The sequence below is a fragment of the Scardinius erythrophthalmus genome (genome assembly GCF_964197995.2).
Source record: "Scardinius erythrophthalmus genome assembly, chromosome: 11".
In the NCBI taxonomy this organism is placed as follows: domain Eukaryota; kingdom Metazoa; phylum Chordata; class Actinopteri; order Cypriniformes; family Leuciscidae; genus Scardinius; species Scardinius erythrophthalmus.
Genome location: NC_138231.1, coordinates 17,634,980 through 17,756,875, shown reverse-complemented (window position 1 = coordinate 17,756,875; position 121,896 = coordinate 17,634,980). Strand labels below are relative to the sequence as shown.

General features: G+C 37.7%; 2 protein-coding genes across 3 annotated transcripts in view; both read left to right on the top strand.

Moving 5' to 3' along the window:
* Positions 1-2,878: 2,878 nt before the first annotated feature.
* LOC308698907 (RAC-alpha serine/threonine-protein kinase) lies at positions 2,879-82,493 on the top strand. 2 transcript variants are annotated; one of them, XM_081379377.1, is made up of 14 exons: positions 2,879-2,970; positions 4,497-4,645; positions 18,030-18,158; positions 18,467-18,578; positions 18,761-18,887; positions 19,205-19,336; positions 19,505-19,570; positions 22,399-22,467; positions 22,653-22,778; positions 22,948-23,076; positions 39,832-40,046; positions 80,389-80,476; positions 82,046-82,148; positions 82,297-82,493. In XM_081379377.1, the coding sequence occupies exons 2-14, from the start codon at positions 4,600-4,602 to the stop codon at positions 82,374-82,376; spliced, it is 1,422 nt and encodes a 473-aa protein (XP_081235503.1). In that variant the 5' UTR covers positions 2,879-2,970; positions 4,497-4,599; the 3' UTR covers positions 82,377-82,493. The 2 variants fall into 2 exon arrangements, with proteins under 2 accessions (XP_081235503.1, XP_081235504.1); XM_081379378.1 differs by lacking the exons at positions 80,389-80,476; positions 82,046-82,148; positions 82,297-82,493 and adding an exon at positions 47,507-47,623.
* A 28,945-nt stretch (positions 82,494-111,438) lies between these two features.
* Positions 111,439-121,896, top strand: part of cep170bb (centrosomal protein 170Bb) — a gene marked incomplete at its 3' end in the record, with an annotated part of 135,152 nt that continues 124,694 nt past the window's right edge. The window contains exon 1 of the mRNA XM_081377885.1: positions 111,439-111,571. Coding sequence (XP_081234011.1) covers positions 111,467-111,571 — 105 coding nt within the window. The 5' untranslated portion in view covers positions 111,439-111,466. The remainder of the gene's footprint in view (positions 111,572-121,896) is intronic.

Sequence of the window (121,896 nt, the reverse complement as noted above, 5' to 3'; positions counted from 1 at the left end):
CGAGTCTCGGAGCCGTTGCGTAACAGATACAACCACGATCGGATGATAAGAGCAAATCATTTGTGACTCTAACGAGAGCCGTCTCGGTACTATGGTACGGTCTAAATCCGGACTGTAAATCCTCGCAGATATAATTTCTTTCAAGAAAAGAACACAGTTGTGAAGATACTGCCTTTTCTAATATCTTTGACAGAAAAGGTAGATTTGAGATCGGCCTGTAATTGACTAATTCTGTAGGATCAAGTTGCGTTTTTTTAACAAGCGGTTTAATCATAGCCAGCTTAAATTTTTTTGGTATGTATCCTAGAGACAAAGACGAATTAATGATATTAAGAAGAGGATCTATGACCTCTGGAAGCATCTCTTTCAGTAGCTTAGTCGGTATAGGGTCTAACATACATGTTGTCAATTTAGATGATTTAATGAGTTTATTAAATTCTTCCTCTCCTATAGCAACGAATGAATCAAATTTTTCCTCAGGGAGACTACAATGCACTGCCTGATGTGATACTGTAGTAGACGGTTGCATAGTTATAATTTTGTCCCTGATATTATCAATCTTATAAGTGAAGTTCATAAAATCATTACTGCTGTGTTGCTTGGAAACTTCGGTGCTTGAAGCTTTCTTTTTCATTAGTTTAGCCACTGTTTCAAATAAATACCTAGGATTATGTTTATTTTCTTCTAATAGGGTTGAAAAATAAGCAGATCTAGCAGCTTTTAAAGCCTCTCTGTAAGTAATCGAGCTCTCCTTCCATGAAATGCGAAATACCTCTAGTTTTGTTTTCTTCCAGTTGCGCTCCATTTTTCTGGCTGCTCTCTTAAGAGCCAGAGTGTGCTCGTTGTACCACGGCGTTGGACTATTTTCTTTAATCTTCTTTAAGCGCAACAGAGCAACTGTGTCTAAAGTGCTGGAAAAGAGAGAGTTAAAAATTTCTGTTGCAATATCAAGTTCTTCTACGCTATCCGGGATGCTGGGATGAAACTGATCAGGAAGATTATTAATAAAGCAATCTTTAGTGGCAGAAGTGATAGTTCTAACATATTTGAAACACGGAGTCGGCTTTGCAGCCTTAGCTAAATGTAATTTACACGAGACTAGATAATGATCTGAGATGTCATCGCTCTGCTGCAGAATTTCAACGGCATCAACATCTATTCCGTGTGATAATATTAAATCTAGAGTATGATTACAACGATGAGTAGGTCCTGACACGTGTTGTCTAACTCCAATTGAGTTTACAATGTCTTTAAATGCCAGTCCCAATGCATCTTTTTCATTATCGATGTGTATATTAAAATTACCAACAATTAGGAGTTTATCTGCAGTCAATATTAATTCTGATAGAAAGTCCGCAAATCTTTGATAAAGTCTGTATGGTACCCTGGTGGCCTGTATACAGTAGCCAGCATAAATCTCAAGTGTGATTTATCGTTTATACTATATATATTTACATTAAGCACCCATGCTTTAAAAGAATAATATTTAAAACTTGATTTCTTAGTGGTTTTGACAATATTACTATAAATTACAGCAACACCACCCCTTTGCATTTCAGACGAGGCTCATGTTTATAACAGTAATCTTGCGGGGTGGACTCATTTAAAGTAATGTAATCGTTTGGTTTTAGCCAGGTTTCTGTCAAACACAGCACATCTAGGTTATTATCTGAAATCATATCATTAACAACGATTGCTTTTGAAGTAAGCGATCGAATATTCAGCAACCCAAGCTTTAGCATTTGCTCATCTGTATTATAGCTGTTTTTTATTTGTTGAACATCAATAAAATGTTTAACCTTAGATGGGTTTAAACGTTTTTTGGATTTCCAAGTTCGGGGAACAGACACAGTCTCTATATGATGATAGCTAGGTGAAAGAGGCTCTATGTGATGGGATTTATCTGACTTTGGTGACGCGAGGCCGCTAGCAGACAGTCGGTTAAGCCAGTCTGTCTGCTTCCTGACCTGAGCCCCAGATTGTCATGTTTGAGCTTTAAGACTATGAGCCATATTACTAGAGAGAAGAGCAGCACCATCCCAGGAGGGACGAATACCATCTCTTTTCAACAGTTGTCTCTGTCTCAGTTGTGTCTACTTTTGTGTCTAAGGAATTATAGGAGAAACATCTGAGACACTGTTAATACTAAAATGAGAGATATATGAGATATATCACGTGTGGGGTTGTGTGAGACAGACAGACAGACATTAGAGAAGGTAGTTGTGCCCGAGGGTTGTAGGTCTATGTGCACCTTTGCATTTGCTTGGCATAAAAAAACAACATCTGAGCAATAAAATGTTCCTATAATGGAGTCTAGAAAGAGATTGCAGCAAGACAATAAAGATATGTTTTATGTTTATTCTAATACATTCTCAGTTTTGGCTCTTTTTCTTATAAAATATTTCTCATGTCTCTCTATTTTTATTTGTCCTAAGGAACTTTGTTTCTTAGTAGAAACATCTGAAATGCTGTTGATACTAAAATAAGAGATATATAAGAATCACAATTCTTCATTCTTCACAATCACAGAACAAACAAGTTTCCTGAGCTTAAGAAAAGCAACCACTGAGCAATAATTTTTTTCTTTGACTGTGCCAAATATGCCATTGAACGCTCCTAAAAACTGGGGTCACTGATGCCTTTTCCTCCCTTTCTCTTTCTCACTGAGCCATGAGTAAGAGCAGAAAAGTTGAATGAAGTGGATGGCCTCAGTGGCCTCTGTCTCTCACTCTTTCGTTTTATTTGTGCCACGTGACCATTTGTGAGGCCATTGAGTTCATATGGAGTGCTGCATTGAGCACAGGCTTGGTCGCCCGCCCACTTTTTTTACCCTCTCTTTTTCTCCCACAGCGTGGCTGCTTTGGGAGGGGCCGTTCTCAGAGACAAGCTGCAGTGGCAGCACCAGACACACATGAGACTTCCCTGGTGCGTGTGGGGTTGTGTGAGACAGACAGAAAGACATTAGAGAAGGTAGTTGTGCCCGAGTGTTGTAGGTCTATGTGCATCTTTGCATTTGCTTGGCATCATTGTGAGTAAATGGTTCTACAGTGTGTATTTTTACCGTATGCTTGTATTCTCTCATAGATTATGTGATTGCATGTCATCTAACTTTTTTTTTGCTTCTCACATGTGTTGCCATCCCAGGGTTAGTGATGGTATGTTTTGTGCATGCGTGTGTGTTTTGTGTCAGAGGAGTACCTGCATCTCGGAGTAGCTGATCTCTGAGGCAGGGGGAGGGGAAGTTCACATAGGGTTGTTGTTTCAGACGGCTCTGAGGCAGGAGAACGCTGTTCTTTCTCACTGCATTCCAAGCAGCAGGCTGCATAGCTGTGGGGTGCATCAAGGGCAGCAGGTTTTAATAGACAGACCTCAGAAACTACAGTCAAAGCTATTCCCCAGTTGACTCAGCTCGTTCTAATACTATACTGTAATAAACTATTGTGTCTTTTAAAGAGTTAATTTGCAAAACTTAGTCGAAGAATTTGTGTACCCTGAGTCTGATGTAGGAACGTTGTGTATGCAACTATGCATACAGTTGTGTATGCGATTGACTCTGACTCTTTCTGGACCATGTTTACACGCTCTTTTACTGGTTTGAATGTAGTAATGACAGAAACAGAATGATTTTAAACACATTTTGATTAAATATGCCATACTCATTTTAAACACTAAAATTACATAAAATCATTATTCAAAAGTTTAAATATCACATGAATTTAGGCTAAAAATAGCAGTAATAGTAGTGGATGCAGTGTTACAACAGTAATGATTCTATGGCTCATGAGAATTCCGCTTTGAATTGTGATCAGAATAAAAAAAATAAAAAAAATGTGCAAAGGGAAAAATATAAATTATGCACACTTGACTCTGATGGCTTAATAAAAAAGATGGTATACAGACACTGCTGGCTCTCATTCAGAGGTCTAAAAGTCCACTGATCAGTTTGTGCTTTCACATGCAAGTGTGCTGTTGGTTTCATCTGGACCTTCATCGCAATGCATCTTCATCGCAATGACCATTAAACAGAGAAGTATCCCATGTCTGAATGGAAATGATGCATATGTAAATTATACACAATGTGTAACTGAATAATAAATTATAAGAGAATGCCAAAAGTGTGCAGAGCTGTAAAGTAGGCGAAGGCCTGGTGTAAACACTGTGGAGATTAATTTCTATCAGCTGTTTTTTGTTTGTTTGTTTGTCTTTACAGTGTGGTTTTATTTCCTTTTTTTTTAAACAGACACAATATAAATATATTCAGTAAGAGACACATTTATGAAAAGTGCAAGCACACTTTCAGCTGAAACCGAGGGATAAAGCTACATTAATATTAGCTTATGTGGCTTTAACTAATTCAGAAATAGCTAGTCTATATATATATATATATATATATATATATATATATATATATATATATATATATATAATTGGATCAATAACTATTATGTCCCTATAGCTTTAAAAAAAAAAAAAAAATTGTCTTCTGTTTCCTACAGACCACCTGTCCTGCTGAATGTCTAGACTGAAGACACCCACCACTTCCCACCTTCTGCCCCTGGTCCAAGTCAAAGGGACACAAGGGTTTTCTCTCCAGCCACAATGAGTGATGTTGCCATTGTGAAGGAAGGATGGCTACATAAGCGAGGTAAAGATTCTGTGAAGCTTTCCTCCAGTTTCAGAAATGATTCTTGTGAGAAACCAGAACAATTATTGTAAATTATTTCCATTGTTTCCATTATTACCATTAAGTCAATCAAGTCACATTTATTTATGTAGCACTTTATTCATTACAGATTATTTTAAAGCAGATCCACAGTAATAATCAGGAAAAGGACAGATTTAAAGGGATAGTTCACCCAAAAAATAAAAAAAGAATGAATTTCTTTCATCTGCTGAACACAAAAGAATATATTTTGCAGAATGTTTGTAACCAAACAGTTTATGTGCCCCATTGACTTACATAGTATTTTTTTCTCATTCTATGGAAGTCAATAGCCGCTGTTCCACTGTCGGGCCAGTGCGAGCCAGGGCTAACAGCGTGCCGGGTGGGGCCAGTAGTCTCGGACCTCAAGCACAGAGCCCAAAATCAAGTTGCGTTTCCACTGTCGACCCAGTAGCCCCGCAGCGATGTCACACAACCACGTCATAAAACAACGTCACACAACCCACAGTTTCACCAGCTGACTGAAAACTAGCTAGAAAATGAGCATGACAGAAGTGAACGTTTGGTCTTTACTTAAAGACTTAAGATTCCAGTATCAATATTTGATCAACGTTTTACAATAAAAAAGGTTACAATGATAGTAATTTATTCATTTGTGTCAAGAGTGCACATCAGTCATGCTGAATCAAACTGGTATTTACTATTTCAAATAAAAGTAGAACACATTAATCATATACGTTATGTCTACGTTCTTCAAGCAGTCTCCGGTATTTTCCATAAACGTGTATTTATTATCGCAGTGGTTAGCATAAGTAGCCTTTAGCTATCAGAATCCCCATCAGATCGCAAGGAAGTTATTTCAAACACTCGCTGTCTGAAAGTGAGTTTTGAGCTGAAAATGGTTGAAAATGTCTTAAATATTGGTAGCCTGATATAATATCATGGGAGACGAGCAGCGGTGTTGACCGTCTCCTGACTCAGGTAAACTCCGCCTCTGTTCATGACCACCCCTCAAGCCCCAGTTGGCCCGCTTTGGACCAGGGTATTCAGTGGGACAAAACCCCCTGGCCATTGGCCCAGAGGAAGTCCCGATGCGACCCGATCAAGCCCTGGAAGTGACAGTGGAAACATGCTCTAGTACGTTTGCTTTTGGCCCGACAGTGGAAACACGGCTAATGAGGTCGTTTGGTTACCCATTCTTCAAAATATCTTCTTTTGTGTTCAGCAGAAGAAAGAAATTGATGACAAAATGTTCATTTTTGATGAACAATACCTTTAATGTTTTACAGGTCTTAAATTTTGAAACAAATACAATTTGAGCTGTAAAGCAGCTCTACAAAAGTGCCATTATTTAGCACGTTCATTTAATTTATTTCAATATCAATGTTGCAAAGTTCATCAATGATGAAACAAGCTCAACTCAACTGTAAGGTAGCTCTACAGTGTCATTATTCAGTACCAGTCTGTTCAATATTGTTTCAATTCAGTTCAATAAAACAGTGTCAATGTTGCGAAGTTCATCAATTTTGAAACAAATTCGATTCAGCTATAGCAGCTCTGCGGAAGACAATTGTGACTTTATCCAGCTCAATTAAGTTCAAGTGTTGTTCTCATCCAATACTGTCAGTGCAGTCAATAATAGGTTATGTTAGTTATCCAGAGGTGGTTATTGACTGTCAAACAATTATTTTCTGTATTTTTACTGTTTATTTTATATGAATTACAGTCTAAATTTCTACATTAAAATTTCAACAAAGATGCACTTCAGTTATTGTTTCTGTAATTGGTACTTTTGTAGTGATTACTTAAGGTAATGTAGAATTTGTCAAAATGCAGCAACTTGATCAGACATTAATACAACATGCAAAAATATTATGCTATTGTTTTGGTGTTCGAACTGTGTAAATATCAAGCGAAACATGAATTTACAAATGAATAAAAAGCAAACATAAAGATGGGACTTTGTCTCATCATTTTAGAAGTCCACCACACACCACTGCATGGTAGCACTCGCAGTGTGTGTGTGTCAAAACTCAGCTCAGTGCCGCTCAAAACTGCTTCCACTTTGGGGTGTCTGTAGGCTATAGCGGGCATATTAAATTTATGTTTTATTCAGCACATGGCTAATATAATGATCTTTTATGCACATTATTTCAGTTGGAAATATGCAAGCTTTGTTTTGGAATGTCCAAAGTAACAATAGTGGCACATTTCATAAACCAGCCAAGTACAAAGCATCCAGTATGTAAACAATAGGATTTATGCACTAAATCCAGCAGAAACTCCTGCACAATCTGCATATTTTTAAACACTCAAGACAGACGTCACTACTTGAACTTTACAGCTGTTTGCAAAGGATTTCTCATCTTTTGGATGCTCTCGACTACTCTCAACGCTTTCTACAATCCGCTGTCAGTCCTACAATTCACTGTGCAAGTATGAAGCTTGACTCCTATAGGAATCAACTGAATGGACACTTTGCTCCTGTGTGCAAGTGTAAACGCACTGTCAATGAAAATGTAAAAGGCTGCGTGTGCCTATAGCCATTACAAAAGGTGCCATTCTGCTACATTTTAGCAGTGTTTATATTTTCCTACTTTTCTCATTTATTCAGTATTTTCAACATTAGCCAACATCATCATATCACGTTTTTCTCAAGTAAATTTTTCAACGGTACGTGTCAGTGAGAGGATATTACTGTTTTGCACTTTTCAAAGCATGGAAATTTTGAGCGCATGTCTGTCCTTGCAAACCACAGAGCATCAGAATCATTGGGCCAAAGAGGCAGACATAACAGTGTGCAGGAAAAAAAGCCTGAGGGTGTGGCAAGCAGAAAACAGAAAAAAAAGGGCTGAATATCAAGCCCTGAGGCACTCCGAGTGTTTGCTAGCCTCAGTTTGCCAGGGCCCATGAGGCATGGACTGCCGGACAGTGTAGGGCTGTGTGCTTCTGTAGGCAAGGTCATTCCAGTTCAGCTATGCAGACAGACACCACCGTAATGGCACTCTAGGCCCAGATGAAAGCAGCTCTGCCTTTGCCTGGATTTATGCTGCTTAGTGTGGCGGCATGCTTGTTTTGCCCACAAGGGATTTGGGGAGTTATTTTTTCTCCTATGTGCAGGACGCTGTATTGTTGATGTTTCACAGATTTTTTTCTCTCGATTTTTTTTTTTTTAACATATGTGATTTGTTTGTTTTCAAATATGCCTGTCCTAAAGATTTATTAATAATCCCCTTTACTAACTAACTTCTAACTAACTAACTTCCTCTGCTCGTCCGTCTATAAACTTACTTGATGTCCTTAAGCAGAAGGAAGTCATTGAGTGCAAACTGTGGCCATGCTTAATCTGGAACAGAACAATTTTCACACAAACTTGTTTACTATGTATACACGTATAGATGCTTAGATCAAATGTTGCTAGTGAAGACTGATCTTTCTCAGAGGGGAACTTCTTGACTTTTACCTGTTGAAAGAATGTATTGCTGATACATAAATCACATCTAATATCTTTATATTGGATTTTATTTTCGATTTTGAATCGCAGGGTTTCGCTTACTAAATAGGGTCTAAATATTCCACTGTGTGTTATCTAGGGCTGTCACTTTTGTGAAAAAATCCTGTTCGATTTTTGAGACATAAGTGTTCATTGAATCGATTGTAAAATCGAAAATTGAAAAATAAAACGCCAAATATGGGCAAATCCACAGACAACTAACAGGCATTAGGACGAACGTAAAGAGGGCGCGCCGCGCCTGACGCGCACAAGTCAGCAATATTTCTGATGATTTATTGGCGTGAAGTTTCGCGCACAATGACTAGTGCAACATTCTCGAAAAGCAATAAGCAGAGTGGACTGCCATAGCAGCATATATGAAAAACATTACCTCATTCTTCAACATGGCTGTGTTTACGATTAGAAATGTCAAACAAATTTCGCCTACGTAGGCGATTGTAGACCATAGCCCGAATCTGTATCTGAATGCATGAGACTGTCTGAATACCGGGAAAATTCACAGTTTTGTAGTAAAAAGAGACACATTATGCAGAAGGATCATTTGCTGTTATGCGTGTTTGTCAGAGCCTGCAGTTGCAAATGACGCGCGTTCGCTGAGGGCATAACATGACGAGCTGGACGCGCTCCAAGAAAAGACCGTTAAAATCGATTCCCTATTTTCGTTTTCGAAACTTGCGTTGGTTGGTCCGATCGATTGTGCAATCGATTTTCGAACGTAAAGTGACAGCCCTAGTGTTATCACCTTTATTTATATAGCGCTCTTTACAATGCAGATTGTATCAAAGCAGCTTCACAGCGATAACATGAAAATAATACAACAAAGTTTTTTTCTAGAAGAAAATTGCATCATCGTCCACCTTAAGTAAGGCAGATCAATAATATTGTTGAATATTAAATGTCCCCAACTAAGCAAGCCAAAAGCCAAGGCAACAGTGGCAAGGAACCAAAACTCCATCAGGTGACAGAATGGAGAAAAAAAACCTTTGGAGAACCCAGGCTCAGTAAGGGCCCAGTTCTCCTCTGGCCAACGAGCAAACAGTGTATGATTATGATCCAGGCAGCATTACAGGTCAGAAGTTAGATTGGATCAGAACATTCAGAAAATGTATCCAGTTCCATCTGGTTGGAGGTCGGAGTCATCACGCCGGTATGGAGACGAGTTTGTTGAGGATCAGTGCTGATGGCTGTCGTGTCGATGAGGCCTTCACAGGGCTGATGAGGCTGGCACTTCAGGGATGCGTCATGGATGGGTCCAGGTGCAGGTCCACCATCTTATCTGGATACGGCCGGTATCCAGCTGACTTCAGTAAACAAGGAGGGACTGGTTGTCACTTCAGGACTGGTTGATACTTCAGGACTGCGTTGTCATCGTGTCCAGGCACAGGTCCTTCATCTGATCTGGATATGACCTGGATCCGGCGGACTGTGGTAAACCTCGGATAAACAGAGAGGCTAATTTTAGCGTAGACGCCATCCTTATGAAGTAACAAGTACATCAGGATTTATGGGGAGTGTTCCTGACCTAAACTATGCAGCCTAACATTGAATTATAGAAGTCTATAATGTGTTATGTGTATGCTAGGCCAAAGAGATGTGTTTTTAGTCTAGATTTGAACTGACAGTGTGTCTGCTTCCCGGACAATGTTATCTACCGGATGTTATCTAAGGATCTACCGCCAGCAGTCTATTTTGATATTCTAGGTATTGTCAACTGGCCGGAATTTTGAGATCGCAATAGACGTGAAGGACTATAATGCGTTAAGAGCTTGCTCAAGTACTGGGGAGCTAAACCATTTAGTGCTTTGTAAGTGATAAGCATTACTTTAAAATTTATACGATGTTTAATAGGGAGCCAATGCAGTGTTGACAGAACCGGGCTAATATTGTCATACTTCCTGGTTCTGATAAGAACTCTAGCTGCTGCATTTTGGACCAGCTGTACTTTGTTTATTAGGCGTGCAGTGCAACCAACCATAATAGCATTACAATAATCTAGCCTGCATTTTTCATTGAGAGCATATGACGTAATTTAGATATATTTTTAAGATGAAAAAATGCACTTTTACAGATGCTAAATACCTGACTTTCAAATGAAAGATTGATATCAAAGAGCACATCCAGGTTTTTATATCAGCTATGCATTCCGTTAATTTTGTGAATTGATAAGTTTCGTCAGGCTGTGAAGAAATATAGAGCTGCGTATCATCAGCATAACAGTGAAAACTAATGCCATGCTTCCTAATGATATCTCCCAAGGGTAGCATGTACAGAGTGAACAGCAACGGTCCTAGCACTGAGCCTTGTGGTACACCATACTGAACTTGTGATCAATAAGACATCTCTTAATTTACTGATACAAACTGATAACGGTCAGATAAGTATGAGTCTATTTAAAGGAATGTTGTGGTCGATAGTGTCAAATGCAGCACTAAGATCGAGTAACACTAATAGAGAGATACAACCACAATCGGATGATAAAAGCAAATCATTTGTGATGAGAGCTGTCTCAGTACTATGATACGGTCTAAATCCTGATTGAAAATCCTCGCAGATATAATTTCTTTCTAATAAGGAACATAGTTGTGAAGATAGTATCTTTGACAGAAAAGGTAGATTTGAGATCAGCCTGTAATTGACTAATTCTGTAGGATCAAGTTGTGGTTTTTTAACAAGTGGTTTAATCATAGCCAGCTTAAAAGTTTTTGGTACGTATCGACAAAGATGAATTAATGATATTAAGAAGAGGATCTATGACCTCTGGAATCATCTCTTTCAGTAGCTTAGTCGTATAGAGTCTAACATACATGTTGTCGATTTAGATGATTTAACGAGTTTAGAAAATTCTTCCTCTCCTATAGTAATGAATGAATAGAATTTCTCCTTAGGGAGACTACAATGCACTGCCTGATGCGATACTGTAGTAGACGGTTGCTTAGTTATAATTTTCTCCCTGATATGATCAATCTTATAAGTGAAGAAGTTCATAAAGTCGTTACTGCTGTGCTGCTTGGAAACGTCTGGGGTTGAAGCTTTATTTTTCGTTAGTTTAGCCACAGTTTCAAATAAATATCTAAAAAATACCTCGCAATATCGAGTTCTTCTAAGCTACCTTGGATGCTGAGATGATGAAACTGATCCGGAAGATTATTAATAAAGCAATCTTTAGTGGCAGAAGTGATAGGTCTAACATATTTGTAACACGGAGTCGGCTTTGCAGCCTTGGCTAAATTAAGTTTACACAAGACTAGATAATGATCTGAGATGTCATAGCTTTTCTGCAGAATTTCAACAGCATTAACATTGATTCCGTGTGATAATATTAGATCTAGAGTATGATTATGACAATGAGTAGTTTCTGACATGTGTTGTCTAACTCCAATAGAGTTCAGAATGTCTTTAAATGCCAATCCCAATGCATCTTTTTCGTTGTCTACATGTATATTAAAATCACCAACAATTAGGACTTTATCTGCAGCCAGTACTAACTCTGATAGAAAGTCAGCAAATTCTTTGATAAAGTATGTATGGTGCCCTGGTGGCCTGTATACAGTAGCCAGTACAAATCTCAAACGCGGTTTATCATTTACGATATATATTGTTACATTAAGCACCAACACTTCAAAAGAATTATATTTGAAACTAGACTTCTTAGTAATTTTGAAAATATTACTATAAACGAGGTTCATGTTTATAACCGTAATCTTGGGGGGTGGACTCATTTAAAGTCATGAAATTGTTTGGTTTTAGCCAGGTTTCTGTCAAACACAGCACATCTAGGTTATAGTCTGTAATCATATCATTAACAATAAGTGCTTTTGAAGTAAGGGATCAAATATTCAGCAACCCAAGCTTTATCATTTGCTCATTTGTATTATATCTGTTTTTTATTTGTTTGGAAGTTTTTTTGTATGTCCTAATTCGAGGAACAGACACAGTTTCTATATGATGATATCTAGGTGAAAGAGTCTTTATGTGATGGGATTTATCTGACCTTTGTGACGTGAGACTTCTGGCAGATGGTCGTTTTAGCCAGTCTGTCTGCTTCCTGACCTGAGCCCCAATTCATGTTTGAGCTCTAAGACTATGTAAGACTATATTACTAGAGAGAAGAGCAGAACCATCCCAGGAGGGATGAATACCATCTCCTTTCAACAGGTCAGGTCTGCCCCAAAAACTTTTCCAATTGTCTATGAATTCTATATTATTTTACGGACACCACTTAGACAGCCAGCCATTGAGTGAGGACAATCTCATCACTCCTGCGAACAGGCTGTGTTATATCCATAGCCTGTTTCTTTTAATGTTTGGATAGATCAACTTACAGCCTATTATATATATATAATATTATATATTATATATAAATATATATTTTTGTATTTGTATTTTTTTTACTTTATTATTATTATTATTATTATTTTATTTATTTTTATTAACCAATCAAATTTGAAACTGAGAATTTTGCTGAGAACTGAACAGCCAGCGATTACAGTGCATTTTTTGTTATGGGTTTAGTGCATATACTATAGTGATCTCAAATATCTGTTTCAGAGGTGAATGTTGTAAAATGTATATGAAGAGATTAGAGTTGTGCAATCTTACATAAAGACTGGACAATTATTTACAATATATTCCAGCAAAGCATTTATTGTGTTGTGATACTGAAAATCATTTAGGTCCAGTGTCTCTCAGAAAAAAATAAAAAATAAATAAATAAATAAATATATATATATATATATATATATATTATTATTATTATTAAAAAAATAATAATTACAGGGGGCAAGTATTTCCTCTAACTGACACACTCCATGGACGATCATGTGATATGATCTTACTGTGCATGTGTTTGTGTGTGTCTATCAGTGCAGAAATGAGTCAGCAATAGCAGTAGCTCATTTTTAAACTGCTTGTGTGGCCATGCTATCTTTCGTGTTGTTTCCTGTTTTCAAGAATCCGACACTTAGTTAACAGAAGTCCCACTAGTGTGGTGACATTAAAATAAAAAAAGACATAAGAAATTATAATACAACCATGACAATCAGTCATGACTTCTTACTGTTGTTTTTGTTTTTTGAGTAATCTTGTGCAGGTTTGTGTAGGTGACAACTACTCTCGACTGATTAATAATGTGAACTCTTGCCTTTGACAGAGACTGTCTTGCTCTTATTTGATCTTAGGTTTTTTTTTTCTAGTTGAGTTTGTGTGAACCTTATCTTGAGTGAGTTATTCAGAACTAAACAGCAGTTTCCTGTTTGTTTTGGTGGCTCTAGATAAGCTGATCAAATAAAGAAAAATCTCATCTTTCTCTTTTATAAGGGTTCAGGGATGCCCCTTCACTTTACCTGAAAGTAGTGCTGGGTACTTCCCCAACAAGAAGAAATGGGCTAGCCGTAGGTGTGGACTTGCAATCTATGTGGTTAAAAGGAGAACAGCCAGTGACAGTTGTGCTGTAATTTGTTTAGTTTACAAGAATGTGTATATCGATCATAGATAATGGCTGCCTGAGTGTCTGCATAAGAATAGAAATAGTACCACTTGACTTATTTGCTAATTGCTAACATCTAATACTGTACATATAACATTTATCATATCATCCTTTTTTTGATTAAGCTGACATGTATTGTGCAATAACTTTAATAGCCTCTAAAATTGGTAACAGAATAAGAGTTATTCTTAAGTTGGTAATGGTACCAACTTAATGGTACCAAAAGTAATGGTAGTTAGAATAAGAGTTAAGAGGCCCAGACAAAATTTTACAGGTACCATGCCCGTTTAAGATATTTTAGCTTTCTAGACCCTTCAAATCTCAGTTCATTTCACATTTTGTAGAAGAAGTAAATAATTTTAGGGCTGTACAATATTGGAAAAAACTGACATTGCAATATTTATTTATTATTTATTGCAGTATGAAAAATAATTCACCAGATGACTTGAATAGCTCTATTTGGAAAGAATGAATCATCCTAGAATGATTAGGGTTATTTTGTGGGGGAGTGAATCTGCATAGAAAATAATAAACAAATTACAAACATAGATAAATACAATAGAACAAAGATACAAATTAAATAAACAGTACCTTTTGGTTTCAGGTTAGTCGATCAGTGTTCACTGTTCAGGTACATAAATTCAATAAATGTAAAATAACACTACATAGTCTTCACTGTATAAGTTAAATAATAATAATATTCTTAATTATAATATAAATTATTCTTTATTACAACTACAAAAGTGATAATTAACTGACAATTCAATTTTCAAAGTCAAAAACTGTTTGCATGCATTTTTGCCAGCTATGATCACTTCACCTTGATCCAGAGATATTCATGGATGGAGAACATATCAGTGTTACACGTATTCAGTTCTTTTTGTTCTTAATTTCTTTTAGGACTTTTCTTTTAGACTTTAGTCCATAGAAATATGAACTTTTAGTTTGCATTTGTCACAGGTGTTTCTTTGTCTTTGTTTCCCGCCACTCATTAGTTTCTATGGACACTGACTGTTCTCAAAGCTGCTTGTCATTTAGTTCGAATCCTCTATATATTTAAGTAGGTAGGACAGGTAGGAACCTGTTCACTCTCAGTTGTCGGTTGCTATTTGTGTTTTACACACACACTGTTACACCTCTGAGTTTATTTTATTACCTGTAGACTCTCATCTTCATCTTCTTAATCTTTGAGACATAACGACCAACCAAAGTAATGCAGCGAAACCACTGTGATTGCCCCGAAGGGACTTGATTTTTTATTTACACGGAACAGTTCGGTCTTCACGCTGTCAGTGCGCCCATGGATGACGAAATCCTGAAATCGTTGTTTTGGATCAGGGCCAACTACCACCAGCCAGTAGACCTCCCAGACACCCAGGAACTGGAATGGAGGGAGGCCATCATCCGGTGTCTGGAGAGCGTCTACCCCCGATCCAGACTACAGCCAGACCCAGAGCCCAGCCCACCACCACTCTTGACCGCGGAGACTTCGCGACTGCCCTCCACGATGAGTGAGCCAGAGCCTGAAGAGGAAGAGACAGTGCCGACCATCGCCCTAGAGCCGGTGCTCCAGAGTGAGCCTGACCAGGGGTGTTAGTCCACGACACCATGCAGCGGCTGAGGGGATACTGGTAGAAGTGGACACACAGGACAGGCTGATTATCTGGATACGGAGGTACTGCTTCTTCATCTTCACTGTTTCAAGATGGCAATGAGACTGTATCATTGAACTGGAATTGCCGTTACTGATCACGTCAAGTTTACCTCTGTCACCTTCACCGCAAAGCTCAGCCTGTCCTTCAGCCCTGTCTCTGCTGGATTCCTACAGCCCTTCGTCTTCCCTGGGAACGCCTTGCTGCGACGTGAAGCCTCAGGTCATGCAACCACAAGCCTCGTCCGAGCGAGAGGATCCTGTGGCTCTGGCTCCGGCTTCTGATCCCTTTGCTCCACCTCAGCCCATTCGACCTGTCGGCTCCTCATTGGCTCCTCCCACCATCGGCTCCCCCAGAGACCCTCGACCTTGAGGCTCCACCGGGTTCCCTCATCCCACTGGCTTCCCCTTGGTAAGTCCTCCACCCCTATGGCTCCAGCGGGTTCCTCCTTCCCTCCGGCACCGCTTCAGTCCTTTATCACACTGGCTCCGCCTCAGTCCTCGGGCACTCTGGCTCTGCCTCAGACGCTTGTCGCCATGAGTCTAGTCTCCAGTGCCAGCAATGTTGCTTTGTACCATCGGCTCTCCGTCTGCGCCCTGGGATCCTTGTCATCCTACCATCCCTTCGCCATCCCTTCACCATCTCCTGTCACCATCCCTTCACCATCTCCTGTCACCATCCCTTCACCATCTACTGTCACCATCCCTCTGTCACCATCCCTTCGCTATCTCCTGTCACCATCCCTTCACCATCTACTGTCACCATCCCTTCGCCATATCCTGTCACCATCCCTACACCATCTCCTGTCACCCCATCCCTTCACCATCCATTCACCATCTCCTGTCACCATCCCTTCACCATCTCCTGTCACCATCCCTTCCCCATCTCCTGTCACCATCCCTTCACCATCTACTGTCACCATCCCTTTCGCCATCTCCTGTCACCATCCCTTCACCATCTACTGTCACCATCCCTTTGCCATCTCCTGTCACCATCCTTTCACCATCTACTGTCACCATCCCTTCACCATCTCTTGTCACCCCATCCCTTTACCATCACTTCACCATTTCCTGTCACCATCTCTTCACCATCTACTGTCACCATACCTTCACCATCTACTGTCACCATACCTTCACCATCTACTGTCACCATCCCTTCACCATCTACTGTCACCATTCCTTCACCATCTACTGTCACCATCCCTTCGCCAACTCCTGTCACCATCCCTTCGCCATCTCCTGTCACCATCCTTTCACCATCTACTGTCTGTCACCATCCGTTCGCCATCTCCTGTCACCATCCTTTCACCATCTACTGTCACCATCTCTTCGCCATCTCCTGTCACCATCCTTTCACCATCTACTGTCACCATCCCTTCACCATCTACTGTCACCATCTCTTCGCCATCTTCTGTCACCATCTACTGTCACCATCCCTTTGCCATCTCCTGTCACCATCCTTTCACCATCTACTGTCACCATCCCTTTGCCATCTTCTGTCACCATCCCTTCGCCATCTCCTCGTCCTCCTCCTAAGCCTCCTCCTTCTCCTCTCCATGCTGCGAGGTCACGCCTTCCAGGAGGGAGCGTTCTGTGACACGTATTCAGATGTGTTTGTTCTTAGTTTCGTTTTCATGGACCTTCTGTGACACGTATTCAGATGTGTTTGTTCTTAGTTTCGTTTTCATGGACTTTTAGTTTGTATTAATTACTCACCCTCATGTTGTTCCAACCCCGTAAGACCTTCGTTCATCTACAGAACACAGATTAAGATATGTTTTGTGAAATCCGAGAGGTTTCTGAACCAGCCGTAGGCAGCAACGTCATTGCAACTTTCAAGGCCCAGAAAGGTAGTAAATATATTGTTTAAACAGTCCACAGTTACAGTTAAGTAACTGTCCAAGAATAGTTAAATGGTTCAACCTTAATGTTATAGTAACGAGAATACTTTTTGTGTGCAAAAGAATAAACTAAAATAATGACTTTATTCAGCAATCTCTTCACGTCATACTCCTACGCTGTTTACGTTGTAAACACAGTGCAGCGCTTCTGGGTTCTACATCAGAACGCCTGCTCATTATTGGCCAGCTCCTGTGTCATCAGTACATGCATGCTCCGTGGTGCTCATGTGACCAGCGTTGGCCAATAATGAGCCGCCGTTCTGGTGTAGAATCCAGTGCACTGCACTGTATTTACAACTAAATAAGAAATGTAGAGAATTTAGATGGAGTATAAAATGTGACACCACTGAAAATGTAAACTTCCTAAAGTATTTCATGTAAACTGCACAGATATTTATCATATACACGACCGTTCGGAAGTTTGGGGTCAGTAAGAATTGAACAATTATTAAACAAGGATGCGTTTAATTGATCAAAATGAACAGAAAAGACATTTAAAATTTTACAAAAGATTTGTATTGCAAATGATGCTAAAAAGTACATTACATATACAATTTTTTATTATAATCATATTTCACCATATTGCTGTTTTTCCTGCATTTTCGATCAAATAAATGCAGCCCTGGTGAGCATAAGAGGCTTTTGAACAGTAATGTATTTTTTTTATCATATATATGATCACAGAGATTTTTCATTACTGTTTATGCCTCTTTTATACATGGCTTCATAATATCATATTATTGTTTATGTATTATGTTTGGAAGCTTTTTGTTAAAGATGTTCAACTGATCTAAATTTACTGTCTCTATTTTTAGGAGAATATATAAAGACATGGAGACCAAGATACTTTTTACTCAAGAGTGACGGAACTTTTATTGGGTACAAAGAGCGACCGCAAGATATTGACCAGTTGGAAACTCCACTCAATAACTTCTCTGTGGCACGTAGGTATCCATTTTGTTTTAACAGTTTACCGGGGAGAATTTACAGGTGAACAAGAATCTCTCTCTTTCTCTTCTCTCTCTCTCTCTCTCTCTCTCTCTCTCTCTCTCTCTCTCTCTCTCTCTCTCTCTCTCTCTCTCTCTCTCTCTCTCTCTCTCTCTCTCTCTCTCTCTCTCTCTCTCTCTCTCTTTCTCTCACACACACTTTGCCTTTTTTTTTGTATCTGGTCCCTTTTGCATCCTTCCCTAACCCCACTTAAGAACCCCAAAATGACCAAAATTCACATACTCTTTTTCTCTCTCTCTCTCAGAATGTCAGCTGATGAAGACGGAGCGACCAAAGACAAACACTTTTATTATTCGGTGCCTGCAGTGGACTACTGTTATTGAACGCACTTTTCATGTTGAGACTCCAGAAGAAAGGTTGGTTTGTCATATTCATGAGCAAACAGTATGTAGTATAGTTCATTTACCGTATAAACTGTTTTGCTTAAATTCATGATAGCACTCCTCAAGTTCCCTAAAGTAAGTTTTTTAATCTCTCATGGCACAAAAGAAAGCAGTAAAAGAAAAGTTACCCTGTGTGATTTTCTTGTTTTCTGCAGGGAGGAGTGGACGAAGGCCATCCAGGCTGTAGCAGATAGTCTACAGAAGCAGGAGGAAGAGAGAATGGACTCTTCACCTGATCCCATGGACATGGAGATGTACCTGTCCAAACCTCGCCTTAAAGTGGTAGGATAACAGCTGAAATGTTAGGCCTAACCCCCCCCACCCCCCATCATTATAGGTCCTCTCAACTATTTCTATAAAAATGTTAAGATGAAGCAAGTATTTTTCAGATTAAAATACTTTCCCCTATTCTTTTCTTAAGGAAAATAATTAATCTTATAAGTAAACACTATAAGATAATGAAAAAGGAATAAAATATTGAAAAAAATCTGTGTAAAATAAATGTTTCTTTTCTTAATCTAAGATTTTATTTTTAAAATTATTCATTGGATATTCATTTAAAACTGTATTTCTCAAAGACTTTTCTTTATGTTGTGCAGACAATGCATGACTTTGAATACCTTAAACTCTTGGGGAAAGGCACTTTTGGGAAGGTAATACTGGTGAAGGAGAAAGCCACAGGCAAATACTACGCTATGAAAATTCTCAAGAAGGATGTGATAGTAGCAAAAGTATGTCCTTCACTTTTATTTTTACTTTTTCTTTCAGTAAATTTAAACATTGCATTGTGTGTTCACCTGTACAATTTTTTTTGTTTCCTTTTGACAAGTTCTAATAAATTGTAATTACTGTATATAAGAAGTTCTAACAAGTTATTTTCTTTACTTATTTATTTGTAGGATGAGGTTGCACACACACTTACTGAAAACCGGGTCCTCCAGAACTCCAAACACCCTTTCTTAACGGTAAGCTGATATTATCAAAGTAAAAACATTTTAGAATTAGTGGTTTATACACTAGTAAATGTAATTTACGGTACATTCCATACAATCAATAAAAGCTCTATCGACAGGACACTTTGGCATTAGGGTTTTTGTTTGTTTGTTTTTTACCTCAGAACGTAATTTTTTAACTCTTAAAAATTTGTGGTTGCAATACCACACTTATAAAAGAAATAAACTGAGCCAGAGTTCCAGGTTTTAAAATCAGAAAACGCTCAAATCTTTTGGCTATACTTTTAAAACTTAGACTGCCTGGCATCTGAACGCAAGATACCATGACAGCATTTGAGTTTGTCATCATTTATGATGGAGGGAGAAAGAGCCACAGATTCTTCTCCAATTGCAGCAACTTCCAGTTGCTTTATCGCAAATGTTTTATGCAATATTCAAATTTTAAGCAACTTTAAATGGAAACATAGCTACTGAAAATGAATATAATATTGCTTTGAACATTCCTTCAAGTCCTGCAGATTATAAAAACCGAAACAATTATAGACCTTTAAAATAATACACTATATTTACTCAATAAAATTGTGGCAACAGATTACAAGCAATATTATTAATTAAATTCAACAAATAAGAATTGAGTTAGAATTAATCAAATTAATTCCTTAAAGGGGGGGTGAAATGCTCATTTTCACTCAATCTCCTGTTAATCTTGAGTACCTATCGAGTAGTATTGCATCCTTCATATCTCCAAAAAGTCTTTAGTTTTATTATATTTCTAAAAGAAAGATAGGCTGTACCGAGTCTTTCCGGAAAAAAACGAACGGCTGGAGGCGGGCCGTGTGGGCGGTGTGCTAAAGCAGTGCTAACCGAGCTAACAACACACAGAGACATTTGAAGCAGTTTCTTACTCACAGCCTGCGACCGCGAACCTTTATCATTGTGACTGCTCGATCCTTAAGCATTAGACGATCTGCAAATCCGCCGATCTGGGCTTTGTTTATAAAACAATCATCGTCGAAATGCAGGGAACAAACAGTCTTGCACAAAAACAAACAGTCTCTGAAAAAACAAACTCCATCCACTGATCCCTTAGCGCTGGGTTCTTTGGGAATCTGTGCAGGGTTGTCTTGCCCTGGCAACAAAAAACACACTTCTTTGGTGAGCCGAGCAGAGCGCTTTGATGAGGTACTGCTTTCGCTCTCTTCTCTCTCTGTCTGGTCTACGAGTGCGCGCGCACCCGCGGAGAAGTGCCCTTAGGACCCATATAAGGAAATTCCGCTCCAGCTGACGTCACGAAGACCCATACTCGGAAAAAACTTTCCGAAACTTGTGACAAACCGGAAGGACAATTTTTGGCACAGAAATACTCCTTCAAACGTACAATTTAATTTTTGAAACTTTGTCCATGTTTAGCATGGGAATCCAACTCTTTAACAGTGTAAAAATCTCAGTATGCATGAAATAGCATTTCACCCCCCCCTTTAAAAGTCAACCATTTAAAATGAATAATTGCAAATTGCACACAAAACATTAAGAAAAATTTAAACAACAGACGTCAAAGATGAATTGAGAACTCTTTATTTTTTATTGCCAACATTGAAGACACCAGATGATAATGAGCAGAATCAATGAAGGAAAGAGAAACACAAGAACTACAACTGACTGAAATTAAATCAACTGAAAAGACATTAAGGGCCCTATTTTAACGGTCTGAAACGCAACTATCAAATGCGAAACGCAAGTAACTTTGTGGGCAGATCTTGGGCGCTGTTGCTATTGGCGGGATAAATGACTCTTGCACCCGACGTAAATCTAAAATGGGTTGGTCTGAAGTAGCTACATTACACATAGGTGTGGTTTGGGCGTAATGTGCAATAAACCAATCAGAGCGTCATCTCACATTTCCTTTAAAAGCAGGCGTGCTTGTTCCATGGCGGATTGCTATTATTATAATGGCGGAATGTCTTGCCACTATTGGTAAAACAGGTATATAGGGCCCTACATCTCTCTTAGTACAAAGCAGACAAACCACTTTATTTCTGCCAATCATCTAAATAAGTTCTTATTGAGAATTAACAGAGGTTTAGATGTTGATGTTTTATTGAAAATGTTTGGTCACCATTATGGTGATCAGTATTTCCTTTAGTTGGGCAGTTTGACTCTTGACTTTATATTTGCGTTTCTGGTCTTTGTAATAGTGTTTACCAAAACACATAATTTGTTACAAAGGACACCATGAAATAAGATGATCAGGTGATATAGTTTTCAGTATCATAAAGTAGAATAATTCACAAATCTTTTCACTGACCAAAAGTAACAATTTGATATCGATAGATTTTCACCAATATTATTTTGTTGGCACAAATCAGACATTCTGAATATATATATATATATATAATTTTTTATTTATTTTTATTTTTAGACACAGACATACAGAATCAGCATATGAATCTCAACAATTCTTCATGCCGCAATTCATTCTGGGATCATGAGTTTTATATTATAATGGATTCCAGGATGCATTGCGGCATGAAGCATGTCACCACTGTTGAGAATCATATGCTGATTCTGTATGTCTGTGTATTTAAAAAAAAAAAAACTATACAGTATAGTGTATTTAAAAATAAAAAATTCTAAATGTCTGATCTGTGCCAACAAAATATTGTTACTATTATTAAAAACTATTATTATCAAATAACTACTTTTGATCATTTATGAGATCAACCATTTTTCTTTAAGAAGATTAAACCTTTGTCATCTGACCATCTTTGTTTATGGCTTCCTTTGTAACAAATTATGTGCTTTAGCAAAATTATGCTCCTAATGTCACCTCTGTGTTGCAGGGTCTGAAGTATTCTTTCCAGACTCATGACCGATTATGTTTTGTTATGGAGTATGCAAATGGAGGAGAGGTGAGCTCTTGTAAAGGTGAAGTTTAGCAATGACTGTTCATTAAAATTAACCAAATAAATATTTTCTTTTAATTTCATTTAACAATCAAATGTTTATTCAAATAATGTGTGTATTAATTATAATAAATTTTACCCCAGAAGATTCACAATTCAAATGCATCTTTATATTTGTTCTTATATCACAGCTTTTCTTTCATTTATCGCGAGATCGTGTTTTTTCGGAAGAGAGAGCGAAGTTTTATGGGGCAGAGATCGTCTCAGCCCTGGATTACCTTCATTCCGAGAGAAACGTGGTTTATAGAGACCTAAAGGTGAGATAGAAATATAGTAGAAAATTTTAACAAATTACAAATTCCATACAATATGAATGATAAATGTTTGAAATGACAGAAAGTGTATTTAGTGTGATGCTACATGTTGCATCACTATCAAACATACAGTATATGTCACATTATAAGGAATACAATTATTCTGTGGTAGTTGGAGAACCTGTTGCTGGATAAAGATGGCCATATAAAGATCACAGATTTTGGCCTGTGTAAGGAAGGAATTACAGACGGAGCAACAATGAAGACATTCTGTGGTACACCAGAGTATCTCGCTCCAGAGGTAATAAAACATTCAAGTCAAGTCAAGTCATCTTCATTTATATAGCGCTTTTAACAATGTAGATTGTCTCAAAGCAGCTTTACAGAGATAAGCGTATAATTTAAGGTAACAGAGATTGTTTCGGCTTTACAGCAGAGTTAAGTTATTTCCATCTAAAGTTAGTTTTAATTGATTTGGTTCCGTCGCAATGATCATTTGTTATTAAATTAGGGGCCGCTAAGACGACACCATTCTCTCTACACAGACTTTAAACGCGAACCTGTGAGAAACGCTGATGGCGGTCACATGCGCATTTAGAATGGGTTCTATAGTTATGTGCGTTAGAATATACGCAGGTTTGGAATTCCCTACAAGCCAAGCCTAAACAAAATACTTGTCTTTCCTTATAAATTTTGATAAGGAATTTTATTTTATTTGTTGCTTTGGGGTAGGACCGCAAGACGAATTTTCCCGACAACGCCTTATCTGTAGAGTGGTAGTGGGATCCTCCATAGGGAGAGACTAGTTGGCACTTCAGCACTGCGTTGTCATCGGTCCAGGTGAAGGTCCTTCGTCAGATCTGGATACGGCCTGGATCCGGCAGGCCTCAGGAAAAACCTTGGGATAAACACAGACACTAAAATTAGCGTAGATGCCATTCTTCTCATGATGTAACGAGTACATCAGGATTTTTGGGAAGTGTTCCCGGTTCCGGCTGACCTAATCTATGCAGCATAACATTAAATTATAGAAGTCTATAATGTATTATGTGAAAGCTAGGTCAAAGAGATGTGTCTTTAATCTGGCTTTGAACTGACAGAGTGTGTCTGCTTCCCGGACAATGGTAGGAAGACTGTTCCAGAGTTTTGGTGCTAAATAGGAAAAGGATCTACCGCCAGCAGAGGATTTTGATATTCTAGGTATAATCAACTGGCCGGAATTTTGAGATCGTAATAGACGTGACGGACTATAATGCGTTAAGAGCTCGCTCAAGTACTGCGGAGCTAAACCATTCAGTGCTTTGTAAGTAATCAGCAATATTTTAAAATTTATGCGATGTTTAATAGGGAGCCAGTGCAGTTTTGACAGAACTGGGCTAATATGGTCATACTTCCTGGTTCTGGTAAGAACTCGAGCTGCTGCGTTTTGGACCAGCTGTAGTTTGTTTATTAAGCGTGCAGGGCAGCCACCCAGTAGAGCATTACAATAATCTAGCCTTGAGGTCATAAACGCATGAACTAATTGTTCCGCATTTGTCAATGAGAGCATATGACGTTATTTAGATATATTTTTAAGATGGAAAAATGCAGTTTTACAGATACTAGACACGTGACTTTCAAATGAAAGATTGGTATCAAAGAGCACACCCAGGTTCCTAACCAACGACGAAGACTTAACAGAGCAGCCATCAAGTGTTAGACAGTATTCTAGATTATTACGTGAGGAAGTTTTTTGTCCAATAATTAGAAACTCTGTTTTTTCAGAATTTAGAAGTAGGAAATTACAAGTCATCCAATTTTTTATATCCGCTATGCATTCCGTTAATTTTGTGAATTGATAAGTTTCGTTAGGTTTTGAAGAAATATAGAGCTGAGTATCGTCAGCATAACAGTGAAAGCTAATTCCATGTTTCCTAATGATATCTCCTAACGGTAGCATGTACAGAGTGAACAGCAGCGGTCCTAATACTGAGCCTTGTGGTACGCCATACTTAACCTGTGATCGATGAGACATCTCATCATTTACTGCTACAAACTGATAACGGTCAGATAAGTATGATTTAAACCATGCTAGTGCATTTCCTGTAATGCCAACATAATGTTCTAATCTATTTAAAAGAACGTTGTGGTCGATGGTGTCAAATGCAGCGCTAAGATCGAGTAACACTAATAGAGAGATACAACCACGATCGGATGATAAGAGCAAATCATTTGTGACTCTAACGAGAGCTGTTTCGGTACTATGGTACGGTCTAAATCCGGACTGGAAATCCTCGCAGATATCATTTCTTTCAAGAAAGGAACACAGTTGTGAGGATACTGCCTTTTCTAATATCTTTGACAGAAAGGGTAGATTCGAGATCGGCCTGTAATTGACTAATTCTGAAGGATCAAGTTGCGTTTTTTTAACAAGCGGTTTAATCAAAGCCAGCTTAAAGTTTTTTGGTACGTATCCTAGAGACAAAGACGAATTAATGATATTAAGAAGAGGATCTATGACCTCTGGAAGTATTTCTTTCAGTAGCTTAGTCGGTATAGGGTCTAACATACATGTTGTAGATTTAGATGATTTAATGAGTTTAGTAAATTCTTCCTCTCCTATAGCAACGAATGAATCAAATTTTTCCTCAGGGAGACTACAATGCACTGCCTGATGCGATACTGTAGTAGACGGTTGCATAGTTATAATTTTGTCCCTGATATTATCAATCTTATAAGTGAAGAAGTTCATAAAGTCATTACTGCTGTGTTGCTTGGAAACTTCGGTGCTTGAAGCTTTATTTTTTGTTAGTTTAGCCACCGTTTCAAATAAATACCTAGGATTATGTTTATTTTCTTCTAATAGGGTTGAAAAATAAGCAGATCTAGCAGCTTTTAAAGCCTCTCTGTAAGTAATTGAGCTCTCTTTCCATGAAATGCGAAATACCTCTAGTTTTGTTTTCTTCCAGTTGCGCTCCATTTTTCTGGCTGCTCTCTTAAGGGCCCGAGTGTGCTCGTTGTACCACGGCGTTGGACTATTTTCTTTAATCTTCTTTAAGCGCAACGGAGCAACTGTGTCTAAAGTGCTGGAAAAGAGAGAGTTAAACGTTTCTGTTGTAATATCTAGTTCTTCTAAGCTATCTGAGATGCCGAGATGATGAAACTGATTAGGAAGATTATTAATAAAGCAATCTTTAGTAGCAGAAGTGATAGGTCTCACATATTTGAAACACGGAGTCGGCTTTGCAGCCTTGGCTAAATGCAAATTACACGAGACTAGATAATGATCTGAGATGTCATCGCTCTGCTGCAGAATTTCAACGGCATCCACATCTATTCCGTGTGATAATATTAGATCTAGAGTATGATTACGACGATGAGTAGGTCCTGACACGTGTTGTCTAACTCCAATTGAATTTACAATGTCTTTAAATGCCAATCCCAATGCATCTTTTTCATTATCGATGTGTATATTAAAATCACCAACAATTAGTACTTTATCTGCAGTCAATATTAATTCTGATAGAAAGTCCGCAAATTCTTTGATAAAGTCTGTATGGTGCCCTGGTGGCCTGTATACAGTAGCCAGCACAAATCTCAAACGTGATTTATCGTTTACACTATATATTTTTGACACTATATATTTTTACATTAAGCACCAATGCTTCAAAAGAATTATATTTAAAACTTGATTTCTTAGTGGTTTTGAAACTATTACTATAGATTACAGCAACACCACCCCCTTTGCGTTTCAGACGAGGCTCATGTTTATAACAGTAATCTTGCGGGGTTGATTCATTTAAAGTAATGTAATCGTTTGGTTTTAGCCAGGTTTCTGTCAAACACAGCACATCTAGGTTATTATCTGAAATCATATCATTAACAATGAGTGCTTTTGAAGTAAGCGATCGAATATTCAGCAACCCAAGCTTTAGCATTTGCTCATCTGTATTATAGCTGTTTTTTATTTGTTGAACATCAATTAAATTTTTAACCTTAGTTGGGTTTAAACGTTTTTTGGATTTCCAAATTCGGGGAACAGACACAGTCTCTATATGATGATAGCTAGGTGAAAGAGGCTCTATGTGATGGGATTTATCTGACCTTGGTGACGAGAGGCCGCTAGCAGACAGTCGGTTTAGCCAGTCTGTCTGCTTCCTGACCTGAGCCCCAGATTGTCATGTTTGAGCTCTAAGACTATGAGCCATATTACTAGAGAGAAGAGCAGCACCATCCCAGGAGGGATAAATACCATCTCTTTTCAACAGGTCAGGTTTGCCCCAAAAACTTTTCCAATTGTCTATGAATTCTATATTATTAAGCGGACACAACTTAGACAGCCAACCGTTAAGCGAACACAATCTACTAACTATCTCATCACTCCTGCGAACAGGAAGGGGGCCAGAGCAAATTACAGTCCTTGACATCGTACTTGCAAGTTCACACACCTCTTTAATATTAATTTTGGTGATCTCCGACTGGCGGAGTCGAACATCATTAGTGCCGACATGAATAATGATCTTAGAGAATTTACGATTAGCATTAGCCAGCACTTTTAAATTTGCTTTGATGTCAGGCGCTCTGGCTCCCGGCAAACATGTGACTATGGTGGTTGGTGTCTCTATTTTCACGTTCCGTGTAATAGAATCGCCAATAACTAGGGCACAATCATTCTCAGTGGGTGTTTCACTGAGCGGGGCAAATCGATTTGTTATGGTAATCGGAACGGAAGAGTGGTTTTTAGATCCGCGACTAGAGTGATCCCTCACTGTCACCCATTTGCCCGGCTGCACGGGCTCTACTTCAGCCAGAACCGCGTCATGTAAAGTGTGCACTATTCCATGCGCATCCAAAACATCTAAAGCACTAGCACTCTTACTATCCTCAATTAAAGTTTGGATGCGTGTTTCTAATTCTGAAATCTTCTCTGTCAACCTAACTGTCTCCTTACATTTATCACATATAAATCCTATATTGTCGACAGAGAAGCCTATACTAAACATGTGACATGAAGTGCAAGTGACAATAACAGGACAAGACATTACTCACCGTGTTTGTTGAGTGATTCTTACTCACCTGAGCTTTTTATGAACTCAAAGGCGCGGACGCGCGAGAGAAAAATAAATAAATAAAATAGCTGAGCGCACGGGTGGCGCGTTAACAGGCTAGCGAATTACTAGCGTTTTGTGCTAGTAGTACTAATAACAAAAGCTAGCGATGTCAGGTTAATCTGAGATGTTGGGTAAAATGTAGTAGTATAAACAACTAGAAATGGTAGTAAAATGATGGTTCAAAACAAAGAAATATATGGCTAAGACGGAGCTTATCGCACCGAATCAAACAAACACACTCACAGCAGGCAGCATTCAATGAAAGAGATGTGAAACAAGTTCCATGAACTAGTAGTTAGCAGATACATTATTCTAATAATAAATGAACGCCGAACAGAAAAGGAAATCCAGGGAGGATTATCCTGCAGGATTGCAAGTTTATGTCCCGCAATTCTGACTTTTGTCTGTCAGAATTGTGATATAAACTTGCAACTATGAGTTATAAAATCTGAATTGGGAGATATAAACCCTAAATTGCGAGAACAAAGTCAGAATTGTGAGATACAAATATTTTAGATTTAAATGTTACCTAAAATGATATAGATATAAATATCATTTCATGTTGTGACTGTAGGACTAATCATTATGTCCCCTATGAACTGCATGTGTGAGTAAATATTATGTAGATCTATTGTTTACATCAAATTCATGCTTTAATAGTAGACTAATCATCAGAGGTTTCATCAGTCCAGTATGTCCATTTAATGGCTTGCAACCATAAAGTCTTCAACTCTTTGACCACAGTCTTCCATAAAAATGAAGACCATCTTTTTTTGCATCCCAATTCTGACATCCAACGGCACAATACTTTTTTTTCCATTTTATTCCGTGGATCTAGCCCGTTTTCCTCCACTTGTAACCATTGTTTTTCCTGCCACCACAATGTGGGCGCAGCTGCAAGAGACGTAACTTTGACGTTTGCTCCCAAATTATCTATTTTCTGGCTTGTAAGTCTGCTTCCAGGAGTTCTGAGGAAAGTGTGGGATGACAGAGTGAGGCTCTCTGGTGGAGCTCTTGAATAGATCTGCTCTTTCATCAGAGATTACAGATACCATTTTGCATGCAAGAGCCACTTCTAGCAGGAGGCTCTACGCTTCTAAGTTCAGACAATCGTTACATCTGGAGGGTGTTCCTATAGCGTCAGCATCTCATTCCCTACTCAGGGACCCATGGTTACATACGTAACTGAGACATTTTGGTACTATTCAGGGCTATAACAGGACATTTAAATTTTAAAACCACACATTGTCACTTTACCTAAATAAATGAACTACTGCTAATAGAATCAAATAAAATAAATGTAAATAATAAAGTCATATTCAAAACTTGTTAGAAAATAGAATAATTCTAAACAAATGATCAACTAAATCTGAAGAAACAAAGCTCCATAGATATAAAGGACCTTAAAGTAAACAATAAATAAAAAAAATATAACAGTAGATTTGCGAAGAACTTGACCTGTACTGTAGCTCTGTTATCATCCCTCCAACATTTTGGCTTCAACCAAGTGCATAGACTTTTCCTATGTGCCTATCTTATTTCTGAATTTACTGCTTGTTGATCATTTTACTGTCAAACAAATGCTAACAATCTATAGCATTGTTTATCCTCTGCTATTTGGTTGCCTGGAGAATTGTGTTATGAGAATCAGACACCTCCAAAAGAAGACACTAAAATGAAATCTTTTTTGCAAACCTTGCAGATTTCCATATCACCGCATGATGAACGCTAAAAGAAACGGCTTTTTGGTTTTACTACATTTTTTGGTAACACTTTAGAATACTGTATCTTACTTACTGCATAACTAATAAGGAATTATTGAGGAACTAATAGATAATTATTTATTAACACTTAAGTCACTACTGTTAACTACTAAGGAAGATGTGTTAACTAATTAGTATGTAATAGAATTGTATGATTGTGTTAAGTTTCAGTTAGTTAATCAATAACTAATGAATTATGTCATAACTCTTGAAGAACTATTATTAATTATCTATTAATTAATGTGCAAGAAAAATAACTAAGAAGTAACTACTAATGAACAGTCATACACAGTGGTTACTACAATAAACCGTTTTATTTTAGCAGTGGAGTGGTGGATGAAGTACACAAATCAAGTACTTGAGTAAAAGTACAGATAACCCAATACAATATTACTCCAGTAAAATGATAAACTATTGGCCTATTCATTTTCAAAATTACTTTAGTAAAAGTACAAAGGTAATTACTTGAAAAGTAAAAAGCACTGATCAATGTTTTTTATTTTATTTTCTAGCCAGTTTTAGTCATTCTTCAGCACTAATAAGAAAGATAAGTGCAGACATTTACTAGGCTATATATTGATCTGCAAATAAGCAAACTTTTTATTTAATTAGCAAAATGTATCATAATGTATGATAACTTATCTATTTTACAAAGGTTTAGATAATACCGTTAATAATGTGTTTTTTACAGTAAGTTTGATTTGAGTCAGAAGTATGTGATAATTCTGTATTAATTACTAATGAGTTCCCTATATTCTCACTTTAGAATACTGTTCCAGGTTCCAAGTAATTCCTGAAGAATTATCTAATAATTATTTGTTAATTACCAATTAATTTCCTTATATGTTCACTTTAGAATACTGTTTCAGGTTATAAGTAGCCTAATTCCTGGATAATTATTTGATAATTATTTAATAATTACTAATGAGTTCCCTATATTCTCACTTTAGAATACTGTTCCAGGTTCCAAGTAATTCCTGAAGAATTATCTAATAATTATTTGTTAATTACCAATTAATTTCCTTATATGTTCACTTTAGAATACTGTTTCAGGTTATAAGTAGCCTAATTCCTGGATAATTATTTGATAATTATTTATTAATTACTAATGAGTTCCCTATATTCTCACTTTAGAATACTGTTCCAGGTTCTAAGTAATTCCTGCAGAATTATTTGATAATTATTTATGAATTACTAATAAGTTCCCTATATTTTCAGTTTCCCTCAGTCATTGCCTCAAACATGAATTTACTGAATGGCATTCTATGCTGAGGAAAACAGACACACACAGTACTGTATATAAAATATAAAAACAGGTTGGTTTTGTATGACTGTTCATTAGTAGTTACTTCTTAGTTATTTTTCTTGAACCTTAATTAGTAGATAATTAGTAGTAGTTCTTCAAGAGTTATGACAGAATTCATTATTTATTGATTAACTAACTGTTACTTCTAACACAATCATAAAAATATATGGTAACACTTTATAATAACGTTCAGTTGTAAGTCATTTATAAGTGATTAGTTAATGATGAACTAATCATTTACAAAACATTCATAAATAAGTAGCAAGTGACATACTAACATTTTATGTATGTTTTGTAAATTGTGTTACAAGTCATTTACAATTGATTAGTTAATGATTAACTAATCATTTAAAAACATGACTAATCATTCATAAATTATTAATTAGTGATATGTTCATTATATGTTTTGTAGATTCAGTTATATGTCATTTACAATAGATTAGTTAATGATTAACTAATCATTTACTAAACATGACTATGCGTTTTATAAATGTTTAATAAATGATGTTACATTTTTTTTGCATGTTTTGCTCACATCAGGTGCACAGTGGTTAAAGACTCCATGCGTTTCAGAGAAGACAGCTGTCTATACCCTCACCAGTCAGCACTTACACTGCAGTACACACTACAGTGTTCAACACCTGTTATAGATGTGTAAACGCATGAATAAATCATTTACAAGTGATGAATAGTTTACACTTTAGATTAGTGGATGCAGAAAGTGTTGTAAATGATTTATAACTCTTTCTGCATCCCCTAATCTAAAGTGTAAACTATTCATCACTTGTAAATGTGTTACATATACCTACAAATGATCTGTATGTGTATTCAAGGCATTTAAAACACTTTTTGCACCCTCTAATTGCTACATATATACAAAAAAACTAACATTTATTAAACATTTATGAAATGCATATTCATGTTTTGTATATGACTATTTAATCATTAACTAATCAATTGTAAATTACTTATAACTGAATCTACAAAACAAACATCCAATAATGAACATATCACTTATTAATCATTTATGAACGCATAGTCATGTTTCGTAAATAATTAGTTAATCATTAACTAATCACATGTAAATGACTTGTAACGGAATTTACAAAACATGCATAAAATGTTAGTATATCACTTGCTATTCATTTATGAATGTTCTGTAAATGACTAGTTCATCATTAACTAACCACTTATAAATGACTTACAACTGAACGTTATTATAAAGTGTTACCAAATATATTACATACTGATTAGTTAACACATCTTCCTTAGTAGTTAACAGTAGTGAAGAAGTAGTTAATGAATAATTACCTATTAGTTCTTCAATAATTACTTATTAGTTATGCAGTGAGTAAGATACAGTATTCTAAAGTGTTACCCATTTTTTTAAGACAAGTGGTTAAACAAAATAAATATATCTTCATTTTAATCATATATTTTTAGTTACTCACTTAGTCACTCACTACGTTTACATGTGCATTAATAACGCGATTATTTTTAATAATCAGAGTAAGGTCTTAATCGCAGTAAGATGTTTACATGACATGAGCAGAACCAGAGCCCGTCTACTGAGAGCCTGCCAACTCCCTATTAAGCCCTATTGTACCGAATTTTGGTTGTAGTACCCCCAGAGTTCCACTGGGGGCGATCGCCATGAGTGCAAAATGAATGGGAGTCAATGGGGCTAGACAGCTAAATTTGTCTCTTTCACCCGATTGCCGTTGAGAAATCTCAGATCTGATTGTAGATTTTGCAAGTTCAACATGGGTTTTAGGTCGAAAGTTGAATGAACGAGTACTTATGTCGTTTTGATTTCTTACAGGTTGAGTTGTTGTTGCCCATAACACGCTAGCATTCTGCTAATGACGTCAGCATTCTGACGTCATTGACATTTTGAAAGACTTTTTAAAGCAAATAAGTGACTAAAAAATCTAACACCCAGCAATGTGTATTTTCTTTGCATCTCCTTTCGAAAACAACATTCAAATTACTAGACAAAAAATTATATCCTGAGAAAAGTGGATTTTGATGGGTATACCACCATTGACCTCCATTCATTCTGCACTCGTCCTGTGAGCGCCCTCATATGGAATCAGAGTGGAACTGCAACCAGTTCAGAAGCCGGAAGTGTAGTGAGAGTGAAACTTCTCGCCATATTAGACATTCTCTGGCAGAACTCTTCACTCTCATTCACTCACTCATTGTTTACATGCAAATTTCATTATTCTGATTTTTCGCTAATAAGAATGGTTATACCACACTCAGATGGGCACACAGTATGCATGTTATCAGCCATTTTTTTAATCTACTCAATCTACAAAATAAATTTTTATTTACGTACTGGATATTATTCGGCACCGTGATAAACACTGCAGTGCTGGTGTTGTGCCGAATGCATTCTTAGTTGTGTTGATGGTTCATTTCCTCTGATTCCGACTCAAACATCATTGCAATCGCCATCGCCTCGCACGCATCACCCGTTACTATGGTAACGGTAAACACAGCTCCGCAAAATCCGCACGTTTTGACAAGGGTTAACAATTGATGCATAGGCACTGACGTTATCCAATCATAACAGTGGGTGTTAACACTGAACTCTTAAAGGGAAAACACCCCCAAAACAGACTGTTTGAATCAGAGCATGAGAAACAGGGTGGGAAAAGGTCATAAATCACTCAATTTTAAACGTTTTTTGTCCAAAAAACTATAGTAATACTATAATTGCACCTAAGGGAACACAATAAAAGAAAAGAAAAAACCATGTCATGACCCTTTTAAGCATTTCGGCTGTTGTTCAACTGAAGTCAGTTCAGAGTTGATTCCATTTTGTTGTAAATATCACAAATTGTTAATTTAGTTCATTTCATCTATAAAGCAGTTCTGGAGAAAACAGTGATGTCATCATCCAGCTCAGTTCAGTTCTCATTCAAAACCGTCAGTACAGTCAGATCAATAATATTGTTGAATATTAAGTGTCCCGAACTAAGCAAGCCAGAGGCGACAGTGACAAGGAACCCAAACTCCATCAGGAGACAGAATTGAGAAAAAAAACTTGGGGAGAACCCAGGCTTAGTTGGGGGCCAGTTCTCCTCTGGCCAACGAACGAACAGTGTATGATTATGATTCAGGCTGCATCACAAGTCAGAATTCACATCGGGATTGGTAGCATTCAAATATTCATCCAAATACTTCAACATAACCAAAACTCTTTTCAATGTCAATTTACCATAACTGAACATTAAACAATAACAAGTCTCTCACTTCACGCAAAAACACATAAAATAACACAATTTCAACATTTACTCTCCTGATTTTGGCATATGCAAAGCATGCGGGGAACTAACAATCCACCACCCAGTGTCAGTTAATTAAACAAAAATCATTCATGTAATCCCAACACAAATGGATTAAACGTACAGTACGGAATTTTTCGCCACTAGGGGTCGCTAACCTCTTTACAATAACAAAGGCGTAGTTTGATGACGCAACACATGCTAAGAATTATGGATGTTGTCATTTATCATGACTGTGATATGAAGCAGTTCGGGATTGCTAAGAGACAGCTTTCAGCTCCAAACGCGACGCAAGCTCCCGCGGATATAAAAGGAATATGGACATTTCATTCTACCGAACTACACGCTGAATTACTAACGTTACTCACAGGTCAGTTTATTAGACAAATTAAACGTGTGAGGTAACGCAGCGCTGTTTCACCTGGTCTAACATTACATTAGCACACTAAACTGCATTTAAATGTGTTGAAAAGTATGTGTTAGTTTGTCTGTATGAGACTAGCAGTAAGCTAGATCAACATTAGAATAACATACAGATCATATTCTAACATTTTATCATTGTTGAACTATATAACATTGATTAGTTTTATGTAAATGTGCTCACCTGTTTAATAAGTACATGTAGGAGCGGTCGAAGTCTCAGACGTGGAGCTCTCGTTTATATACTGTCTATGGGAGCTCTCGGCATCTCGAAAACACTGTGCTGATATTGATTCTCGTTTTAGTTCTCCTTTTTTATCCAAAGTCTGCTTGCCATGGTCCATAATGTTTGAACGAAACAACAACAGCATGCAAATAGACATTGCGAACTCCACAGTTGTCCGCGTCAGTCGCTTTGGTTAATCAGAGGGCTCTGCTCATAGCTCTGGTTACCATGGCAGTACGAGCGGAAACCAGGGAATAAGGTGTGGCCCCTGTAAGAGCTGCGCGAGCCCTGTTGAACTGTCGTCGGCAGTCTGTGTTGTATGTGCACCTCAAACACCTGTATGCGGGTTATTTCAGTTTGATGCTCATTCTTATCCTACTTTTGTTTATCAAGTAAAGATGTGGATGGTAGAACGGGTGACAGACAGTTACACGAGTTTGACTGGGGAATAAAGTGCAAGTTGTGAGATGCCAATCGCCACGTGAGTCTGTCTGGCCTCGGTAATAACTTCATCTGTGAGCTATCCCTATTTCTCCTCCTGACAGAACGTGTTACAAAGCGTCGGACATCGAACAGGCACAGATAACCTCTGAAGATGTCTACTAGTCCATCAACAAGAACGATATTTACTCGAGTCTGACTCCTTGCTCGGTCAGTCTGCCGTTTCCTCTTTCTTTCGTCCTCCGACAAAGCTTTCTTAGCTTTGTGTGCAGTGCCGTAAAGCAATTTGTTACATCGCGAGACTTGATATCAGGCGATACTTCCTGACACTGAGGTCGGCGGCCAAACTGGTGTTCATGCCAAAACATAACTGGTGTTCATCATGAGACAAAACATCTCGGTTACTAAAGTAAACTTGGTTCCCTGAGATGAGGGAACGAGTATTGCGTAAGGCTAGCTTAAGCTTTGGGAAAACTCCTTTTCTCGAGAATATTGAAGCCAATTTTTAAAATGCAGTGCAGCTGCACAGCATACACAGATGAGCGACTAGCGCGGTCATTGGTTGTGTTGCGGCAACTGCACGAACCTATGGCGAGGCGGCTCAGACGCGCGAACCAATCAGGCCACTCAGGTCTAATTGACTTAAGCGATCCCCTGATCAAAGCACAGTAGCACAACGGGTTACGCAATACTCGATAAAGAGGCCACCATCCTTTTTCAGAACGAGGAAGTAGCGACTGTATAAGGCCGACTCGCTTTGTGAAAGAGGGTCTGGTTTCGACACTTTGGTGCAAAGGATGGGCGCCACATCTCTTCTCACTGTCGTTTCGACCACGGCTCGAAAGCACAGGGGAATGCGAGCAAACTGTAGCGAGTAGCCTCGTTTTATTTTGTTCAACACCCATACTGATATACCGGGGATGGCCTCCCAGGCCTTGGCCAGCATAGTTAGGGGTTGAATGAAAACTGGGGACGGGCCGCTCTGTGACAGGGACCCGGCCACCCAGCCATCTTGCAATGCTGTGCAAACAGCGCTTATGTGCAGGGGTGCGTGCATTACAGCGGGCACACCTTTCATCACATCTCCAGCGCGAGCTGGAGGGAGAACTGAAACTGTGGGAACAGTTTTCATGTGTAGGGGTGCATACTTCACAGTGGGCACACAACCTACATTTATTACATCTCCCGCACGAGCTGGGGGGAGAATTGGTACTGTGGTGGCAGTGCTTATGTGTAGGGGTGCATACTTCATAGTGGGCACACGCACTACATTCATTACCTCTCCAGCTTGAGCTGGAAGAGAGGTTAATACTGTGGGAACAGTGCTTGTGTATAGGTATGCATACTTTATCGTGGGCACAAAACAATCTTGGATCGGGGTCCCCGTCTCTCAGGGAACTGCTGGCGCTTTGCAGAGCGAGAGCGGTGACGGAGTCCAGAAAAGCTGCTCTATCTGCGTCCTTCATGTCAGTTAAATTAAGCCATAGGTGCTGCTCAAGCACCATCAAGCTGGCCATGCTTCGTCCAATCGCCTGGGCTGTCGACTCTGTGGCTCGCAGGGCCAGGTCTGGTGAAGACCACTCGAGCAAAGGCTCAACGGGCGAAGACCACTCGAGCCCGAGGTTTTCAATGGCCTTGGTGAGCACGCGGAGAAGCTCTGCATCAATGCTCGTTCTCGTGCTGGCTTGTGTTGACGGACCGGGGCCTGAAACGGAGCCCACCGACTCGTCGCATTCGGATGCAGCGATGGAAAGGCTGTCACCCTTCTCGTCCTCCTCGTCCGATGCCCCAAAAGAGATGAGACCTGCCGCTTACAGAGAGGGGCGCTGGTCCGCCTGTGTAAACTGGACCGGTGAAGGAGTTTCTCTGTGAGAGAGCGAGGCACGCGGGGACTGGGTCGGCGTGTGTTCGCTCGCATCCATCCGCTCTGGCATCCTTTGTGAATGGCGCTTCTTTTTGTGCGGCTCAAGCAAAGGGAGAGAGGCAAGAAGTGCGGGGTCGTCGTCGGCGAAAACAGCCAGTCGAGCCCGCAGGTTGGGAGATCCATCAAGTCGCACTCAAGGCAGCCGTCCTTGGCGAGTGCAGCTTCCGCATGGTCACGGCCCAGACAGGAAGTACAGAGATTGTGACGGTCCCCACCGAAGAGAGGGCCTCGGCACGAGGCGCAGGCTGTGCGAGGCATTTGAAGCAACGCCTCGGAAAGGCTTGTTCCGCTGAAAGCTTGTCAACGGCGGCGAAGGCTTCCATCCAGAGATCAGCGAAGTGGAGTGTTCGCTGAAGGAAATAAAATCTGAGTTCCTTGGCAAAGAATGGGTGCTTATATAGCCATAAGTCACGCCCATTGTGTATGCTTTGCAGCTGCACTGCGTTTAAAAAAATTGGCTTCAATATTCTCGAGAAAAGGATTTTTCCCATAGCGTAAGCTATCTTTACGCAATACGAGAGACCTCTCGAAAGAGAACAATGGCACTGACCTATTTTAATATCAGTGCAAGTTGCTTTCAGTTAAAACAGCTCAAACATGCATTTTAGCCTGGGACTAGTTTAAGCCTTGTCTGTGAAACCGAGCAATAGATAGGTACCCTATATCTTCTGCCTGAGGGAAGAGCTAAGTATTTTTCCGGCTTTTCTAACCACATTTGAAGTTGTGATGTTTTGCGATTTCTCTGAGCATTGCACGGTCTGACTTTGGGGTGAATTTGCTGGGACGTCCACTACTGCGAAGATTGGCAACTGTCTTGAATGTTTTCCACTTGTAAATAATCTTCCTTACAGTAGAATAATGGACTTGTTGGAAATATAACCCTTCTCAGATTGATGACAGCAATAACCCACATAGCAACACTGTGACATCCTAGATCTGGCCCACATCTGGCACATACGGAAAGATGGTCTGGCCCACATGCAGCATGGAATGACGGCCCTTGGGTGGTCCACTCCTGTTTGCCAGATCTGGGCCACAAGCATGCCATAGCAATGCCACATGTCAGCCAAGAGCAAATAAATAAACCAGAACTGGACCTTATCTGAGCTACAAAATCTGTGTAGGCTATATTAAATATGGAGTCATTTCAGCCTTAATAAGCCTGTTAACAGGCAGAATCACTGAAGGAAAGAAGAGAACAGAAAAAGAGATGAGCAGAAACACAATAACTACATCTGACTTCAGCCACAGCCTTAGATGAAATCAAAAGAAGACATTAAATCTCTCAAGATCTCAGCAGAGGATTAAACAACTCCATACACAGCATTACCAGCTTCACTTACTAACCAGACTGACTTTATTTCTGTCAGACGTCTACAAAATGTTTTATTGAGAATTAACAGGGGTTTAACTCTAATGTGTTTCATTTGAAGTCACCATAACAGTGATTAGTGTTTCCATTAGTTGGGCTCTTAACTCTTATTATAGCTTTTGTCTTTTTTGGCTGCTGTGACAGTGTGTTTGTCAAACACATTTGCAGTAGCAAAGAAAGCTAAATTAAACAATAGCAGGTGATGATGGTTACCTGTTGATGGTTTATAATCATCATGAAATAGACTGATTCACTGATTTATTTTTATTCTAACAATTGTGTTGTACCATTAATATATTCACATCACAAAACCTGTGTTACTGCAGCATGAGATCCAGCAGTATTATAAAAATCAGTTCGAAGATTTTAACAAATATGAGCACAAAAAGTTAATCTACGATGACACACACAGATATCAATCAGCACATCACATACATAGCAACTCAACTGCTTGATTGTTTATATCATCCTTAAATATAAACTATCCTATCGCTCAGCTCAAAACCGCTAAATGTGGACACTTAGGCATTAAGATATTATAAACATTATCATCTTGGATTTCTGTAAATCTGTTTTGAATTCTTGTGTATTGTGAAAAGCACTATAAAAATTAAATTATGAGAACATTATTTCATGACAAGGCAGATTGGCTGATGGCACCAGTACAGTACATGCACAGTGCCAAGCCATGAGCTATGACGTGAACAGGCAGCCATTTTGTGCTTTCAAGAGCCCTCCAAAAATCACTGTCAAAACATCTACTAAACTGTAATGAAAATTTGCAATCTAACAAAATAAATGCATGCAAATACATAAATGAACATAAAAATATATAAATAAATGTCAGAACACAGCAGCAGCTATTGAATGATTGTCAATGGAGAAACACGCTTTTTGGTCCTGATAATGTACACAGTAACAAATTGCTGTAAAATTTACAGCAATTTACTGCCAATTTTGGTTGCCAGTAAGCCTGTAAATTTTACAAGATTGACGTAAATCATAAACTACAATTATACTGTAAAATTATACAGCACACCTGTAAAAGCAGCAAAACTAGAGCAGTTGTGAATTTACAGTTCTTTAATGTAATCTTTACAGTATGTTACTGTTATTACGGCAACTACCATGCTAACCAGCAAAATCTTGACCCATTTGCCCCGCTTTTGAAATTGTCAGATTCAAAGTTTATGGCTCAGGTTCTCTGCTGCTTTTTTTCAGGTTCTTGAGGACAATGATTATGGCCGCGCGGTGGACTGGTGGGGGTTGGGTGTGGTCATGTACGAGATGATGTGCGGCCGGTTGCCCTTCTACAACCAGGATCATGAGAAGCTCTTTGAATTAATCCTCATGGATGAGATCCGTTTCCCTCGTACACTTGGGCCCGAGGCAAAATCATTGCTCTCAGGACTGCTTCAGAAAGACCCGAAACAGCGGTGAGAGACCTCTGAATGTTGTCAAGTAATCACTCTTAGTGTTGTATGGTCCACTGTTTTAAGAATTCATGTTATATGAAGGATGTGTTTCTCTCAATTAATTGATTCATAACATCACCTGGAAGGTCTGTGAGTGTTTTAGTAGATTCTTATTTCTTTGAATTGTTGCGTTTTACATGCAACCCTGAATAGGGTAAAATAATAATAATAATAATAATAATAATAATAATAATAATAATAATAATAATAATATATATATATATATATATATATATATATATATATATATATATATATATATATATATATATATATATACATATTTATATACATATACAGTGAGGAAAATAAGTATTTGAACACCCTGCTATTTTGCAAGTTCTCCCACTTAGAAATCATGGAGGGGTCTGAAATTGTCATCGTAGGTGCATGTCCACTGTGAGAGACATAATCAAAAAAAAAAAAAAAATCCAGAAATCACAATGTATGATTTTTTAACTATTTATTTGTATGATACAGCTGCAAATAAGTATTTGAACACCTGAGAAAATCAATGTTAATATTTGGTACAGTAGCCTTTGTTTGCAATTACAGAGGTCAAACGTTTCCTGTAGTTTTTCACCAGGTTTGCACACACTGCAGGAGGGATTTTGGCCCACTCCTCCACACAGATCTTCTCTAGATCAGTCAGGTTTCTGGGCTGTCGCTGAGAAACACGGAGTTTGAGCTCCCTCCAAAGATTCTCTATTGGGTTTAGGTCTGGAGACTGGCTAGGCCACGCCAGAACCTTGATATGCTTCTTACAGAGCCACTCCTTGGTTATCCTGGCTGTGTGCTTCGGGTCATTGTCATGTTGGAAGACCCAGCCTCGACCCATCTTCAATGCTCTAACTGAGGGAAGGAGGTTGTTCCCCAAAATCTCGCAATACATGGCCCCGGTCATCCTCACCTTAATACAGTGCAGTCGCCCTGTCCCATGTGCAGAAAAACACCCCCAAAGCATAATGCTACCACCCCCATGCTTCACAGTAGGGATGGTGTTCTTGGGATGGTACTCATCATTCTTCTTCCTCCAAACTCGTTTAGTGGAATTATGACCAAAAAGTTCTATTTTGGTCTCATCTGACCACATGACTTTCTCCCATGACTCCTCTGGATCATCCAAATGGTCATTGGCAAACTTAAGACGGGCCTTGACATGTGCTGGTTTAAGCAGGGGAACCTTCCGTGCCATGCATGATTTCAAACCATGACGTCTTAGTGTATTACCAACAGTAACCTTGGAAACGGTGGTCCCAGCTCTTTTCAGGTCATTGACCAGCTCCTCCCGTGCAGTTCTGGGCTGATTTCTCACCTTTCTTAGGATCATTGAGACCCCACGAGGTGAGATCTTGCATGGAGCCCCAGTCCGAGGGAGATTGACAGTCATGTTTAGCTTCTTCCATTTTCTAATGATTGCTCCAACAGTGGACATTTTTTCACCAAGCTGCTTGGCAATTTCCCCGTAGCCCTTTCCAGCCTTGTGGAGGTGTACAATTTTGTCTCTAGTGTCTTTGGACAGCTCTTTGGTCTTGGCCATGTTAGTAGTTGGATTCTTACTGATTGTATAGGGTGGACAGGTGTCTTTATGCAGCTAACAACCTCAAACAGGTGTATCTAATTTAGGATAATAAATGGAGTGGAGGTGGACATTTTAAAGGCAGATTAACAGGTCTTTGAGGGTCAGAATTCTAGCTGATAGACAGGTGTTCAAATATTTATTTGCAGCTGTATCATACAAATAAATAGTTAAAAAATCTTATATTGTGATTTCTGGATTTTTTTTTTTTGGATTATGTCTTTCACAGTGGACATGCACGTACGATGACAATTTCAGACCCCTCCATGATTTCCAAGTGGGAGAACTTGCAAAATAGCAGGGTGTTCAAATACTTATTTTCCTCACTGTATATATATATTAGCCTTTGGAAATGTATGGTTTTACGTATCAGAAGAACATAATAAAAATCATCTGGTCGTTGGCAGGTCTTAAACGAACAACAACAAATGACATAGTACACCGTGTCATTATTCATTTAACAAAAATAAATCCAAAATGGAAAAGCCATGGGTGACAAACCAAGTACACCCTGTGATTCAATTGTTTAAGCCACTTTTAACAGCAATAAGTTGAAGGAATGATTTTCTGTATAACAGTATCAGTCTATCGCATCGTTCTGGAGGAATTTTGTCCCGTTATTCTTTATAACGTTTCTTCAGTTCATTGAGGTTTGAGGGCATTTGTTTATGCACAGCTCTCTAAAGGTCGCGGCACACCATTTCAGTCGGGTTGAGGTCTGGACTTTGACTGGGCCACTGCAACACTTGATTCTGTTCTTTTTCAGCCATTCTGTTGTAGATTTGCTGGTGTGCTTGTGATAATGTTCCTGTTGCATGACCCAAACCCAGCCAAGCTTTAGCTGTCAGACAGATGACCTCACACTTGACTCTAGAATACTTTGGTATACAGAGGAGTTCATGGTCAACTCAATGACTGCAATGTGCCCAGCAGGTCCTATGGCTGCAAAACAAGCCCAAAATCATCAACCCTCCATCAGCGTTGTGGACAGCTGGTATGAGGTGTTTGTGCTGATATGCTGATATTGGGGTGAATTTGCTGGGACAGTCCACTTCTGGGAAGATTGGCAACTGTCTTGAATGTTTTCCACCTGTAAAGCTTCCTTACCGTAGAATAATAGAATTAAAATTGTTGGAAAATGCCCATTCTCAGATTGATGACAGTAATAATTGCTTCTCTAAGATCACTGCTGATGTCTTTCCTCCTTGGCATTGTTAACACACACCTGAATGCTTCAGACCAGCAAACTATCAAAAACATCTCCTTTTTTTTAAGAGGTGATCACACTTGCTGATGACCAATTAATCGGGCATTTGATTAGCAGCGCCAGACTCATACCGTATTGTTCCGAATCTATAAGAAGACCCTGAATATAAGAAGACCCCCATTTTCAAGATGAACCTTTTGGAAAAAGACTTTTTGAAGACCAAATCTTGTCTTTTTAAAGAAAATACTTTATTTCAAAATAATTTTCATATTGCATGCTTTTCATATTACATTTTAGTATTTTTGTATTTGAAGTATGGTAAATACTGGTAAAATGTACCAACAACAATCACATTCAACACTTTATGGCATACCATAAAAATAAACTGAAGTCCTCATTTAGTAGATTTCAGACAGCAGTTTCTCCCTAAAGTCGGAGGGTAAGCACTAATCCATTACACGCGTCGAGGATATTGACAGACAAGACTACATTGCTGAAATAAGAAATGATGGGCCTCGCTGGTGGGTAAGTTCAGCTCTTTGGCGATTTCCAGTGCCTTCTGCTGGATGACGACTGTGGTTATGGGCAACCCCTCATTTCTTTTTTCAGCTACGTACTGACACACTTGCCTGTCAGTTTCTTTGAAGTGGCCGCGTTTAGCACCGCATTCTGCTGTCTTTCTGGGCTCGCCATCTTCTAATATTACAATCTGACACACCGTATTTCTTGACTGCTTCATGATAGTTGTTTAACTCCGCTGCATTTAACAGTCCTCGGGTTTTTCACGTATTTGGTGCTCCCTATTGTTGCGGCTGTATTATTGACATGTAGAAGTTTAGACGCCGAATATAAAACGACCCCATTTTTCCAGATGTATTTCCAAGAAAAAAACCTTATATTATATTAAAAAATCTTATATTTGGAACAATACAGTAATTCCTATGTAAGCAATAAGGATGTACTTAATTTTTCACCCATTTCTTTTCCATTTTGGCCTAGTTTTTGTTAAATAAATATGAGTGTAATATGGAGGTTAAGGAGAAACTGCTGTTTTTTCAGCGCTACGTGATTGGTCTAAAGTAAAATATATTACACCGCATTCATCTGAGGTTGTATTTACCTAATTTTAAGACCTGCCAAGGACCAGATGATTTTTTATTATGTCTTGAGACATAAAACCATATACTTTAATAGGGTATCCTTTCCTTTTCAAGTCAAGTCAAGTCACCTTCATTTATATAGCGCTTGTAACAATATGGATTTACAGAGATAATAGGAAATTACCGTAACAGATTGTTTAGGCTTTACAACAGCTCTAGGATAAAGTTATTGTCCAGCTAAAGTTAGTTTTGATTGATTCACTTCCGTTGCAAAGATCATTAGTTATAAACTTAGGGGCTGCTAACACAACACCGTTCTAACAGGAAAACCCTTAACGCGCTCCGGCCGCCCATCCACACAAAACAGTGCCTGGTGTCTCGAGAACGCACTCCCTGAAATAGGTTCAAAGATGCAAACGATTATCCGTTATCTCTGCGCAAACCTCAAAAACGCAAACCTGCGAAAACGCAGACGTCACACACATGCGCATTACGTGTTCAGTCCAAAGGAATGCGTGTCTGAATATATATGTGCGCAGGCGTGTAGTCCTTCTTTACAAATCAACCCTCAATAAACTACTTGTCTGGCCTTAAAAATGTATAATACAGAAATTTTTTGTCGCGTCTGCGTAGCCACGTGAACCACTATTATCCCGACAACATTTTATCTGTACTGAGGTAAAGGGAAGAGAAGGAGGCCGTCACAGGGGAGAGACTGATTGACACTTCAGGACTGCTTTGTCATCGTGTCCAAGCGCAGGTCCTTCATCAGATCTAGATACGGCCTGGATCCGGCGGACTGTGGTAAACCTCGGACAAACAGAGAGACTAATATTAGCGTAGACGCCATCCTTCTTATGATGTAACAAGTACATCAGGATTTATGGGAAGTGTTCCCAGTTCCAGCTGACCTAATCTATGCAGCCTAACATTGAATTAAAGAAGAAGAGATGTGTTTTTTGTCTAGATTTGAACTGACAGAGTGTGTCTGCTTCCCGGACAATGTTAGGAGGATTGTTCCAAAGTTTTGGTGCTAAATAGGAGAAGGATCTACTGCCAGCAGTTGATTTTGATATTCTAGGTATTATCAACTGGCCGGAATTTTGAGATTGCAATAGACGTGAAGGACTATAATGTGTTAAGAGCTTGCTTAAGTACTGGGGAGCTAAACCATTAAATGCTTTGTAAGTGATCAGCAATATTTTAAAATGTATACGATGTTTAATAGGGAGCCAATGCAGTGTTGACAGAACCGGGCTAATATGGTCATACTTCCTGGTTCTAGTAAGACCTCTAGCTGCTGCGCAGGGCCAGACTGGGACACAATTTCAGGCCGGGAAATCCTACACCCATCCAGGCCATCCTATGCACCCAAATAAAATTTAGAAACACGGACAACCCTATTTTTTCCTAAATTACATTTATTGGTCTAAATCCTTAGGCTGGGGCTGTGTAAAATAATTAAAGTTTTCTCTTGAACGGTATCCTCACTTCCCTTTTCCTTCTCTTCATTTACCCTAATATCTCTATGTCTCTCCCTTCCACCAGTATCATCAGCCTCATACACTAAGTAAAGTGGAGTACTAGTGTTACAAACAGAACTGTCTCCACCTTGGTGCAAAACAACCGCCTAATTGTAATTTGTTTGCCCTAAATCTACATTTATTTTAGTAAAAAATCAAAGTATTATATGTATGACAAAATGTTGGTGTTTTTATCTTAAAATTACTTAAATATCCAACATTTAGCAACACTATATTATAATTATATTATATTATAATTACTGAAAAAAAATATAATCTTATTTTGCTTCTACGTGTGTAACGAGGACGCTGAGGCTGAGTGAGAATCCATGTGCGGAAGTTTATGTAAGACAGTTTCCACAAACAAATACTTGGTCAAAACCAAGGTAGCAGTCAGATCTTTCAACATACAAAGGGGAATTCCAAAAGGCAAGAGTGAGTAGGCAGGCAATAGGTCCAAGCAAAAACATCAGTCCGATCAGGCAACCAAAACAAAGGGGATAATCCAGAAACTCAAGAAACAGAGAACCAGTGTGGTGGCCAGAAGGAAACAGTCCATCACAATGCAGCACAGTCACCTGCAGCACCATGGAGAGCACCATCAAGAGGGCACAAGGTCTGGGTGAAACAGTGGTGTTCAGGACCAAGGACAGCTCTAACACAGGTGTGCAACATTCCCCTCTGACAGGCAGCCTCAGCTGCAGGCTGTTGGTCCCAATTAGGAATCACATAAAAGTGAACAAAGAAGCCACAGTAGAGAGGGAAGCAGGGGAAGAGGACAGACACAGTGTTGGATGCATTCAAGCCCAGCCAGCCCAACTACCCTCTTGAAGATAGAGGCTTAATTGACGGTGTGAGTAAAGTGAATCTCCTTAACTAATCGTACACCTCCTCTGCCTCTTTTCCAGAAGTAAATCGATGCAAAAGGAGCAACCTGAGAAAGAAGTACCTAAGTTCAAGTTTTCTCCCCTTTATCCTTAACCCTGCTTTATGACAAATAAAGAACTTTAAGTTTTGCTCCAATGAAGTTCGGCCTGGTGAATGATTTACTGTGAATTCCAGAGCTAACCCTCTCAGACTTGTGTGTGAAGTTTACAGATGGTGGAGAATGCGGGCATGAGTTGAGCCTCGCCTGGGATTCAGACAGTGAAGAGAAACACTAAGAAAATAGAAGAAGCCCTGACCGCCAGTCCTACAAGCCCCAAACTTCAACAAACCGTTTGTTCTACAAACAGATGCCTCTGAAGTAGGGGTTGGAGCAGTACTGTCTCAGTTGCAGGATGGCATGGAACACCCCGTCATGTTTATTAGCCGTAAGTTGCTGCCCCATGAGAAGAATTATGCCACAATCGAAAAAGAGTGTCTTGCTGTAAAATGGGCGATTGAAAAATTGAGGTATTATCTGTTGGGTCGAAAATTTGTTTTAATAACTGATCATGCTCCCCTAAAATGGATGTCTCAAAACAAAGGGAAAAATGAAAGAATCACTCGCTGGTTTCTTCAGTTGCAGGACTTCCAGTTTAAAGTAGAACACCGGGCTGGGAGTTCTCATGCGAATGCTGATGCCATGTCCAGGAGGCATGACTGCTCTTGGGCGTGCGCTCCAAATAGGAGTTTGGAGCTGGAAAAGGGGGTATGTGGTGGCCAGAAGGAAACAGTCCATCACAATGCAGCACAGTCACCTGCAGCACCATGGAGAGCACCATCAAGAGGGCACAAGGTCTGGGTGAAACAGTGGTGTTCAGGACCAAGGACAGCTCTAACACAGGATTGCAACATTCCCCTCTGACAGGCAGCCTCAGCTGCAGGCTGTTGGTCCCAATTAGGAATCACATAAAAGTGAACAAAGAAGCCACAGTAGAGAGGGAAGCAGGGGAAGAGGACAGACACAGTGTTGGATGCATTAAAGCCCAGCCAGCCCAACTACCCTCTTGAAGATAGAGGCTTAATTGACGGTGTGAGTAAAGTGAATCTCCTTAACTAATCGTACACCTCCTCTGCCTCTTTTCCAGAAGTAAATCGATGCAAAAAGGAGCAACCTGAGAAAGAAGAAGTACCTAAGTTCACGTTTTCTCCCCTTTATCCTTAACCCTGCTTTATGACAAATAAAGAACTTTAAGTTTTGCTCCAATGAAGTTCGGCCTGGTGAATGATTTACTGTGAATTCCAGAGCTAACCCTCTCAGACTTGTGTGTGAAGTTTACAGATGGTGGAGAATGCGGGCATGAGTTGAGCCTCGCCTGGGATTCAGACAGTGAAGAGAAACACTAAGAAAATAGAAGAAGCCCTGACCGCCAGTCCTACAAGCCCCAAACTTCAACAAACCGTTTGTTCTACAAACAGATGCCTCTGAAGTAGGGGTTGGAGCAGTACTGTCTCAGTTGCAGGATGGCATGGAACACCCCGTCATGTTTATTAGCCGTAAGTTGCTGCCCCATGAGAAGAATTATGCCACAATCGAAAAAGAGTGTCTTGCTGTAAAATGGGCGATTGAAAAATTGAGGTATTATCTGTTGGGTCGAAAATTTGTTTTAATAACTGATCATGCTCCCCTAAAATGGATGTCTCAAAACAAAGGGAAAAATGAAAGAATCACTCGCTGGTTTCTTCAGTTGCAGGACTTCCAGTTTAAAGTAGAACACCGGGCTGGGAGTTCTCATGCGAATGCTGATGCCATGTCCAGGAGGCATGACTGCTCTTGGGCGTGCGCTCCAAATAGGAGTTTGGAGCTGGAAAAGGGGGTATGTGGTGGCCAGAAGGAAACAGTCCATCACAATGCAGCACAGTCACCTGCAGCACCATGGAGAGCACCATCAAGAGGGCACAAGGTCTGGGTGAAACAGTGGTGTTCAGGACCAAGGACAGCTCTAACACAGGATTGCAACATTCCCCTCTGACAGGCAGCCTCAGCTGCAGGCTGTTGGTCCCAATTAGGAATCACATAAAAGTGAACAAAGAAGCCACAGTAGAGAGGGAAGCAGGGGAAGAGGACAGACACAGTGTTGGATGCATTAAAGCCCAGCCAGCCCAACTACCCTCTTGAAGATAGAGGCTTAATTGACGGTGTGAGTAAAGTGAATCTCCTTAACTAATCGTACACCTCCTCTGCCTCTTTTCCAGAAGTAAATCGATGCAAAAAGGAGCAACCTGAGAAAGAAGAAGTACCTAAGTTCACGTTTTCTCCCCTTTATCCTTAACCCTGCTTTATGACAAATAAAGAACTTTAAGTTTTGCTCCAATGAAGTTCGGCCTGGTGAATGATTTACTGTGAATTCCAGAGCTAACCCTCTCAGCCTTGTGTGTGAAGTTTACACCAGGCAGAATCATACACAGTAGACAGGCAGGATAAACAGGAAATAACGCTCGGTTAGGCAGGTAAACTGGCAATACTTCGCAATGAGTACAATAATGGTCTCTGGTTAAATAGCAGTCAAACAGGAAATGAGTGCAGAAGAAGCAGAGGGAGTGGAACACAGTCAGTGTACTGTATGGATCCAAAATGTCCCGGGCAGCTACCCACGATCTCTCCTCAGGTCCATAGCCCTCCCAGTCCACCAGATATTGGAGTCGACCCTCTCTTCGTCGTGAGTCTAGTAACTCATTCACTTGATAAGCAGGAGTTCCATCAATGTCCAATGGAGGTGGTGGTTCTGGGGTCTCATGGCCAGGGTCAGCATTCGGGTGGACCGGTTTGAGGAGGGAGACATGGAAGGAGGGAGAGATTCGGTAGTTATCAGGAAGCTCCAATTGGTAAGTGACCTCATTAATTCTCTTAAGAATCTTAAAAGGGCCAACATACCTTGGACTGAGCTTCCTGCTTGGCAGCCGTAACTTGATGTTCTTTGTCGAGAGCCAGCCCCGTTGTCCTGGTTGGTAGGGAGGATGTGGGCGACGTCGTCTGTTGGCCTGGAACTCCTGTGTTCTCACGGCCCGCTGGAGACGTACGTGTGCACTGTCCCACACCCTCTCGCTACGTTGAATCCAGTCGTCCACTGCTGGGACTGAGGAAGGTTCGCCAGACCACGGGAACAAGGGAGGTTGGAACCCCAGGACGCACTGAAAGGGGGTCAGGCCAGTGGATGTGTGTGTGAGAGAGTTCTGAGTATATTCTGCCCAAGGTAGAAACTCAGACCATCGATGTTGCTCTCGACTGCAGTAGGTTCGTAGGTATCTGCCGATTTCTTGATTGAGGCGTTCAACTTGGCCGTTGGCTTGAGGATGATATCCTGACGTGAGACTAACGTTAATATCCAATTGTTTGCAGAAAGCTCTCCAGACGTGGAAAGTGAATTGTGTGCCCCGATCGCTGACAATATCTTCTGGGAGACCATATACTCTGAAGACATAGTGGAACAGGGCTTGGGCTGTTTCTATGGCGGTAGGTAGTCCCTTTAATGGGATTAGGCGACAGGATTTTGAGAAATGGTCTATAATGACTAGAATAGTGGTACAATTGTCGGAGGGAGGTAGATCAGTGACAAAGTGTATGGATAGGTGGGACCATGGGCGTTGTGGGATGGGTAGCGGTTGTAGGAGACCGGAGGGTAACTCTTTAGGGGTTTTGGACTGGGCACAGACTTGACAAGACTTTACATAAGCGGTGACCTCTTTGGCCATTGCAGGCCACCAAAATGAATTTTGTAGCAGATGAATAGTGCGAGAAATACCAGGGTGGCCTGCACTAATGGAAGTATGGATCCATTGCATGATACGTTGACGTAGACATAGTGGTACGTACTGTTTGTCATGAGGGCAGTGAGCAGGTGGTGGTTCACGTTGTTGTTCTTGTTGTAATTCCTCCATGATGTCCCAGGAAACTGGAGCGAGGATGACAGAGTAAGGAAGGATGGGTTCTGGGGTGAGATGTTCTGTGGGAAGGTCGTATCGTCTGGAGAGGGCATCTGCTTTACAGTTCTTACTGCCGGGCCGATAGGTTACTGTAAACTGGAAGCGAGTGAAGAATAGAGCCCAACGAGCTTGACGTGGGTTAAGACGTTTTGCACTATTGATATACATGATTTGAAATGGGTGGACCGCCCCCTCCAACCAATGTCGCCACTCCTCGATGGCTGCCTTCATGGATAGCAGTTCCTTGTTCCCCACATCATAATTCCGTTCAGCGGCGGTTAGTTTCCTTGAAAAGAATGCACATGGATGTAGTTTGCCTGGTTGACCGTGTCTCTGTGAGAGTACTGCCCCGATTCCACAGTCGGAGGCATCCACTTCTACTATAAAAGGTAAACTGTGGTCCGGGTGTTTCAGAATGGGGGCAGACGTGAATCTTTCCTTCAGGGTGATAAAGGCATTGGTGGCTTCTTTATTCCAGCTGAGCTTTGTGGGTTTACCTTTTAGAAGTGATGTTAGGGGGGACGCTATGGTGCTGTAGTTAAGGATGAAGCGTCTGTAGAAGTTTGCGAAGCCTAAGAATCTTTGTAATTCCTTGACTGCTGTGGGTTGGGGACATTCGGTGACTGCTTGAACCTTTAAATCATCCATCTTTGCTCCATGGTGACTTATGTGGTAGCCTAGAAACGAGGTTTGATTAACATGGAATTCACATTTTTCTGCTTTGACATAGAGCTGATTTTCGAGTAATCGAGAGAGGACTATTTTAACATGGTTGATATGCTCTGCCTCAGACTTGGAGTAGATGAGAATGTCATCAATATAGGCTACCACAAACTGGTTGAGAAGGTCCTTGAAGATTTCATTGATGAATGATTGGAAGATGGTGGGTGAGTTGGCCATCCCATATGGCATAACTTGGTACTCATAGTGCCCCCTGGTGGTCAGAAAAGCAGTTTTCCACTCATCGCCTTCCTTTATCCTAATTAAGTTGTAGGCACTTCTTAAGTCCAGTTTAGTGAAAATGGTGGCTTCCTGCAGCTGTTCTAGGGCAGAGGGTACTAAAGGAAGGGGATAACGAAATTTGACAGTCACATTATTTAGTCCTCTGTAATCGATGCAGGGTCTTAGTCCTCCATCTTTCTTTTCAACAAAGAAGAATCCTGCAGCTGCTGGCGATGTAGATGGACGAATAAAACCTGAGTTCAGAGCCTCTTCAATATACTCTTCCATTGCTTGACTTTCGGTTCGGGAGAGAGGGTAAACTTTGCTTTTGGGAGGCATGGCATTGGGAAGCAGATCGATAGCACAGTCCCAGGGTCTGTGTGGTGGTAGCTGTGCGGCCTTGGTTTTGCTAAAGACTTCAGAAAGATTGTAATAATAGACGGGGATGTTCACAGTCTTGAGGGTATCTGGACTTTCAATGCTGGTTGTGAGACATGGTTGGGGTTTAGTGGGAAGGCAGTGATTTAGACAAAATGTGGACCAATGAGTCAACTCACCATGATACCAGGAAATGTCAGGATCGTGAATAGATAGCCAGGGATGTCCCAGGATGATCTCGAATTTGGGAGAGTCAACAATATACAGTGTGATAGATTCTTGATGCAGCAAACCGACATTAAGTGTGAGAGTTTTTGTTTGATGAGTGATCCCCTCTCCAATGAGTGTGTCATCGATGGCCTTGATTTTGATAGGTGGGGTGCATGGTTGAATGGGGATGTTATACTTTGTGACAATGTCCTTATTAATCAGATTCAGAGCGGCTCCAGAGTCAATCATCGCTGTTAATTCAAGAGACAATGTGTCAGTCCTGAGAGTAATAGGTAAGGTAAATGATTTGTTACTGAGTAAGGAGAAATGTTCAATATTTACCCTGGGAACAGCTTGGGATTTGTGTGGACATCCTAGACTGCGATGGCCTGCTTCAGCACAGTAAAAGCATAACTGATGTTGAAGACGCCTCTCCCTTTCCCCTTCAGAAAGTCGGGAGACGTTGAGTTGCATAGGTTCGTCGTGAGGGCGTGCCTCGATCGTGACTGGAATCTGTGAACTGCTCTGATTTCCCCTGTTGCCCTTGCGTTTCGGAGCCTGTCTCATGAGGTTATCAATTTTAATGGCAAGAGTGACAAATTCAGAAAAGGAGGAATTCTCTCCTTTACAAGCTAGTTCAGTTTGCAGTTGAGTGTTGAGACTACGATGAAACATGGCTTTTAAAGCGATATCATTCCAACCACTCTGTGCAGCAAGTGTTCTGAATTCAATAGCGTATTCAGCAGCGGTGCGGTTACCTTGTGTGATGTTAATGATTTGTGTTGACACATCTTTGCCTCCGGCGGTGTATTCAAACACTTCACGGAGTTGCTGGATGAAATAATCCACTGAATATCTGAACCGTGAATCAGAGTCCCAAACTGCTGCAGCCCAGTCGATAGCTCTCCCCGTTAACAGCGTCATTAAGAACGTTCTGTAACGATGACGCTGAGGCTGAGTGAGAATCCATGTGCGGAAGTTTATTAAAGACAGTTTCCACAAACAAATACGATAAGGCAGGCAGAGGGTCAAAACCAAGGTAGCAGTCAGATCTTTCAACATACAAAGGGGAATTCCAAAAGGCAAGAGTGAGTAGGCAGGCAATAGGTCCAAGCAAAAACATCAGTCCAATCAGACAACCAAAACAAAGGGGATAATCCAGAAACTCAAGAAACAGAGAACCAGGCAGAATCATACACAGTAGACAGGCAGGATAAACAGGAAATAACGCTCGGTAAGGCAGGTAAACTGGCAATACTTCGCAATGAGTACAAGAATGGTCTCTGGTTAAATAGCAGTCAAACAGGAAATGAGTGCAGAAGAAGCAGAGGGAGTGGAACACAGTCAGTATTCAGGTGAGGGCTCCCTCTGCTGGTTTGGCATTACAACGTGTCATCTCACTCCCTGGCTGAATGTGTGATCATTGCACCACAGCTAGTGCTAGGTTGACTGTCTCCAAAAAAAAAAAAGGAAAGGAAAGTTTTAAACCGAACAAATGGGCAGACATAATTTTCTAAATTGTCTAATAAAATGTTATTGCATTATTTTTTGTTGATGTCTGCACTCCCTGCTCCCAGTACCACATAAATGTTAATATTTGTCTGCTAAATTACTAATGTAACTTTACACTAAATAATATTAATCTCCTTTAGCATACAGTATTTTGAGTGACGATAGTAATAGGGGCGCTACCGCTTACATTTGCTAACATTTCAATACTAAGTTAACGAAGAAAAAAGTACAGTATTTACAGATGAAACTGACCTGCACTTGAAGCCCTGACAGGTCATTCATTTTGCAACATTTTGATGCTTGTTCTCTGAGTGCTTTCTTTTTCGTTGTCCTTTCCCTCTCTGCTCCACCTGGCCATTTTCTCTCCATCATCGGGTGAAGCTCGCATTTTCTGTTTAACCATTTGGCTGAGGCTTAAAGTAGCCTTGCCAGGCAAGACTAACAGATTCATGATTTTATTTTATAATAATAATTTTATTGAATAACGAATTTGAAAATGATCACTGGTAAAGGTAGCCTAGAAATCTAGACGCACCCTAGCGGCAGCAAAATGTATTTTGCAGCCAGGGCAGTCTAGCAACTCTCCATTGTCTTTCGAGCTGCAAAAACCTAAATTGGGTCAGGCCAATCACGTCGTCTATAGAGTAGGCGGGGCGGGCTTAACATAATGACGACAGAGTTGCGACGGTTACCTGCCACTTGAAAACAAAGAATGACAACTGCTGCTGTAGAACAGTCTGTCGAATCGGCTTTGTCCGTGACTCTGGAGGACTCTATCGACTAACGTTAGCTCCGCTGTTGGGAAAACGCTCTGGTTGGTTGAAGCGCTGTCCTATTGCGTGCAGAGGGAATTTGAAAGACAGCCGTTTATCCCACCCCTCGGATTGAGCCGTGTCTATGGTGAGTTGCCAGACCCAACATCTTGATGTAGGTCTGGCTTGCCAGGCTATGGTAAAGGTAGTAGTATAAAAAAAAAAAAAAAACGCTGGCTGGCAGCAGGCCAAATTAGTCGCCAGGCCACCGGGAATTCTCCCGGTGCTCCTGATGGCCAGTCCGGGCTAGCTGCTGCGTTTTGGACCAGCTGTAGTTTGTTTATTAAGTGTGCAGTGCAACCACCCATAATAGCATTACAATAATCTAGCCTTGATGTCATGAACGCATGAACTAATTGCTCTGCATTTTTCATTGAGAGCATATGACGTAATTTAGATATATTTTTAAGATGAAAAAATGAGGTTTTACAGATACTAGACACGTGACTTTCAAATGAAAGATTGGTATCAAAGAGCAAACCCAGGTTCCTAACCGACGACGAAGACTTGATAGAGCAGCCATCAAGTGTTAGACAGTATTCTAGGATATTACGTGAGGAAGTTTTTTGTCCAATAATTAGATTGCTAGTCATCCAGTTTTTTATATCAGCTATGCATTCCGTTAATTTTATGAATTGGTAAGTTTCGTCAGGGTGTGAAGAAATATAGAGCTGCATATCATCAGCATAACAGTGAAAACTAATGCCATGCTTCCTAATTATATCTCCCAAGGGTAGCATGTACAGAGTGAACAGCAACGGTCCTAGTACTGAGCCTTGTGGTACGCGATACTGAACTTGTGATCGATAAGACATCTCTTCATTTACTGCTACAAACTGATAATGGTCAGATAAATATGATTTAAACCATGCTAATGCAATTCCACTAATGCCAACATAATTTTCGAGTCTATTTAAAAGAATGTTGTGGTCGATAGTGTCAAATGCAGCTCTAAGATCAAGTAACACTAATAGAGAGATACAACCACGATGGGATGATAAGAGCAAATCATTTGTGACTAATGAGAGCTGTCTCAGTACTATGGTACGGTCTAAATCCGGATTGAAAATCCTTGCAGATATAATTTCTTTATAAAAAGGAACATAGTTGTGAAGATACTGCCTTTTCTAGTATCTTTGACAGAAAAGGTAGATTCGAAATCGGCCTGTAATTTACTAATTCTGTAGGATCAAGTTGTGTTTTTTTAACAAGCTGTTTAATCATAGCCAGCTTAAAGGTTTTTGGTACATATCCTAATGACAAAGATGAATTAATGATATTAAGAAGAGGAACTATGACCCCTGGAAGCATCTTTTGTCAGTAGCTTAGTCGGTATAGGGTCTAACATACATGTTGTCGATTTAGATGATTTAAGGAGTTTAGAAAATTCTTCCTCTCCTATAGTAATGAATGAATCGAATTTTTCACTCCCTGATGCGATACTGTAGTAGACGGTTGCATAGTTATAATTTTCTCCCTGATATTATCAATCTTATAAGTGAAGAAGTTCATAAAGTCATTACTGCTGTGCTTCTTGGAAACTTCTGGGCTTGAGGCTTTATTTTTCGTTAGTTAAACCACTGTTTCAAATAAATACCTAGGGTTTTGTTTATTTTCTTCTAATAGGGTTGAAAAATAAGCAGATCTAGCAGCTTTTAAGGCCTCTCTGTATGCAATCGAGCTCTCTTTCCATGAAATGCGAAATAATTTAGATTTGATTAAAATAGATTTGTTTTCTTCCAGTTGCACTCCATTTTTCTGGGCCCGAGTAAAGGGCTCGAGTGTGCTCGTTGTACCACGGCGTTGGACTGTTTTCTTTAATCTTCTTTAAGCGCAATGGAGCAACTGTGTCTAAAGTGCTGGAAAAGAGAGAGTTAAAAGTTTCTGTTGCAATATCGAGTTTTTCTAAGCTATCTGGGATGCTGAGATGATGAAACTGATCAGGAAGATTGTTAATAAAGCAATCTTTAGTGGCAGAAGTGATAGGTCTAACATATTTGCAAGACGGAGTCAGCTTTGCAGCCTTGGCTAAATGAAGTTTACACAAGAATAGATAATGATCTGAGATGTCATCGCTCTGCTGCAGAATTTCAACAGCATCAACATTGATTCTGTGTGATAATATTAGACTAGAGTATGATTACAATAATGAATAGGTCCTGACACGTGTTGTCTAACTCCAATAGAGTTAAGAATGTCTTTAAATGCCAATCCCAATGCATCTTTTTCATTATCTACATGTATATTAAAATTACCAACAATTAGGACTTTATCTGCAGCCAGTATTAACTCTAATAGAAAGTCAGCAAATTCTTTGAGAAAGTCTGTATGTTGCCCTGGTGGCCTTTATACAGTAGCCAGCACAAATGTCAAACGTGATTTTACATTTACACTATATATTGTTACATTAAGCACCAACACTTCAAAAGAATTATATTTGAAACTAGACTTCTTGGTAATTAGTAATAAATATGTAAATATTACTATAAATTACAGCAACACCTCCCCCTTTGCCTTTCAGACGAGGTTCATGTTTATAACAGTAATCTTGGGGGGTGGACTCATTTAAAGTCATGTAATCGTTTGGTTTTAGCCAGGTTTCTGTCAAACTCAGCACATCTAGGTTATAGTCTGTAATCATATCTTTAACAATAAGTGCTTTTGAAGTAAGGGATTGAATATTCAGCAACCCAAGGTTTATTATTTGCTCATTTGTATTAAATCTGTTTTTTTATTTGTTGAACATCAATTAAATTTTTAACCTTAGATGGGTTTGGAAGTTTTTTGTATTTCCTAATTCGGGGAACAGGCACAGTGTCTATATGATGATATCTAGGTGAAAAATGCTCTATGTGATGGGATTTATCTGACCTTGGTGACGTGAGACAGTCTGTCTGCTTCCTGACCTGAGCCCCAATTCATGTTTGAGCTCTAAGACTATGTGCCATATTACTAGAGAGAAGAGCAGCACCATCCCAGGAGGAATGAATACCATCTCTTTTCAACAGGTCAGGTCTGCCCCAAAAACTTTTCTAATTGTCTATGAATTTTAAATTATTTTGCGGACACCACTTTGCAGACAGCCATGCCATTAAGTGAGGACAATCTACTAAGTATCTCATCACTCCTGCGAACAGGAAAGGGGCCAGAGCAACTTACAGTGCCTGACATCATACTTGCGAATTCACACACCTCTTTAATGGTAATTTTAATGATCTCCGACTGGCGGAGTCGAACATCATTAGTGCCGACGTGAATAATAATCTTAGAGAATTTACGATTAGCATTAGCCAGCACTTTTAAATTTGCTTTGATGTCAGGTGCTCTGGCTCCCGGCAAACATGTGAATCACATTTCACATGTCAGACATCATCTGATCACATTTTCTCACCAGTGGCTGATGTCTTTATTTTCACATTACGTGTAATAGAATCACTAATAACTAGGGCACATTCAACAGGATTCACAGTGTGTGTTTTCACTGAGTGGGGAGAATCTATTTGTTATGGTTATCGGAACGGAAGAGCGGTGTTTTGTCCTGCGACTACAGCATCTCACTGTCACCCAATTGCCCTCCTACACGGGCTCAACTACTACAGCCGGAACCGAACAATCTACAGAGTTCACTAAGCTAGTCACATCCAAAGCAGTATCTAAAGCCCTTGCACTCTTACAATTAACCTTGATTAAAGTTTGGATGTGTGTCTGAAAATCTGAAGTTCTGATCGCCAGCCTGACTATCTCCCTGCATTTATCACCTGTAAATTCTGTGCTGACAGAGAAGGCTATGCTATACATGTTACATGAAGTGCAAGTGCAAGTGACAATAAGAGGAGAAGATGACATGACTCACCGTGTTTGTTGACTGATCCTACTCACCTAAGGTTTGATGAACTCGTAAGCGGGAGAGAAAAAGAGAGCACGGATGGCATGCTAACAGGCTACGACAGGAATTATTAGCTTGTTGTGCTAGCAATAATGATGTCAGGTTAATGTGTGATGTTGAGTAAGCTATATTTAGCAGTATAAACAACAATGAATGATAGTAAATAATGATTCAAAACAGAAAGATATACGAAGCTTACAGACGCAAACCAACTCAACAGCAGCAACGAGGCACACAGGAGCAATCCAACACATGAAACTATATATATTATTGTTTCCCATTTTCACATGAAACTATATATTTTATTGTCACAATTAAATTAAAAGCTCAGGCTACTGTCCTCCATTGAGTCTAATATCTTACCCAGTCATAACTTTGATTGGCTACTTGATAATAAAGATATTATCATAATGTAGTGGCCTGATTTCTTTTACGGACTAGAATCTGGTATCAATTTTACATGATCATAAACATCCAGGATTTCTATCACTTGAGATCCTGCAGCATTTTAATCAGAAAAGCTGGAGTATTTATTATAAAAAACTAAATCTGTGTACAAGAAGTTTTAAACCCCTTCATTGAGACAAACACAAACCTATTAATAAAATAAGTAAATTCTATATTAGTACTCAAGTCAAGCATGTAGAAATGAAAGCATAAATATCAACATTATAAAATAAAGTAAAAATATAGCTGCGAGCAGCGATTACGGGCCCAAGCCGGTGGCACCGCAACCCAGTGCCTTTAGTTACTTAAAGGCACCGGGGTGGCTGTGCCGCCGGCTTTGGCCCTTCATCGCTGCTCGCAGCTATATTTATTATTATACCAGTATATATAATATATATATATATATATATATATATATATATATATATATATATATATACAGTATATATAAAAGAGAAAATATTACTTGACTTACCTTATTCTGATTTTATGATACACTCAAAATATTCCACAACAAATCCTTTAAATTTAATGTAAAAATAAAAACGAAGGTCAGCAGGGTTGGGCTCATGTAATCCTCTCATTAGAATCAAAATGTTTCAACATTTGCGATGTATTTGGATGCTAAACTATTCTTTATTATAGGATTTGTACTTTACTCGTGTTCCTTAGGAGGAGTAGGTAAAAACTCAGAGTCTGAAATATCCACAAAATCCACAATCAGACCTAAATATCTGACTTCCTGTTGGTCGGATCTAATGACTGTAAATTAGAAAGTTGTCCGTCTTGATGAGAACAATATAGGTACTGATTTTTGTAACTGTGGGTAAAAGTAACCCCCCCACTTTTGTCAAAAACATTTTGAAAGTGACACACTTCCTGCTGCCAGTTGGTGGCGCTATAACTTTGACTCACAACAGTTACATCCATCTGATCAGCCTCTTACCACAAACACACTGCTGAAGTTTCATCAAGATCAGTTAATGTATGCTGAAGTTATAACACACTTCCTGTGTCCCTTATTCGCCATAAATTCGTTTCCTTGCCACGGCCAAACCGTTTGAGATATCAAAAATCCGTCTGCAATTTAGCATCCTCAATGTCTTGACTTCATGCTCACCGAGTTTGGAAGCGATTGGATGAATTCTCTAGGAGGAGTACATTAAATTCCACAGCATGCGTTTCAAAACAACCCATAATAGCCGACTTCCTGTTGGGCTGGCGTAAAAAGTAAAAGTACGAAAGTTGTTCGGCCCGATGAGATCTATATGTGTACCGAGTTTCATATTATTACATGCAAGCGTGTCTGATTTATGGACCAAGTTTTCAGACCCCGTTCAAGGGGGCGCTGTCGAGCCCCCCTGCCACGCCCGGGTACCAGCTTCAGCCCGGCCCTGATGGCCGCGGGTTCTGACCCGTGTGCAAAGTTTCAAGAGTTTTCGAGCACGTTAAGGGTCTCAAAAGTGCCCGAAAGGTTGACAGAAAAATAAGAATAAATATAGCTGCGAGCAGCGATTACGGGCCCAAGCCGATGACACCGCAACCCCAGTGCCTTTAGTAACCTAAAGGCACCGGGGATGGCGGTGCCGCCGGCTTTGGCCCTCCATCGCTGCTCGTAGCTATATATATATATATATATATATATATCTTTCTATCTATCTGTCTATATATATATATATATATATATATGTATATTTACACACACACACATATATATATAAGACAGAAAATATTACTTGTCTTACCTTATTCTGATTTTATGATACACTCAAAATATTCCACAACAAATCCTTTAAATTTAATGTAAAAATAAAAACGAAAGTAAGCAGTGTTGGTCTCACGTAACTCTCTCATTAGAATAAAAAATTTCAATATTTGCGATGCATTTGGATGCTAAACTGTTCTTTATTATAGGCTTTGTACTTCACTCGTGTTCCAATATCGATAGAAAAAATCATCCTCTTCACACGCGCAAAAATGTGCTTGGAAACATCACAGTGGAGCTCTGCTTACTGTAAATGGTACAAATTGTACTACTGACTATTTAAACAGAGCAGTGTAATTCGTATATGTTAGGTTGACTATTTTTATTATTATATTGTATTAGGGCTATAATGAACAGGCTGCGATGTCAAGATTGCAATTCTGGAATGTGTGTGTGTGTGTGACGCGGTTGCGGTTGAACAGTGGACACATAAAAACATAAATAAAACGTTTAAGTTCATTCCTACTTCCATAGGCATACATTGAAAATGCTCGCTCTTCTCCGCACCATTATCAATGTCTGTGTGGACGTCTGTATTTTACTTTCGCTTTTAAGTTAGCGATTTAAAAGCCCTCAGCGGTGTCACACGTCGATTAACTGGTGGGAAAATTTTATCACAGTCACATCCCTAATATATTTATATATAAATACAATAGGCCTACCTGAAAGAGAATTTTACTTGCCCGACCAGAGTATAGCCTGATTAGAACGTCAATAACAAAAAAATAACTTGGGAATCACTAAAACGAGAGATTATTCTAATTTCATTACATTCATTTTAAGTTGCAATCAGCAGTTCATAATAAATGTATTACTGATCAATGGTAACAAGGTTGCCCTGCTGAGGCTCATGCAGCTTCTCCAGGAGAATTGTAAACAAATGAGCGCAGCACACAAAAACGCAACGCAGTTAACAACATACTGACTATAAAAATTACAAATATGGAGTTTTTTATATATTTTCTAACATATGATAAGAGTTAAGCAACCTCATTTGACGAGTAGGCAACTATTTCCTGAATACAATCACAATTGAAACTGTGACATTGATTTCATACAACAGGTTAATAAACAGTTACAATTAAGTCACTTACATTTTAGATGCAATATTGACTTTTTTTGTTCTGTTTCAGCAGCAAAAATAGTTAAACAAAGATCAGCAGAACCATCGTGCATCTCACAGCAACTTGTTTTCTCATTACTTAATGATTCAGCATTTTGAAACGAATCGGTTGACTCAAAGATTCAATGGTCAATCCATAAACATCTGTCTCAATCATGAATGACTCAGTCATTCGAACGAATCGTTTGAACGAATGAATCAATGACTCGCTCATTAAGATGGTCGCCTGGTGACACCTGATGGCGGTTTAGTGTTATGCACCATTATCAATGTCCGTGCGGACCTCCGTTTTTTACTTTCACTTTTATATTAGCGATTTAAAAGCAGCCGCTCGTGTCACACGTCGATTAACCGATGGGAAAATATCCTCACAGTCATATACCTAATAAATTTATATTTAAATACAAAAGGCCTACCTAGTAAAACGTTTTATATACTATTTTAATATCCTTTTGGACACAAGAGGGCAGTATAGCCCTATGTTTGATTTTTTGTTGAACCAAATAGCACTAAATAGCCTGTTTTTAACTTTTTCATACTCCTTGAATTGCAAAAACAGAATAAAATGGGTTTAGTTCTAATATTTGTATCATTTTACATAAAAATAAATGGTGTATAATTACATTTTTAGAAGTTATGTTGAGATGTTTCCTGCTTCCTTTTTGACATAAATGTAATCCCTCGCCATAGCAAAACCGTTTGAGATATTCAATATCCGTTTACAATTTTGCATCATTAATATATTTTAATCATGTTGAAAAAGTTTGGTGGGAATAAAATAAACCTTTTAGGAGGAGCAACTAAAAATTCAGAGGCTGATTTAGCAAAAAATCCATATTCAGACCAAAATATCTGACACCCTGTTGGTCATAGCTAATAACTGTCAATTAGAAAGTTGTCCGGCTTGATGAGAACAATACACCTACCAAGTTTTGTGATTCTAGGAAAAACTAAGCCCCCATTTTTGACTAAAGGTGGCGCTACTGAGCCATTTCACCACGCCCGTTTCTGAAACTTTGCACATGTCTACTAGATAATAAATGTGATGTGTCTGTCGAGTTTCATGCATTTTCAAACATGTGAAGAGTCTCAAAAGCATCCGAAAAGAATATTAAAGTTTAATGCGTTGCCACGGCAACAGTATCTAAGATATCAATAATCCTTTCACAGGTCTACATCTGCCGTGTGTCTACATTATACACATAAAGTTTTAAGCAAATCGGGTAAAAATAAGAGGGTGATTTCAAAGCATTATGAAAGTGACACACTTCCTGTTGCCAGTTGGTGGCGCTATAACTTTGACTCACAAATGTCACATCCATGTGATCGGCCTCTTACAACGAACACACTGCTGAAGTTTCATCAAGATCAGTTAATGTATGCAGATGTTATAACACACTTCCTGTTTGAATTATTCGCCATAAATTCGTTTCCTCGCCACGGCCAAACCGTTCGAGATATCAAAAATCCGTCCGCAATTTAGCATCCTCAATGTCTTGACTTCATGCACACCGAGTTTGGTGGGGATGGGATGAATTCTCTAGGAGGAGTACTTCACATTCCACAGCAAGCGTTTTCCAAACAACCCATAATAGCCGACTTCCTGTTGGGCTGGCGTAAAACTTGACGGGGGAAAAGTTGTTTGGCCCGATGAGATCTATATGTGTACCGAGTTTCATATTAATTCATGCAAGCGTGTTTGATCTATGGACCAAGTTTTCAGACCCTGTTCAAGGGGGCGCTGTTGAGCCCCCCTGCCACGCCCGGGTACCAGCTTCAGCCCGGCCCTGATGCCAGGGGGTTCTGACTTGTGTGCAAAGTTTCAAGAGTTTTTGAGCACGTTAAGGACCCCAAAAGCCCCTGAAACCTTGATTAACAATATAAAAGCAATAGTCAAATCCCCCCCTCCCCTCACACACACAGAGACACAGAGAGAGGGAGAGAAAATTCTCCAGAAAATCCACATTCAAACCAAAATATCTCTCTTCCTCTTGGTCCGAGCTAGTTACTGTAAATTAGAAAGTTGTCCGTCTTGATGGAAACAATACACATATCAAGTTTTGTTGCTGTTGATAAAACTAACCCCCCCACTTTTGACTAAAGGTGGCGCTACTGAGCCATTTCACCACGCCCGTTTCTGAAACTTTGCACATGTCTACTGGATAATAAATGTGATGTGTCTGTCGAGTTTCATCCAATTTCAAGCATGCTAAGAGTCTCAAACGCATCCGAAAAGAATATTAAAGTTTGATGCGTTGCCACGGCAACAGTATCTAAGATATCAATAATCCTTTCACAGGTCTACATCTGCCGTGTGTCTACATTATACACATAAAGTTTGAAGCAAATCGGGTAAACCTAAGAGGGTGACATCAAAGAATTTTGAAAGTGACACACTTCCTGCTGCCAGTTGGTGGCGCTATAACTTTGACTCACAATAGTCACATCAATGTGATCGGCCTCTGAAAACGAACACACTGCTGAAGTTTTATCAAGATCAGTTAATGTATGCAGAAGTTATAACACACTTCCTGTTTATCTTTTCTCGCTATAAATTCGTTTCATCGCCACGGCCAAACCGTTCGATATTTCAAAAATCCGTCCGCAATTTAGCATCCTCAATGTCTTGACTTCATGCTGAACGAGTTTGGTGGGGATCGGATCAATTCCCTAGGAGGAGTACATTAAATTCCACAGCATGCGTTTTTCAAACAACCCATAATAGCTGACTTCCTGTTGGGCAGAGCTAATAACTTAGAGTGTGAAAGTTGTTCGGCCCGATGAGATCTATATGTGTACCGAGTTTCATACTAATACGTTCTTGTATGTGTCCAAGATTTAAGATTGTGTTCTAGGGGGCGCTGTCGAGCCCCCCTGCCACGCCCGGGTACCAGCTTCAGCCCGGCCCTAATGGCTGCGGGTTCTGACCTGTGTGCAAAGTTTCATGAGTTTTTGAGTCTGTTAAGGGTCCCAAAAGCCCCCGAACCCTTGAACAACAATAATAATAAATATAGCTGCGAGCAGCGATTACGGGCCCAAGCCGGTGGCACCGCAACCCCGGTGCCTTTAGTTACCTAAAGGCACCGGGGTGGCGGTACCGCCGGCTTTGGCCCTTCATCGCTGCTCGCAGCTATATTTATATATATATATATATATATATCGTCGCTGCCCGATGAAACTCACGTATGTCCAAAACGGTTACTTTTCAGGAAGTGAAAAAAACAGCTAATTTCAAAATCAGTTGAACGTAGCGTTGTCATACTTGTTACGGCATCTTTAAATGTAACCATATTCTTGCCAGTGTAATGATATAATCGACATTTGACCAAAATCGAGTTTAAATGGACATACGTGCATATTTTACAGTAACGGCGGTCGATACGCGTTCTTCCAATCATTAATTAGAATGGCCAAGTCGCGTTTCATATTGACAGATGAATAGGCTACGCTCAGTTTATTAAATGGCCTACGTCTCAGTTTATTAAATACGCTCAGTTTATTAAATGTCTCTTGCAAACTATGAAGGGACAATGAATCAATACACTCATTGCTGACCCCAGGGCCGGCGCGTCCATATAGGTGAACTAGGCAATTGCCTAGAGCGGCACTTTTGTAAAGGCAAAATGTGTGCCAACCGGGAATGAACAATTCACAAAATAGGCTAGGCTATATGATCATATAATCATACATAATCAGAGAGTAGCCTTTTTCTTTTCGTTTTGAATTATTTAGTTAAAAGACTTTTCAAGCTTTGTGTATTTGATGTCTTTCTCATGTCTGTGTGAGGCATACACTGAGTTTCGTTAAGTTAGGATGAGATGAGCTCCAGTTAACGTGCAATGCAAGTGACCGCACGGGCGCCTCCATGATTATATTGTCTGCTATATATTTGCCTCTTATTTATTAAATCCACTCCAGGCAATTTATTAAAATTAAGATACAATTTATACAAAACGAAATTCACTTTAAAGAAAGGCTTTCTACAAAACCAGACTTAATGAAGTTGTCAAAATCATGTCTGATCCGTCTCAAATTGTGAATCCTATTACTCGTGCTGTTCACTTTTCATACTTTCAACAATATAGTAGACCTACAGACTCTATTTGTACAAATTGCTGCACATTCATTTAATTCTGAATTTTGCACACACAAGTTGAAAGGCTTCAAATCAAGTTCACGGATAATTGTGCTTGCATTTATTAATCATTATGATACTAAAATCATAACAAAGATTTTTCTTTAAAAAAAAACAAAAAAAACAAGCTGCACCCTTTTTTTTTACATTTCATCTTTCATTCCGAAATAGAATAATGAATGAACGAAAAAGTACACGGACCCAACATGTAGGCTATTAGCCTTTTTACCCGTTATCAGTCTAAATTAATCTCGTTTTTAATTTAACTTAATTTCGTTTTTCTTTATTTAAATTTCGTTTTTCTTTATTTAAATTTAGTTTTTTTCTTTATTTAATTTTCGTTTTTTCTTTCTTTAAATGTCATTTTTCTTTATTTAAATTTAATTTGTTCTTTTTTTAAATTTAGTTTTTTCATTTAAATTTTGTTTTTCTTTATTTAAAATTCGTTATTGTTTATTTAAATCTACCCTTTACTGTGTCAGTAATTTATTAGTCAGAAAAATATTAGACTACCTTAAAAGTATTGCTTGAGTTAACAGGCCCATGCGTTTACATCTCCACAATAAACAGTGACAATTAGCCTACTTCGTCTATTTACCGGTAAATAACAGTTGTAAATATATTGCGAATATATAATAAACTTGAACAGTTGTCAAAACAAACGTTTGCTGATACTTTACCTCACAGAGTTATTCGGCTATCCAATGCTGAGCTTCCAGAGACGCTTAGACCGCGCGATGCCTCCACTGGGCGGGAGATACGCGGCGTGATTGACAGCTTTGACACCAAATGGATATACGTGAAAATCAGATGACATGATTTCACAACTTTTCATTGGTCATTTAGATATGTGAAGCATACTGTATACGGAAATGAACCTGGACATTCTATCCGTCGAAAAATCTCAAAATCGGCAAAATGGACATACGCGGTTTTCATCGGACAGCGACGATATATATATATATATATATATATATATATATATATATATATTTATATATATATATATATATAAAAGACCAAAAATATTACTTGACTTACCTTATTCTGATTTTATGATACACTCAAAATATTCCAGAACAAATCCTTTAAATTTAATGTAAAAATAAAAATGAAAGAAAGCAGTGTTGGGCTCACGTAACCCTCTCATTAGAATCAAAATGTTTCAACATTTGCAATGTATTTGGATGCTAAACTATTCTTTATTATAGGCTTTGTTCTTCACTCATGTTCCAATATCGACGGAAAAAATCATCCTCTTCACAAGCGCAAAAATGTGCTTGGAAACATCACAGTGGAGCGGTGCTTACTGTGAATGTATGAATTGTACTACTGACTATTTAGAGCAGTGTAATTTTTATATGTTAGGTTGACTATTTTATTATTATATTTTATGAAGGCTATAATGAACAGGCTGCGATGTCAAGATTACAATGCTGGAATGTGTGTGTGTGTGTGTGTGTGTGTGTTCATGTTTTTCTATCCCGGTGGGGACTTCAACCTGAATGCACACAGACTCATGGGGACTCGTGTCACAGTGGGGACCTAAATAGAGGTCCCCATGGGTAAACAAGCTTATAAATCATACAGAATGAGTTTTTTTGGAAAAGTAAAAATGCAGAAAGTTTTCAGTGATAGGTAGGTTTAGGGCTAGGGTTAGTGTGAGGAGATAGAATATACAGGTTGTACAGTATAAAACCATTAAGTCTATGGAGAGTCCCAACAAAGATAGTAAACCGTGTGTGTGTGTGTGTGTGTGTGTGTGTGTGTGGTGTGGGTGCGATTGAACAGTGGACACATAAAAACATACTCCGTCATTATACAGGACGACGTTCAAACTGCAAAGTGTTAACTTATATTTGTGTACAGTCGCAATAAAACACAACATTGTGCTTTTGTAAAATAATTTCAAGCAATCCTCCCCCCAAAAGGTGCTAATTTTAAAATTAAACTAAAATGCTCATATTAGCAATTTAAAACTGTGCGCATCCACGGTGAGGAACGAGCAGAACGGAGTGAACGTTTTTCAGTTAATTCCTACTTCCATAGGAATTCATTTGAAATGCTCGCTCAACCACTATCAATGTCAGTGCGGACAAACATATTTTACTTTCGTTTTTAAGTTGGCAATTCAAAAGCCCCCAGCGGTGTTACACGTCGATTAACCGGTGGGAAAATATCCTCAGACACATACCTAATAAATGTACATTTAAATACAATATTGGCCTACCTGGTAAAAAGTTTTATATACTATTTTGATGTCCTTTTGGACACAAGAGGGCAGTATAGCCCTATGTTTGCTTTTTTGTTTAACCAAATAGCACTAAATAGCCTGTTTTTTCATTCTTCTTGAATTGCAAAAACAGAATAAAATGGGTTTAGTTGTGATATTTGTATACTTTTATATAGAAATAAGTGGTATATAATTACATTTTTAGAAGATTTTAAGTGTTTCCTTTTTGGGCATTACTTTAATCCCTTGCCATAGCAAAACCGTTTGAGATATTTATTATCCATTCACAATTTAGCATATTTAATGTATTTTCATCATGTTGAAAAAGTTTGGTGGGAATAAAATAAATAGTTTAAGAGGAGTGGCTAAAAATTCAGAGGCTGATTTTGCAAAAAAATCCACATTCAGACCAAAATATCTGACTTCCTGATGGCCGGAGCTGATGAATGTAAATTAGAAAGTTGTCCGGCTTGATGAGAACAATATAGAAACAATTTTTTTTTACTGTAGTTAAAACTAAACCCCCCCACACTTTTGTCAAAAGCATGTTGAAAGTGACACACTTCCTGCTGCCAGTTGGTGGCGCAAAAACTTTGACTCACAATAGTTACATCCATCTGATCGGCCTCTTACCACGAACACACTGCTGAAGTTTCATCAAGATCAGTTAATGTATGCAGAAGTTATACCACTTCGTGTTTCTCTTTTCTCGCCATAAATTTGTTTCCTCGCCACGGCCAAACCGTTCGAGATATCAAAAATCCGTCCGCAATTTAGAATCCTCAATGTCTTGACTTCATGCACACCGAGTTTGGTGGGGATTGGATGAATTCTCTAGGAGGAGTACTTCGCATTCCACAGCAAGCGTTTTCCAAACAACCCATAATAGCCGACTTCCTGTTGGGCTGGGGAAAGTTGTTCGGCCCGATGAGATCTATATGTGTACCGAGTTTCATATTAATTCATGCAAGCGTGTTTGATCTATGGACCAAGTTTTGGGACCCCGTTCAAGGGGGCGCTGTTGAGCCCCCCTGCCACGCCCGGGTACCAGCTTTAGCCTGTCCCTGATGGCAGGGGGTTCTGACTTGTGTGCAAAGTTTCAAGAGTTTTTGAGCACGTTAGGGACCCCAAAAGCCCCTGAAACCTTGATTAACAATATAAAAGCAATAGTCAAATCCCCCCCTCCCCTCACACACACAGAGACACAGAGAGAGGGAGAGAAAATTCTTCAGAAAATCCACATTCAAACCAAAATATCTCTCTTCCTGTTGGTCGGAGATGGTTCAAGTAAATTAGAAAGTTGTCCGTCTTGATGAGAACAATACACATACCAAGTTTTGTTGCTGTTGATAAAACTAACCCCCCCACTTATGACTAAAGGTGGCACTACTGAGCCCCTCACCACGCCCATTTCTGAAACTTTGCACATGTCTACTGGATAATAAATGTGATGTGTCTGTCGAATTTCATGCAATTTCAAGTATTTTAAGAGTCTCAAAAGCATAAAAAAAGAATATTAAAGTTTGATGCGTTGCCACGGCAACAGTATCTAAGATATCAATAATCCTTTCACAGGTTTACATCTGCCGTGTGTCTACATTGTACACATAAAGTTTGAAGCAAATCTGGTAAAAATAAGACAGTGATTTCAAAGCATTTTAATAGTGATGTACTTCCTGCTGCCTGTTGGTGGCGCTATAACTTTGACTCACAATAGTCACATCTGTGCGATCGGCCTCTTACAACGAACACACTGCTGAAGTTTCATCAAGATCAGTTAATGTATGCAGAAGTTATAACACACTTCCTGTTTCATTTTTTCGCCATAAATTCGTTTCCTCGCCACGGCCAAACCGTTCGAGATATCAAAAATCCGTCCGCAATTTAGCATCCTCAATGTCTTGACTTCATGCACACCGAGTTTGGAGGCGAATCGATGAATTCCCTAGGAGGAGTACATTAAATTCCACAGCATGCGTTTCCAAACAACCCTAAATAGCCGACTTCCGGTTGGGCTGGCGTAAAACTTAGAGCACGAAAGTTGTTCGGCCCGATGAGATCTACATGTGTACCGAGTTTCATATTATTACATGCAAGCGTGTTTGATTTATGGACACGTGTTCGGATCCCGTTCCAGGGGGCGCTGTTGAGCCCCCCTGCCACGCCCGGGTACCAGCCTCAGCCCGGCCCTGATGGCCGCGGGTTCTGACCTGTGTGCAAAGTTTCAAGAGTTTTCGAGCATGTTAAGGGCCCCAAAAGTGGCCGAAAGGTTGACAAAATAATAATAATAATAATAATAATAATCCTACCGAAAACAATAGGGCCTTCGCCCTTTCAGGGCTTGGGCCCTAATAATAATAATAATCCTAACGAAAACAATAGGGCCTTCGCCCCTTCAGGGCTTGGGCCCTAATAATCCTAACGAAAACAATAGGGCCTTCGCCCTTTCAGGGCTTGGGCCCTAAATATAGCTGCGAGCAGCGATTGCGGGCCCAAGCCGGTGGCACCGCCACCCTGGTGCCTTTAGTTACACTAAAGGCACCGGGGTGGCGGTGTCACCGGCTTGGGCCCTCCATCGCTGCTCGCAGCTATATTTATATATATAAATGTAACAAGAATATATATATATATATATATATAGAGAGAGAGAGAGAGAGAGAGAGAGAGAGAGAGAGAGAGAATATTACTTGTCTTACCTTATTCTGATTTTATGATACACTCAAAATATTCTACAACAAATCCTTTAAATGTGATGTAAAAATAAAAACAAAAGTAAGCAGTGTTGGGCTCACGTTACCCTCTCATTAGAATCAAAATGTTTCAACATTTGCCATGTATTTGGATGCTAAACTATTCTTTATTATAGGCTTTGTACTTCATTTGTGTTCCAATATCAACGGAAAAAATCATCCTCCTCATACGCGCAAAAAATTTGCTTGGAAACATCACAGTGGAGCGGTGCTTACCGTGAATGGTACAAATTGTACTACTGACTATTTAAACAGAGCAGTGTAATTTTTATATGTTAGGTTGACTATTTTATTAATATATTTTATTAAGACTATAATGAACAGGCTGTGATGTCAAGATTGCAATGCTGGAATGTGTGTGTGTGTGTGTGTGTGGCGCAGGCGTGGGCGCGTTCGAACAGTAGAGACATAAAAACATAGGCTATTCCGTAATTTTTTTCATACAGGACATTATTCAAACTGCAAAGTGTTAACTTATATTTGTGTTCAGTCGCAATAAAACACAACATTGTGCTTTTGTAAAATAAATTCAAGCAATCCGCCCCCCGAAAGGCGGTAATTGTAAAATTTAACTAAAATCACTGCATTCTTTGAAAACGCTCGCTCAGCTCCGCACCATTATCAATGTCTGTGCAGACGAACATATTTTAATTTCATTTTTAAGTAAGCGATTCAAAAGCCCCCAGCGGTGTCACACGTCGATTAACCGGTGGTAAAATATTCTCACTGTCACATACCTAGTATATTTTTATATAGATACAATAGGCCTACCTGATTTTGAACACAAGAGGGCAGTATAGCACTATAAATGACTTGATTTTTTTTGTTATTATTATTATTTAGTATTTTTAAACTTAGAATAAAATTAGAATAAAATTATTTTTAAAAAAAGAATAAAATGGGTTTAGTTGTGACATTTGTATAGTTTTATACAGAAATAAATTGTGTATAATTACATTTTTAGAATATATGAGGCTTTTAGTGTTTCCTTTGTGGACATTACTTTAATCCCTCACTATAGCAAAACCGTTTGAGATTTTATTTTTAAAAATAATCAGTTAACAACATAGGCCAGCTGACTATAAAAATTACAAATATGGAGGTTTTATATATTTTATAACATATGATACAGTGAAGCAACCTCACTTGACGAGTGTCATTTCCTGAATACAATCACAGTTGAAACTGTGACATTGATTTCATACAACAGGTTAATAAACAGTTCCAATTAAGTCACTTACATTTTAGATGCAATATTGACTGTTTTTGTTCTGTTTCAGCAGCAAAAATAGTTAAACAGAGATCACAGCAGAACCATCACGCATCACGTGTTTTATCATAAATGAACGATTCAGCATTTTTAACAAATCGGTTGACTCAAAGATTGAATGATCAATCCATAAACATCTGTCTTAATCATGATCGACTCATTCGAACGAATCGTTTGAACGAATGAATCAATGACTCGCTAATTAAGATGGATGCCTGGCGACAACTAATGGCGGTTTAGTGTTGTTTAAAAGCATCATTCTTTCCAACGTGTGTGTGATTTGTGTGTGCAACATTATCAATGTCAGTGTGGACGTCTGTATTTTACTTTCACTTTTACATTAGCGATTTAAAAGCTCCCGCTCGTGTCACACGTCGATTAATCGGTGGGAAAATATCCTCAGACACATACCTAATAAATGTATATTTAAATACAATATTGGCCTACCTGGTAAAAAGTTTTATATACTATTTTGATGTCCTTTTGGACACAAGAGGGCAGTATAGCCCTATGTTTGCTTTTATGTTTAACCAAATAGCACTAAATAGCCTGTTTTTAACTTTTTCATTCTTCTTGAATTGCAAAAACAGAATAAAATGGGTTTAGTTGTGATATTTGTATACTTTTATATAGAAATAAATGGTATTTAATTACATTTTTAGAAAATTTGAGGCTTTTAGTGTTTCCTTTTTGGACATTACTTTAATCCCTCGCCATAGCAAAACCGTTTAACATATTTATTATCCATTCACAATTTTGCATATTTAATGTATTTTCATCATCCTGAAAAAGTTTGGTGGGAATAAAATAAATAGTTTAAGAGGAGTGGCTAAAAATTCAGAGGCTGATTTTGCAAAAAAAATCCACATTCAGACCAAAATATCTGACTTCCTGATGGCCGGAGCTAATGAATGTAAATTAGAAAGTTGTCCGGCTTGATGAGAACAATATACAAACTATTTTTTTTTTACTGTATTTAAAACTAACCCCCCCACTTTTGTCAAAAGCATGTTGAAAGTGACACACTTCCTGCTGCCAGTTGGTGGCGCTATAACTTTGACTCACAATAGTTACATCCATCTGATCGGCCTCTTACCACGAACACACTGCTGAAGTTTCATCAAGATCAGTTAATGTATGCAGAAGTTATTCCACTTCATGTTTCTCTTTTCTCGCCATAAATTCGTTTCCTCGCCACGGCCAAACCGTTCGAGATATCAAAAATCCGTCCACAATTTAGCATCCTCAATGTCTTGACTTCATGCTGACCGAGTTTGGAGGTGATTGGATTAATTATCTAGGAGGAGTACATCAAATTCCACAGCATGCGTTTTTCAAACAACCCATAATAGCCGACTTCCTGTTGGGCGGAGCTAATAACTTAGAGTGCGGAAGTTGTTCGGCTTGATGAGATCTATATGTGTACCGAGTTTCATATTAATTCATGCAAGCGTGTTTGATATATGGACCAAGTTTTCAGACCCTGTTCCAGGGGGCGCTGTCGAGCCCCCCTGCCACGCCCAGGTACCAGCTTCAGCCCGGCCCTGATGGCCGCAGGTTCTGACCTGTGTGCAAAGTTTCAAGAGTTTTCGAGCACGTTAAGGGCCCCAAAAGACCCTTAAACCTTGAAAACAATTATAAAAGCTACTTTCTCCTAACAGACAAATCCCCCACACCCCACACAGAGACACAGATACAGAGAGAGAGGGAGAGAGCATTCTCCAAAAAATCACATTCAAACCAAAATATCTGACTTCCTGTTGGTCGGAGCTAATAACTCTAAATTAGAAAGTTGTCCGGCTCGATGAGAACAATATACATACCGATTTTTGTGATTCTAGGAAAAACTAAGCCCCCATTTTTGACTAAAGGTGGCGCTACTGAGCCATTCCACCACGCCCGTTTCTGAAACTTTGCACATGTCTACCGGATAATAAATGTGATGTGTCTGTCGAGATTCATCCAATTTCAAGCATGCTAAGAGTCTCAAAAGCATCAAAAAAGAATATTAAAGTTCGATGCGTTGCCATGGCAACAGTATCTAAGATATCAATAATCCTTTCACAGGTCTACATCTGCCGTGTGTCTACATTATACACATAAAGTTTGAAGCAAATCGGGTAAAAATAAGAGAGTGATTTCAAAGCATTTTAAAAATGACACACTTCCTGCTGCCAGTTGGTGGCGCTATAACTTTGACTCACAATAGTCACATCCTTGTGTTCGGCCTCTTACAACGAACACACTGCTGAAGTTTCATCAAGATCAGATAATGTATGCTGAAGTTATAATACACTTCCTGTGTCCCTTATTCGCCATAAATTAGTTTCCTTGCCACGGCCAAACCGTTCGAGATATCAAAAATCCGTCCGCAATTTAGCATCCTCAATGTCTTGACTTCATGCCGACCAAGTTTGGAGGCGAATGGATGAATTTCCTAGGAGGAGTACATCAAATTCCACAGCTTGCGTTTCAAAACAACCCATAATAGCCGACTTCCTGTTGGGTTGGCGTAAAACTTAGAGCACGAAAGTTGTTCGGCCCGATGAGATCTATATGTGTACCGAGTTTCATATTATTACATGCAAGCGTGTCTGATTTATGGACAAGTGTTCGGATCCCGTTCCAGGGGGCGCTGTCGAGGCCCCCTGCCACGCCCGGGTACCAGCTTCAGCCCGGCCCTGATGGCCGCGGGTTCTGACGTGTGTGCAAAATTTCAAGAGTTTTCGAGCATGTTAAGGGCCCCAAAAGTGCCCGAAAGGTTGACAAAATAATAATAATAATAATAATAAATATAGCTGCGAGCAGCGATTGTGGGCCCAAGCCGGTGGCACCGCCAACCTGGTGCCCTTAGTTACACTAAAGGCACCGGGGTGGCGGTGTCACCGGCTTGGGCCCTCCATCGCTGCTCGCAGCTATATTATATATATATATATATATATATATATATATATATATATATATATATATATATATATATATATATATATATATCAGACAAGTAATATTCTTTGTCTTGTCACTTAAAAAAAAAAAAATATATATATATATATATTCTTTTTTCCCCTATTTTTAATATATATATATATATATATATATATATATATATATATATATATATAATTAGCTTTTTTTGGATGCTAAACTATTGTTTATTATATGCTTTGTACTTCACTCACGTTCCAATATCGAAGGGAAAAATTATCCTCTTCACATGCGCAAAAATGTGCTTGGAAAATTCACACTGGAGCGGTGCTTACTGTGATTGTACGAATTGTACTACTGACTATTTAGAGCAGTGTAATCTTTATATGTTAGGTTGACCATTTTATTATTATATTTTATTAAGTTTATAATGAACAGGCTGCAATGTCAAGATTGCAATGCTGGAGTGTGTGTGTGTGTGTGTGTGTGTGTGTGTGTGTGTGTGTGTGTGTGTGTGTGTGTGTGTGTTCATGTTTTTCTGTCCCGGTGGGGACTTTAACCTGAATGCACACAGACTCATGGGGACTCGTATCACAGTGGGGACCTAAATAGAGGTCCCCATGGGTAAACAAGCTTCATACAGAATGAGTTTTTTTGGAAATGTAAAAATGCAGAAAGTTTTCAGTGATGGGTAGGTTTAGGGGTAGGGTTAGTGTAAGGAGATAAAATATACAGTCTGTACAGTATAAAAATCATTAAATCTATGGAGAGTCCCCACAAAGATAGTAAACCGTGTGTGTGTGGGTGGGTGTGTGTGTGTGTGTGGCGTGGGCGCGATTGAACAGTGGACACATAAAAACATACTCCGTCATTATACAGGACGACATTCAAACTGCAAAGTGTTAACTTATATTTGTGTACAATCGCAATAAAACACAACATTGTGCTTTTGTAAAATAATTTCAAGTAATCAACCCCCGAAAGGCGCTAATTTTAAAATTAAACTAAAATGCTCATGGCTGCACGGGCATTCATAACGGTGCGCATCCACGGCGAGGAACGAGCAGAACAGAGTGAACGTTTTTCAGTTAATTCCTACTTCCATAGGAATTCATTTGAAACGCTCGCTCAACCACTATCAATGTCAGTGTGGACGAACATATTTTACTTTCGTTTTTAAGTTGGCGATTCAAAAGCCCCCAGCGGTGTCACACGTCGATTAACCGGTGATAAAATATTCTCACTGTCACATACCTAGTATATTTTTATGTAGATACAATAGGCCTACCTGATTTTGAACACAAGAGGGCAGTATAGCCCTATGTATGACTTGACTTTTATGGGACTAAATAGTACAATGGGCTCTATGCACGAACGAGAATATGAGAGAATACTCACCCTCAAAGTTGTCGATGTAGCTCGAAATTTTTAATTTAAAGAACTTCTCTTTCTTACTCATATTTGTGACAGTTAACTGCCTCACAATATTGTTAACATCATTCACGTTAACCGCTGGAAGTTCTTGTAAACAGAGAGTGTAATTTGCCATTATCTCCACCTAATGCATAAACGGCTTCTGACGCAGCACCGGATGTAACTGGGCGGGCTGAGACAAAACGCGGAAGCGATCGTGCATAGAGCCTATTACTATTTTTAAACTTATAAATATTTATTAAATTGAAAAAAAAAAAAAAGAATAAAATGGGTTTAGTTGTGATATTTTTATACTTTTATATAGAAATAAATGGTGTTTAATTACATTTTAGAAGATGAGGCTTTAAGTGTTACTTTACTTTAGTCCCTCACTATAGCAAAACCGTTTGAGATGTTTAATATCCGTTCACAATTTAGCATCTTTAATGTATCTTTATCATTTTGAAAAAGTTTGGTGTGAATAAAATAAACCAGTTAGGAAGAGTAGCTAAAAACTCAGAGTCTGAAATATCCAAAAAATCCACATTCAAACCAAAATATCTGACTTCCTTTTGCTCTGAGCTAATAACTGTAAATTAGAAAGTTGTCCGGCTCGGTGAGATCAATATATATACTGATTTTTGTAACTGTTGGTAAAACTAACCCACCCACTTTTGTCAAACGCATGCTGAAAGAGACACACTTCCTGCTGCCAGTTGGTGGCGCTATAACTTTGACTCACAATAGTTACATCCATCTGATCTGCCTCTTACCACGAACATACTGCTAAAGTTTCATCAAGATCAGTTAATGTATGCAGAAGTTATAACACTTCGTCTCCTCTCTTTTCTCGCCATAAATTTGTTTCCTCGCCACGGCCAAACCGTTCGAGATATCAAAAATCCGTCCGCAATTTAGCATTCTCAATGTCTTGACTTCATGCTGACTGAGTTTGGAGGTGATTGAATGAATTCTCTAGGAGGAGTACATCACATTCCACAGCAAGCGTTTTCCAAACAACCCATAATAGCCGACTTCCTGTTGGGCTGGCGTGAAACTTGACAGAGGGAAAGTTGTTCAGCCCGATGAAATCTATATGTGTACCGAGGTTCATATTAATTCATGCAAGCGTGTTTGATATATGGACCAAGTTTTCAGACCCTGTTCAAAAGGGGGCTGTTGAGCCCCCCTGCCACGCCCGTTTCTGAAACTTTTCACATGTCTACTGGCTAATAAGTGTTATGTGTCTGTCGAGTTTCATCCAATTTCAAGCATGCTAAGAGTCTCAAACGCATCCGAAAAGAATATTAAAATTTGATGCGTTGCCACGGCAACAGTATCTAAGATATCAATAATCCTTTCACAGGTCTACATCTGCCGTGTGTTTACATTATACACATAAAGTTTGAAGCAAATCGGGTAAAAGTAAGAGGGTGACTTCAAAGCATTTTGAAAGTGACACACTTCCTGCTGCCAGTTGGTGGCGCTATAACTTTGACTAACAATAGTCACATCCATGTGATCGGCCTCTTACAACGAATACACTGCTGAAGTTTCAGCAAGATCAGATAATGTATGCAGAAGTTATAACACACTTCCTGTGTCCCATTATTCGCCATAAATTCGTTTCCTCGCCACGGCCAAACCGTTCGAGATATCAAAAATCTGTTCGCAAGAATTGATCCTCAATGTCTTGACTTTATTCTCACCGAGTTTGGTGGCGATCGGATGAAATCCCTAGGAGGAGTATTTCACATTCCATTGTATGCGTTTTCCAAACAACGTATAATAACCGACTTCCTGTTGGGCTTTTGTAAAACTTAGAGCACGAAAGTTGTTCGGCCCGATGAGATCTATATGTGTACTGAGTTTCATATTATTACATGCAAGCGTGTTTGATTTATGGACCAAGTTTTCGGACCCCATTCCAGGGGGCGCCGTCGAGCCCCCCTGCCACGCCCCGGCCCTGATGGCCGCGGGTTCTGACGTGTGTGCAAAATTTCAAGAGTTTTTGAGCATGTTAAGGGCCCCAAAAGTGGCAAAAAGGCAAAAAAAAAATAATGAAGAAAAAGAAAAAGAAAAAGAAAAAAATAATCCTTACGAAAACAATAGGGCCTTCGCCCTTTCAGGGCTTGGGCCCTAATAATAATAATAATAAATAATCCTTCCGAAAACAATAGGACCTTCGCCCTTTCAGGGCTTGGGCCCTAATAATAATCCTAACGAAAACAATAGGGCTCTGCGCCCTTTCAGGGCTTGGGCCCTAATAATCCTACTGGAAACAATAGGGCCTTCGCCCTTTCAGGGCTTGGGCCCTAATAATAATCCTAACGAAAACAATAGGGCCTTCGCCCTTTCAGGGCTTGGGCCCTAATAATCCTACCGAAAACAATAGGGCCTTCGCCCCTTCAGGGCTTGGGCCCTAATTACTCAACTTTTCTGATACTGGTGTTCCCATCATGCATTGGGCCTTGAATAATAAATTAAGTTGATTTTTCACTGTTTTCCAGCAGTATTTAAACTGTTTTATCATTGCTTTTGAGGTTAGGATTAGTAACTTGCCATTTTGTGACATTTGGAGTTAATTTTCTACTCAAAATGACACATTCAAACACAAAAACGATCCTTCAAACATTGCCATCATTTAATTGTCTACCAAGTATTGAGGTCTCTGCGTTCACTTAACACTAAACTACTGATATGTAGATGTGGTGGCTCACACAATATCTATTATATTAGTTATGTAGATATTTCTAAGTTATGCATATACTTTCAAAGTGTGGTTTAATTCAATGTTGTATTGTTTGAGTGAAATATATTGCTAAGAAAACTTCAACTAAATAGATGTTACTCAACCTTTTACTAGCCCAGTTAAAATTACTTAGTAGAGTAGAGTTTGCTTAGTTCCATATGTGAAATTTGCTTAAAAAATATTTGTGCAAAAACTTGCCAAAGAAAAAATTAAGTAAATTTTACTTATTGTTTTTTTTCAGTGCAGGATTCATTTTTAACACTTGGTAAATTATGAGCAGAGTGAACATGAAGCAAAATAACCCAAACCCAGGATTACATTTACCCGGTGTTTAGAATGACCCAGGGTGTAAAAAGCCCTATTATGTTTTAATGAATTGTTTTCTTGTAACAGAAAAAAAAAATAAGTGACTGTGAAAAATAAGTGAAAGCATACTTTTGCATATGAGTGTGTGATTTTGTTAACAGTTCTCTGAAAGTTGTTATTGGAAGAGGCCTTAAAGGGATAGTTCGGCCAGAAATGATATTAAACCCATGATTTACTCACCCTCAAGCCATTCGAGATGCATATGTCAATAATTTTTCAGACGAACACATTTTCAGTTATTTTAGAAAATGTCTTAGATCTTTCAGTGGTTATAATGTCAGGTTATGGGGTCCACCTCCTTCAAGTCCCAAAAATGTGCATGCATCCTTCACAAAAGTAATCCATCCGGCTCCAGGGGGATAAACGAAGGCCTTCTTAGGGTAATCCGTGCGGTTTTGTCGTAAAAATATAGATATTTAAATCTTTATAAACGAAAATAACTGGCTTCCGGCAACGGTCGACGCGCGTTCACGGCAGATGGATGCCGGCGTATGGCGTATGACGTAGGACGTAGTGTAGGAAGTGTCGTGACGTAGAACGAACGCGACAGCGCAGCCAGAGAGCAGAGCAAAACAAAACTCCACTCACGATTTCCGCGATTTAAAAAACGTGTATTTAAAAGAAAATGTTGGAGGATTTTGATATTAGACAAGAGGATATTGACGTTCGTTCTACGTCACGCCGTTTCCTACGCTACGTCCTACGTCATACGCCGGCATCCATCTCCCGTGAACGCGCGTCGACCGTTGCCGGAAGCCAGTTATTTTCATTTATAAAGTTTTAAATATGTATATTTTTACGACAAAACCGCACGGATTACCCTTAGAAGGCCTTCGTTTATCCCCCTGGAGCCGGATGGATTACTTTTGTGAAGGATGCCTGCACATTTTTAGGTGGACCCCATAACTTGACATTATAACCACTGAAAGATCTAAGACATTTTCTAAAATAACTGAAAATGTGTTCGTCTGAAAAATGATTGACATATGCATCTCGAACGGCTTGAGGGTGAGTAAATCATGGTTTTAATATCATTTTTGGCTGAACAATCCCTTTAAAGGTAACCAGGGAATCTGGCTGATCAGGTGTTTGTTTATCTTTTCTTGGGTTGTTGTTTTTGTCTGCAGGTTAGGTGGAGGTCCAGATGATGCAAAAGAAATCATGCAGCATAAGTTCTTTGAAGGCATTGAGTGGCAAGATGTTTATGAAAAGAAGGTGAATAATATTAAGCATGTAGTCATTGACAAAATGCTACATAATAACAATGTGACGGCCCAAATCTGGCACATGTGGAAAGATGATCTGGCCCACATGCAGTGTTGAATGATGGCCCTTGGGTGGCCCCACCCCTGTTTGCCAGATCTAGGCCACAAGCAGGCCACATCAATGCCACATGTCAGCTAAGAGCAAAGAAATAAACCATAACTGGACCTTATCTGATCCACAAAATCTGTGTATATTAAATATGGAGTTATTTCAGCCTTAAGCAGAATCCCTGAAGGAAAGAAGAGCAGAAACACAAGAACTACAACCTTAGATGAAATCAACTGAAGATAAAAGAAAACATTAAATCTTTCAAGATCTCAGCAGAGGATTAAACAACTCCACGAACAGCATTATCAGCTTCACAGACTGACTTTATTTCTGTTAGACGTCTACAAAAGTTCTCGTTGAAAATTAACAGAGTTAATGACACACACAGATATCAACAATCAGCACATGAATCTCAACAATGGTGACAATCAAAAGTACCTCGTTGCAATGCATGCTGTACAACATAGTACAAAACTCCCAGCATGCATTGCAGCATGAATAAATTATGCAGCTTAACTGTCCTATTATTTTGTTTAATTCTAAATATTTGCTTTTATTTTTTGCTGTTGTTTTTGTTGTGACATTTAGTAGCTTTTTTGTGATGCTCAGCGTTGATTATCTGAATATTTTGTTGATTGTCACCATTGTTGATATCTGTGTGTGCCAGCTTAGATTAATTTATTGTGCTCATATTTGTTGACTTCATGATGATATTAAAGCCATCAAGAAGTAACCACCATCACCTAATGTCATTTCACTTTAGCTTTCTTTACTACTGCAAATGTGTTTAACAAACACACTGTCACAGCAGCCAAAAATGACAAAAGATATAATAAGAGTTAAGAGCCCAACTAATGGAAACACTAATCACTGTTATGGTGACTACAAATGAAATACCCAGTTAATTCTTAATAAAACCTTTTGTAGACGTCTGACAGAAATAAAGTCAATCTGGTTAGTAATAAGTGAAGCTGGTAATGCTGTTTCTGGAGTTGTTTAATCCTCTGCTGAGATCTTGAGAGATTTATTGTCTTCTTTTCTCTTCAGTTGATTTCATCTAAGGCTGTGGCTGGAAGTCAGTTGTAGTTCTTGTGTTTCTGCTTGTCTCTTTTTCTGTTCTCTACTTTCATTCAGTGATTCTGATTGTTAACATGCTTATTTAGGCTAAGATAACATCATATTTAATATACACAGATTTTGTGGCTCAGATAATGTTCAGTTCTGGTTTAATTATTTTGCTCTTGGCAGACATGTGGCATTGCCATGGCCTGCTTGTGGCCCAGATCTGGCAAACAGGAGTGAGCCACCAAAGAGCTGTCATTCCACGCTGCATGCGGGCCAGATCATCATTCCACATGTGTCAGACGTGGGCCGGATCTGGGATGTCACAATGTTGCTATGTAGGATGCTACGATATGCCTCCAGGTAGAGGTCACTCAAGTATAATATTGTTTTTCTGTTTCTCCACAGCTTGTTCCACCTTTTAAGCCTCAGGTAACCTCAGAAACAGACACTCGCTATTTTGATGTGGAGTTTACAGGGCAGACCATCACCATCACACCCCCAGGCCAAGGTGACATTACACTACATGCTTACAGTAACTCTCAATCAATAGATATTTGGTTGATAATGAAGGCGCCATCTAGTGGTGATTTACAGGTTGCTTTATAATGATATAAAATGAAAAAGAATAATTCATTTCATTTTCTCTTTTTTTCCAGATGAAAACATGGAGTCTTTTGACAGTGATAGAAGACCCCACTTCCCTCAGTTCTCATATTCTGCCAGTGGCACAGCATAAATAACCCCTTAAAAGAATAGTTGACCCAGAAAATTTGTGATCATTTACTCACCCTTAAGTTATTCCAAATATGTATGACTATCTTCCTTATTTTTTAATATCCGGGCAAAACTTCAGTTCTGTCATTTGTGGAGTTTGACACCATAGGCCTGTTGCAGGAAGCTAGTTGAACAAACTTGAGCTTCAGAGTAGGTTTAGAGTTGACAAAAACATACAAATCCAACGTGGTTTCCCTTACGGAACGAAAATATATTTCCATATATTTATGAACAATATAATATATTTTGTAAATATATTGAAAAATATATTAAATTATATATTGCATTAATATATTGTTATTATAATATATTGAATAATACATACGAAATTTACGCTTTTTTTACCATTATTTACCATTACTGTAGAATGTCATAAATTGAGTGTATTTAGAAAACATGTGGCTTAAATTTCTCAAGGATGTTTTACTCAAAATCATAAGTTTCTAATATAGAAACATACCAAAGAGTGCTGGGACAGTGATAGACTGGGCATTTATTTGTATTTGTTAAACATCAGCTTGCTGACACTGCAATATTTAATCCTTTTAGATATAACAACATGCAATATATCATCAGTGTTTCATGGTCTTCTGCTGGACTGAAGCACAGACTCTACTCTTCAGCACAATGGTGACCCACAAACCTTAGACAACAGAAACCATTTAAATCCCAACAGAACATTAAACACTAACAGATCTCTGAAGATCTCAGCAGAACTTATTACTAACAGTTTGACCTTATTTCTTTCAGGCGTCTGCAGAAGGTCTTATTGAGAATTAACAGAGATGTTGATGATTTATTGAAAATAATAACGTTTCTAGTCACCATTATGGTGATCAGTGTTTGCTTTAGTTGTGCTCTTGACCCTTGACTTTTTATCATTTGTTTTCCTCTGATTGTTGAAAATTTGTGTTTCATTGAGATGTGGTCTGAGAACCACGTTCATTTTCTCGTATTTGAGGCGTGGTTTACGAATGCCCAGAGCCGTTTATTGGGCGCTATGAATGTCTATCAAATGCGCCTGTACGTAGCTCATAGCCAGTCGTTTCAATTCTACCAAGATGACGTATGTAGAGCGACAGAAATTCGGCGAGAAAGAAGACAAAATAAACTTGCGTTCTAAACTACTTAGAACACTATCTAAGGCTGCATCGAAAGGTAACTTTGCGTCTGATGCCATGTTGGATCCATAGATATAAACAAACTGCTTCGGTGTGTCGCATAGACGTCGTCATCGTCTTGCTGCTCCCTCCCCGTTCTGTGATTGGTTCCCTTTTTGAGGGGAAAATCTGGTCCATGGTATCCAGGCTGCCTAGCAGCGTGAATAAAATTGTGCTGCGCGCAAGGCAGCATGGGGAAACCCAGGCTAGTTTAAGACAGTCATATTGCTAAAAAATCCAAGATAATTTTTTGGGATAATCTGTTGTCATAATCATCATTAAATTATACTGAGTCACATATCTCATCCCAAGGTTTATCACAAAAGTCTGTTACATAATTTGATACATTTAAATTTTGGATTATGAGCACTGATATTATAGCAAAAAGATCAGCAATATTGTGGATATCAGATAGTTTTTTTTAAACACATTGTGCTCAAAACATTTTGACCTCCTGCCATATTTTGACACAGACAGACATCAGGAATCAGCGTATGAATCTCAACAATGGTGACATGCTTCATGCTGCAATACATGCTGGGAACCATGGATTAGTTTTATACTATGGTAGCTCCCAGAATGCATTGCAAGCTTAATCATGTTTAAAAACATCTCAGATTACTACAACAGTGTTTATAATACAACATTCAAGCGCATTGAATGATTTAACAGATTTTTGTGAAAAACCTGGGGGTGAGATTTGTGGCTCTATGTGTATAATTAATGATGATTATATCATCATCAATAAATACCCAACAGATTATCCACCAATTTCATCATGCCTCTTTAAGATGTAATGTCTATGTTGAATAAACAGTCACAGCACTCAGATAAATCTAAAGCTATGAAGTCAAAAATGAAGAGCCCAACTAAAGCCAACACTGATCACCATAATGGTAACTGTACAATTATATTATTTTCAATAAATCAACATCTAAAGCTCTGTTACTTCTAAATAAGAGCTTCTGTAGATGTCTGACAGAAATAAAGTCAAATTGTTGGTAATAAGTGAAGCTGGTAATGGTGTTTTTGTTGTTTAAGCCTCCTCTGCTGAGATCTTCAGAGATCTGTTAGTATGTAATGTTCTGTTGGGATTTAAAGGGTTTCTGTTCTGTTGAGTTTTGTGTGTCACAATTGTGCTGAAGAATAGAGCCTGTGCTTTAGTCGAGGAGAAGATCAAGAAAGATTGATGTATACTGCATGTTGCTTTATTTAAAAGGAATTTATCTTTTGCAGTGATCTGTTAACCTCTTTGTTAAGCTTATGTTTTTTTTTTTTTTATTCAGTTAAGTTTCAGTTTGATAAATAGATATGAATGCATAGTTTATTTATTTTTTCCAGACACTCTTTTGTATGTTTTAGAAGCTTTTATTTTTGGGTTAAATTTAAGCTTAAATTTGGGTAAAATATCCTTGGAGAAATTTAAGGCAATTATTTTCCACGTTTTGTAAGTACCCTGAACGGTATTAAAGAGTAAATGTATTGTAAATATATTTTCCAACATATGTGGCAAATCCTTATGTATTATTACATGTATTGTTATATATAACACAATATATTAAGGCATTTAATATTTATTTATATAAATAAATAAATAAATAACATATTTAAAAAATATATATAAAAAAATATTTAATATATTTTTCAGTATATTTACACCATATAATATACTGATCATAAATATATGTATATATTTTCATTCTGTAAGGTTTAGATCAGGTTCAGTAGGCTGACAACGCTGATATAAACATTCTCTGTCAACTCAGAGTTTGATCCAGAGTTTATGATTGACTCTGAAGCAGGAGCACCTGTGTGTCATTTGCAGCGAACAGCCAATCACTCGAAACACGGAGAGCATCAGTTTGATTGAGAGAGCAGCACAATTCACTTTTCTGCTGAAGATTAAGAGATCGTTATGAAAAATGCAAGTGAATCAATTGAATTTAAATAATAATTGATATGTTCACGAAGAGTTCAAAAGAAAACACTTTTAAGAAAAAAGTTTAATCAGTTTAAAAGCTTTATATTAAAGCTTGTATTTATATGTAGATATTTACTCTATATTAATTTAAATGCAAAGTTTAATGTTAATTGTTAATTCATATAATAATTATATGAATTGTATATGAATTATAATTATATAATATAAATATAATAAATAATTTGTCACAAAAGACAGACAATTTTGTCTAAATTCTTTCATGTATTTCATCTATGAACTGCTTTAATTTGGAGTAAGATATACAGGGGGAGTGGCTTTATGGCATTACACACACACACACACACACATATATATATATGTGTGTGTGTGTGTGTGTGTGTGTGTGTGTGTGTCACTTTGCTCACAGCTGATTGGTCCAGTTTAGGTTTGCGCTCTCGTACCCAGAATAAAACCTGCTCTGGCCGTGTAGCATAAGTTACCATGGCGATGAACTGCTAAAAACCAATCCACCTTCTTGAGAGTTTGCTGAAATTAATCTTAAATTTACCTGGGTAGCAACTGAAACCGGCTTCATGCAACAGGCCTCATGTCCACATTGAGAACGACCATTGTGGCGTCAAGGCACAACAGCTTGAGGCTTCCTAGACTGGATGTGTCATAGTGAACGCTCCAAATCCATTTGTCCTGTTGTTAGAAGTAGCGTAAGCATGTGGAGTGTGTCAGAAATAGAATGGGGCATCAGTTTACTTTTGACTACTTGTTGTGTTGCGCCACATCCAGTGTAGACAGCATAACTAATTGTAATCGGTTTCATTTGCTTTTGCTTTCAGTCCCCATTCACTTCCATTATATGGAAGAGTTGCCAGTGCATTTTTGAACATTACGCCTTTGCATTATTAAATAATACTTAAAGAAAGAAAGCCGTACAGATTTAAATGTTGAATAAATTACAGAATTTTCATTTTGGGGCAAAATATTTCTATTACTATTTACTTTCTGCACAAAAACATTCCCCATTGATACACTCCACTTCTTTAGTAGTACCACCCTTCCCATACTGGATTCACACTTTGAAGATTTCACCAGTGGTTATTATTCAGTCAAATTCTTGATTGAGGATTTTGCTAGCATCTCACAAATGCACATTGTTTCTTAAATTTGAAAGGTTCAACCAAAAATTAAAATTTGTATTCTCTACTCACCTTCATGTTGTTCCAAATCTGTAATACTTTCTTTCTTCTCTTCTTTCTTCTTTAGTTGTACTTAAAAATGTGGTCCTTATGTATGAATGTAGTGTATCATGGTTTGTGTCGGACACAATATTACCTGAATACCAAAGAAGTAATGAATTACAGATTGGAGACTTATGTTGGAGTTTTTTTTTATTTTATTTTTTTTATTAGAATAATCTTTCAAAAGTTCAATGCATTTGCCTAGATACTGTTACCCAGAGTTTTCTCAAACAGAACAGCTCCATTTAGACATTCAGTATAATAGGTTGTTTTGCACCATTGAGTACAGCACTATTTAACGAAACTCTACATGTACTGATGGTTTCAGCTAGTGGTAATAAAGGATTTTTTTTATGTCAGTGCATTTTATAATTTATAAGATCTGTCTATGAAATGTATTCATACATTCATGACTTTCAATCGTCAAGAAACAATACTGATGTTTGTCTTCATGTGAGTCTGTTATTATAGCAGGAAATAGTTAAACTGCATAAACAAACTAAAATTGTCAAACAATCTACCTGCTTAGCCTTCTTTTAAAATGTAAAAGTTTTTTTGTTTGTTTACATGTTTCATGGTACCCAATATTTATTATGCAGTTTTAAATGTAAATTAATCCATGTAAGAATTGCATTTCAATGAATTCTTTACTAATCTTTCCAGACCCTTAATTTTGAAAACAGTGCTGCAGTTCATTGAAGTCAACAGTTTGGCATATTTGGCAATTATATGATTTGTCCCCCTATACCCTCCAGAGAATAATCTGCAAATGCAGATTTCTTTCATAGTCACATAACAATGAATAACATGACAAGCAGACTTCAGCATTTTACACCTTAGATAAACAGCTAACAAAATTTGCACAGACCAAACATTTCTGAGAATCCCTATAATGAAACCTTCAAATTGGTCTCTCTCTCGCTCTCGCTCTCTCTCTCTCTCTCTCTCTCTCTCTCTCTCTCTATATATATATATATATATATATATATATATTTTTTTATTTTTATTTTTTTACTTTGCTTTTACATTTTAATTGTTTTTCTACTTCGCTAAAATGAAAATGAAAGCTTTAGCATAAATTCTGCCAGGAAGACTCAATAAGCGCGTCACGTATTACCTCACTTCTAACCAATCATGTGCTAACACTCACAGTATAAAAGATTGGTACTTACATTTGTCTGAGTTCGCAGATGCTGACGCTGCCAATTACCTCCATCCTCCCCAACCACCACCAAGATGGTCCCTTCCTTTACCTCCAGGGGGTCGGCTGCGCCCCTGCCTTCGTCTTCAGGCAGGATATGCAGCTTCCGCGACCCTCGCATTGCGCGCTAAGTACGGGGCCTATGCCAAAGAACTTTATAAATGTATGCTTGCTGGGCTGTTAATAAATATACGCTTGTTATATCAATTTATCTCCCGAGTCTTTCTGGTAGAACATTTTGTATTGATACACTCCATTCTAAAATTGTGAATGTTTCTCAAAAAAAAAAAAAAAAAAAAAACTAGACCATGTTTTAAAAATATATATATATATATATAAATGTTTTGATTAAAGTCCATCTCCTCTTGAATTTGTTGATGAATCTCTCACTTTAGGGGGAAAATTATTTTTGCTTATGAAACTGAGAATGTATATTCATATTAGTATTAGTAGTATTTGTCATGGAAATCAGTTCAAGCAAACAAGCATCAGTATGAATGAAGCAGTATGACATTTTGACATTTATATTTTAAAGTTTACGTGACATTTTAGCGCATACATTAGAGCTAAAAGCTGAAAGGACTTCCACAATCTTTTTGAAGCCTCCTGTTAAGATATGTAGAAGACAAACAACACACTGTAAAAAAAAAAAGTTGGGTCAACTTAACCCTTTGATGCGCACACTATGGATACCCCTTCTAATGCACAACATGGGTCTAAAAAGACCCGTATTCATTTCCTATGTTATTTCATGCATGGCTTGGCTTTTTTTTTTTTTTTCACCTTTTGAAATCACTTTATTTGAGCATTTACTATTTCATGATCTATTAATTTCATGATTTATGAATATAATTTTTTTTTTATGATCACAAATTCATATTTTAATATTTTTTTATAAGTTTTGTGTTAAAACATCAAGTTTACACACATGGGTCTAAAATGACTCATCTATGCAAGCGTGATAAAACAAAAGAATAAAGAAAACTTTTTGTCAAAATAACCAATGTCACAGTTGTTTAGATCCACACATTTACTGTAACACTTGAAATATGTTTATTGGCCACTTTGTCACACATAACACGCATATATGCCTAACCGATAACACTGAAATTGAACTGTAGTGTAGTGCAACTGTAGGAGGATCTCCTCAACCACCACCAATGTGCAGTATCCACCTGGATGATGCGACAGCAGCCATAGTGCACCAGAACGCCACCACACACCGGCTTATGTGACCGATAGCATTGATTTATGACCACAAATAAAAATGAATAACGGTACAAGGTTTCTGCCCAACAGCGACAATATATACACTTGTATATATAACTTTCTATTGCAAATTTAATTTTATTGACCTAGCTAACATTAGATAAAATAGAATGTCGACGCAAGCTAGCTAATGGTATTGGACATGTTTCTCTTTCACACTAGTTATGGTTTTCAAGGTCAAGGTAACCTTAGCCTACGAGGCTATATCTATATTTTTCTGTAACAAAAAAAATGTTTTAAATAAAACTTACATGCATGAAAAATACAAAAGTAGCCGTGTTGAATTGTGAAATGTGTGGCAGGTGAATAGTTTTCTGCAGTAAATATATTTATACATATCAAAGGTTCCTATACGGGTCATTTTTGACCCATGTGTGTAAAATGGATGTAGAAATACAAAAAACGTGTTTGTTTATAAAGTAAGAAAGGAAAAATAAACATAATGATTTTTGAAAATCAAAAACAAGATATTTAATGAATACCTGGATTAATAAATGATAAAATAAATTTATTTCAAATATTCAGCAAAGAAACATGAATACGGGTCTTTTTAGACCCATGTTGCGCATTAGAGGGGTAGTGACACAAAAACAATTTTTTTTCGAAAAGTAAGAAAGGAAAAATTTAAATATTGATTTGTAATGATCTAAAACAAGTTAATTGAGGAATACCTGGAATACTGAATGATTAAATAAATTTCTTGCAAAGATATAGAAAATGAAAACTCAGTCGGGTCTTTTTAGACCCATGTTGTGCATCAAAGGGTTAAAAAAATAAGGCAACTTATCGCAAGCTCTTTTTTGAGTAAACTCCACAAAGGTTACGTTAAAATCATAAGTTGCTTCAACATAAATAGTCATGTTTAGCTAATGAATAACAGAACAAAGTATTTTTAGTTGGCTGAACACAAATGGGCCTATTATCTTATAGGCCTATATTGATTTATTATATATTATTTAAATAGTTTCATTAAATAAGAGACAGACCATAACACGAGTCAGATAACTTTTTTTTATTTAAATAGTTTGTGTCTGATGCACAACAATGACATTATCGTAGCAAGTCTTGAATTTGTTAACTCAATGCATGGTATTTACCAATGCATGTTAGAGAACATTAGCCTGAAGGTTCAGTTCACCCAAAAATGAAAAGTCAGTCATCATTGATTCACCCTTAAATTGAAATTAAAATGAAGATATTCTGAAGAATGCTGGTAACTAAACAGTTGACAGTAGCCTTAAAATACTGCGGCAGTCAATGGCTACTATCAAATATTTGGTAGTAACATTCTTCACAATATCATCTTTTGTGTTCAGCAGGAGAAATAAACTCATTCATGTTTCGAACAACATGAGGGTGAGTAAAAGATGACAGAATTTTCATCTTTGGATGAACTATCCCTTTAAAGCTAAGGTTGAAACCAATTAATACATAACATTAATCAATACATTGCCAGAGCAGTATTTTTTTTTTTTTTTTTTTAGTCATTAACTATAAAAGAACCAGTGTCCAGTGGAGAAATGTCACACAAATTTTCACATGACATTTGCAAAATGGCTTTGTCTTGCAGAGAAGGTACCTCCAAGATCCATGAAAATCTTCTGAATTACTTTGAAAGTATACTTCAGTTCTTTTGGATAATCCATATTCAGTGCATTCATGAGTCCGAACAAGCGTATGCTGCTGGTAGATCTGTAACGTCCTCAAGAACAATGGCCTCTTCCAGTATTAGTTGGTCAGAGTTGGTAGTGATGTAACAGCGGCATCTTCGGCCACAGTAAGGATTCCGATCTCTACATCTTTGGTGCCGTGGTCTGAAGGATCAGTATCCTGGGAGAATAATTCATGAGATAGGGGTATTAATTGAAGTGTAAATTTAAAAATAATAACAACAACAACATTATTATTATTTATGTTGTTGTGTATATAACCTGAATACATGTATAACATAAATAGATAAAAAAAATGACCAAGAAATGAAAATGGTAATTTACCAGACGCATCCTGGGTAAACCTGTAGAGTTTTCATGCTGGAAAAGTGGCAATCCCTCAAGATCTGTTGTTTTCTGACGTGTGGTAATGTCACTCACCTAAAAAGAAAGAAGAAAAAAATATATATATATTTTAATCTGCAGATGCACTATGACCTTAACTCTTAATAATTTAACATAGGGATCTGCTTTGGGAGTTAAATGTATACAGCACACCAAAAAATTATAATTCTGTCATCTTTTTCTCTTCCTCATGTAATTCCAAATCCATGTGACTTGGTCCATAACAAAGATTTTTTTTAAGAATGTACAGATTGCTCTTTTACATACAGTGGAATCAAAAAAGATGTAAAATCATAAAATTTTTCAATAAAACATGCACAGTTTCCCAATTGACAACTGCATGAAAAACAGACTGATGTCATAATTAAGTTTATGATATTGATAACTGATATTATAAAGTTATTTACTTACTATTTTCCTCTCTATATGTGCTCATTCAAAGTAGATTCTCATGGTCGACGTTACAGATACACGAAAACTCCATGGAGATCTGTAAAAAACGAGTCAGTTGGAGTCACCACAAATAGTACTTACTTATAGTACTTACTACTACTATAGTACTTACAAATAGTACTTACTTATAGTACTTACTACTATAAGTATTCCTAAAATGTTCTAAAGAAATAATAATTAATAAAAATCTTTAGAAATAATAATTATAATGATAATTAATATTGACAGTTGCTATTAAATGGTTTACCTCATCCTTTAGAAAAAGTGCAGGTGGCAGGCCATCTCTCTCTGAACTCCTCAACTAGTGTAAATACATAATGAGCAAACATCTCATTTGATATGACAAAACATTCAGTTAAATCATTAATGAATTAGTTTAAAATAAAAATTATTCACAATAAAAAAATATTATTTTTAAAATACATAACATTATTCCATTTGGAATGCAGGGAGAGTCACCAAGAGAAAAAAACTAAACGTGCTGTGTATTTTGAGCTATTTGAGCTGCCGTAGTTTGCTGTAGTTCTAGGCAGTGATGGGTAATGTAGTCTTCCAGAGAGCGCCGGCGGTAACAGTAAACAACACAAAGAGCAATATTCCCGTCAGTGTGTCGTTAATACATACCTGTGACTCTTTGGAAACGCTGGATTGAATAGGCAGAATAACATCAGCATTGGCCTCTTCCAGTATTAACGTTAGTTGGTCAGAATTGGTAGTGATGTAATAGCGGCCTGTAACAGTGATGGTGAATTACATCAGGCCATCAGTTTGGGAAGAGCACAAAACATCATATATGACAAATAACATACAGTCGATTATAAAAATGATTAATACATACCAGTGATTCTGCAGAAACGCTGAACTGAAGGCAGCACTTCGCTACCGACTTCTCAACCGTCTATGCTTCTCACCCCCAGCTGCAGACTGAGACCTAACCGCCGAGTCTCACACTGCGCATGCGTTCAGGGTTCAAACTGCGCACGCGCTAACAAAAAACGCGGACTTCAATGAAAACTAAAACGATTTAGTTTAAACAACAAAACATTGTACGTTTTCATCATTTAAGTAACGAATTTGTTGAATCAACTTAGTATGATGCATGAACACTTCCAATAAAAATATCTCAGTTCATTTTACTGTTTTATGTTTATTTGGAGAACTTTCAGTAAGTTGGCTTTTTTACAGTGCAACAATCCATAATGTCATACTTTTTTTGCAGCATAGCATACCCAGGAAACATTTTGATCTCACAGTGATGTCACCATGTGGTCACAATGTCAGCGCTCTGAGGTCACAGTGATCTAAAAGTGTAACCTCACAGCGCACTCACTGTGTGCTCAAACTATGACCACAATATGAGCTCATCCCAGCTAGAAATGTTATTTTTCTATGATGTTTTGAGAGCATTATATTTTGTTCTTGTAAATGTTTTCTGTAGCTAATTTTATTTTTGTTACCAGAATGTTCCCCTAAAAGGTAGGATAACACTCTCTAAAAACATTTTAAACATGTTTAGTGATAACATTGATAGAACATTATTCCCTAACATTCTAAAGTTTTAGTGGAAAGTTTCCCAGCAGACATAGGACTGAACCTCTTAAAAGAAGTTTGTTCCTCTTTGAAAGGAGGTCAGTGTTTGCTTTAGTTGGGCTCTTTGGCCTTGCACAATGCAGAATGCATTGCGGCATGACGCATGTCACCGTTATTGAGATTCACGCGCTGATTCTTGAGGTTTGAGTGTGTCTAAATGATACAGTATTTCAAATTGTGTAGTTTTTCTATTTATTATTATACAGTTTTCCTTATTTAAACACTGTTGGATGTCATGCTGTAGAATCATACTATAGAAACATTATTTTAATAAATTATATAAAAATAATAACATACATGTGTCTAGAAGAGATCAGCTGATCAGAGCACTACATGATGATTATATCATTATCAAGTAGCTGACATCATCTGATCACATTTTCTTACTGTTCTTGCCATAACAAACAGTTACAGCAGCCAGAGAACAACTAGCATTAAAACATCAAGACTCAAACTGCCCAACTAAAGCAAACACTGATCACCATAATGTTGACATCAAACCAAACTATTAATTTCAATAAATCATCAACATCTAAACCTCTGTTAATCTCAATAAGGACTTTTGTACACATATGACAGAAATAAAGTCTGGCTAGTAATAAGTGAAGCTGGTAATGCTTGTTTGTGGAGTTGTTTGATGACTTTGGAGCCTGACATCAAATGTTTAAGACATCAACCCAGTTTTAATTTTCAACCAAAATCTTACGTCTGAGCGATATTGGAGTCCATGTCCAATAACATTTCTAGCTGGGGTGACTCACATTGTGGCCATAATATGAGCACACAGTGAGTGCGCTGTGATGTTACACTTTTAGCTCACTCATCATATGTAGATATCACTGTGAGATCAATGTGTTGACTGGGTAGTCCAGTGAAAACTCCAAGGTTGAGAGCCAAACAAAACTTATCAGAAGATTAACTAATGCACACAATTCATATTAATAAAATATTTCATATTTCATTTTTCCGACAAACAATAAAAAATTGGCAAATAAATTAGGATTAATCCGATTCAAATAGGATTATGATTGATCCTGCAGTTGACACTTCCACCACCAGTTCCACTCTGACTAAGAGGTTAGAGAGAAACTGGATGAAGAGTAAGACTTGCAACATTTTCTTTAATGATTTTGCCTTTCTTCAGTTCTGTCTTCCCCCTTAAAGGTGGCCTAGCATTGAAACAGATGTGGGGAACAAAGTTGCCACGGATACCACAGCCCGGGAGGAACCTAAGTTCCAGTTTATATTCCTAAGTTCTTGACTAAATAAAAGATAATTTCTGTTAACCCGGCTCCCGTCTCTCTTGTGGTTGTGTTTTGTGGAAGCTTAAACCTCTCCTCGTCTTGGGGCCCATGTCACAGTGTCCTTTGTATAAAGCCAACATTGTCTCATCCAAGAGACAATACCACATCACTGCAAAAACTTTAAATGTTTAACCCTCAATTGGGCTTTGGGGTCTATATGACCCCAAGCGACTTTTCTTTAAAAAAAAAATGGTTCCCTTCATCTCAGTGGAATAAAATTTTGTCACTTTTTCTACATTACATATCTATACACACAGAAAAAAACTGGGCTTGATTCGGTCGTTCTAAAGGTATGTAAAAAAAAAAAGAGTCACACTTCTGTCCCTTGGGGTCAATATGACCCCACATTGAAATGAATGGGAAAATCGAAGAAAAATTGTTTTTTATTTTTCATTTGTCAAAAAAAAAAATCTATAAATCCAGAATAAATCTGAAAATTTCAATACCACAATGAAGTCCTGGTACTAGAGCATAAATGAAATGTGGAACAAACATGACCACTTGCACACACACACATGTTTACGCACACAAACACACACACAGGTCTGACTCCAAAAGAAAGCATTTTTATAGAAATTGACAAATAAAATCAATAATTCCAGCATAAATCAGAAAATTCTCACACATAAATGAAGGCATGGTACTAGAGCACTAATGTAATGTGGAATGAACATTATCACAGACACATATGCGCCCACACAGACACAGACACAAATACACACATAGACAGAGAAAGGGTGTGACTGCAATAGAGAGCATTTTACTGAAATTGTGAAATAAAATCAATAATTTCTGCATAAATCTAAAAAATTTCACACATAAATGAAGGTATGGTATGAGAGCACAAATGCAACGTGGAAAGAACATGACTACACACAGATCAAATACACACAGAGAGACAAACACAAACAAACAATAAAGATATTATTGCAAATTTATATAGCATTATTGCAATAACAAGACACTTCAAAAGACCTCAAACAACAACAAAAATTTTTTCTAAACTTTGACAAAATACTGATTTAATGTATTTTAAAATGTTTAAATATGTAATTAAAAAAAAAAGCTATTATAAGAGCATTAAGTTACATCCAGAAAAATGAATGGATCTCTATGGGGCCTCTCCTGGAAGTATATGGTAATTACACTTTGTGGCTAAAACTATATTAGCTACAAAAAAAAAAAACATCTAACCAGCAGATGGCAGAATTATGCATCTAACACCTAGATCAATATCCAGAAACAACTCATAGTTAAATTTGATCATCATTAATGTGTTTTTTTTTTCCATAAAAAAAATATATTTCATATGTATGCTAATGGTGTAGTTGAGGAATTTTGCAGTAAATAGGTAAAAAAGTACTTCATATCCCCCAAAACACAGCATTAATGAATAGATGAGAAGTAAAAAAAAAAAAAAAAACATATATTATTTGTATAATTAAAAATGTATCTTTTTTGTACAATTTCTCTATCAATTGTTGGGGTCACATAAACCCCAAAGACCAGATTTGTAAACAGGAAACGAAGACCTTATGAGGGTTAAAACGATGTGGTATTGTATCTCGGATAAGACAGCAGATACAAAAATCAGGTTTTATGGAAAAAACAGGCCTGACACGGTTCGTTTAGCATTTCGAAGTCAGCCTTAGCATGTTCTCTAAGTGCGCAACCGACGTCACGTTTCTGAAATGTCTACACAAAGAATTGTTTGTGTGCGTGTGACTTTTCTTCTAAAAGATTTTCTACATTTAGCTTCATCGAGTTAACGAGTTGCATCACAACGCATCACACGGGTAGTTATGCTGCAAAAAAGTATGACATAATGGATTGTTGTTTTTCTTCCACATATCTTAATAGTAGGCTTCAAAGAGATTGTGGAAGTCCTTTCTGCATTTGGTCCAATGTATGTGCTAAAATGTCACGTAAACTTTAAAGAGAGGAATGCAGATTGAGTTTCGATAAGCCATTAAGACTATATTTTCAGGGATCATTTCTATAGGTCTTTGCTTGGAAATGTGTTTCGAAAGTGCTTCTCTCCCAACTCATGATGCGTCTTTTTGAGCGTGAATTGGGTGCAGAGCAGCGACTTTGGTTGTGAGCTCTGCGTTGTTGATGAATGTTCTATGTTGCTTTTTACAATATTGAAGAAAGGAGTAAGTTCTGAGTTGTGTTTGGCATTTAAGTCTCTTTTTGGAATTGTTTTGTTTTTGCATCTGTAGTTTCTATGCAGCAAACTCCCTCTACTGCACGGTGTTGCCATATGGCAACATACCCTTTCTTTGGACATTTCTTGAAATTTGAAAATAAACATGAGCTCTGATTGATCTTAAATTCATGGTAGAACCTGGTTGTAACAAATGATATGCTTTGATGACATCACATGACACTACACACCCTTGCACCCAATGACTCCAGTTGCTGAAAAAGTGCTCGTGAATATGTGAAGATTTTCCTCAATGTGTCATATTTCTTCAGAATTTAAAATTACATCAAGCATCTGGGGAAAGTTCTAATCTTTTTTCAATCATTGTCACATTGTTTTGATACTACTATTACCTTTTTATTCAATAAAATAGGTATGTTGCCACATGGCAACATTGTGCGGTAATGGAACAATATTTTGCCCATGCTAATGCAGAGTAGCTTTGTATGAATGACAATGTATGGATGCACTGATATAGTTGGATGGTTGTATTCTACTCATATATTTATATACAGTATATTTGTATATATTTATAAAGTAAAGTAAAAGTAAAGTATAAAAGTAAAATATATATATACGCTTATTTTGTTTAGAAAATGAAGCCGTCAGTGTTCTATGGCAAGGCTGAGAGGAGGGCTAAAATGTACAGGGTACAAGTGGTTATACCATCTCATGAAAGTGAAATGTTATTGAAATAATCGTTTCACGTTGTTGAACAGTTCTTATGAGTTTGTGTCAGATGTTTTGTAAATGTTGTTGAAATAATTGTTTCACATTGAGTAGTTTCACTTGAACAGTTCTTATGAGTTTGCGTCAGATGTTTTGTAAATGTTGTTGAAATAATACTTTGAAAATTAGTTTCATATTTTGTGCACAAAGCTCTTGAAAACATTTTAAATAATAAAAACAATTTCATTTCTATAAGATAGGTCAGTAATCATCTATGAATTTCGTGTCATTTTGGGAGAAAACACATCAGGCTGTTCCATTGTCGCACAATGTTGCCATATGGCAACGCACCCAAAAGTACCCCCCGAAAAAATAAAATAAATAAATAAATAAATAAATAAATATGTTAATTTGAGTCTATTTTATTTATAAAAAAAACACTGTAACATTTTTTTCCATGATTGCATAATAATGCGTGCAGTAGTAGGCTTCAAAGAGATTGTGGAAGTCCTTTCTGCATTTGGTCCAATGTATGTGCTAAAATGTCACGTAAACTTTAAAGCCCACAGAATTCAACTACGCAAAACCATTTTAGAGGAGAGGAATGCAGATTGAGTTTCGATAAGCCATTAAGACTATGGGCCCTATCTTGCACCCAGCGCAATTGACTTTGTACACCGACGCATGTATCATTCCTATTTTGCACTCGCGCAAAGCGCGCTTTTCCCTCCACAGAAGCACGTCGGTTAACTAAGAAATACACTTGCGCTCCCCGGGGCGGTTCAGCGCAAAAAGGAGGCGTGTTCCAGCGCAAACGTTCCTTCATGCTATTTTGCAGGTTTAGAAAACAATTGCGCTACTAACCAGGAAAAAATGGTTTAAAGTCAGTGGCGCGTTGCGCATGTTATTAATATGCTATTTTAAGGGCGCATGCTTGGCCATAATCAATGTAGCGTTGCAGCGTGTGCACAACGCGAATGCACTTTGATTCTCTCATCTACACAGAAGCAGCAGTTTTCATTTTTGCAAATCATAGCCTACATTATTACGATAGATAGATAGATAGATAGATAGATAGATAGATAGATAGATAGATAGATAGATAGATAGATAGATAGATAGATAGATAGATAGATAGATAGATAGATAGATAGATAGATAGATAGATAGATAGATAGATAGATAGATAGATAGATAGATAGATAGATAGATAAAAGCATACATCTAGCTTACACATTTACCCAAATTATCATACGCCTTTTTAACCGAAGTTAATTTGGGTGGGTTTCTCCATCCCCAACGTCCCTGACGAGAGCGTTGCTCTCCTTGGCTGTGAACCGCTCCTGGCGCGCGCCTGGCAAATCCGCCGTTACAATAGGAATCCGCTTTAGAACAAACGCGTCTGCTCTTAAAGGGAATGTGAGATGACGCTCTGATTGGTTTATTTCACGTTACGCCCAAACCACACCTATGAATAATGAAGCTACTTCAGACCAACCCATTTTAGATTTGCGCCTGGCGCAAGAGTAATTTATCCCGCCGTGAAAATAGCAACAGCGCCAAGACCCGCCCACAAAGTTACTTGCGCTTTGCGCTTTGACACTTGCGTTTCAGATCGTTAAAATAGGGCCCCATATTTTCAGGGATCATTTCTATAGGTCTTTGCTTGGAAATGTGTTTCGAAAGTGCTTCTCTCCCAACTCATGATGCGTCTTTTTGAGCGTGAATTGGATGCAGAGCAGCAACTGTGGTTGTGAGCTCTGCGCTGTTGATGAATGTTCTATGTTGCTTTTTACAATATTGAAGAAAGGAGTAAGTTCTGAGTTGTGTTTGGCATTTAAGTCTCTTTTTGGAATTGTTTTTGCATCTGTAGTTTCTATGCAGCAAACTTGAAATGCAGAAATGTTTGCAATGATGTGTATGTTGTGTAAGACAGCAATTGGGAAAAATTGGTTTTATGATGGAAAGCGCTCTAGATGCGTGCTCATTTCGTGGTCAGCCATTGCAAGTTTTCTAAGTGTGCAATCAACGTCAAGTTACGTTAGCAATTGCGTGCATGACATTTTCGTTGATGAAGGTTCTGTATTGCTTTTGTCAAGGGGTATGATCTGAGTTGTTTAACATTTGTGCCTTTTGAGAAAGTGGATTGTTTTAAGAGCTTTTCTGGAATGCATTGTGGCAATCCAATATTGGAAAGAGGAGCCCAGGACCAATGGAGCAGTTTCCAGCTAGAAAAAGTTTATGAGCATTTCCATCTACTCTCCCTCCAAACTTGGAACCACTGATGCCACTGTTTAGCCAATGATGGCCTAATGGAGGTCACCATAAAATTGGGAACTCTGCTTCACTCAAGGCTACACTGTAAAAAAAAAAAACGTAATTTCTTCACGTTGTTTTTACGGAAAAAAACTGTATATTTAACATTGAATTTCAGTAATATGAGATAATGTTAATTTACCGTCCTATTGAAGTATTAACATCTGTTTTGTACACTGATAACCACCAATCACAGCAGTGATGAGAGTCACATGATCAATCAAAGCTCAACACAAGCAGTTCTTCCACAAGAAAGTTAATACTAATATATATATAGAAGCTGCACAGTGTGATTCACACAAACATTAAACACCATCATGGTAACATATGAAATTTTAAAAATGCAATAAACATTAATTTAACAACATTAAATGTAACATAAACCCCTAATGTACATAACTGATTAGAAAAAACGAAGAAAACTATGAAGAAACAAACATAGTTCATTCAACAAAAATACATCAAATGTGAAGTGTCACAGGGAATTGTGGGAATGTCAATTTACGTTTTTTCACTGTAAATTATACAATGAGTTGTTTTTTCACTTTCAAAAACTGTAAATTTAACGGTATGTTACAGTAAAATTACATTAAATGTACCGTTAGATCTATCACAGTTATTTACGGTATATAGTACAGAAACTGTCTTTTACCGTTTAAATTACGATCATTTTTTACAGTGTAGATGGCCCTAAGTACAGACTCCTTCAGGATCAGGTGCTGAAGAACAGGTTGGCCTAGAGAGAAACTGGCTGAAGAGTAAGAAGACAGAGTTAGACTTGCAACGTCTTCAGTGATTTTGCCTTTCTTAAGTTCTGTCTTCCTTAAAGGGTTAAGGTGTTAGGGGGTTAAGGTGGCCTAGCGTTGAAACAGATATGGGGAACAAAGTCGCCACGGATACCACAGCCCGGGAGGAACCTAAGTTCCAATTCAAATTCCTACCCAGTCAACACGTTGATCTCACAGTGATCTCTCCATATGATCACAATGCATGGCTGCGGGAACTAGGGGTGCTGAGGGTGCTGTAGCACCCCCTGACGACAGCTGTTTCACTACATTGGCATTTAAGATGGCATGACTTTAAATAACTTTTTGTTTTTCTTTAAGAACACCTTTTACCTTTATTTCGTTTTTATATGTTGTCGAATAAGGTTTTATGACTCTAAAAGAAATTAATATATCAAAAGGCAAAAGGCATCTTGTCACATGCGGCATGCCTGTCCTGTCTTGTGCTGCACATGGGTGTTTTGTTATTTTGGGCCATGTGCTCGTGTCTATTGTCTAGCCCCTCCCATCTTGTTATCTGATTATTGGTTAATTTGTCCCACCTGTCTGTCTCGTTACCCTCCTTTGTTTGTTCCCCTATTTAGCCTCCTTGTGTTTGTAGTCTTGTGCTGGTTCGTTTTCCAAATTTCCCGTTCCTGGAGTCCCGAGTTTTTGAGTTTTTGTACCTTGTCTGCATGTTACTAATAAATTTCCTCTGCATCTGTATCCTCGTCTCATGATCATCTATCCCGTGACACATCTTGCATAAAAGTGAGTGATGTGACACTGGTTGAGGACCAGCATCTAAGAACTCATTTGACACTTATTTAATGCATGTTCACACAGACGTCTGTGAAAAGATTAAATGTAGATGTCTTGATTAAAGCATTTTTTGGCATTAGGGTGTAACATAAACGACTCTGGGTAAATGCGAATTAGCTCACGGATATATAGGGAATTTTGGAAATATTAATAATCATAACTCATGGTCATAATTCATAAGTCGTATGTACATTTACTTTATCAATTATCGAGATTACCTTGTTCTGTAACTGGTCTGGTCATCAATCATTCGTCCAGCGAATAAATGTAAGATTATCACAGTTAAGAAGGGGTATCCATTTACAAACTCCAAGAAAGTTTATCTTCTGGCCACGAACATCAAACTTTCTGAGTTTATTAATTAAAACTACTCAATGTAGTCTATAATATCGAGCTTGTAGCTTAATTAGATCTTTTGTTTCATTGACTTTATAAAAGCGGCCTTTCAAACACGGAGACAGTTAAAAGTATAAATGGATTTTAATAAATGTAAAACTAGAGATTATATGAGCTACAAATACAAACGTACGTAAAAATGCAAACAATAAAACAAACAAACATTTAACCAAACAAGAACATACATGATCAGAATGAATGAAATGAAAGAAAGAAGGATATAGAGAGAAGGGAAAAGCTAGTAATTATTACATACAGAAACCTAAGTTCACGAGACACCTGGAATCAGCTTTCTAGACAGATATAAATATACTTGCAAGTTTGGTCTCTGTTCGAGTGACGCTGAGGCAGGAAGCGCGGACGGTGTCCTGTTTCTGCTGCGTCTTCCGGTGTCGCGGGAAGCTTGAAAGGCTCACTGAATGTAACGTTTATCGGAAAATAAGATTCATCTCCCGTGAAGGGAGAGGCAAATATATATATTTTAGTTGCAAAAACGGCAGCTACGACTCGAACATGTGTTCGTTCGATAGAGAAGGCCGGAGCCTTCTTCAGATGTTCCTTGAAGCCGGGGAGAAGAGGAGGAAGGGTGAGAGATCAGGGTGAGAGCAGGAGATGAGAGAGAGCGAGAAGAGGAGGTCTCTTCTTTTTAAAAGACATCTGTTTACGCCCTCTTTCTGTGGCAACGGCAAATCAGATCTTCTGATCTGAGGCGGGAAGAGGTTTCTTTGTTCGTGAAGAAACGCCTACGTTGACTGTCATGTGAGAGATCGAAAATAACATTCATATTTAGAAATATGGTATTTCCTGGAATAAATGCATATTATTGTACTTTGCAGTCAAGATTCGACTCCGACATGTTTTTCCCGTTACATTGACACCTTGAATGACGTTTTTGTATGAAAGAAATACAGGGTTACATAATTTCCTCATAATCACTAGCATAGTGATTTTGATTAACATAATAACGTTGCATAGATACCTCGGACATTATCTGGCCAATTATACACACATAAAAATACATATAAAAAACATTGTTATTGGATCACATGTGTGGAAATGTCTGGAATGTTGGCTTGCAGAGGAACTGGATGAGCTGCAGCTTTGGAGTCATAAAGTTTATGACCAGGTCGAGGTCAAATTACAAGACACTATTGAGGAACCTTCTTTCAGTGAACCTTTAGAATTCAAAATTATACTCTAGCAAACCACACCTCTATTATAAGGCAAACTAACCAGACATGCATAATGGAATTGTACATATATTTAAAAGAAATATTGCTTATCCTGAGTTACACCCAAAGGTTGGTCTCTTGGTGTGTATGTGTGTGTGTGTGTGTGTGGTGTGTGTGTGTGTGTGTGTGTGTGTGTGTGTGTGTGTGTGTGTGTGTGTGTGTGTGGAGTATCTGGAATGTCTCGAGTCTTGTCACGTGATTCAAAGGCATGGGGGTTTTAGAGGGGATTCTCCAAAAACAGGGTTCTTTTTGTGACTCAAATGTCCCTCTGGGGAGCCACAAAGATGCAATTTTGACCGTTCAAGCAGACTTAAAGGCACCATGAACAGACCTGTTGTCTAAGGAGACAACGAAGGATGTGTTTGGAGATCATGATTCACTAATTTGAACATCATGTGACTGGATGTCATAGTCATTGTCGTTACAAGGGGCTGTTCACACAGAATGTGTTTTCCATTCCACTCTGCTACTTTTCCATTGTTTTTCAGTGTGAACGCACTAGCCGTGTTTAACTGTTGCGCTCACGTCTCGCGCATGACACAACATTCTCAAAACACAACACTCAAGTTAAAATAAGTTAAACTAAAACACGCCTCGAGACCTTGCGTTTTCCCCCGCTCCACTCCCCGCGTTGGGCGTCTTGCGTTTTCGCTTTGAAAAATTATGCATTCTGTGTGAACCAACTCCTGAGCGTCTATCATAAGTTAAGATGCAGATTTTTGTGCTGTGTTTTTAAAATTTATCATGAGTTCTGAGCATTCTCACATAACTCTGTCCTCATTCTTTTGTATGTTCATCTTTTTGTTTGGGCTGTTTAATATTAGGATTTTGTTTAAAATGCTCTACCAGCACCACCCTGCAATATCAAGCCACGCCCCATTAAGCCCCGTCCCCAGCACCCCCCTGATAAAATATGTTCCCATGGCTATGTCACAATGTGAGGTCACAGTGAGCTAAAAGTGTAACCACCTGAGCTGCTCATATTATGGCCACAATGTGAGTCACCCCAGCTAGGAATGTTATTGGACATGGACTCCAGCATCGCTCAGATGTCAAATTTTGGTTGAAAATGAAAATTGGGTTGACGTGTAAACATCGGATGTCAGGCTCCAACTTAATTTAAACAACTCCACAAACAGCATTACCAGCTTCACTTATTGCTAACCAGACTTTTTTTTTCTGTCAATAACTGGCCCGAGTCTCAGCCAATTACTTACCCATAATTGGCCCTGCACTGGGCCTGAATAGGTTTTAGTGTTGGTAATGACTATCAGTGTAGCCTTATCTACACTGTCAAAGAAAAAAGAAAAATCATTAAAAAAAAACAGTAAGACCATAACATATTCTAATCTAAATAAAGTGCAAATATTTTTTACAGAAAAACTGTTATTTACAGGTAATTCCTAAATTATTACCAACAAACACATTTATTGTAAAATACAAATCTTTTACCGAAAATGAATGACTTAATGTATCTATATGGTACTGTATCAGCAGCTATACAGTTACTGCCTCTTAAATAAAGCAATATGCAGCATAAAGTTAATATTTCTCTGCTAATCCTGGACTGAGGCAAAAGGCTCTACTCTTCGGCACAATGGTGTCCCACAAAACTCAGACATACCAGAAACCCTTTAAATCCCAACACTAACAGATCTCTCAAGATCTCAGCATCTTCACTTATTACAATCCAGACTGTATTTCTCTCATACTAAAGTTCTTAGTGAGAATTAACAGAGGTTTAGATGTTGATGTTTTATTGAAAATAATAAACATGTATGTCACCATTATGGTGATCAGTGTTTACTTTAGTTGGGCTCTTGACCCTTGACTTTTTAACATTAGATTGTTTCTGATACTCGTTTGTTATGGCAAAAAAAATGCAAGAGGATGTTGACGCCGTAATGGTGTTCATTTCTTTGTGAATCATCACTCAGTGACAAAAACAAGCTACTAAAGTCACAAAAAAAGCTTTGTTGATTATCACCTCAAAACATTTTAGGTATAATGACTTAAAATTCTGAAAACCAGCTTGTCATAAATCTGATATCAGAATATCACAAGGCTACTGTATGTCATGTGAAGTTAACTAAAAATATACTCAGATATTTGACTCTATTTGATATCAGTGAATAAAATCACTAAAATGACAATATCATCACCAATATGTGACCAACAATAGTTATAATTATCTTACATTTTTTGCTACAACATTCATGTATCAGAGACACACATAACAGCAAAAGAAATACTAATTTTAAAAAGTCAAGGGTCAAGAGACCAACTAAAGCAAAGACTGATCACCATATTGGTAACATCAAAATGTATAATTTTCAATTAGACATCCACACCTAAACCTCTCAATGAGAACTTTTTAATAAAAGAAATAAAGTCAATCTGGACTTTTTGAACTGAAGATGCTACAATCTTGAGATATCTGTTAGTGTTTATGTTATGTTGCTGCCAGTCATTTGAATTAATCCAGGAAATACCTGTAAAATAACAGTGTTTGTCTGTAAAACATTAAAGAAAAAATTCTGTATACGTTTTTTGTACTCTAATTCATTTAATTTTACGTTTTTGTTTGGCAGCCATAGCTGACAGTCATTGATCTTTTTTTACGATCAGAAGAAAGGAAGGAGATAAATATCCCTGAATAAAATTGAATTTGGATCTGTTCCTGTAATAACTTGAGAGATATAGGTCTGAGAATTAAAGATTGATCATTTACTTAGTGAGTTCAATAGCAAACAGTACAATCAACCGCATCACAGCTGGATTTACATGCACAAACAAGAGGCTCTTTGCTGCTTTTTAAGCTTACTTGAACTGCATTAGACTGCCCCCATTAGACTGTTATAAATATTCACATACAACTTTTAAATCTCACTCTACAACAGTTCGTCACACAAAAGCATCATATCCCAAATATTTGGATTACAGCACAGGAACAAAATACGGTGTATTTTATGACAGCATATTAATAAAATTATGCCCCATGGTAAACACAATTAATGAAATATTGCACGATTATGGTTAAATGATCATAGAAATTTTAATTAATCCATTATTTTAAACTGTGGTATTGTTTATAATTCTGTCATAATTTATTCACCTTCAGTTTGTTCCAAACCTGTAAGAATTTATTTCTTCTGCTGAGCACAAAAGAAGATATGGGATACTGGGCCCCATTGACTTCCATAGTATGGAGAAAAAAAAAAAAAAAAAAAAATATATATATATATATATATATATATATATATATATATATATATATATATATATATATATATATATATATATATATATATATATGGAAGGAGGGTGCAATGACGGAATTTAAATTTGTTGGGTGAACTATTCCTTTAAATCTGTCCTTTGCCTGCATCAACCTGTAAAATTATTAGTGTTATACATTTTCGGTAATAGGCTACCTTTAAATTTTTGGTTACCCATATTCTTCATAAAAAAAAATCTATAGAAAATTCATATTTGTGGTGAAATATGGACTGAAAAAAAAAAAATTCTTTAATAGCTGCCAATAAGCATGGCCAGCTTTATATTTAAATTGATCCCCCACGCGAGTGCGCGGTTGTTCAGGCGCTGGTGTTGAAGTCTCTGCTGTACACATGCACCGGTGGCGGCGCTGGACGCAGATGCCATGACAGCATGATCCGTGTCTAACGGGAGAGGGTGTTGTCTACATGGAACCACAACACTGATGAGAATCCACGACCTTTAAACTGGATTTCACAGAATAACGGTGCAGCCGGGGAAGCGCCTATCACATTTAGGAAAGCAAGAAGAAGACGTTTGATTCGTTTATCTGGGAGAGATCAGCGCATCTGGAGTCGAGTAGGTAAGCTCGGAGGATATTCAGTGTCATCAGAGGCTGTGGATGAAAGGGCAGATGCGCACTAGATGTATCTATTTCACAATACAGAAACGTTCATGTTTTGCTACCTCATAACGATGTACATGAGAGTACTTGAGAGAATAAATTCAGATCGGAGATGTCTTAATTCTACCATAATCAATATGGCTCAATATCTGTAAATTCGTGGATTTGGTTGACGTATACTGATGTAACATTGATGTCTGATGTAATTGTGGAGGAGAGAGTGAAATAAGGCAGCAGAAGGCGTCTCTCTTGCGACGGCAGCTGATCCTCCATCACCAACCCATTGCTGCTTAGACTCACTTACTGTATGATCGCATGGAGCAGACAGGCCCGATTTAATGCAAATGTGACATAAAATACAATAACTATGCGTGCATGCTGAATCGTATTGTCCACTAATAGCATGAAAATTGCGTGTGTATGGTATGAATAATTGATAGCATCGTCTCTTTGAGACGAACAGATGAAAGATGAATTAACCGCAGGCCTGCTGAAATATCATAGCTTCTTACATACAGGTCTTTGGCACATTTTAAAAATATCTTTAAGAAAAAAACGTTTTATCTGCTGTTTAGATATCTACATGTCCTACATTTCAAATAAAATCTGAAAAACTGGCTGTTATTTCGATGTAATATGTCTAGACAGCTGTCTTATCTAATAACGTATTAAAACTGTCAGTAAATGTGCAACTGTTAAGCTTCCATTTTGAGGAAACCGAACTTCAGTTAAAACAAGAACACATTATGTCTGTAGTTCTGTGTTAGGGTATAGGTACATGAATTACCTTAAATTAAGGTGAGTTCTTGATGGCTTGACCATATTACATGCAGCAAATTGCTGCCTACATTGTAAAACATTGTCCGGCAAATTAATGGTAAAATACTGGAAACACCTTTGCTTGTAATTTACTGTTAATTGTACAGTTCTTACTGTAATCTACAGTATGTCATTGTAAAAAATACCATGCACTAAATTAAAACTTCAGTTAATTCATTTCATTTGCCAGAAGCGACTGCCTTAAATGGACCATCTGCCTTTTGAATTTATTAACTGATATATATAATGCACTAATAATATAAGCATGGTATATTATTGTGAACTTATTTCATTTGATACCACTAAAAATAATTTTAATAAAAAGATTTTTACTGGATCAGCAATTTCGCATTCACCACCTGTTAAATAAAGCAACATACAGTAGCCTATATTCTCAGTGTATCTTGGTCTTCTCCTGGACTGAAGCAAATAGGCTCTAGACTACAGCACAATGGTAACCCAGAAAAGCTAAGTTTTTACAGTAATATACCTGATATATACCTGTGTTTTAACTTACAGTTTATTAGCCTACTGTTAAAATACATTTATTGGGTGTTTCTTTTTATCTTAAACGGTTAACCCTTTCTTTAAACTGATAAATTCACGTGCTTTAATAAATCCAACAGACAGGAATCTCTGAACTGCGGCCCAAACAAACATGGTGGCGCCATTTATAAAGGTTTTTAGAAAGGTAAAAACATTTATAAAGGTTTTTAAACAACAAAACAAACTCACTACACGTATTTGAGAATCGGAACAGAAGATAGTTGACATGGTAAGCAAGTTTGTTAATATTTAGAAATAAAAGCGCTATCTGCATACCTGCAAACTAGTCGCTTTTTAGCGAAATTCGCCGTTGTGAAACAAAATATATAATTTATGTGAATCAAGAGATACAAGACATTCACTGATCTCTTCTTGTGTCTAATCTTTGATTTTATATTTATTGATTATAGTATCTATAATTTACAGCATGAGATCCAACAATCACTTATTTTGAAAATATCCAAATTTAAATAAAGTGCAAAAAACTTTTACAGAAATTTGTTTACAGAAAAAACAGTTATTTTACAGCTATTTCCTGAATTATTACAATCAAACATCTTCTTTGAAAAAAAAAAAAAACATAAAAAATGGTCAAATGACTGTCAGCACTGGCTACCATAAAAAAAAAACGCAAAATGAAACTAAAATATCCTAATTTAAATAAAGTGCAAAAAACTTTTACAAAAATCTTTATTAAACTTTTTACCAGAAACACAATTATTTTACATATATTTCCTGAATTTTTACTAACAAACACATTCTCTGTAAAAAGCAAATCTCTTGTAGTTAACTACATGCATGATTTACTGTGACTACACGTCACTGAATCAGCAACTACACAGTTACTGTCTTTTAAATAAAGCAACATGCAGCAAATCATCAGTGTTTTTCTGCTTATCCTGGACTGACAGCACAGGCTCTACTCTTCAGCACAATGGTGCCCCACAAAACACATGTTACAGAAACACTTTAAATCCCAACAGAGCATTAAACGCTAACAGCATCTTCACTTATTACGATCCATACTTTGTTTCTTTCATAGTGAAGTTCTTATTGAGAATTAATAGAGATTTAGATGTTGATGTTTTATTGAAAATAATAAAGTTTGATGTCACCATTATGGTAATAAGTACTTGCTTTAGTTGGGCTCTTGACCCTTCAGTTTTAACTAGTTTTTCTCTGGCTGCTTCAACTGTGTGTCTCTGATACATATTTTTTTATGGTAGGAATTAAATAGAATCTCATATCAGATGATTTTGTTCAACTTTAAATCTATAGTTAACAGTTCAAGGGTCATGAGACCGACTAAAGCAAACACTGACCTCCATCATGGTGACATCAAATTTCTGTTAAAGTCTTTTGCACTTTATTTAAATAACCATATTTTACTTTAATTTTATGTTTTTTTTGTTGTTGTTTTTTTTGGCAGCCGTAGCTGCCAGTCATTTTACCCTTTTTTAAAAGATTTTTTTACAATGAAGGTATTTGATCGTAATAATTCAGGAAATACCTGTGAAATAACAGTGGGTTTTTTTTTGGTTTATTTAAATTTGAATATTTTATTTTAATTTTATAGTTTTTGTTTGGCAGCCGTAGCAGTCATTTGACCATTTTTTGGTCATTGATATGATCATGATAATTCAGGATATACCTTTAAAATAACAGTGTTTTTCAGTTTATTTAATTAAGGATGTTTTACTTTAATGTTACAGGTTTGTTTGTTTTTTTTTTGGGGGGGGGGGCTGCCAGTCATTTGACCATTTTATCATTTAACTGTTTTGTTACTGTTTAATTACAGATTATATTTATTTTACATACATTTTTATGTAATTTATGAAAACAGAACAAATATAGTCAATTTTCTGCATAAAAAATGTGAATTACTGCAATTTGTCATTAAAGGTGCATTGCGCAAGTCTCTGAGTTTTTGCAGAACTATGCCCCCTCTGGCGGCAAGCGAGACTGCAACCAGAAGTGTGCACGCTCACGGACAAAAGTTTTCTTTTTTTTATCTTACGTGGAGTTTGCGTTGGTGTTTGAAATGAACTACAAGCCGGTCTCTTAGAATCCATCTTCTACGGAGAATGGCGGCGAATACACAAATCTGCCAGATATAGCCAGGTGAGCGTGCCGTGAACGCGCATGACGTCACGCCCAGTCTAAAATTCCGGCCCGAATCCCTCTTATTTATTTTACTTTACAGGATTATAGAGACAATCTCAGTGATCAGAGAAGGGCTCATTCAGCCCATCAGGCAATTGTTTAAGCATGTATGGGTTAGAAAATGGGTATTTTTAACATGAAAAGTTGCTTATTGCACCTTTAATGTCACAATACCTAAAATAACAGCTGAATTTTTATTTTACAGATATTATTTGTAATTTTACAGAGTTTTGAGTACAATTTAAAATGAAAGAAAATGAACATCAAAAATTCAGTTATTTTATGTAAAATTTGGATTTTGTTTTTTTACAGTGAATAGTATAAAACTCCCAGCATGCACTGCAGCATGAATACTTTATGTTTTTTTTATTGCCACCATTGTTGAGATTCATGTGTTGATTTTTGATATTTCGTTTTTTTATGTGCATGATGTGGCTAAAGAAATTCTTCATTGTAAATGATTGTTAGAACTCTTGCTGTAGTTTTACAATGATGGTAATGTAACACTTTTGATACAGGATTAAACTCTGAAAAAGTCCAATGAATAAAGAGGCTGTTCCTCTTTCCTTCAGTGATTCTGCTTGTTAACAGCTGGTGTTCATCATTAATGTTCAACAATCACTTACATATTCATTCAATTATCTCACTACAACACAGTATCAATGTTACTTTACTCTTTGTAGTGTGCAACTACAGGATTTTCCTGTCGGGTTGAAAGGGTTAATAGTGTAAAATAAAAAGACATAACCACCAAATGTATTTTAACAGTAACAAACTGAAAGTTAAAAAACAGGTATATTCTGGTCAATTTATTGGTCAATTTAAGGCAGTCGATTTCCTGCAAATGAAATGCGTTAACTCGAGTTTCAATTTAGTGCATGGTATTTTTACAGTAACATACTGTACAATTAACAGTTTTCTCCTTCTTGTATTAAAATATTACATAAAACCTGTATTTCTTCTCAAGAAACAATCTTTTACAGGATGCAAAGGGGTTTCTTTGAGCTACAAAGATGAGTGTGACATCATGGTTCCTGGTCAGCAGCTCTGGTACTCGTCACCGTCTGCCACGGGAAATGATCTTTGTTGGACGGGAGGACTGCGAGCTCATGCTGCAGGTAGGGTTCATGGCTGAACACAAGCATGTTTAAGTTTTCATACATGAAAATCATTTGAAGATTGTACTTAACCCTCAGAGGTCGGAGATCACGCCGGCGTGATCTGTTCGCTTGTACATCTGATTCAGATGTAATGTGACTCCGCCCACGGAGAGCGTGCGCTATTCAAACGCAAATGACTGAGGCAATCCGCGCAAACCTGTGAACGCCCCTATATCAGCTCGAGAAACACAAGTTTATTCAGATCATTACTTGTTCACACCGTCTTGTAGCGCTGTGAGGAATAATAATAATAATGGAAAATGTCCCCCAGAAGTGCGGGTATATCGAGGAGCGAGCTGAGGAATACTAGTAAGTTTTTTCCTTCTCACGTGAATTTCTTCACGTGGGTTTCTGTTTATGAATGAATGAACGGCAGAGATGCGCGCTGTTTACCACAGCTGGCAAAGACAGTTTAAATTTAAATCGCGTGTGTGAATGAATGATGATGTTTCAGCAAGCTGTATTGCTATACTGAGATGAGTAAAAATCGACTGAAATATGCTGAAATAAAATGTAGGCTATTTGTATAAGCAACGTATTAAACTGCAAATTAACAATATGCCCTAATATTTCATGAAAACAACGTTACAGTCAGGCGAAATATGAAAGTAATGAATACATAGATAAAATGTAGGCCTATAATATTTTTTTTTTTACAAAGAAAGAGTACACTTGAAATATTGTTGAAATTGTAATATTGTTGTAATTGTAACCCTTTTAATAAAATGGCAAAACATATTTACAAGATAGATTTAAGCAAAATCTTAAATGGTCAATATAAGTCTTCTTCTAAATATATATTTTGTCCTTTCATTGTGGCTCAGTCAGTGTCACACCTGAATGAATGGCTAATTATGCAGAGTCATTATGCAGAGTGGGTGGGACATTGTTGTAAACCACTCCTCGTTCACGCCTCCTCGCATATTGGCTTTCCAAGTAAAACCTGTTTTACATCAATTTAAATCAATGTATTGTTTTATGTGAACGATAAAGCAAGACTATTTTCACATAATTTTGAAGAAAAAACACTAGGCGAGGACATCCATTATTCAAAAGTCTTATTGACACATATTTACTATGTGTTTTGTGGCCTTATTTCAGAAATTTTATTTTTTATTTTTTTCAATAACCATGCATAAACATTATTCTCTCAAAAATGAAAACATGTACATACACGTGGCTCACATATTATGGTAGCCCTGTTTGTGCTTTATAGAGTGAATTTACACCTTTGCCATTAATATGTTTATAAGCAACTGAAAAAAGCACAAATCTCAGGGCATGTCAGAACATCTCAAGGGCCCCAAAAACAGCCCAGACCCCAGAGGGTTAATAATTACATATAATTCTTCAAAATAATATGTTAAATTTTAACATCTTCTCTAAGAAATAGCTATTTTGTAGCTATAAATACAAAATAGCTATTTTGTATTTATAAATAGCTATAAATAAATAGCTATAAATAGTATTTTGTGTTGTGTCATGTTGAAGTACTGTTGTTGGGAGAACAGATTTATGAGCTTGTGTCAGTAATGGTCCATTGGTGTGAGCCGAAACCTAGTGCTCACTTCATGAAGTGGATAAATTAAGCATAGCGTCAGTTCTGGCAGGTCACATTAGTCAAGCTCGCATCAGCAGACTCTCAGCTGATCCACGTCTACTGTAAAAAATGTTCGTAATTTTAACGGTAAAAAACTGTAAGCAACGGAAAAGAAATGTTAATTCCTTAACGGTATGTACCCTTACTATGTACAGTGAAAAACTGTAATAGCTCTCACGGGACATTTCAAGTAATTTTACAGTAATATACTGTTAAATGTACGGATTTCACTGTAAAAAAAAAAACGTACTGTTGCATTTACCGTACCTTACCGTAAAAAATACGGTAGCAATTGTTTACAAATGTTCGTAATTTTAACGGGAAAAAACTAAAAAAGCAACGGAAAAGAAATGTTAATTGCTTAACAGTATCTACCCTTACTATATACGGTGAAAAACTGTAATAGCTCTCACGGGTCATTTCATGTAATTTTACAGTAATATACTGTTAAATGTACGGATTTCACTGTAAAAAAAAAAACTTACCGTTGCATTTACCGTACCTTACCGTAAAAAATACGGTAGCAATTTTTTACTAATTTTACAAAGTTTTACATCATCGAACTAAAAATTACGGTAAAAAACAGTGAACTAAATATTACGGAAAAAAACTGCACTGTTAAAAAAAAACTGTGAAATTTATGGTAAAAAACCGGCAGCTGGTTGCCAGTATTTTACCGTAAAAAATACGGTAGTAATATTTTAGGTTTTATGGCATTGAACTTCAGTTTATGTAAAAAAAAAAAAAAAAAAAAAAAAAAAAAAACTGCCAGCTGTGGTTTCCTGTAATTTAAAAAATATTGTATTACAAACCAATTTGTCATAATAAAATTTATTATTGAGAATTACCAGAGGTTCAGACGTTGATGTTTTATTGAAAATAATAAAGTTTGAAGTTACCATTATGTAGATGAGTGTTTGCTGTAGTTGGGCTCTTGACCCTTGACTTTCTAACTTTAGATTTACTCTGGCTGCTTTAACTGTGTGTTTATATAACACAAATGTTATGGCATGAAAATCAGAGAGAAAATGTGACTAGGTGATGTTAGCAGGTTAATGATGACTTAATCATCATGTAGTGGCCTGATTCACTGATCTCATAAAGAGTCTTATCTCTCACTTTATGAGCAAAGTTATAATACTAATATATTTCACATTTTAGAGTGTAATATCTCTGTGACCCCACATGTGAGCCAGCAGTGACCAACAGATAATCTAAAGAACTTTAAAAATACATGGTGTAGAAAAAAGGTTTTGAACTACTGCAGTATTTAAACCAACACAGACATCAAGAATCAGCGTATGAATCTCAACAACGGTGACAATCAACAAAATAATCAGATAAAACTCTGAACATCACAAAACAAGCTACAACAAAGCTGCAACAAAAACAACATCAAAAATAAAAGCAGATATAATAATAAAAGAAAATACTATGGCAATTCAGCATAATTTATTCCTGCTGCAATGCATGCTGGGAGATACTGATGAGTTTTGATTGGAGGCTTAATCAAGTGCACTGCACTTTTATCATCACCGTTGTTGAGATTCATACGCTGATTCTTGATGTCTGTGTGTGTCTGAAAGACACAGTAGTTCAAACTTTTATTGTGCACAATGTTTTAAAAATTCTTCAGATTATCACAACACTGATGGATCACATGCTGTAGAATCATAGGGCTATTACAATCAATAATGTAAAATTAATGACACATATAATCAAAGATAAGACTATTTAAGAGTTCAGTGAATCAAATATGGTGATTGCCATCATCGATACACAACCAACATTACATGACTCATTTTCTCTCTGATTTCCTAACCATAATCAGCATGTCTTATAAACACAGAGTTATAGCAGGCAGAGAAATACTAATGTTAGAAAGTCAAGGGTCAAGAGCCCAACTAAAGCAGTCACTGATCTCCATCATGGTGACTTCAAATGAAACAATAAATCATCAACATCTAAACCTCTGTTAATTCTCAAACAGAACTGTAGACGTCTGACAGAAATTAACCCCCTGAGGTCGACGGTATCGCCGGCGATACCAGCTCGCTTTTTTTTTATCAGTGTAAAAGAAACTCATGAATACTCTGTTGACTTTGATTTTCCATAGGAGTTCCATACATCAATCGATTCTGTTAAATGTGTATTATTTTTGTGTATACTCACAATAAAAACATAGTGTTGTGCTTTTCGACAAATAAAGAAAAATTAACACGAAGCGAGTTCTGCCTTCTCTCTGTCCGTGTAGTCCATTCTGAAACGCGTCCGAAAATGAACCATAACTCAGTGAATACTTCTCACACATACAAGTGATATATGTCTTTATGAAGCTTGAAATCTATTCTTTTAAATGAAGTAATTTATATAAAAAACAAATATTCTCATCTTGTGAAATCTGTATTAAAAGAGAGCGATTCCAGTCGACCTAATTAGAGCTAATTCAAATGTAATGTGACTCCGCCCACGGAGAGCGTGCGCTATTCAAACGCAAATGGCTGAGGTAATCCGCGCAATCCTGTGAACGCCCCCATCAGCTCGAGAAAACCAAAACACAAGTTTATTCAGAACATTACTTGCTTACACCGTCTTGCAGCGCTGTGAGGAATAATGAGGAATACGAGGAATACGAGCTGAGGAATACTAGTAAGTTTTTCCTTCTCGGGTTTCTGTTTATTGACGAATGAACGGCATGCGCTCTGTTTTTTCTCCATTATGGACGCGAGCTCTAAAAAAAAAAACACTAAAAGACTTTCAAACTTTCACAGAGACCTCAAAACAGAAAGTACAAATCCTTTCTTTAAAACGAATTTCGTTTTGTATCAATTGTATCTTAATTTTAATAATTTTTTCAATTAACAACTTTCCTGGATTTAAAGTAAATAAGCCTATCGTCAACGAATGATGATGTTTTAGCAAACTGTATTGCTATACTGAGATGAGTAAAAATCGACTGAAATATGTTGAAATAAAATGTTGGCTATTTGTATAAGCAACGTAAACTGCAAATTAACATTTATATGCTCTAATATTTCATGAAAACAACTTTACAGTCAGGCGAAATATGAAAGACAACATTTTGTTTAGTAGATTTGGGTACAGTTTTTACTGTAGAATATACTGCCTCGTCAAATAAGCTTTTGTTTAGCAATTTCTATATATAAAATAGCCTAATATTTTTGTCAAAAATAAAGTCATCAACTAAGATGTTAGCTGTTCCAATGTTGGCTATATTCAAAGTAATGAATACATAGATAAAATGTAGGCCTATAATCTTTCTCTTTTTTTACAAAGAAAGAGTACACTTGAAATATTGTTGAAATTGTAATTATTGTTGTAATTGTAACCTTTTTAATAAAATAGCACAACATATGTACAAGATAGATGTAAGCAAAATCTTAAATGGTCAATATAAGTCTTCTTCTAAATATCTTTTGTCCAAGCATTGTGGCTCAGCCAGTTTCACACCTGTGTGAATGGCTCATCATTATGCAGAGTGGGTGGTAATTCAGGTGAAAACCACTCCTCGTTCACGCCCCCTCGCATATTGGCTTTCCAAGCAAAACCTGTTTTACATCAATTTAAATCAATGTATGGTTTTATTTGAACGATAAAGCAAGACTATTTTCACATAATTTTGAAGAAAAAACTATAGGCGACGACATCCATTGGTCAAAAGTCTTATTGACACATATTTACTATGTGTTTTGTGGCCTTAATTCAGAAATTTTAGTTTTTAGTTTTTTCAATATCCACGCATAAACATTATTCTCTCAAAAATTAAAACATGTACATACACGTGGCTCACATATTATGGTAGCCCTGTTTGTGCTTTATAGAGTGAATTTACACCTTTGCCATTAATATGTTTATAAGCAACTGAAAAAAGCACAAATGTAAGAGCATGTCAGAACATCTCAAGGGCCCAGAAAACCGCTCAGACTCCAGAGGGTTAAGTCAGTCTGGTTAGTAATAAGTGAAGCTGGTAATGCTGTTTGTGGAGTTGTTTAATCCTCCTCTGCTGAGATCTTCACAGATTTAATGTCTTCTTTACTCTTCAGTTGATTTCATCTAAGACTGTGGCTGAAGTCAGTTGTAGTTGTGTTTCTGCTCGTCTCTTTTTTTCTGTTCTTGTTGTTTCTCTAAAATGACATTCCCAGAATTCCTTGCGTGACACTTCACATTTGATGCTATTTCATTCAAATAATTATGTTTCTTCTTGGTTTTTGTTATCAGTTATATACATTTGGGGTTTATATTACATCATATATTGTTTAATGAATGTTTATGGCATTATTTGGAGTCATGTGTGTGTCACCATGATGGTGTTTTGTATTTGTGTGTATGACACTGTGCACCTGCTTAATATTAACATGTGCCTCAGTTTGTGGAAAACTAATGGTGTACTTTAAATCATCATGTGCTTTTCTTTTTAACCATTTGTATTATTATGATGGTTATCAGTATATTACAAAGATATAAAGCAGACTTTAATACTTTAGTGAAATTAAATAGTAACATTTATTGGTTTATGAAATATAAGTGTTGTCCCGTGAAAACTAAAAGTTTGCTACTGTATTTTTTATGGCAAAGTACTGGAAACCACAGCTGATGTTTTTTTACCACACATTTAAATCCTGCTGATGTTTTTGTTTTGTTTTTCAAAGTAAGGTTGCTACCATTTTTTTTACGGTAAAATACTGGCAACCAAGCTGACTTTTTTTACCGTAAATTTCACAGTTTTTTTTACATTGTGTTTTTTGCCCGTAAATTTAAATCCCGTAAAAACATAAACGGTTGCCACCATATTTTTTACGGTAAAATACTGGCAACCACAGCTGCCGGTTTTTTACCGTAAATTTCACAGTTTTTTTTTAACAGTGTACCTATAGGAATACGACGCCTATCACTGTATATGTATATAAGCTCCTTCAGTATTATCAGCAGCTATCGCGTTTCTCAGGAGCGAATTACCCTCCTACATCCCCAGCTCCTCCTCTCGTCAGTCAGTATGGCATTCTGATTCCCCTTGAATTATGCATTTGAAAATTCTCGAATTATGTTGTACTTTAAAATCTTGAATTAGTGATATCTGCAATACATTCATGTTGGTTCTGTTCTGTTTACCCTAAGGAGGGTTATTGCTGCTCTCTCTGCTCTTATCCATGCTTGGCTGCATGGATGCGCAGGGAGTTCTTGCCTAGAACAGAACCATACCGCCAATCCAAACTGTATGCAACTGCCAATCGTATTTGACGATAGTGGTCCTGACAGAACAAGGGTCAGTTTTTTTAACAATGTTAAAAAAAGTAGATCATAATAAAGGACTTTGCATTAAATATTTGATTGCCTCAGATGTAGAAATGAGTCTTAAAATAGGTTGTTATATAATTATATTCATGTAATAAAAATAAAAATCTGAATACTGCTCAGACTATTGTTGCATCAAAATGAGTCAACTTATCAGTTTTGATCTGTTTAATGGGATCCCACAAAGTCTGGAGTAAAATGTGTTGCTTGCTAAACCATTATCAAGAAAGCAAAAAAGATCAAATGTGCATAATTTTTTTTTATGCTTGACTAATGCTTGACTTATTTAGAGTCAATTCAAAAAAACATGTGGATAAAAGATAAAGGAGAAATGGAAGCTTTCCTTTCCTTATTCGGACTTTATAACAATTTTGTTTATATCTTGCAATTCTGAGAAAAAGAAAGAAATGGTAGCTTGTTTCTGCCACTGAATAAAAAAAACAAAAAAAGCAATTGCGACTTTTAATCTCACAATTCTGACTTTTTTCTCTCGCAATGATGGCAATAATAGCAAGGGAGATAAAACATTAGTTTCCTCAGAATTGGACTTAACTCGCAATTGAGAAAAAAGTCAGAATTGTGAAATATATATGCCATTGTGTGATAAAAAAGTCAGAATTGTGAGATATAATCTCACAATATACCATATACTATAAGATATAAGATATACTCTCAAGTGCAAATTTATATCTTGCAATTCCGTGAAAAAAATGACAGAATTGTGAGATAAAAAGTCGCCATTTTTTTTCTTGGCAGAAAGGAGCTTTCATACAAAACTTGCTACTATAACAGCAACAACATATTTGAGCTTAAGACACATGCAGCTATTTGGTATTGTTCTGCAAGTCTTCTGAAGCCATATAGTATAATAGGATTTTTTTAATGGTCACCATTGTTGAGATTCATATACTGATTCTTGATGTCTGTGTGAGTCTTAAAGGGGTCTTATAATGCCATTTTTGTACAAGTTAATTTGATTCTTTATGGTCTAAACGAAAAGTTTGTTATATACTTTATTTAAAAATTCTCATTAGTATTGTAAGAAAACACTAATTTTATCTGGTAAAAAACAGCTCATTTTTCAGCACGCTATTTAAGTGCATGTGTCTTTAAATAATGTCCCCTCTGTTCTGTGGGGCGTTTTGACACAACACCGCACAACACACGTGAACTGCCTTGACAACAGTTGAGGGTATATTTTGGAGAAAGAATGGCAGCGGGAGTCTCTGAGGAAACATCTGTGCAACCATATCAATTTGAACCGGAGTCGGACCCGGAACAAGATGACGGCCCCGAAAAAGTTTGACAATTAAGACTCGAACAGGACGTTTCTGAATGGTTGGTTAACGTAATGTCACTTTGATCTATCTTTGTATGTACTGGCAGGGTAACGTTAGAGTGGTGAGGTACGAATGCTATGTGTTTACTGATGTATACGTTAGTTCATTGACAGACTGCTGTGTTCACCACAATCGCTTAGACGCCATCCAGCGTATCAACAATGTCCGTGCGGAGTATTATGACAGCTCGCTCAGGGCAGGTCTGTGTTGAAACGCTGCTGTCAATTAACAATCGTGGGAGGGGCGTCCGACCGTGTGACGTCACACGGTCAGACGGCTCGATTTGAGACAGAAGAAAATATATAAGGAGATTTAAAAAAAAAAACACTGGATGGATTTTTATCATTATATGATGGTTGTGTACAGAGGCACTGCCAACACACACTTCAGTCCATTGAATTTTTTTTTTTTACAAGTCAACTTGTAAAAGTGCATGTATTATATGACCCCTTTAACAATGCCATCGATGAAACAGAGTACAAATTGTTTGTAAATTGTTTTCATTTTACCTGCTTGCCATAAAACTGCTGTCTCTTATGTTGTAGAATAACAGTTTTGAATAACATTAATAATATCTCGCTTGTTTAATTAATCAGTACACTAATTAACTAACCCAAGCAGGTCACTAAACAATGATTGTAATCATCAATCCTTAAAAATCAACACCTGGTTATATTTTCTTTTGGATTTTGTGCCATAACAAATGTTCTCCGTCACGGAAACCAGTGACACAAGTCGGCAGCACAACGTTCGAGCAAAATGAGAAAGAAGCGTTTTTTTGAAAATTGGTGATTTTCGCTTTTTTGCAGAATCTGTTAGTTGAGATCACGAAGAAGCCTCTCCATGTTTGAGATAGCAGTATTGGTATATTTAAAAGCGTACATTTTGAGGTTGAAATCTGCTTGTTTTTCGGAGATTCTAGCATGCAGTAGGGGCGTGTCATTGTCTGTGTGTATTTCCATACTGGATAAGCCGGCTTTTGTTTCTTTTGTTATTGCCCCCGCCCTCCAAGGGAACAGCGTGGCTACTTATTATCCCCTTGCCCGTCAGGGATCACTGGTGATCCCGGATTATTGTTGTTCAAAATTCATTACTCGTCAAAACATCACACTCTTACTTGATCTGGACAAACTCAGCATCATAAGAAAGGTTTAAGACTCCAGCTTCGATATTTGACCACTGTTTATGATTAAACTGGTTTGCAGTGGCATTCATTTCTTAATTTATGCCAGGAGTGCAAAATAATTAATCTGTACCGTTCGTTATTTTGAATAGAAATCATCACTCACACAACATTCATTCTCGTGTTCTCCGGTTTATTTGTGCTCAAATACATATAATATACAGCATACGCCAGGGCTATTAGTCCAATGGTGCGCATATTTGGAGAAATAATGATTAATTATCACATGCTAGTAAGCTATTTTGTCATTTTCCACTGAATTATGCGATCTGAAGAGCTCAAACAGCGAACGGAACGAGATGTGTCTGTCCTCTTCCTGATTTGCGTCAGATTTGACATCAGAGCTCTATCATTTGCTGTACAGCTGTCAATCATCTCACGTGGTTCAGCGTGACCTCTTCTGCATGACGCGATCCTGTGACTTCCTCATTCTGGACATCCGTGATAACAAAGCGAAAGTGACATATCTTCACCTGAAACAAGAAGCTAATAAATGCACGATTGAAGTATTTGTGTTTTGTGAGTGATTTTCGTGCGATTTGGGGTATTTTTATATGAATAAAGAATAAAGGTATAGGTAAGCATAGCCCATAGCTTCATCTAAAATGCTAAATATAACATATTTCAAAATCTTTTTATGACTTGAAACCATTTTAAACCGCGACCGGAATATGATACAAATACTCGATGGTGTTTTAAAGCGAGCTTTAAATAAAAGTGTAATATTAATAAATTAAATTGTGTCATGTAGCTTGAGGCTACCTGTTGTGCTAATGCGCCTGCTGCAGGAGCTTTCTATTCCATACAATCCTTTTTTTAAAAATAATTTGCATTTAAAGTTCCAAGA

What these genes read in the sequence shown, in the direction of transcription:
- LOC308698907 (XM_081379377.1), top strand. Translation starts at nt 4,600, where the DNA reads ATGAGTGATGTTGCCATTGTGAAGGAAGGATGGCTACATAAGCGAG. An exon ending in CAGAGTATCTCGCTCCAGAG is followed by an intron (nt 23,077 to 39,831) that starts GTAATAAAACAT and finishes GCTTTTTTTCAG; the next exon opens with GTTCTTGAGGACAATGATTA. An exon ending in AAGATGTTTATGAAAAGAAG is followed by an intron (nt 80,477 to 82,045) that starts GTGAATAATATT and finishes GTTTCTCCACAG; the next exon opens with CTTGTTCCACCTTTTAAGCC.